Genomic DNA, 143009 nt, shown 5'->3' with positions numbered 1-143009 from the left:
TTGGTTGCGATTAAAGCGAGGACGCTCAAGGGGGCACACCATTATGGTACCCGTAGCAATCGAATCGGTTTCGGTGTAGAAACGAACAAATTGTAGATCACACGTTCGCAGCCTTTTGTCCCATCCTCCCTCATGCCGGTTTGTAATGATTTGTTAAAAGTTTTTTAACCAGACAACAAGCAAAACGAACGAGTCATTGTGGCATCTGGAGATCACAATCTGCCTAACCGTCCGGGTGGGTGTTTTTATTTCCCGCAACCTTCCTCCGATGCACCCAATACTAATTACGGAGCACACACCACAATTCAGTCCTCACACACACACAGCATAATGTAGCGTGTGCACATACCTTAGAGAATTAGAATACGAAAGTGTGTCTTTTTTCTTGTTCGCTCCTACCCATCTGGCTAGAATTTTGGGAGGAAAGCGTCCAACAAGACGGACGTAGGACGTTCCAGTTTCGGACCGTCTCCTCGCTGTTTCCTCCCTCTCGCTTGGCTATGATGACCCATGAAATTACGTCTAGATTGATCTTAAAATGCCTAACTAGCTACTGCTAGCCTCGCCTCTCAGCTCTTGGCTCATCACATCCATTATGGACACACTGGCTAATGGGATCCTTTATGGCGATGGTCATTCCCGCAAATCGCTGTCTTCGCTAGTAGTTAATTCTTGATCTTTTCGACCGGACGGTTGTTTTTTTTTCCCTCCCCGGGACAAAGGGTGGACCACGGGGAAACAATTAACGCCAATGGGCATCCAATACCGGCGCGGTTGTAAAGGGAAAAACACTAAAATTAACCTCAAATGCAAACGCAGCAAATGGTCAAATGGCTGAAGATCGCATCTGGTCCGCCTCCCTCTCCGCAGTGCTTGAAGGTTAGGTCGATGTACTATCTGTGTAAAAATGTAACCTCCAAAAAAAAATAATCGTACTAGAGGCAAAAAATGCATAACTACGTGAAACAAAACTGCTACAAAAGACCCATTATGTACCGGAAAAAAAAATATATTCACAATGGTTCATTCATTCATTGTGTCTTTTCACTTCAACTCCTCCATGTGATGCTCTTGATTCAGCCCCAAAAACCAATTCAAAACGGCCGTTATAAAGTGTACGAGCGGCGACCGATCGACATGGTGGTCAGTTCGCACATAACGGCCCTCTCGCATACCAATTAACCCACAACAAGAGCGACAGCAACAGTACTGCGCCTCTTTTTTTTCCATTTACCTCCCGTTCCTGGGACCGAGAATGTCAGACAAAATGCACTGTTAAGCAGCCAGTAAGCAGCCGGAAAATATCCACCCTGGCCATCGCACGTTCCCAATCCTTCAGAGTCGTCGAAAATTGTTGCGCTCTTAAATAAGGTCATCACTTGCGGCTCATCCGAATGGATGATGATCCGTTAGAGTTGTGAGCTGACCCGCGAGCTCCACGGTGGAGTCGTTGTTCTGCGGTCGATTATGCGCCACTCACCTGCAAGTAAAGCGGAAAAGAAAGATGAGATTAAAATCGAGGAAACATCGGGTTCGGCAATTTAACATCGATAAAAGATAGGTTAATTCTGGCTCGGGGAAAAAAAGATATTTAGTACCGCAAGCTCCACACCATAAAGGCTGGCCAGCGAACAGCGGCCAAGACAAATTGGAACCATTGGTAAAGCCGCCGATTAATTGGCGAAATCGATCGAATGCCTATAGTGATTGTGCGAACTCGTATGCGAGCGTGCGAGCGCACGAGAGGTTTATTGAAATGTTTATCCCGAAAAACTGGCCGAGTCTAATGATGTGCGGATGAGCTCGTGCTACTACTGTGCCTGAAGGCGAATAACAAAGCAAACGGAAACATCGATCTTCCGTTATCAACTGGTCTCGGTCTCGGAGTTTGATATGAGCTTTCGTATCCGTTCTACACCAAATGAAGACTAATGGGTTTTGCTAGGAATTCTTAATCCTTTCCGCGCAGTAAAAACTTCTTGCTTATGCACGCGTTCAAATCTTACTATAAATTTGCCTTATTCAGGCGTCCCGGGAAATGCCTGTACAAGTCGTTGTCGAATGAGCCTACAACATTCGAACAGGACTTTCCGACGTTTTGGTGACCACAGCACCACACGACGGGTTTGCGATCGCGCAGCATGTATTGTAGGTCAACAGGGAAGGGCTGGACCGGACCTCTGGTGCAGAGATGTGCGACCCGGGCAAGGCGACACGCCACGGAAGGTGGCCGGGTGGTTCCTTTTCGTGCGCAGATAATACGTTAATTTATTATCCATTTTATGGCGGTATTAACGCGCTTGGGGGTCGAACGAACGGAGAGAAAACCGATCTGACCGTGCGGAACGATGACCACCGGGACCGGACAAACACCAAGTCGACTTAATCGAATCGACCACCATTAGGTTGCTGCTCGCGCCTTTTTGTCCCTTCCCACCAGCGAATCCCCTCAATAAAGAGGTCGCGTGATGCGTGATGCCATCTGACACTAGTTAGGATACCATCTAAGCGATAAACAGCGCGACGACCGTTAGACTCAGACGCATCCGTGTGCTGGCGCTGGCGCAAACGAACATCACGAGCGCGTGCGTATATATTTGCAAAGTGTTTGCGCGCGTGTACTCCTCGCACGCAACACACTTGGCCTGTCATCGGATCGTTCATTGGGGACTTGTTTATTAACCTCTTAAGCAGGACGATCAGCATACCGATTTTGACACATTTGATAATGGAATTTAAACATGTCGTACCGGTCTCATCCGGAGCCGCCTGGGTCTCTGAGAAGTTACGAAAGTATAAAGCGATTACTGAGGATCTTTTCGTCTGTTTCGAAAGTGAGCATAAGTTTGAGCATTTAAAAATCGGTAATTTGATAGTCGATTTGCCTGCGGCTAGGGAAGTAGTGACCTCAAAATTGCGCCGACATAGACATGAGAGGAGAAATTTAATGACTTAATATCTAGACACGAAACTATTTTCGAACTAATTTAGTCCTTTCTGTCAACAGCTTTTGAGATGAGTCGCCAAAAAGGTCCCATTCTTGAACCTTTGTCGGTTCTTTACAGCTGTGCCTATATTGCTTTTCCATTCCCATTCGGACAACACTTTCCAACGTAATGATTGCGTGCTTGATGTGTTCCTACGATTCCTGGAAACACCCGATCGGTCAGTGATTGCGAATGCACGGGCCACACATACAATTAATGTCATATGTGTCAAATAACAATAAAACGTTTACCCCGCTCCATTGCTGCTCCCTTTTACTTTCCACCCCCTTGCTGGGCTAGACGAAATGCTGTGTCCAAAGCCCTGCCCTATTCACCCCAAAATGCGACGCGTGTATGTGCGTGCCGTTTGTTGACGCCAAATATGCTCGGCGTGTCCGTGTGCTGCGATGTACGCAACCGCAACGAATTGTTACCCCCAATTGAAACATCACCATGTACGTGTGGACGATGGTCATCACCTACCATTTATCTACCCCGCCAAGCCAGCCAACCAGATACCAACCGTAGCGTCACTTTGATCTCCACAGTGTTCCATTCCTATTATTCTTCAGTTGACATCGTTTGCCGTCTATTATGTGAGTGATTGAAATTTGTTAACGAAAATTACACGTCTCCTTTCCGAGGTGGCCCTCATAAGCTTTACAAACTTTCGCCCAAGAAAGTGTGTCCATTTCGTGCAAAGCAACCGATAACGAAACATGCCCAACTTGGCTGCACATCGACACGACTTCGGTATTTATCACCTTGCTTTATTGAATCCTCTTTATCGTTTAATCGGTAATCGTACCATAAAAATACAGATTATCACGTGTAAGTCCACTCTGACCCGCACAAGTTCCGATGAAAGATTAAGCGTTGCCGACACCGAGACTGTTCTCTACCGACCGCTTCTGCATTGCACAATGGCCTAATAATCGGCCGAGAGGAGCTAGCGCGATCGTGCGCGCCTGGGTGTTGATGAACATTATGGAGCCAATCGGCAGATGAACATCATCGCCGGGATTCATCCCCGTATCCGCCCGGGTGATGATGACGTTTATGATGATGTTACCACCAAACGACATCCCAAATGTCAACGAGCTGTTGAACCTTGGACCTATTGACGTCTTCGATGGGTTGGGACGGCGTGAGGATTGGTGGCAGGTCTGAGTGATGCATAAATTATGCAACAAACCCATAACTTTATTCGGTGTATCAACGCGCTAACAAAAGAGGGCTTGTTGCTGGCGCCGTCTTACACACCCCGGGCAGACTCCTTTTTTCCCTGCGCCAACTCAATGGTAAGGAAATCTTTCTCCTAATTACGACCCTAGCTAATCTTGCATAACCCACTGCAGCCAGGTCGGAAAGGGTTAGCCGCGGACCCTTGTGTGAAAACTCGCTCCGGTTGAAGCTTGTTACCCGCCACAGTCGACCACAAACCAATGGAGTGTGGATCAAGACACATTGCTTGACGCGTTTACAACAGCCCAACCGGCACCAACTCAGCGTTCCGGTGGAATGCGGTGAGCAGTGCACATTGTGAGCAGCCACCGAAAATCGATTCGAGGCATAGGCTTCCGAAGCGTGGCGAGAGGAACGTGTTAGTCGAATCAAGATCGAATAATTATCTACGGGATAGATTCAAACAAAATTACGCCCTCTGTTGATGGGGACCAGCTTGCGCGGCTCCATGTCCAATGGGATATGCAGGCAGTGTGGGGCAGCACAATAGCAGCAGTTCGACAGTTTCATATCAAGCCATTCAGACTGCGCTGGGCTAATGGTGACGGAATTTAAGTAGCTTTTCAACACATCTACCTTTTCCCACATCTCCTGCACCACATCTTACATGAGCTGGTGGCTTTTCATTCGATCTCGAGTAATGTTTTCACCTTTACGTTGATCGATATACCGATTCCACCGATCATGTTCAAATCCGCTACAGACTCACACTCCCTCATCTTGAAATCAATCCAGTGTTAGCTAGAAATGAGAGCATTAGCGCCTGTATTGGAAGGAACTCGCACTGCAGCAATTTTTATTACTATGTAACCATTTGCACGTGGAGTAATGCAACCGTACAAATATATGCTCAACCTGGAATCCAATGCTCAACTGGCTAGACGGTGTGTTTTTTAAAGAATAGCAAATACCCTACTCGAACCATAGTACAAATCATTCTCGCGAAAGGAAGTGGCAAACATAGCTTTAAATTTATTTCCACTCCATTGGCGAAGTCTTGGCACGCTACACAATATACACGCCCATCCGAAGTACCAACACACAAGCGTCCTGCAAAAAAAAAAAATGCTTCCTCATTGCTCAGTGATCCTTAACAAAGTGTTACACTTCATCCTCGCCCTAATATCACTTATAAGAGGAACTGCAGGTCAGCAGGTCGCCCGAGGATTGCAACACGCAGCACGATACAATGTGAACGACCGGAAAAGTGCACTCGATTCAATTCTCCAGTTGCAAGTGTGTGCGCACTGGTGCAAAGAGAGAAGAAAGGGACTGAAATTGTATCAACCACTTTCTTCACATTGTCGATGCAATGCTGGTGCAGTTGACCTCTCTCGAACGTTTGGAGAACCAGCCAGGGGGTGATGTTGAGACTACTTTGTAATGTCATTCAACAGAGCCGCGCCTGGGGACAAAGCGATGTTGCAACATATACATTATGATGCACTTTTCTTTTGCGCTTCAAATAGCCGGAAAGACCCTCAGAGAAGGAAATGCTTTCAAGAAACAAAAGCAATCGAAGTGTCCGAATTGGAATCTAATTCCCCCTGCCTGTCGACTGTTCGGTTTGGGTGGGTTTTTGGAAAGAAATTAAAATAATTCCATTGACCTCTCCGGTGGGTTTTGTCTTTGTGCGATCAACCGTCCAATGTCTTCGGGAAAGCCGAAATGTCGTGACGCGACCCAATGGCGGCGACACGGGTACGTTTTTCCGCTCCATTAGACCATCGGCTCCACCGGTCCAACCTAACACGAATCCGCACTGCGCGTGCAAAAGCAACCTCAACCGAGGAAGAAATAAATAAAGCCAGAAAGCTTTCAGCAACCAATCCCTCGACCAGACGCCATCACCACAGCGTGCCTGTGGCATCGGAACCACAAGTCTAACAGCAAACGGTGTTTCTGCTCCCTGGCGTCTCGCAAGAAGTTCGCAAACCCGTGTGCCGGAAAAACCTCGTTCCATCCGGACGTTTCGGGCACGACGGAATTGGACGGAAAAATCGAAAGCCAAAGCCACAACACGGGGCACGGAAAGAAAGAGAGGAAGAAAACATAGGGGGCGCTTTGTAGAACGCGCGACACAAGAGACCCTTTGCTGACACTCCCCCCTACCCAGCATAATACCCCACAAACGAACTCCTCCCCTGAAGGAAGGGCAAAGCAAAAGCAACCCCAAGCGAGTGGTGTTGAGTTCGTGACAGAATGGCTGCCTCCTAACCATCTCGTGCCCAGGCCCGGATCCCCTTCCTCTAACGGACATCAGCAGGCGACCGCTAGTTTGACCTGGTTGTAATTATTTCACCAGCGTTGCTGCAGTAATATTTTTTATCGCAACAACCAACCAACTTTCCTACACCGTTCTCCTCGGACATTCGTATAAAACAAACCCGGCACGCTTCTCAAGACGGACCCAAGCCGAGTTGTTGGTCAAACGTGCAAAATGAACCAATTTATGCCATTCTAGTTTTTACCGTACCCGAAAGAGCGACGACATCAAGCGGTACGCAGAAAATGGCATAACAAGCAGAGAGAAAAAAAACCTGGACATGAATTTGGATTGGTTTTTCGTTTAACATTTTCCAATAATTCATACACATGGGGCATTATCCCCCCGCGACGCACTCCCCGCCCCCATCCTTTTCCCTCCTCTTTTGTGCGTCTTAAGTTTTTGCACATTCAATTTCCACTTTAGCTTTTGTTGTTTTATTAGTTCGCTTCAAGCATTTAAAACTTATTTCCACCCTCACAACCCCGAGCACACAATCAAATGTAAGGCAATTCCGATGACTCATAGCAATGGGCGAACATTGACTTTTGCTGGTAGATTGCCTCTGTTGGCTGTGACTCTCACTTGCTGGAAATTTGGAGAGGCTCGTCGAGTGGAAGCCCCCGTTGAAGTTACCACACAACCACGCCACCCTTTGATCGCACTCGGTGAAACGTGATCGATTCGATACCATTTCTTATTTCGCGCTCTTCTCCATTTACCGCACAGGAGGATGTTGCAGTTGTGCCTCCACCAATCGTCCGTTTGTCAGTTGCATAGCAGCACCATTGTCCGTATGTCCGACCCTGCCGAGAGGGTGGATAGGGTACAGTAAAAGAAAAGCTTTTAAGCGCCGAAAAGAATGACACTTTGCGCGATCGGCCAAAGCATCCTCAGACCACCCGCATCACACGTGTAGCGAAGGGTGATCCGCTGCCGATCTTAAGCTTTCACTTTTTACCTCACCACCTTCCGGGGATCCAACAGGCGGCGCACGAAATGCGATCTTGCACAAATGTACTGTTCCTTTAAGCTACTGCAATAGGGTTTCTTCGTGCGGTTTTCTCGACCGGAACCGCAACCGAAGAAAGCCTTTTTTTCTCACGCGGACTTTGCTGACGGTGCGGACTGTTCCGGTGCTGGCGGGCTGCACACTGTATGATTATTGTTTTTGTTTTGCCTAGCGCCAGGGTTCCCGTTGAGTTACGCCTATGAGCAGCCGCATGTAAGATGTGAGCCAATCTCGCCATATATATAAAAGGCTTGGCATATTTTTTTTCTCTCGTTGGCCGCCACCGTGTTGGAGAAACAAACCACACAACTAGCCGTGGAAAGGAAGATCTAATGGAAAGCTTTCTTGGATGGCTGTAAACGGACATGATCGAACAGAAATACGAGTCAACCTTTACGACAAAAAAAAAGCACACTTTGAGTTGAATTGGACAAAAAAAGGTTGTGCATGTGTATCTCTTGCTCCATCATTCATACACACACTTAATGCACACCATCCGGGCAGTATGTTATTACGTGAGCTTGTATTGGATGAAATTACTTTGCCTCTTTGCACTTTCTGAACCAATTTCGGAACACGTTTTCTTTTTTTTTTCTTTGGTTGTGCTATACGAATACTTCTAACCCCAGCATTCAAGGGCTTTCGGCGGAGAACGTCCATTTATTGGTACATGATCGATCTGAAAGCTACTCCTTTTTTTGGAGGGTGTGTGTGATTGAACAAAAAAAACTCCCTACAGATGGTAAGGGGTAACTAGCAAAAAAAGGGCACCACAATTGTGCATGAACCTATTTGAAAATGTAACACCGAGGGTGGCGCCACCGTCCCTGGAGGACTATGCAGGGCATAATTTGTGCCCGCGCGCACGTAGAGGAGAGAGCATGTGGAGTTTCTGACCATGAAATCTGGGCACCGATTAAGCCCGGCTCGAACACGGTTCGAGACGTGTTTGCGTGCTTGGTGCCGCCGTACCACCGTACGGGTCAAACGGAACGTCAAACACTGTGATTAAATATGCTAAGTACTCAATTGGGCCCCGCGCTCCATCGGTACCATAATGCCAACCCGAACTGGAGCACTGCTTCAGCATGATCTTTACGCCCCGCGCAGTATGTTGACTCTTGCGGAGGTTCACCCGTCTTGGTCTCACATTTCAGTGTGCGTTTTGGTAAAGTGCAGTTGAAAGCTGCATGCAAATTGCAGCACTATGAAAGCATTAAACATTGCTGCAATCGGTGCACGGGTGTACGGGTTCAACTTTAAAGAATTAGTCCAGCTTCCAACGCCAACACGACTTGTTGAGCTCGTGAGGGACTGGCAGGATTTATACATTTAAGAAACGTTCCACTGAATACATTGTCCATAATTGTTGAGAGCCACCCCCACCGTAAAGTCACCCCTGAACATTCCAGATATCTCTCCAAGTGGAAGGTACTCCACTCTCGGTCGGAAGCAATTTTCTTGAGCAGCAACACTTAAGGAGTTTTTTTTTATTTCGCCTGTTGCTAAATTGTGCAGAATTTAAATCATTTTGCGTCGCGTTACATTCCAACCAACGCATCTTGCTGAGCGCAACGCAATGCGCTACATCCTCATTATCTTGCTCGGACAAGCGGTACGCTGAACGCTGGATCATGGCAGCTCCATTATCATCAGCATCAACACCACACACTAACCACACCGGACAGGCGACACAACGAAGTAACATTAAATGAGTATCACACCGCGAGCGTGCTTATGCGAGCAGTAATGATAACGCATTTAATCGTTACGGGCGATGACATGGACGCCTGCCATTGCAACCTTAAACTGTCACTTTCCACTACGCTGCTTACGCGGGCAGGACGGACGTGGCTCCCGGACGTGGTCATAAAAACTGTACCAACGGCCAATGGATGCAACGAGATGATTCGCCAACCTCCTCCGTATATTGAGACGATCAGTGTCTCAATTTGATCCAGGCGCACACGTACACACATGAGGGCAATTTAGAAGAGGAAAAAATGTCAACGATCCAAGAATGGATGGTGCGCGCTGATGTACTGATGACAAGAAAAAAAACCCATTCCGCAAGAAACAGCAAAATGGACAGTGAATGGCGCTCGGGCAGTGTGAAGATCTTGAAGCCACTATTATGCACATGAAGCTACCATATTAGAACTCGGTCGCATCCTAATCTTTCGCATGCTGCGCGAGGGTTATGCTGTGAAGGGAAGAGCAACCTCTAAGCAATGATCATCGCCATCAGCATCGTGGCATCTAGTGTCGTAAAAAGGGGCTTCAATACGCAGACAACCATGCAGCAGAAATACAGTTTTTTTTATGTGGAGCTTAATAAATGTTGCCAATTTAGTGTGCTCTGCGAATGGATGTATCGTTTTTTTTACACTTGCAACTAGTGCACTTGTATAAAGCATGCACCTAATGACATCTCCTAACACGATTGACTTTAAGCAATAGATGCTGAGTTTCATTGGGACTGGAAATCTTTTCTAGACCGATCAAGGCACACACCTCCCATATCGATTCCTTTCATAGTTCCGCTTGAAATACCTATGGCCAATCTTTCAAACCACTCACAGTTTACTTTCCAGAGGTCACATGCAGTTCGTTCGAGATGTATGCAAAGACCGTTGGATCTTGATTGTAGACTTATATGGTAGATGACCGACAAGCATACAACAGGTTCGCTTGGTTCACTCCTACCGCATCATAGCAACATAGAAAATAGAGCGCTTTGGGCAACCAGAGACCTGAGATATGCACACCTAACTCCCGTCAGAGAACAGGTTATTCTTTCCACTTGACTTCAAAAAGCGCGCTGCACTCGCGTTCAACCTGCCGCAGTCTCCGCGCCATCGTCAAAGACCGCGAGCGTAGCATATCATTGTGAAAGTGAACCAATTTCTGTGACGCGAGCAGCTACTGCCCATGCACGGGGTTTGAAGATCACTATCTTTACGGGCCCCATCTTACCCGGTGGCAGTGCAGAACTGACAGACCAGGGGAGGAGTTAAACGATCTCGCCGCTCGTTTGCCCATGGTTAGGGTTCACTATCCCGCGTGAATAAATGAAGCTAATTCTCCACTCATTTATAAACCACCTTCTTGCGTTGTTCGACCTGCTTCGACTGCTCGGCCCATCTGCATACCGCTCAAGAACCGCTGGAACACCGTGGTCGTGTTCCAGTGCGCATTTTTTACCTTCTCGTTGCTGCCTAAATGAAAAATGTCTTTTGATTGTTTAAATTGCGCAATCGCATTCCTGCTAGTTATTTTCAGCACCACATCTCATCGTGAGGTGGCGTAGTATCTTTTAAATAAAGGTAACCACCAGCTTCGTTGCCTTCGTCTCGGTATAATTCAAGCACGCTAAATGGTCACTACTGGTTCAGATCTTAACCATCACATGGTAAACAAGCACCAAGAACACACTCGCCTCGCATCGCCGAGTTCGTTAAAGCACAGCTCTAAATAACGTATAAATAAAAAGGATGCTTTACGGCTGGCTATACCCTACGCTTGTTCTAGGGTGAGCCGGTATGCGAGGTATACAGAAAAAACAAACAACCAATCCAGGCTAACCTGTCTCTTTAGTTGCTGTCCAAGATTGGCACGAATTATTTCCACTTTGAGCAGGTAACCATTTTTGAGCTAATTATCGACGCAACCGAAACCCGTTTGGTGTTGGACAACTTACTATATGTGTCCCTCTCGCTCCCAGTGCCCGATCAACAACTCAACAACTCATCTGAGGAACTGGCAGCAACAACGCAGCTTTTGGGTAGTGCGGAAATTTTATGTTTTCCATGTTGCGCACATTAATGGACAAATAAATTCTCAAGACGATCCGTGCGCGCTACACTAACGGGCGATCGTGTACGATCGTGTAGAATAGACACGACACGAGCCTGAGTGCGTTTGTTAACTGTGGCGCGCCGCAATAGCACAAGGCATGGGTCACGAGCTGGAACTCTGCTAGCGGATATGTTGAAACGAGCCACAACATTACAGCGTCGTACCTTCGGAAGAAGATGTTAGATACTTGTTGATAGTAATGGCGTTAGAAACATGGTTCCGATGAAGAACCACAATTCTGCGCACATCCGCGATAGCAACATGGGAAGACGATATACGATCAGCCATCAAACATCCACATTAACATATGCAAGTGACACAGCAAGTCGATGAAGTGCCTAAAATGCCTACTGACAGTTATACCTTGTGGGTGTCACTTGCAAACCGGATGCCCTAAAGAATGTTCATTCTAATGTAAATTAGCTTTTAATGTTACCAACTACATCCTTTGTCTTAGAAGATAAGCTTATAATAATAACGTACAAAGCATATAATTATCAAGACAACATTGTTGGACAACACTTCTATGAATAATTCTAGGCGTATAGATACAGTGATACCCGGTTGATGATAGTATGGAAAAAACGCTTCTTCCCTAAGAGATCACGGCATCCTCCTCCCTCCCAGCATCCGGTTGCAACCCAACCTTCAATTATAATCATCTCGATCGAATTCTATCCTTTCAACGACCCGCGGCTGCAGTTCTGTTGCATGCGTTCAGGTGCATACACCGGTGCCTCATCACCATCAGCTCCACTCAATTTTAATTGGTTGTCAGGATCACAGCACCCAGAAGCAGCGGCATTTAGAAGCGACCCGGCCACTCAACACGGAACAAACTCATCTATCCACTTCCTGTCTGCCGGGCATTCATCCAGCGAATCAAACGGTTGATTACTGATCCGTCCACGCTCTTCCTTCGCAAGACACCATGGCAAGATCTTCTTACCGACAACCACTCTCAACTGAAGCAAATAATGACCATCGGATGTTGGGTGGTTGAGGCAGAAGAAAAAAAAAACACAGAGGGAAAATCGTTTTGCCTTCGGTCCATGCTGCACCCATTAGACGCACGATGCACGGGAATGGGTTGCACTCAATGGACTATTTCGCGATGTACGCACTCACCCGCCCAATGTCTTGACGGGGCGATGGTTTTGTTACATCGTACACCATGCGGGGCGGTAAGTAAAAGAAGAAAGTGCATGCATAGTTTTACTTTCTAGACGACACGCGGGGTACGTGCATAAAAGCACGCGCTTGTTCGTACATGGCGGTTCTTTCGGTACGCCGCTTTCCTTTGGCGGTATACACGTCTGGTGCGCCCGTGAAAGGCTGGATGTGGATGGTTTTACGACTTCCGTTGCTGTTGGCGATCGGGAGCGCGCGAAACACACATCCGGAGGCTACTGCCACCATAGCTATGCGTAAATAATATGGTCAAGTTGCTTTACCAACTCCAGCAACCGGCAAACTGGTCCGGTTCATCAAGGTGTACATATCTGATGTACTATCGTATCCATCTTGCTGCTCATGAATGGTGCAGCATAAACCGGAAAAGGGATTAGTGCAGAGCATCAGCACACCTGACGGTACCCTTAATGGTTACACGTTGTGAAAAGCTGCACATCAGAAATCGGGGGCACCTTTGCAGACAAACACACACACTGTAAAAGTCTGCACAGATGTCGAACAAGCACGTTCTCCCATGCCGAACACGCCGTGACTGACGTATCAACATCAAAGCACCCATAGAAAACAAAACGCCTGGGAAGCACAGCAACATTCTCTCATCGGAAAATTCACCCACGCTACGTGAGCTAATCGCGTTTGATTTACAACCGTAAACACTACAAACCACCTTTGGCGGATGGATACTGTGATTTGTGCGACACGGAAAGCCCACACGCGGTAGGTTCTAGGAGCTTATCTTCTTCCGTTTTCGATCGCTTCCACCATGAGGTTACGCATGAACACACACGAGCACAACAATTGTGTGTGAAAGTTTACCCCATAAGGCAAGGGGTGTTTTTTCCGGGGGGGGTGCATAAGGGTACACTGTTGGGTGAACTTCGAAACGAAATCGAGAACCAAGGCCAATCGGTCACAAAAGGAGAAAACGGAAAGAATTTTAATTTCCGTTCGCCTTTCCTCTTTGCGCACGGCCGTTCCGACCGGCGACGGTGACGACCTTTAAGGAAAGTGGGCCTGATGATCCCGTAATAGATTTTACTGTCGGACCGAGAATTCCTTATCCGCTCCGGTAGCAATCAGAAGAAAATTTATTTCCACTTTCAGGTAGGTCGACTTCCAAATGGTTCAGGGATCTAGATCCCACGGCACGTCGGTTGAGACATGCGGAAAGAAAGTTCATTGTAAGCCTTCGGAATGTCGCCCCTTAATGAGCTAGAACAACCGGCACCGAGCAAGCAAAAGACACGCCGATCCTCGACGACATCCCTATCATTATCAGCTTCGCCCTCTGGGTGATCTGCAAAACAGGAGATCGGCACGTACCCGGGGTATCGTTTCCGCCGTTTTATAGCACTACCTACCTGCCTGGAAAGCACTTAAACACAGTGTGTCCCACGATTCTAATGGCCTTCGGGAGAGGTAGGCCACTCTCCAAAAACATGACCATGTTACAACTTGAAGGATTTTGTAGTACCAGCTATGCCCTTTCCATTATTTTCCCACAATATTAACACACCAGTGCAATATTCAGCTCAACTCAGCATGCACACCTTTGGGGTGATTCCACCAAAATATCCTGGGAACCCAAAAAGCACCAGTATCTTCCAGTTAGTCATACACGTTAAATACCCTGCCGCAGTGTTGAGTCACGTAACATTTATCGATTTAGCAGACCACAACAGGGTGAATCAATGCTTTGAGAGATGGTTTACCACCAGCAATATGGAAAAAAAATAATATGTTGCACCATTATTATGCTGGACTCCGCATTACCTGGAAGCGCATGGTGACTCATCGGAAGGAACGGTGACTTTCGTAGTACACGAGTCACGAACACCGGATTGAAGACGGGTACCACCGTAGCTTTATCCATTTAGCACATCGTGACGCTGACGTGACTGGAGCAGTGTGCTCATTTTGACAGATTGTGTATTGTGTCAAAATTGCTACTCTGATGCGACCCCAACCTAGCTACCGGGGTCCGTAATCGTCTTCAATCTTCGGCTTCCACCGAGAACAATTGAATCTTCTAGCTTCCCGCACAAATTTCACCCCACCGAAAAGGTGCTGCTGCAACCGTAACAAAGTAAAGCTAAATACGAAAATATCAACTTCCGTCCCGATTTCTTGATTGACCCCGAAAATTCCTCTCGACAGGAAGGTGAGGGATGGGTGCGGAACGATGAAGTAACCTTAATCTATCACCCATCACGCAACAGTGTCTTTTTTTTTGCGATATCTTGGGGACCTTTAGTGAGGTTACTTTTTTTATGCAGTAACTTCTCCGTCTCGCTAGCGCTCCACAAACAAAGCTCCCACACGCTTTGAAATCTTCACGCTCGGTTCATCTCGAGGTGGCAACATGTTGGCAGCAGAGCCCCACCGATCTACAAAGCTCACACCATCAACACCCAATCGGCAACCACTTTCAAGGGCATCAGATATGGTTTGGAGCTTTTTTTCACTCGTCAGTTTCCTTTCTTCCTTCTCAAACGCTTCTTGCCTGCGTTCCTTGGCCTTCAAAACCACCGAAACAGAGCCCACCATCGCACCCGGTGGAACTGTGCGTTGTGCTGGTGCTGCTCGGCGTTTGATTTAATTTAATTAGGAGAAAATGAGCGAATCATCGTGCTGACCGTGAGGATGCGCACTTACCAAGGTTGATGAAGCATAAGGTGTGTGTGTATATGCGACCGCATGTCAACGCTACCTCGGATCGATGGAAAGAGTACCATGTGAGGAGGGTGGAATTAGAAACACATGGCATTTCCGTCGTACCGGCGAAGAGATTGATTGCATTGGTTGCGGTCGAGAGGTGATGATGGTGGATGATTGGCCGGACAATGCGCTTTATCTCAACCATCATTCCGCAGCCATCGACCAGCCCCGGATGCTATTAGCTACGGGTGCGATTCGTTTGATAGGAGTTTTTTTTTCTACCCTGCTCTTGCTAGTCGCTTGTGTAAATTGATTCCGAAAGCTTGCCCATAGCATCGAAAATAGTCAAACCTACCTAATCAGTCCTTCAAAAGGGATTTGCTGGGCTTAAACGTCCCATTAAGAGAAGCTGATCACAACTCTTTTAAGAATTTCCGAGAGGGTTTTTATTGATGCCTTACGGATCCAACTCGAATCCCATTCAAGCCGCTCTGCTCGATCTCGGTATGAATATTAATTTATCGGCGTAATAAAACCTTAAATTAATGGTAAACGGAAAGACACACAATTCCGCTGCTGTTGTTCGATAAGACGATGCGTACACAAATATTCCTACTTATGCATACGAAATGAGAAGACATCATCGAGACCTACGCGATCGGTTATCGTTTGGCGTTAGGTGCTGAACGTTCGTAGCACACAAAACCCAAAGCCACACCACACCATTCCAAAAGTGCCGAAAAGGCGAGTCATGTAGGCGCCGGTTAATAATTGGAAAGCCGATTTTTTTTTTCGCTCTACCAGTGTTAACTTCTCACGTCCACCCAACGAATGGCGGGTCGCTTGTGAGGTAGTTGCGTAATCAATTTCAATAACAAACGGCATATCATGACAGCAGCGTGTGATATGTGGATATTTGGTGGATGTTTTGATATCTGACTGTTTTAGTATGGCAGTCCACGAAAAAAAGTTCACCTCCACAGTAAGAAGATGTCCCCAATTTTCTTGCAAACAAAAGCGAAACAACGGAAACATGGAAACTCACTCAAAGGATGGCGAGAAAGCTTCTTTATGCAAATCGCTTTACTGCACGCCAGATAACGATCGACGCCGTGCGGGAGGTCTCGCGAAACAAGACAGTCCATCCTGCCTTCGTTCAAAACGTAGAAGCCCTCCCGGGGGATGTGCTTTATTCACGCCAAATTGAGACTCATTAGCATAACTCGATACACGAAGCAGCGATCAACGCGGAACCGTCAAAACAAACGCACTTCCCACATCACGCTGGCACGAGTGTGAATGCAAAGTACGCCACCACCAAACGCAAAAGAAAAAGGCGCATTACCGTATTGCTTAGATTTTCCCCATGCAAATCCCCAAACAAGCAACCATTTTCACCGTCACTAAATCGATTTTAATAACCGTCGGGGGGAGGCAAGATTAGGATAACGGCTGTTTTATTACTTTCGTATGATTGAAAGATTTTTCTCTTCTCAAGTCTATCTATCTTTGAATCTGCTGTTTCATTTCACTCTGAACACGCGCCACCTATATAGATCTTGATTTTTTTGTTTGCTCCGCCGTTAAACCGAATCCGGCGGGAATCGGGAGTTAATCAAATTTTGAGAAGCGTGCGCAGAAATTTTCATGATTCATTAGAAGTGGTTGGTTGCCGATTATCCACTGCTCGTGCATATTCATTCACAACGAACAAAGCAAATTGCCGAAAAAATTGCTTTGCCGATGATCCTGCCGCGTTCGTAGATCTTATCCCGGTGAGCATTTGTTCATTTTTAGTTTCACCCTTTCAATCGCACACACACGCGTTAATCTTTCGCAAAAGGGTGTAATTAATTTAAACCACCATCGGAAACCATCGACGGGCGGTGAATGGTGAAGAATCGTGTGAAGGGAGATCGTAAAGCATGTTTTACCTTTTCTAGACCCCACTATTTTCAACCATTGGCCATTCGTGGCACACGATACCGCGAGCTACATAGACATCAAAAGCTGAACCGGTCCTCCCTAACACAGCCTACGATCAGAAGCGCATATATAAATAAGCTGCTGACGATGGTGACACATAGTTGTTAGCCTGTGGTTTTTTTTTTCTTTCTATTAAATACAAAAGTTGACAAATTTAAAAACATCCCCCCAGGGCGAACACGCACCCTTCCATACGTGGCCATTCTTCGTTGCGCTCTCTTCACGACTAATTTACACCAACCTCAATAATAGACGGACAAGACGGTCGGGGACCGCTGATACAAGCGTAGTAGTTTGCTGATCGTGGCCGAGGGTTGAATTAATTTTCCTCAATGAAACTCGGACAATCCTAGGGCATGAATGAATGGCGGTGACGACAACAAAGATGATGTTGGCTGGCATAGTGCGTGTGTGCATGTGCGCACCCGTGCGTGACGTGAGTGAAACTGAATGGCGGGTTTCTTATTGCTCACCGCCACGTTCGGCTTCCGTAACGACAGCAGCCTACACACTTAGCTTCATTAGTTTATCGAAATAGGCAGGCTCAACGATCACCGTTCCCTATCGCGCAAGATAAGTAAATTTGTAATGGACTATTTCTTCACACAAGCCTAAGCTATTGTCTGCGACAGAGGGTGTTTTGTATGAGGTGTCAAAAATTGAATGACCCTTCCTGAAATTGGGTGCATAGAAGACACGCCTTAAAATGGGTGGATTAATTTGATTAAAGTCTCTGCTTCCCTTATGCAAGTTTAACCTTTAGCTGCGAAAAAAAAAAACAAAGTGCCAATGAAGGTTTAACAGAAGTGGCATTTTGCTCATAGATGGCGCTGCTGGTGATTCACTACGCAAACCTTCTCGCATCATCAAGTATTCAGGAAGTTCCGTAATATTCCATAACGGGTAATTGGAATTTCAGAGAGGCTCTGTGAGACCCTATCAGATCTATCATACGCCACCATACGCAGTATAGACAAAGCAAGTGTAATCTTCTATGCACATAAATAACTGTCGCATTATCATTGCCTATGGGTAGTCCACTAACAACCATCCGATCAATATCGGTTGTCTGTGAAGATGTAAAGCCTTTTGAGTTGTTCCAACAGCAAAAACAATCACCAGACACCCATCCAGGAAGTTAGAACCGATAATGGTTGTGCACTCCGCACACAAACCCACACCGTTCTTTGTGTCGGTGCCCGTCTTCACATGTGTGTTTATATCTTCGATCAAACTGACCCAAGAAGTTGCTTCCGTCCCAATGCCCTTCTTCTGCTAAGGACGTCCCATCACGATATCTTCTTATTTCGGGGTCAAGTATAAATAAACAGCGATGCATCTGTTTCCATCATTAACAGTTAGGATCTTTGTGTGTCCACCATACACGCACTTACAGCGATGTACGCATCGCAAACGAGAAGACCTTAAGAGGAATCTTGCAAACGAATTACCATTGCCCGTACTCTGCCTCCGTTACACTTGTTGCTCGCTGACAGTCACCCACGGAACAATAAAGATAAAGGGCCTCTTTGCGCTATCAGTTCCGTCCCGAGGTCTTGATAGTGATCACCCTCAATGGGGTTCGACCCAAGTACCCTTCGGTATCTTCAAACCATACCGAGGCGGCCTTCATCAAATGAGCTTCTGATTCGACAAATTCTGAATCGGTCCGCTTTTCCAGGATGGGTTGTTTATTGGGATAAGTTTCTTCCGGTTGGTGGTGTGTACGGCACTCGTATTGGCCTACTGTAATCGTGATTTGTTCTTCACTTCCGGTTGTGATTGGGATGGTAATCTGAGTCATGTTACTCACGCGAGAATCATAAACGGTACTGGACCACCGGTAACTGCTCTGTACCGACAACATATCTCCCAAACAAACCATAATCCAAAGCAAGAGTGTGCTACCTTATGTTATATTGCAGATAATGGGATATGATTGCGAGCATGAACAAGGAGAGACATAAGCAATTTTTCTATACCAAGTCATCGCTTTGAAGCGCAAATTATATCTCCCCGTGCAATTGGATGAAGGGCCTTGTTTACAACATTAGTTTGGAAAGTAAAAGAATAGCTTACATCTATTCTTAGCTTCAAAACTAAACAAACCTATATCTTTTGTCACTATTTACATCACGTATGCGCTGCTAAACCGATCAAGAGCTCATAAACTCTGTGCTATTCTGCACTAAACAACGGCAAGGTATATAAAGTAACATACATTATTGTGCAAATTTGTTTAGATTTGCACGAGCGAGCATTTGTGTTCTGGAGTACGGGTGCCAATAAACCAAAGCAGCAGTGTTTGGCACGCGTGTGTTACTTCATTTCGTGACGCACGAGAAGTCAAACCGTATCCCTTTCAGATGGATTCTGACACACGAAGAGAACTGTTCGCGCGCTAGATAACATATCTGCCATGAGTGCAAATCGTTTGCAGCACCTCGCTACACAACCGACATGTCAGTGTGTTTAGCTTCACCGATCCCATCCGACCGACCGATCGAGTGTACGATCGATTTGCTTTCTTGTAATTAGGTGCTAAAAATTTGGCATCACATCAGCCGCGCACAATGTTTTTGCCTATGGTCACGCGCAATGCCCTTCCAATTTTCCAATAAAATCGTACGATCATTTTCTCACTCGCTAATGCGTGTAGACATGAACGTTCTGTGCTTTATGTAACGAACGAACATTTAAACGTTTTTTTTATTACATCCTCTCAGCCGTTCATAATGCTGCTCCGATTGAATACACTGCATGGCACGAAACCCACCACTTAGGGCATAATAGTTTTGCGAATTTAATTATAAACCTGGTAAACGCATTACGTGTGTAGCGAAGAAAACTCCAATTACACATTCCCTATTTTCACCATCCAGCCCATCTAGAGGCACAACTTTCCGCCCGAGGAAATCATTTTTCCTATAATTGTAGAGCACCCGCAACACGCTGTTCGTCAACAGATTATTGTCCATCGTCGCGTCACTGTTTATCGGACTGCCCTCGCCAGATTACAAACCGACCTCTGCTGCTCGAGTACTTTTCCCTGTGCCGAAAATCGATTGCTTCCGCTATGCAGAAAGAAGATGCTGCAATGACCGAGCCCTGGGAAAGTGAAAAAGGCAACGAGAGGCTAAACTCATCAACTGGGTTAGGTTTGAATGAAGATTTTCTTTTCCCCATTCGAGCATGTTATAAACAAATCCACAATTCACTGATCGGGCCACCACTTGAACTCTTCCGTACTTGGGTGATTTTGGTTTTCTTTTCTAGTTTTTGTGATGCATCACATCTCGTCGCCCTCAAGTGGTTCCTGTGTACATTGAATATTGGTGCGTGGTGTTGGTCCAAACGGAAGTCTCTGGCGCATCTTCTTTCTATACCTAAAACATATTTCAAGATCCGATTGCGCAACAAGTTTCCCCGAAATGATACTCTCTTCATGAGTATTCCACCGTGCAACTAAGTCCGGACTAACCTTCGATGATCCCGATGATGAAGTTTGCGCTGCATGCTACCATTAATTAAACCCTTCACGAGCACCCTCTGTGCCTCAAGCGACGAGAAATTAAGAAAAGCGATTTCGATATTTTACCCAAACATTTTACTATCACTTAATTTTGCTTGAAAAACGCACTCACACACACGTACGCTATGTGCTTCGCGCGCGTTCGCAGATTTAATTCGAACGAATTACATCACTACACGGCGCGGTTTGTCTGTATCCAAGTCAATCCGTTCCTAAATGACCTGAAATCCGATCAAATGCTTTTTGCACCCTATTCCTCGTGTTGGCCATTGCCGGGCTAGTGCGACTCCCCGGTGGGATGCAATTTTGTTTCCGAGCGAACCACCCGCAGGCGCAAAAGAAACGGAAAGCAACACCACGCAGCGACACGGTTCAGATTTGAGCCGAAGCTTAAACGCAACCCATACGCGTGTACCTCTGCCGCTTCAACGGTCCGATCAATGTTCACTTACGTAAATTCATCCCGGCGTAATGGTGGCACTCTTTGGACAAAAACACTTGGAATCACTGCCTTCAGTATGAAGCTTCTAGTTAAACATGAAAACACATTGTCAAATTGAGTGTTTTTATGCAGCCATTAATTGGCCACTTTAAACCGCTCGCCGATATCGCCCGCTACTCAAATGCGTAATTTTGACACAACGTACGGTAGCAACAGTGTGCCCCGGTAAACAGAAGCACACGCAAGAAAGCAGTTTTACTTCTTCAAGCACCGTGCATTTCGCCGCGTTAGAGCATCCGAAAAGCAACAAATTACAACGTAAACTCAAGCCGGAAATGGTTTCTATTCACCGCACGGACCCCCGTTTATCGAAACATCAGCGCGAGATTGCAAACTAATCATTTGCATGACGGATGCCACGAGCTTTCCTCGGGTCATCATTTTGTGCCTCCTCCGCAAGAGAGAAATCGTATAGCAATTATGCCTTTATTTACAAACATTTGACCAAACCATAGCTTCGTCGTTTGTATGCACGGTGACAGTAGATCTTGAAATTGCTTTTCGATATCTAACACTTCGACGTTATTCTAAACGCCGTTTGGTTGGAGCAACCTGTTCCGTTTCTAGAAGCTCTGGTACCGGTATGATCAAGAAACCTGTTAAGCCGAACGTACCACGCTTCGCTCCGATATGGCAGTGTCGCATAAACTTACGCCACCACTATTCTGGCACAAGCTTTGCACGAAGTCAATATGAGTTTACCCCTCGCCCTTGGCACACGACAGCACGATGGGTCCGGGAGAATAATCGTGCATCGTCCGTGAAGTTCCCACGCATCCACCTACTGCAGAACTCCAACATGGGAATGGCGACAGCACTGTCGACCGTCTGGTGTCAGCAAAGATGGTCTTTGGGATGGCCTCTTGTCTTACCTGTAAGGCGGAGAGCAGAAAATAACCAAAAGAAATTGAAATTAGTATCAACGAAGTGACAGTTGGCTTACAGCGCCATAATATAGGACAGTATCGTAGGTGTTTAGTTCTTCGTTTCTTCTCTAATTTCCTCAAAGACTTGCGCTAGCTAAGCCACTAACTAAAAGGACTTGTCTAAGAATTCCCTTGTGACTCAATGGAGAAGCCACGACCAGATTGTTTGTGAGTCATCAAAGCCATACGAATGCTATGGCTTTCATTCAATCCTGATACCTTTTTGGTCCATTGTGAACGAAATTAATTCGGATTAATAGCTTGAAGTATACTTAAAAAATACTCGGAAATTGAGGTACATTTTTAGACCTCGGCGATTACTCATGTAGAATCACAATGTTAAGTCACGTGTCTTTCCAGTCTCTTTAGCAAATCTTTGTAGTTTCCTTTTTTATACCGAATGTTACCACACTTTTTTTCTTAGAACTCACACATGACTCCCCCCACTATGAGGCTATTATTTCCAGTCAATGCGTAGCACAAAACAAAAACCTTAAACATACCGAATTCGATACGCTACGTGGAAAAAACACACAAAAACACGAACCATTTAATCCATCACCTCGCTATATCACGGAAACTGGCAACGCAACGGCTCCCATTAAACTTATGTTTCAGAATCTCGCAGAATCTCTCTGGTAAATCGGTAACCGAAAATTAACAGCGAACTTTAAAAAAAGCTACAGTACCCGAAACGTATTAGTCATGCTGAAGAGAAGGCTAAAGAAAGGAAGCAAGAAGCACATGGCTAGCTAGGCAGATCGTGGAACGAAAAACAATACGCGAAGGAAAGTGAAATTAAAAATCGTGATCACGCATAACCTAGAAGAATTACGCTTCTCCGAGATCGCGGTGCCGAAAGCTGTGGCACGATCGGGCCTTACTCGATGATGCTTGGAACGTTGAAAGAACGCTTTGCCGGGAGCTTAATTCGTGGCCACTGAGTGGCCAGATATTGAGCCGCAAGTTTCGTCGTTCTTACTACCGCTTTGCATAGCTCGGACTTAAGAAGGTTGGTCCAATAATTGCTGTGTAAAGAACGAACGCACGAAAAGTTGCGACTCACCACCGCGAGTTGCGTAGATAGGTGAACCAACAGTTTGGTGATGATCTACATTTCGGTCATATGCAGCGTACAAATAGAACATGGAGTAAGAACATTAAAACTCACTACGACTTCAGCGCAAAACGAACTATTCGAAGGTTGCAACCCTGTACCGTAGACCAAATCGCTTGCTGACGATGGACTATCATTTAAATGAAGGAGAGCCGTATCTTACGCGACGGAAATCGACAGCGAGCCCATGAAATCCACCACACAAATTGCCTTTTCATCGGCACCTTCAAACTGCCGATGCATTATTTGTTCTACGGGCCGTTCTCTCATTATTCTAGCGACGATGGTCAACGATCGCCATTCCCCGTGCACACATCGCATTCGAATCTGGACGAACGCTTCCAAACGATCCGCACCTTAATATCTGACCACAAACTATCTCCTGTTACGGATTTTTGTTTTCGTGAACGAGATACTCGGCTCGGTACTGTGTCCAATTGGTGGTTTGATCAGACTTCCTGTCCGTACTTCAGCTCCAACAAAAAAAAACGACTGTTTGCTCAAGTACAACCACAACGCCCCAACCGCAGATTTCCGCCTTTTGAGATGTACTGCACTGTGATATTTCGGTAATCTGACACCTTCCCGTCTGCATGTCTGTCTGCATTACTGCAATCGGCATCTGGGAATGCTCTCCGGTGCTTTAAACTGGGAGCTGGAGGCTTCAACCTTATCGTTTGAGAGAATAGCGGTTTTGGAACTTCCCACTCTTCCTTCTATTGCGGATCTGTTTATATTCTGAAGAGGGGGAAAATTGACCACATCTCCAAAACGATGATGCTCAGAACAGCGGAACGGGTTTTGAATAACGTTGCATATAAATATACACACACCGGCAGGCATTACCACCCCGCGGTGCAGAAGACATTCATTTTCCCAAAAAGCTCACTTTGGGGTCTTCTCTAACCTGCACCAGCCAAAGGTTCATCCTGTCTGATTCGCTCGGTCTGATGTGATACGCTTGAGAACGCACCCCGGATATAGCGATACGAAAGTAGCGTGGGGACTACTGCAGGAAGAAACACACCAACAAAAAAACGATGACCCCATGAGACCCTTTTTCCGGCCTGTTTGAGCGGCCTGTTTCCCTGGTGACTCTGGACGGTCAGTGACCACTAGTGCTTCACTTGCTTTCTCTCTTTACCGACACCGCGTTAATTGAAATGTTTCAGCTTAGAACAAGAACTAGAACAGCCACACGTGCATGCCACGACTATAAAGAACCGGATGCGGATCAGTAAATTTTCCTTGCGGCTATTGACTCGTGCATTAACTCATTCGGGATCCTAATGAGACCACGCACACATACGATCACCTCCTTCGTTAGAATGGTGGATAGCTCATAAAATGTGTCATTAAAACTTAGACATTAACAAACCAAACATTCCATTCGCATAAATGAACACTTCCATTACGGACGGATTAAATGCTACCTAATTGCGCACGTTAAGTGTGGTGTCGATCGTTAACAAAAGTTGTGTTGATTCGTTTCGCTTTTTGTTCGATGTCGTTCAATTGAATAATTGCTTTCGAACAATCCATTTCAAGTCGCATTCTGATCTCGGTTATGACCGTTACTACATCTTTGGGTAAAATTATGAACGTTTCTCTCGAAATCAAGATAAGTTGGAATAATTCATAAGCTCAGCCATCTTGAATGCCGATCGCAAGCAAAGGTAACAGCATATGATCCATTGTAAATTGGAAGATTTTCTCACTAGCTTGGAAGTTTGAAAGGAAAGACACTTCTAAAAATCTTTCCACACAGTTCATTAGCCGATACGACCAAATGAAATTCTGAAAGAAATTTCCCAGACCACGGTGTCCAAATAAACGCGGATTTTCTCTCTTCTTTTCCTGATGCTTCTGGAGTCGAAAGAAACGCAAAGCAACATGCGCTCACCCTCATCCCTCTTCCCAATGACCTGTTCGCATAAATGCACACCCAACTCCCACTGCGCCCTCTAGCTAAGCTGCATTTTCGTGGCCCAACTTAACTAATTCTCTAATTTACGATCGTACACACAGTGCTCCATGGACGATGCCTTCCACTTCGTGCATAATGCATTAAGCAAAGAACAAACCCTTTCTTTCTCCTTCCGAAAGTGCAGGCAATTCAACACAACAGAAAAATAAATCCTCCCGGTCCGTTAATTTCGAAACACATCGGGGCACGGCTTCTTGGCCACTCGGTTGTGATGACGATACGGTTGCACCCGCCCAAGCGCATATACGATGCGAACGCCGAAAATAGACGGCGTTTGCCCTTAGGCCGCGGACCGGACACACAAGAACTTACCCGTTTCGTGTACGGTGCGCTTCAGCGCTAGTGTGAAATTTAATTTGCTACTGCATTTGTGTTTCTTACAAGATGGTTCCAACGTATTTCTCACCCCGATCAGTTCTAGCGTACACCCCGGTACCGGGTTAACCTGATGGGTGGAATTTCCAGCAAACGTGCATTGCCATACAGGGAAGGCAACAGGGGAGGTTAAAGTGTAGCAAGTGAGTGATTTTTTCCACCATTTCTATGCTTATCATAACACACCCGCCAATATCCCGTTACCAGTGCCGTGCATTTGTGGAGAGAGCACACCAAGGGTTAGATCCGCCCCACGTTACCACTTTCATCAACTGTATGAAAACGGAACATTCACAGAAAAGAAGCTACCGAAACAGCGACATAAGCTGAAACAACACCACATCGAAAGGAAGCGATGAAGGAAAATGGAGAAAAATTCTAACCGAACTGATCATTCAGTCGGCAGATCTACAAAATACGTCGAATAAAATATCGAGTTTCAGATGGCTCGTTATTCCTGACGACTCCCGTGTTAATACTTGTGCAGTTGTATGCTTTGGGGGTTTAAGGTTTACCAACGAGATTCCGTACACGGAGGGAGACGGCATGTCTGTAGCCAGCTTCCATCCATATCGAAGGATTTGCCCGGCTTATATGACTCTAGAACCGCTAGACATCGTGTGTTGCTGCTTGGCAGGAATTTCAAACATCTCAATATGATAAATTCCAACGTGCCGGCAAATCACGGGAACCCCGCATTCGATGTCTGGTTACCATTTTTTTTTTGCTTGTTTTAAGCCGCTTGAAACAACCCTACAATCGGTGACCCTTGATTTATGATGCATTGGAATGGAACTTCGACAATGTCCATATACACGGATTTAAGCTAGCGGTTTAAGGTCTATTTCTACCAATCTCAAAGTATGTGGTTGCTAATTCAACGAGGTAAAGCATAGAACCTATAATTCGACCGGATTCGGAGTCGGTCAAACAAGAAATCACCGAAAAACGTTACTATTGACAAGTATGTATCATCTCTAGTAGAAAATGTCTTTTAATTTTTGACATCCTTCACTCCTCTTCTAGTGTGTCACTCACATAAACACTGTGTGAAGAAAGATGATCGTTATGTGTACGTAACAACAGTGTTGCCAAGTTCTAACACCTCGTTCTTTCGGCTCTAGCTTTCTCTGCTTCGGGTGGATAATTGATGACAGCTGCTAGAACGCTTACTTCACTTACTTTGGTTCGGCCATTTATTCTACACTGGTACAGCCGTAACGGACCAGAGGACCAAACGTCATCCCTTACTTGGTACATTATTGGTAATTATTAATATTTCTCCCCATTCCGAACTCCACTCACTCGCGTTACTTGCCATATTCATCCGAGATCACCTTCTCGGTTAAACTCTCGTTATCCATCGCGCCGGCAAGAAAAAGAAGTTAAAATACCGTACACTTTAAAAGCCCCCGGAGAGGATCTTCAAGTGAATTATTAACCGATCGGCGCCGATTTCTTCACTCGTAGTTTATGTTTTTTTTTCTCTTGCCTTTATCTTTCATGGTCAGATGGGGCACTAATCCAACCAAGGTGTTAAATGCTAACATCTTCAGAAGCGTACGCCGTTTTGCGAAAAAAGCATACTCATTATTACACTCGCTTTAGCGCTTACTCTCACCACCCTGTCTCTGATGTTGAACAAACAGACATTTATTTTGGTATATCCATCTGGCTACATCGAGCCACACGCACGCGAACGGACACCAATCGAAGGGGGTCGAAAATATGTATGCCAATGTACCGTGCACTATGGCATTCCTTAATGCTGATTTGAATGCCAACACGTAACATGGGGTCAATTTTTTCGTAATATTTTCATTAAAATCGAAAAAGAGACTTAATGGCTGACGCACGGACGGTGCGCCGATGCTTCATCTTGCCGAGCCGAAAATATGAGAGATGCGATGAGTGAAATGATTTGCACACGAAAATCTAATGAATGTCGAGTGGTAGCTGCTACTTGCGGCACGATTATCTGCATCTAGCACAGGCAGAGAGAGACACAGTGTGCGCACCAAAAAGAAAGAAAAACCTGAATGCTCATCACAAAATGGCCAGAAGCTGGCGCTTGAAAATTACTCAAAATGGTCTTACTTCACCTATGGCCCCAGCCAGGCCAATAGGGAAACATTTGCACATTTGTTGGAAGCTGCCGAGAGCTTACAATAATTATATCTCTACACAATATACAAGTACCTCGTTACGTACTGTTAGTGTAACTGTACAACCGCCAAAATCTTTACCAAATAATAAAATACAATATCTCACCGCGACCGTGCATGCAGAGATGCTGTTACGCAATACCCTTATTTTGTCCAAACGCTCATCGGCAGCTTAGAAGAGCCTTTCATTTTTGCCAATTATAACCCAAATTGGAAGATACCTTGGCCGTCTTGTTAGGGAACCCTAATAATGGTTCCCATTTCTCAAACATTCTCTCATGCAGCCAGCGCCTTGAGATCCTTTTGCGATCCTAGAACAAACAAAAGAAATACAAAAAAGGACTACAACTGCCAGGTGTGTCTAGGGGCAGGTAGAAAGACGGCAGACAATTTCAAGTTTCATGCCAAATTTTAAAGAAAAATAAACCCAAACAGATGACAATTATAGGATAACGACGGCGAGTCATTCAGATGGGAAAAAACTGTACTTTCAAAAGCAAAATGTTTGGGAAATAAATTTAATTTTACGCATTTTATTAGACTAATACGATCATAGGTTCCTTCTTACACTAACCACAAAAATCTCTTTTAAAATACACTTTTCTTTTGCTCGGTGGCTTGTCATCCCACACTTGAACCTAATTGTTCACGCGGTTCGGAGCCGAATCCACTTCAGACTGGGAAGGAAACGTCTTTCCCAGTGAATAGTTGTCCAATTTTCGACGGCTCAAATCAACGCACACTCCCGGACAACCGTGAAGAAACGGAATCGTGCGTGGTATGAAAGGGACCATAAAGAACCGACCCTAAAGTTCAACAGATGACACAACGCGTGGAAGCTGGTGTGTAACGCAACTGTGACACAAAGGGAGGCTAGTCGCGGTTCAGGGAAAATCAGAAAATGTACCAAACTCCAACGATGAAGGGACTTCACCCAACGGTTCAACTCGAATCGTAAACGCAAGCATTCTATGGGCAATGCGTTACACGCGTTACGTCCCAAACCGTTTCGTTCCGGTAAGCGTTACGCGGCTTGGTTTTGGAGCAAAAAAAAATATCCCAAGGGACGGGACCGGGTCCGAGACAGGCGGGAAATTGAAAACTAGTGTTAGAATGAGAGACACGAAAACCAGTGTGAGAAAGGGAACTATTAAGAAAGGATAAAAGAGAAAAAGACTGTCAACATTATAAGCAAACGGAAAGAGATGTAAAAGCAAAGTTGCCAAACCGGTTTTAAAGTCTGTTTTCTTCTCGGTGCGTCATTCTTCCGCTTTGTTTTCCACTACTACGCTCCCTTCAGCGTCCGTAACCACTTGCTGCAGCGTGGGTTTACACAAACTCACACACACACGCACACACCAGAACGATCAGCTACGGTAGATCTTCTTGCTCTTTCTTACTACCGATCGTATGTTTACGCCGCTATGCTTGGGTCAGCGAAAACATACAAATCATGCATCACGTACACATGCACAACAAAACTATGCTTTCCCCGCACACAAACACATACATGTTCACGCGCGGAACGGCAAGCTTACCAGCATAGGCCTGGCATAATAAGACGCAAACGGAACGTTTTCTTTTCTAATGCCTTATCCTCAATTCTACTATTCCTCTTGGGTTTCTTCGTCTCGTGTTCCGTGCTGCCGTTGTCCTGTTTTATTTTTTTCTCCCCCATCTTCCGCACCCTTCCCGAAGATCACTCCTACACACTTTTCGTTCTTTTCTTTCCCTTACTCACTGTTTTCACTGTTCGATTGTCGCCTGGAAGCTGTATCGTAACAACGCAAAGAACCGCGTCTCAAATGCGGTCGAATTCGACGTTGACAACGACTCGGGATGGAAGTTACTTTGCTTCAACTTTCGGTACACCCCCCTCGAGTTCCAGAAAACAGAACATCCTTTTCCAATGCCAGCAAGGGTCAAGTATCGGGACACGCTAGGAAAACCGAAAATGGATCGTTATCTTTAATTTACATCCGTAAATCATACACACGTACCATCTTCAGATGGTTACACTTGAGTACGGCGGTTGTAAAACCCAAAAGGAGGACAACGTATTATGTCCTCTTCGCTCTAAAGGTGAGGGTGTGCCAGCATTAGGTATCTCTGTAAAGCAATCCATAAGGCTCGCAAAGGGTCATCGAAAACATGACAAATGCTGCGTCCATTTGCCGTTACGAGTTGGTAAGTCTGTGGTTCTTATTTTTGGAGACATGAAATGAAAATGTCGTTTCACTGCAACTACGTCTAGTGTCGCAGCACGTCCCAATGGCTAGACTGGACACAAGAGGTTTCTCCAGGAAAATCCCAGCTGCTGCTGTAGACCCTCTCTCGTCTAGGTAGAGGAGTTCTGGCGACGTGAGATAACGCTGGGAATAGTCATTAATTAATGTCAGGTGTGCAGACAAAACACAAACAATCGTCCCCGATGGTACTACTTTACGACGACATAATTCAAAATTGTCCTAGAACTCTAGGACCCCGGAAAAAACCCGGAAAAGGGCTTTATTTATGTTGGAAATGATTGGAAGTCATCATTCCTGAAGAGTTTGAATATTCTTGAGGACCTCTCGTATGTCAAGAAGCAGGGTGAGAAGAAAACCCAACTGAGAAAAAGAGTTGTTCTAAATTATGTACCATTTCCTGGCAATTCGAAGCCCTACACACCGTCAACATGCGATGAAGAAAACCACACAATCTTAAGCACAAACGTCCAAAGGTGTGCGTCCGGAGGTATAAAATATCGATCATCTTCCACCATCAACCATCGTTGTTCACCCGAAAAAGCCGCAGTAGTAAAAATAACAATAATGACTATTTTCCTGACGATTATACACTCCATCCTGTCTCGGTTGCGCGTTTCGAATCATACATACGCTGCATCAACCAGCTCGCGGAGAGTGGAAGGATCTAAGACACACCCTCCGGAAAGGAAGTGGCAATCGTTTTGGACGCTGTGGCTGCAAGATTTAGATTAAGATTTTAATTTAACGCTCGAGTAGTGAGCGAACGAAGCGGCCGTAGGAGAGCGAAAGCTCATGAATTTAATCGTAGCTGTAGTTGGAAAATTAGCTCCCAAAAGTAGTGTACTTATTAGACACATTATGAAGGTACAAAAACAATTATCGCATCGACGGGAGCTGATTTACGCGAGATTAGAAAGTATGAACAATGGAGAGTGATTTTGCTTATAAAAAACCCGCACACAACACATTAAGTTAGCATACAAAAACAAAATCTGCAACCCATTTTCTTTATACCCCATTAGCAAAGCGCTACACAAAAATTGCCAATTTTCCGGTACTGCTTCCTTTTCAAGTACGCAGCAGAAATTGAACCGATCGTAGTTGCGATCAGTTAAACGGGTGTGCTGCCAATGCACACAATCACGAGACCTTAAGACAAAGCTCAACCTAATGATGTTTGAAAGTAGATTGAAAGCCTTACCACAGCCCTGTCCCAATACCTTCAGGGGATTTGCGAGTTCCCGCAACTGGAGCGTAAAGACTCCCGTAGAAGAAAGATCAATCGATGCCATCGCTTTCCTTCTACAGGCGCGTATAGATCGTCGCTGGAGTTTATTTTTTCGCCGTTCCATCCATTATATTCCATTTTCACAGCCTGCAAGGCTTTGCTGCGAGGTAAAGTGAATGGCAAATTTAGAAGGAAAAAAACGCAAACGGTTCCTTCCTATACGCCTGCTAAATGTGGTCTTGTGGTGCGTTCATGTACTATCCCAACCAGCAAGCGCCAACCGGCTGCATTGGTCGTTGGTCTCGCTCGCTCCACCTTCCAATAAAATATAATCTGGATCAATAAATTTAAAATCAAAATTGCTCTCCATTTTCTACGCTGCCGCCTGCATCGCGAGACCGGCCATAATGGTGTATACGAGTATTGTGTGCGGGTAGATGACTGAGCGTGTACCGAAAACTCGTTCTGTTAACTCCGCTGAAACAGCCACCGATGCGGGGGAACTCCTCCAGAGATCTACGAGAGTTGAATGAGTGCGTCCTAAGGGTGACAACTGAGTAAGTATCAACCACCCCCCTGAGAAGTCTCAGGGACTTCACCGGACTGTACGTTGATTCTTTTTTTATTACTTTTGCCCGCTGAACCTTCTAAACCTAGAGCCCGCCAACTGACTCATTGTCCGGCTCGACGCGTGCACGTCAAGAAGTAGATCACACTTTCCGAAGGGGATCGGCCAGCAACACCTTCCACCGTCCGAGATCACTAATCTCGGGTGCTGCTTATATTTCACGCCTTTCGATCCGACAATCACGACAATCGGTTGCGTTTGTATTCACCTTTAGAAGGAAGGCGAACGCCACTTCCAGTATGGCTTCTTGTGCACTTAAGAAGTCCCGATAGGTAGAAGAAGTTCACGGAGACCTCGCTTGCGCGAGTGCGGAATAATAAAGCCGCATTTGGTACAGAAATTAATTTTCCCGCTCCAGAGCTCTAGGACAAAAAGGGATTGTAGTGCAAGGTTAACGCACAACCACACACACACACAATAGTGCACCTTCACCAGTCACCGTGCAAGGAGTGTTGCTTCAACATCCGCACCTCAAACCATAACAAAATAATCCACAAATTGGCACGCTCCGGTAGGAAATGAGCGGCATAAAGTTTCGGTGCGCCTAAAGGCTATTTATCACATGGGCAAATAAAATTAGAGCAAAATGAATACCAATTTACGTTCCTGCATGGTTCGAGCGAAGGCTTTTTTTCCGGAAGGCCCATGATTAATCGACCGGTTCGATAGAATTAAACGGTGGGTAAGCGGCGTACCAGACAAACTTTGGGATTTCCATTCTAGCGGCGTTTCTCTGCGGTCAATAAATGGCTTTAGGAAATGAACGCTGTTTGTCGTGTGTGTGCTATAAAAATCACCGTGCAATATCTGATCGCGTAACGCAACAAACACCGCTCAACGGTAATTAAGTGTTGATTGCAAGTCGTTGATTAAACGATTGACAACTTGACGGTAAGAAATGCTACGAGCAGCTGGAAATTTTAAGATGATTTTAAACCAAACAGCAGACATTGATTTTTTGTGTCTCACCCTTATCCAACGCCTTAAATCGAAGAAGTATTTCCACATGAGTGATCAGTAAGACACAGCGTTTACCAAGTTTGTAGCATGTAGCATGGCACAACGAAGACAAGAAATATGATCAATGCAACTTCCCATGAGTCATCAAGAACCGATCAAGCAAGAACAAAAGCAAACGATCGCGCATAGAAGCATAAAAAAAACGCTTCAATAATCACAATTAATTTCTCATCAAAGGGAGAACAGCAACTTCGCGTCGATAATCATACGTACGGAAAAGCAGCGATTATTTTCAAATTGTCACGTCGGAAAGATTGTTAGCACGCAACAATGCAGCACGCGGCACTTGGCTATTGCATCACGAAACGGGTTGATAATTATTTTAAATCGTTTAACCTTCGACTAGTGCAATAATTAATTTTTTTGCTCCTACGTTTGTATTTTAAAAATAATGTTAAGCAAACCAACAATGTAACGTGTTTACATTAATCTTATTTCACATGTTTTTACTTTAAGCGGTATTCAACGCAATAAGTTTTGCAGCTTGTCCCACTCGTACCCTTCCGATGGCGTCATATGGCTTCGGGTTTACTTGGGGCGAAACCAAAACGAATTGCTTCTTTGCTGATTAATTTCAGCTACTATTCACTCGTTTTGCAATACAACACAATTCATTTTTACCTCACTCGATGACAACCGGCTTGTCAATCATGAAGAAACCTCCTCACCCTGCGGGCATTTTGCATCTCGTCGAGTTCAAGGATCTTTACAGTCAGCGTACCGCAAAAGCATTAAATTGCCCCACACGCACGTACAAGTGGCACAAGACATTAGCGTAAATTTTGTACGAGCCTTCAAAGTACCCAGGTAGAGCAGGAGATGCAGTGTAACTCTTACAGCGTCCGATTCCCGATTTTAAACCGGAACGTTGGAAAATCACTGCGCAAAACCATTATCTTCCTTTCCACTGCCCGGATTGGCGGGATGCTGTGCGTACAAATCGTTGTTCCTTACCTTTTTTCCAAAGCTTATCACAGCATAAAGAAGGATATTGAGGGAAGAAAAAAAAACCCTCAAAAAGGGAATCAAAGCGAAACCGATATCAGGCCCACAAAAACGCGAAAGTAAACAGACAACAGGCAACGAACAAAACAAGAGCAGAGAAGTAAAAAATAAATTCACGATTATTCGCAACAACGAGGACAACGAATTTGCAAAGTGAACGGCACAACACACAACGATCGGGAACGGGAAATAAGAAAAAGAAGCCGAGGGATGGAAAGAGAAAATCTACAACCCCAAACTGACACTTGTTCAGGGCTACGTGGGGCCCAGGCAAAACCGGTTCGCAAAATGGAAGAAGCCGGTTCGCGCTTTATTTGCCAAGTCTTGGGCAGTCGTAGAAGCGAACAGTTCGTCGTTCTTCTACCGGTGATCATATCCTTTGCCTCTTCTGAACCCGTTCTTAAGAGAACCGCTTCCAGTCGCGTTTATCCTGCGTCATGCGACATATTCTTTCTGTGTGCATTGCTTTATCTTATTCCAGTATTGCTCTGATGCCATTCTAAAACTTCCACCTCACTTAGCAGTCGAATTGTGGGTTTTAAGAGTATATAACACGGTAAACCTATACCCAATTCAACCCTTGAAAACTCTACTCGATCTTCCATTAGATACTATCTGCATCTACTTGCTTCCAGCGGTAGATATCTCCTTTAGTTTGCCCAAATCTTGAAGCCTCCTACAATGCTTACCCTGACCAGCTGTAGGACCTGATGTTGAAGCAAAGATACGATCGTAAAACTACGCTCGTTTACTTAATCGCGATCGCTTTCTTGTTAAGATCTTGATTCCCCCTGTACCACTCCACATGACGCCAGCTATTATTTAGCTCCAACACGACCAACACCGCATCCCCAACCGTACGGTATGGGTTTCAGTGTTATTCTCCCGAGCACCGGTAAGTGGAAAGATGCAGGACATTAGCATTAAATCGCTTTTTCACTTTACGCGATAAATCGACTCCCCGAAGACTCACCAACTCCCAGCGGTAGTAAGGGAAAACCAATCGGAAAATAAAGCAACGTCTTCCTAACCGCAGCACCATTGTGGCTTTCAAGATTAATCGACCCCTAGTGGGCCATATTGGGGATGGGGCCAGTGACAAAACCGCACGATACGCGCGATATTCAATTTAGTGTATGCTCATAAAGCGCAACCGACTCTAATGGATCTCAAGATTGCTTTCGCTTCAAAGAAGCAAACGAACAACACGTTTTCTTACTGAACATCAGTTTAAGTACTTGTTTGCAATTAGACGAGTGTAAACTGTCTCTGCAGCTAGACATTCGGTTGCCAATCAGTAATCAGCTCATTCTCGAATTGACCATTCCGTGGAGCACCGAATGCGTCATTTTGCCAGCATTAACAAGCGCAAAATAAATCTTGTAAAAAAAACCCAAATTGATAGAAACCATCATCAATCAGGGCCCGTACAGTGATAAGAAATCACGGGTACACAAGCACTTTGTCAACAACGACAATCGCTTGTATTGACAGTTTGTTACGCATGATTTGGAACCCATTACTATTCCCATTGGGTTCAGCAGGTCAGATTTTGAGTTTTTACTACTAAAACGTCCCTATCATTTACTTAAGATTATGGAGATGTTTAAACAAATCCGGGCACTCGTCCCATATGTCTCGATTGTTGAACTGATAACGCGTTATAAAATGTGCCATATGAATCGTGAAACAATCGATGCTTTGTGAATTTGCATAATGCATATAAATCACACAATTTCGTACTAAAAGACAACCAAGGACTTGAGAAAACAAAACCGTTCCCACCATTTCACAGGAACAGGATAATTGGTTTTCCCCGTTGGCGAACATGCAATCCACCCTTATTACACTCCTCTCCCTATCGGACTCAATCCGGTATCCACAAGAAAAAAGAATCCTTTAGACGCAAAGAAGAAACCAACCGCGAAACCGGAAAGCTGAAAATTTGGCTTTCTGCCCACATTCGCTGGTGACGCGAAACGCGCAAAAGATCACCCGTGAAGGCGGGATGGAAGGTACAAATCCTTTTGTTTACCACCTTTAACGTAAACATAAAACCCTGCGCGCACTGGAAGACGTAAGTTCGATGCACCAGCAACAAGCGAAACAAAAACCAGTCTTCCGTCTCGTTCTTGTCCCTTCAACATCATCCCTTCCTTTCGCGGCATCCACCACAACTAACCTGTTGCGCTAGCGCGTCGTACTATATGCTAAAGATTTTCGACTCCCAAGCACAGATCGGACGACCTGCACCGGCGTTGAAGGAGGGCAGAGAGTGAATGAATACGCATTAATCTTGGCTGCACCACCAACTCCACCACGACACTGCAGCGGTGCCGTCAATTGCACCGAAAACAGTGCAGCCAAACAAGTTGTACAGTCCCGTTCCTTTTTATGACCATTCATTTATCCGTTATCATGCGCCTATTTATGGGTTTTTCTGGGAGATCTTGTTGTTTTCTTGTCTTTTTTATAAACCTGTATAAAATCTTCCTTTTTTCTGCCCTTTTTTGTTTTATCGGTTGTTTTTTTTTTTGAATTTGTCATTGAAGTTTTATCAACTGTTTTATCTGCTCACTTTTTTTCAGTGTTAGCTTTCACTTGTTTTATTTTTTTCATATTAGTTGTAGTATTTTTCTATGTTTTTTGTTTGATGTATTTCTGGTTTGCTTTTTTGTTTGTTCCTTATTCTTTTATATCTTAATGTATAATTTTCGGTTCTACTTAAGTTTTCTTCTGTTTAATGCTGGGTTTCTTTTCCAATTTAATTATTTTCTTAAATTTACTGTTCCTGTCATCATATTTACAAAGAACATGGCAAAATCATTAAACATGCTAAAATACATGCTTTCAAAATTAAACATCGCGTAATACAATTCTCAGCGCCCCTTCTCGTCCCTCCCTTTCCCCATTGAAACAGTAAACCTGGGCTGCATGTTAAAAAAAGCCGCACACAACTGTAACCGCAGCGTCCGGTTTTAACGGGTGTCCTCGATTTTCTTCACCCGCCAAATCCACCCACACGTGCGCCCCTCGCTTGTGTTTGCATTTTCCAACGGCATCACAGCAGATGCACACACACACACACATTGGGTCCGTTGGTGGAAAGCCAATTCTTTCGTCCATTCGACACGTACACGACACGCCAAACAGCACGACGCGACACCCACCATCAACAAGCATTACGAGTGTGTAAACATACAGTGCGCGGGCCCGTGTTAATGCTGCGCTGCGTTGTGTTGCACTGCCACGAAACGTAAACACCAGCATCGCGGTGGACGAAGCGCAAATGCATCCGTGGATGCATCCATTGGCATCAACGCACGGTTAGTGGCCGTTGTTTTAGTGAAATTGTCTACACGACACACCGGCAGCGTTGCGCTTCCTTTTCCAAAAAGCCTCACATCTCCAGCCCATGTGAGGATGTGAAGCGAAAATAAAAACAATTATTACACAATGCGCTGCTCCTTCGTGTGTCGAGAGAAATTCTGGTTCTCTCCATTAGCACGATCGCACTAAAAGATTGCCCTTAAAAAACGCGTCACTTCGCCGTTGCCTTCTCATGCAATCTCTCTCGGTGTAGCTCAAAAATCAACAATTCGTTCCTCGGTGGATGCAAGTGTAGATGCGTGTGTTTACAACCGCAAACAATGCATGATGCCACGGATTGTTTTTTTTCTACGCTAATGAAAAAATATCATGCCTAGCGGGAAAGAAATGGGAGAAAAGTTTTCTATCGCCAGTTTTTATTTTTCCCGCAACTGCCGGAAACAAACCTCACCTAGGAGTGGGTTTTTATGAGGTTGAAAATTCATTTTTACTCACGTTCATAACACGTACGTTTCGCTACACGCACGTGTCCGGCTAGACGAGCGCAACCTTCGAATGTTTCCAATAATTCGGTAACCTTCGTCCCAGCATCACCTAATCAACGCACACCGAGCCCGATTACAAGCCGAGGGAAAACCAACAAACCGTCGAGCTTATCTCACGCTTCCGGTCGCTTTCCTGCCCTTTTTGCCCTACACAGCCCAACATCCCTCGACTGAGGTGAAAAGCGCATGGAAGGATGAGAGAGGGACGTGGAGGGAGAGCACAATGTCCACACCCGTGGACAACAGACGTTGCACAAACATGATGTGAAAGCCGGAGCTCTGTACCTCTAGATCACGGGACACAACGGACGCTATGGGACACAACCTCAGACACACAAAAAAACACCCCTAACACCACGGAACGGTACGTGAGGTACAACCGTTCCGTCTACAAATGCACGCACGGATGCGTACACTGTTTTATTGTGCCAAGTGTCTCTATATAAGGTACCGAAGGTAGAAGGGACAAAAAAACTGCTTCCTCTGTTCTATTCTCGTTTCCCATACCTCGAATAAGAAGAGCAAAGCATTAGGGGTAGCTTTTTTACACCTGGCTCTTGTGTGCTTTTTACGAAGGTTAAATGCAACAGGTAGAAGCGAACGAGTATGTTCACACACTCATCCCGAATGGAGAGATGAAAAGGGAATTTTGGAATAAGCTTCATGGCCACATCCTAACAGAGTGAGTGATTTACCAACCTATCCATCATCTAGACATCTTTTAGCAGGTCCTGGAACTTCTACAGTTCGATCGATTGGTACGTGATCTGCGTAATCAGTCGCTGGATTAGACCTTCCCCAAAACGTTCGATCCAGGACAAACCTTTATTTCCTTTATTATTGCTTATTCCTTTATTTCCAGGCTTTTTTTTATTAATTTCCAGTAACCTCGTCATTCACTGCTCTGGGCGTGACAAGCGCACACGCTGCAGCAGGAAACATGGTCGTGATTTGTATGTTTTGCGTTAGCCCGCTGGCACGCCGTTGTGTGTCATGTTGTTTTGTCAGTTTGTCCATGTCAGTTTGTGTAAACGAGGTAAATGGTTCATTTTTCATTTCACGTTCTGCTGGGCATTTCGCTTCCTGCCATGCGCGCCTTAGAACAGAACTGACGACCGATGTTAGTCGAGCTGTCCGATTTAGAAGCAAATCCGAGCACAGCACGGTACGGTAGCCTCGCCGCTTCTCGCAAACGAAAACTGGATGTCCTTCGAGCGGACCCCAACCAGGGTGTGTAAGATCGATTTCAACTGGTGCAACACTCGGGCGACTGCAGCAGGTAGCGGCGTAAGCAAAATTGCAAGAACAGGTTAATCCAGCCATGGGTGACATTTCATTTGCCACGATTTGAAACAATGTTATCTGCTTCCAACTAACCTAGCCTGCAGTGGACATTCGAGAGCAAAAAAAAATCACAACATTCTGCGACTAATATCTCTAGCCGACCGAGAAGCGCATCCTAACATTCCCACAAACCTTTCCTCTAGTGGCACAGAATGTCAGTAAACCGGCAACGCGTCGGAAAATTGAGCAACAAATGTGACATTTGTGTAGAGTGTGCGATCTTCCCATCTTCAAACCACAGCCCATTATGCTTCCATCTTCCATGGAGGGATGGAAAGCCTCCACCATCGACCGATGGCTCCATTCAGACGTCCATTGTTTTGAGATTTTTCCTCCTTTAGAGGGCTCGCTGTGAATCGAAATAAATTATCATGGAAGCAATCGCGTACCCGTTTCTCCCGCACCGACCGAGGGTCTAAAACATCACAATAAATTGTCAATAATGGACGCATGGTAGCGGTGCCTTGTAAGGGGAAATGTTTAGGTCTGCAGCTTGAGCAGTGCAATGGTAACAGTTCCCCGCTAGTCTATTGACGTTTTGTGTTAAGCGGCTGTTTGATCACATCCAAACGGAAGAACGTTACGATAGGTTAGGACCAACCTCGACAGACACGATGCGATGGGAACATATTCCCAACGGGGAGGGAAGATTTTACAAGTTCAAGCCTTTTTGCAGCAACCGTCAGCTAGCTGGATGGGAGATCTACGAAAGACCACACCAATATCCTTCCCGATGGTAACCTTCCATCTGCCCGCGGGTGGAAGTAAGTATTTATATTTAAATGGGACATGCCAAGACAAGATCACGCCGCTTGACGAACGAATAAGACATATTCCTTGTTGGGGTTTCGTCTGATCGCCGCTAAAAACCTCCGCCTCACAGAAGACAGGCAGGAAGAAAGTGGCTGCCCGTCCGAACGACATAACCTCCATCGGAGAGCTTTTGTTGGATGGCAACGCGTTCCTTGCTCCACAAGCGACGTACTCCCGGTGATGCTCATGTAGTTCCAAACCAGACGCTACTACCTCCGCGCTGTAATAATTTATATCGTTTTTTATTTCTATAATCATCGTGTTCTGTCTGATTTAATGCAGTAGATAATTGCTAACGAAGGGCCCCACACTGGCGGAAACCACTGGGCAAACCAAGCGAGCCGGAACGTGGAAGAGTGGAAAGGTTAAGGCACGCACAATATAAAACGAGAAAATCGTGTAGAACGAAGGCAAACAGACTGACGATCCGGAGCCTTCAAGATGTGGGTACACCTTTACCCTTTGTTCTTGCTTGATGCTTTGGTTTTCAGTTCCTTTTTTTTTTATTCGTGTCTACTTTCCATCGAATAATGCCGCTGCTGTTGACATAGCCCAATCGGCTCCGTTCAGTAGCGTATTTTTTGGGCTCCTCTTAAAAGCCACTCCTCGCCCACCAAACGGAGCCTTACTTTCTTATCCAGCCGGGATCTCTTGACTCTCGCTCACGCTGATACTTACGAGCCTTGAGCGGGATGGCCAGAGCGAAAGAAAATGGATGTATCAAACTCTATTAGAGTGCTCGGCGACGTCACAAACCACGGAAGTGTGTTTGGAAGAAAACGAACAGCACCGCCTCCAACAATCGGCAGTAGCGATGGGCTACGGTAAGGGTGGAAGATTGTAGAAATCTGTACCATTCATCTTGATTAGCTCCTACTTACCAGCTCCTGCTTACCTCTAGTTCTTGCAGAGGATCACTCTATACGATGCTCCAACAAAGATCACTCTAAGACTAGCCCCGGAACATCCAGCCACAAGATGGCGGCTGCTGGACTAGCTTCGAAACATCTCCACCGACACAGCGCTGGATCATTCCTGTACGCCATCTTCCACCATCTCTATTGTGCGCAAAGCCCGCGGTCGTCTGCAGTCAGCGTCTGCCCGTCAGTGCAAAGAATGACTGAACGAATTGTAGGATAGGCCTCAAAGATGCCGTACCCACACTGCCGGCGCACGAAGATGCTGAAGAATACGTAATCAACTGTGACGACTGTGCAGCGCCGTGCAAAGGCTCACCGGAGGCTCATCGGTAAACTTAACCGGTTTAGCAACATGTCACACATTAAATGTTCCGAGCGAACTTCGATTTGTGCGCCGGCCACACCATCCAATGCCATCCCCCAGACATCCGCCGCCCGATAATCGTCGAGGCAGCAAGTTTTTTGCGCTCCAGCTTTTGCTAGAACTCGTTCCCATTTTAGCGTCCATCGACTCTTATCGAACACCGCACCGGCGCGATTGGACTCAGAAGACTCCCTCGGTGCTCCAGAAGATCTCCGGGACTTGCCTTCAATCCTTGCTTACCATATGGTGTACCGTTTGCGTCCAGAGGGCTCGTTGCCATTGTACGCTCAGAATCAAACACGTACGAGCGTTTGAAAACAAAAAAAAACAACTCAAGATCCTCCTCTTGACGGCCAACGATCTCCAATCTTTTCCAACAAACCCCCATCGGACGAACCCAGTCCAAGACCATGGGTCGTGTGTCCCGGGAGGAAAGCTCACTCTCTACCCTATTCACGATTAAACCGTCCGGGCACGTACGCCGCGAAACTCGCCGTGCAACTATTCTTCGACTCTTCTGACGCCCTCTCGGTTGGGTCGCTTCTTGTGTGTGTGTGTGTGTATGTGTGCCATCTTCGCCATATCTGGCTACTCTTCATCCGCTTTCGCACAGGATCTTTCGTCGGAGGGTTTTTTTTTTGCTTTCTTGGCGTTGTTTATGTCAGAACTATTCGCTTGCGCGGGGCGTGATTCTAACGGGTCTTTTTCGATGCTATTAAAACGTATCATTTGGTAGCCATGCGTACTCTTAACCCTTAAAAAACATACACACACACTCACAAACATCACACATTAAATGTCCCCAACCGAACGAATCTTGACGCTAGACAAGGTGGCTAAAGCTGAGGTGTGATCTGGGCCGCATAGATAAGTGGCAGCACGCGCGCCTGCACATCGGCCAGGGGAGGTTCGGTCTTGTCTTTGGTGCAGTGATCTCGGCCGATCCCCGGAACCGATATAAATGTCGTCGCATCGAGTTGCGCGCATGGCCGCACCTACGCAGTTCATGTATCGGGGCGCATCACAAATGTCACATTTAAGCGCCAGGCACGCCACTTACGCCCGGCGATGAAACCGGGCATATGTGGACCGGTGAGGCATCAGGGCTCTTTGCGCACATCTTCGCCTTCGTTGGATCGCACCAGGAAGGATAAAAAAAATCGGTACGTGTTTAATGCGCTTTCCTTTCCTGCGTTCAAAAAGAAAAGACAACAGTACGTCAGTCGCGAGCAAGATGCCTCACGGCGAACATTTAATCGAATGCAGCAAAGAACGCATAGGGCACGATCACGATTCGCCCAAGACGATCTCGTCTCTAGCAGGGAACGGAGGGGGGAGGTACGGGATGAGGGATGAACCGTACCGAGCTCGCTTAATCGACGATGCCATTTCACATTACACCGTGCGACAAGGCGATAGACATCACATCAGCTTCGCGTTTGTCGTCCGCCGTTACAGCGGTCGCCATTTACGAATGGGAGGAAAATTTGCAGTAGTAGCGCTGCGGTGAAAATGATTTTCGAGATCGAGCAAAACAGGGAATCTCCACGAATTACCGCTTCATGCTTCACCCTTTTGCTACCATCACCGATCACCGATCATTGAGTAGAACGTCCTGGCGCGTGAGATAAAAATACTTCCCACTAGACGGTTCCCGTCGTGGTGTTCCAACCCCACACCACACCACCGTTCCCAACATCGCCGAGAGGGAAAGGTAAAGCCAGTGTGAAGAGTTTTCATTCTTCACGTTAATTTGGCACCGGCAGAGGCACGGACAGACGGACGCGCGCGCGCACCCAAACAAAAATCTGCGCATCAGCGTCTACGATCTGCCTTTTTGCTGGTATTGCTGGTACGCCCGAGGTGTATATGGAAATAACGCCCCGCAGACGGTTCAGACGACACGCTGCCGCTGGTTTTGATTATTTCGTCCACTTTTACGCTACGGACGGTGGATGTTTGCTTGCACGGCGGCGGGTGGCGTGCGGCAGAAGACGATAATCCTGCCAGTTTTAATGGGGTGAATGTTTAAGTGGTGCAAAAATTCAGTCCACGAAATGCGTGAAGGCAAGCAGTTTCGTTTTCCATACCACTCGCATTGTGAAACAAATTGCCGAATGCAAGCGGAAAGGCTGAAGGTGGAAATTGTGCACGCAACGCAATGGAGAAAACCGCTTGAATATGGAAGGAAACTAAAGTGAAGATAATTTAAACAATTATTTATACGGTGAGAAATGGCGTTGAATGACTTTTTTCAGCATTAATGGTGCATACAATTAAAGTTTGTACGCAAAACGTAAATAATGTTACGCCTTTTGTACATTAATGCTTCTGCTATATCTTTATATCGGTACAATCATTCAGTGATATCATCTTGCCCAACTCCATTCTGTTTTTTTTTGCTGTTGTGCTAGATTCAAGGAACAATAAATCTATCGATTAATCTGATCTCGAGTCAAATTGTTGCTACTACCTGCCACCGGTGGTTGATATTTGATTTCATCTTCCCTTTTCCCCTTTCGCCCAGCGACAAGCCATTCGGTTCGTTGGAACGCAGCATCTGAAAAACCGGTTGGGTTGGCTAGAAAATACAACCCATGGATGTGTCCATGGCGCGAGTTGCGAGCAATTAAACGACAACAAACGCACAAGATGACCGTTCGTATTCGATCGGAATGTGATCGATCCAGCCAATGTCCAGAGTTGTTGCGGCAAAAGGTGGACCAGCGGCAGCAGGAAGTCATCGTTGTCTCATCTATCAGAACATCAAGTTCAAGATGGTGGGAGACCCACTAATAAGGAGGGGGAGGTGCCCGGAATTGTTTATTTGTTTCTCAATTGACCTTGATCTAGACGAACATGCGACTAACGATTGAAATTCCGCTCATTGGCAAACCACAATTGAGCATCTCGATCACGCACGCACGGGTAGCGTGTGCATTACAGTGCCGCATGAGCAATCACTGTGACTCAGCTGCATCAACGGTGATTTTTCACGGAATTATGCCCACTCGAATTGCTGGCGAATGTTAAATGGTTGAGATTTCTCATTGGAGTTGGCAGATTACTTGTCAATATCCCTGGAGCTCGACATCCAATTGCTGTCCAAGCCTCAATACAATGTGGCAAGCGGAATTGAATAGAAGTAGACATAAAATATTATTATACAGTAACGCCATTCAATGCTCAAGAATGTGATAAGTGATAGAGTCATTATAAGATAGAGTCGCCATAGGAATACGTACACTATTTGATTGATTTGACAAAAACTCATCCACCACAAATTGCTTCATTTTGGACTCTGTACCTTCAAACTTGGTGCTGGCAAGGTATAATGTTCCGCTTAACATCATATCAACACAACCTTGATCACATCCACACACTGATAGACAGTGGCGGGCGATAATGGGCGCCTATCGGGGGAGAAGGGCGCGTAATGATGATTATTATACGCTTCGCCATCGAAAGTGAATCGATCGGTACAGAACCCACCAATCATGTCTAAATTGTAGCCCAATTCATGGTTCGCGGGTGAGTAATTTAAAGCACAACTCAAAGCTCACGTATCTCCGAAGAACGGGCAGGAAACAAATCCTCAAGCCTTGCGCGTGTGCTCCGGTGAAGATACCCGGCCAAAAAAGGTGGGATGTACTCAAATCCAGAAAAAGAGCTCACTTATCCCACCCAAGGAAAACTCAAGAAAAAAAACGTGGTGGAAACGGAGAGAAAATTAGAACAAATTCAACTATCTAAATCCAAGCACGAGTACGAGATTCCCATGAGCAATGAACGGATACGAAATAATCGCCAGCATCCTGCGGCCTTCGAGATTTCAATGATTGTGTATACGAGGAGGAAAAGCGTTTTTCCTTTTGTGCATAATTTACATAGTGATTTAATTCAACTTTTTTGAAATAAAAATGAACCAGTTCCGTTCCTGACTGCTTCTTTCTTACCTTTATCGAAGACGTGATGGTATTCTTCTTCGTCGTTTTCTGTGGCAGCGTTTTTAAATTTCCTTCACACGTGTGGGTCTAGCAGAGTGCCATGCTTTTCCGTTCCGTAAGGCCTATAATTGCACCTTCAATGTATCTCGCTTTACTTTAACGCACAGCACACCTAATCGATCAGCAAACGATCACGCGTTCGTGGTAAGAAAAAGGGTCCTTTTCCTTTTTCTTCACTTTACACATCACACCAGCTTGTCATGTGACACTGGTGCGGTTTTTGTTTTTCGTTGCTTCAACCACACGATGCTTTTTCTATATATTTTTTTTTCTCTTTATTATATGCTGCAGTTTTCCAGCAAATAAAAGCACGAGGGTAAGATTTCGAAATTGAACGATAAAAAACCAAAGCAACTAAGAATTCACCTAACGCAGCTCGAATCAAATTTCATTCTTTTGCATGCCTTGGTGGTTAATGCACTTTTTCATACGTTGAACTTTTTAAACATTTAACATACCCGCACACACACACACACATGGTCACCGCGCCGTGAAGTTGCACAAGAAATTATCGTCACGTTGCACTTTACTTTAACCGGGCAATTTTTTGTTTTCCTCTTGCTGCTTCTTTACAATCTGCTTGCGTTCGCATCAAAGGCACTGCACTATCGTAAAGGCACTTAAATATGCGATTGATGGTTTTATATGGGCGTTTGTTTGCGTCGTTTTTTATCAACAATTTGCTGCTGCTGCTGCTTCTTCTTCTTCGATATTAATGTTTGCACTTTTCTTAGCACACGCGCGCACCAAACACCCCCAAAACAGAAGGATAATCTTGATCGATGCAGTTTGGATGGATTATATCAAGCCTGGTTCGATCCGCGTAAATTGAGCGCACAGCTCACTGCTCTCACTCTCTCACTGCCGTATGCGGGATCACGCTCTCCCTCACGCAACAGCGGTACGTCGTTACAAAAGCGGGGAGTAAAATCAAACACAAAAACACAACACACATACGCACGCCGCTTTACACACAACTACACAACGCGCGCCGAGAGCAAAACGAGTTTTTCGATCGTTTGTTTCCTGGTACTTGCTGAGCCTTTTTGTTTTTCTTTTACTATCGTTTTACGATATATTTCTCGTTTTATTGCCAGCGTGTATTCTGGCCGTATCTTTTCCCCAAACGCTGGTTGCGTGGTTTTTTTTTCTCGTTTCTTTTCCACTAAACGTATGCCAGTGCACGGGATGAAGAAGATGCTCGGTAGGAATTGTTATGGCGTGTTTGTTTCAGGTGCTTTTGTTTACGGCGTTGATTCCACCCGCAAGCGTTTCCGATGGCGCGCATTAATGGTACCGATTGAATCCTTTCACGATCAACTTGTACTTTCTTCACCGTTCCTCCATCATTTGTAACCTCTCAACTGTACTATAGAGCACCTTTCAGTAGCCACAATCTAAGACCACCTTATTTTACACTTAAATCACTATATCAGAGCACACTATCAGATAACAATCATGGAACAATTGTGATTGATCTTTTATAATAAGAAATTACATTTTTTTGTTTCGAAATGCCGGCTAAACAAAACGAACTCAAACACACGACTACAACGGACACGCTTTCGTCCATGCGCTTTGGACGGTGAGAGAGTACTAAACGCGCGCTATTCCGATGCTGAATTGTGTTCTTCTACCACACGCATCGTGTTTCTCTTTCTTTCTCAATCATTTAAGCATTTGTTTACCTTCAGTTCTGCGAGAGATGGCCGCGCGCTCATAATCTCTCGTATTTCCTCCAACTGTTCAAGAGGGATGGTAGTGCGTATGAAAGAGACATTCGGAGTTTTCTTTCCCGTTTTGTCATTCGCATTGCGGAATGGAACAGGTTTATTTTGGACATAATTTCGAAACTACCATCAGTTTGTAAATATTTTTATTTTTCCGTCATAAGTTGAATGTTGGGACGCTTACACGAATTTAATTTTTATTTTAAACACTGGTTCACAGCATATCTCTCTATAAGCATATACAATTAATATTTTTGGGGCCAGTAACTACCCAGCACAATGAAGCTGTCCCGTTGTGCTTAAATTAATGCAGTCTGTTCAGCGCCAATCAATAGCAAACGAAATCAAAACGTCAAAATAATCCCAACAAATCGCACGTTGTCGACAAGCTTGCCGGTTCGAAAAGGGAAATACTTATATTGACCAGTGAAAACAAGCCTTTTGTGCACTTATTTCAGTACACCTTTAATCGACGATGGAACGAAAACGATTTAATCAAAATAAGCGTCCGCATGGTTTTCCCAGGCATGGGCCACCAAGGCATGGCCCTCATAGGCATAACGCCAGCAATCATAGCACCGGGAAGAAATTCAATCATTCAAACGATACCATACGGACGTCCTGTATCGCGGAAAAAGACATCTTCTGTACGGAATATGTTTCAAAGTTGGAAGGATTCCAAGGTGTTCTAAAGTCCAGGTTAGTTCGTGATTTTCAAAGGTTTGCATGGTCAATGATACCCGTTCTCATTTGATAGATTTTCAGACTTCCACGTTAACGAAATTAGCGCTGATGGCGAAGAAGCGATTCTAACGGATGTTTCCGTAGTACCAACGTTAGAATTGGAGGCTGAAAATGTGCCTAAAGATCAGAAAAAGGAATTAGAGCGCTTAATCGAAGTCGAGAATTTGGATCGAATTCAGGAAATAGTCGATGGAGTCGGAGAGCCATCTGTGAAAATAGATGCTACTAACTTGTCGAAAGAGGATCGGACTGCAATACATAATTGCATAAAGGACGTTTTCGGTGCTGCCGTTGTGGGGTCGACCGTAACCGAAGGAGATCGCAAGTTGATTCAGGTCACAAAGTATAACAAATTGCAGAAAAAAGATCGACGAGAAAAGTGGAAATGGCCCCATGAGTATACATACTTCCTGCTTTACAAAGAAAATATTGACACGATTCAGGCGACGCTGCTGCTCAGCCAAAGCTTATGCTGTCCCCCTTCCGTGTTGACTTACGCTGGGACGAAGGACCGACGGGCTAAAACTACACAGTGGATGTGCATTAAGACGCGAGAGCCGGCCAGGATTATTCAAGCTGCACGAAGTACTGGGTGCGTTACCGTTGGTAACTTTTCGTTTAAACCAAACGTTCTGAAACTAGGACAACTGCAGGGTAATCGGTTCCGCGTTGCACTCCGTCAAGTGACTGCCAGCGATGAAACCATCAACGATTGTATGGAAGAGTTCCGCAAAAAGGGATTTATCAATTACTATGGCCTGCAACGGTTCGGGAACTGTGCTTCAGTGCCCACGTACAAGATCGGTATCGAGCTGCTCAAGGGTAACTGGAAGGAAGCGTGCGATTTGATATTGCAGCCGCGTGAAGATGACCATCCATACATGGTGCAAATGCGATCGATTTGGGCAGAGACTCACAATGCTTCGGAAGCATTAAAAAAGTTGTCCCCAGCGAATAAATCGGTCGAAGCGTTACTGTTACGCCGGTTGGCAAATTATGGCGCAAAGGATTACATGGGGGCCATTGGGTATTTGCCGCGAAACGTACGATTATTGTACTTGCACGCATATCAAAGTTTGATTTGGAACCGTGTTGCTTCGGAACGCATTCGAAAGTTTGGTTTTCAACCGGTAGAAGGTGATTTGGTTTATGTGGACAATCACGATAAAGCAACCATTGCACAGGCGGAAGCAATGAGCGGTGACGAAGAAGGCGATTTAAATGCAATTGATGCACTTCAAGCAGAACAAAACGAGTCTAAAGAAGAGGATGGTGAGAGTGGAAGAACAGAGAAATCCTACTTCAAGAATCTTGTACGACCCCTCACCGCAGACGATATCGCATCGGAACGATACACTATGTTCGATGTAGTATTGCCTCTTCCCGGGCATGATATAACGTACCCGAGCAATGAATGTGCCCGTTGGTACGAGGAGTCAATGGCCGAAGATGCGTTATCGTCGGAAAAATTGCAGTTAAAATCGAAAAGTCTTTCACTTGCCGGTGCTTATCGGAAACTGTTTGTCCTGCCTGAACGTTTGGAGTGGAAAATTGTACACTATGTAAACGCCACGGACACTCTTATTCTTTCTGATTTGGATAAATTTAATAAACTTCCAGAACCACCGTTTGTTGAGTGGGCAGGTGAGTGGGCAGCGCGCGGTTTACTTTTGCTTCATTTAATCATTTAAATTCATCTCATTCTCGACCTTCCACAGCGAACGAGTCGGCTCAGAAAGCGGTTCTATTGGACTTCCGACTACCTACTTCCACATACGCTACGATGGCTTTACGAGAGATCTTGAAAACCGACACCTCGTCGAGTAATCAACGAACATTGGAAAAATTAGGCCAAGCAGCCGCTAAGGCAGAAGAGCTGGATAAGGAAAAAGAATCTTCTCCACCAGTACCGAATGCAGACGACGAACCGCAATGCAAAATAGCGAAACAAGACGGGGGTGAATAGTTCTTTAAGCAAACTGCTTGAAAGCTAAAGGACTTTTAAATAGCTTTTGAAAGTATCCTTTTTGGCAGTGATGATAACGGTATGATACAGACAGTTCCGGAGATACATTAAGTTACGCGTATCTCGAATCACCCAGTGCAATATCGATGAGATTTGTAAGTGAGAAGGTCGATTTCCTTATTTACCTCAATACATTCAGCATTTATAGTGACTTTTGAAAGGAAAACAGTAACAAATATTGAAAACTAATTACAATAAAATTATATCATTTTTGCCCCTTCTTTTTGTTTATGCTTGAAATTAATTTAGTAGTCAAAGTTCAAAAACCACATATCTCCGTATCCGCGTTCAAGAGGTGTCGTGTATCTCGGAGAATAGTTGCACTGGGAATTAAATTTATTTTATGGTCGTCGAAATGATCGAATTAAATGCAAAAATACTGAAATAGTATGCAATTCGTTGTTCTTTACCGTTGTACAAATTATCACAATTTTGAGCGCTTTATGCATCTAGATAAACATGAATTCTATTACATACAGTGTAATCGCGACCTAAGCTACGCTTGGGCGTCATTCAACTGGGAAACAGTTTGGCAGATACGCCTGTGAATCAGCGGGCAATAACAGCAACATAGTTTGGGATTTTGAGGCAGATCTCGCCAGGAGACGCAATCAGTTGCGGAACATAAATTTGTAGTTGACAATGTATTTCTTCTACCGTATCGCAGTAGGAATAATTGTCCTGCAGTTCGTGTCAATAATTGTGGCCCAAAACTTGGAGTGCACAATCGAACAGTATGAGTACGCCCCGAACAAATGGGACCAGTTTTGCATATTCCGGTCGCTTGTGTGGAACAAAGGTAAGCCCGAACCCGAGTTCGCCGGCTCAAACGCATCCAAGGTTGCTTTCGTTGACTGCAACCTTCCCAGCATACCGGATAGTTTCTTTGATCGATTTCCTGGACTGGAAATACTGGTGATGAGGAATGGAACCCTCGAGACGCTTAAAATAAAAAACCGTATGAAGATAGTGTACGCTGAGCAGAATCAGATTACCAAATTACTCATCGAAGGTTCAAACACAGTGCTGAAAGAACTACACATACAAGAGAATCCCCTCTCGAGCATCAACACCATTGTGGGCAGTTTGAAAGGATTGGAAGTACTGGATTTGAGCAAAACGGCCGTTGCCGAATACAACGAAGGCACAATCGATTTATCGCAGTTCGGTTCGCTTTCTAACCTGACCGAACTGTACGTGACTCACATGCATGCACACTACGTCGAGAATGAAATCCGTTCAACGCTGCCAAAACTGAAGCTGCTTGATCTGTCGGGCAATCCAATCACGCCGAGTAACTTCGATTTGGAGGTGTTCCGCACTATTCCCAACCTGGAGGAACTGTATCTGCGCGACACCATAATGACCAATCTGATTGTTTCCGACATTCGACAAGACCTACCGGCCCTGAAACGGCTCTATCTCGATGGGAATAGCCTTCGCTGCGATCTACTAGAATTACTGTTGGCACACTTCAAAGAAAAGGACGTTGAAACGCCTACCCAATCCCGAAAATGCCATCTCGGGTTTGACAGCATCCAAGGACTATGCTGCTTATCGTACATTAAAGATGTCCCGAGAAATAAGACCCAGGAAACCGTGAGTCAGTCGTCACAGGATAGTGAAACAACCACCACAACCGATACGACAAGAACACAGGAACTTGACTCCAACGAATCAAGCACCACCAATGAGATTCTGCTGTACGTAGGCGTTGGCATTGCGGTTTTAGTTGGTGTTGCGATAATCGCATTTTTAGCGTATAGGCTGACAAAGAAACATCAGTTAGTACCTACGCATGATTCTACACCGCACGATGATCTGTAGGAATTGCTGCTTCCGCCATCGCTGAAAGCACATTGCAGAGTATTATAACATACAGTTTTACCTCGGTAATGCATGCATAAAACACCCATGCATGCTGTGGAAGCGTGTACTACATAAGTGCTTTTTGACAATCATAGCCGTTTTACCTCACTAAACTTTTGGAAAGTTGAATCTGAAATTATTTATACCGTTACACATTTTGACGATCTATCTTTTTTCATACTTGGAATCTTAATAAACCACAAAAGTGTTACAAAAGTGCCATTAGTATTTTATACTAATTGTCAACATGATATTTGCACTGTTCGGTTCTATATTTATTCGCAAATGTGTCTTGTGTGCTTGAAAGCACCAAAAATGTAAAATTGATAAAACCAATCAAATAAAGCATCCGGGACAAGATTGATTCTAATGTTAAAAGGTGGACTGCACGCTGAAGCCGAAACCGGAAGAAAAAGAATCTATTAGAAACAGGTTTGAGATTTTATTTCTTATGATCTATTAAAAATTTGTACACTTAGTGAATTATCCTTTTTACTTCTTCGTGTGTCACGGATTGTTGAACGATTTTTAGATTCAGTTCCATGCTCATATGGCGTTACCTTAAAATAACATCTAAAATACAAGTAGCTATTGTATCGATGTTCTTAGCTTCTAAAAAAATAAATCGCACCCGTGCAAAATCACCGTTCACAGAGTGCGGAGTCAAAGTAAAATTATACAATCTCGAATATATATCAAATCATATTAACATTCTTCCATGGAAAGCTCCAAAAGCCAAAAGTGCCGAGCTTGGCTCAGCTGTGTGATCTTGGTTCATATACCAAGATACACTTACGTTGGTGGCCAGATTCCCAGAAACGTATTGTCCAACACTACTCCCAACCATAATTACTGGTATTGCACGACTTCATGAATGCGTGTTGCCTGTTGCAACATTTAGAACAACGGGAAGGTACGCAGGATTTTCACTTCAACTCAACCTTCCCCGGAACGTTGTTTTACAAACGGGTGCCCTTACGTCTAAAAATACAGGGCTACATGCAAATTCTGTACAGCCCGATAAGGTGAATAAAATAAACAAAGGAAAGTAAACTCGGCCACATCTCTTCAACGCATTCCATTGGAAGACGACCTAAGTGACACTCATTCGTCCGACATCGAGAGCTCCTCGTGAAAGTGTGGGTACCGTTCCGTGTGTTTCTTCAATATGTGATTCACCCAATCGTATTCTGAACCAAGATATTTGTTGCACAGATCGCACTGCAGCATCGTCAGGTGTCCTTCCTGCAACACAAGATAAACCCCATTAAAAGTCTATTATTCACAAAGAATATAGCGCTGTTGCTTTACCGTACTCACCGAATTGTTGACCGTTAGATTTTCGTCTTTAGAATGTTCGTAAACCACGTGCTCCACCCAACCGTCGGACGTGCTGAAGCGGTTGCCACATATTTTACAACTGTACACCGACCGTATCTTGAGCACAAACTGACTTCGGCTTGTCGATTGTTTTGCATAGCTTTGCTGGTTAAATTGCCGTACCGGTACCGATTTGCTTGAATGGGTAGGCTGAGAATTCGTTTGATTTAGCGAAGATTGCTGGTTACGTGGAACGGACGGTACAGGTTTAAGTTTACGGCGAAAATCGGTTGGTTGTGTAGCAGCTTCAACCTGTCGGATTGTTTTTATCGATACTGGCCTCTCACGTACCACTTCTTCCTCATCATGGGACGGAGCGCTTTCGTGTGATTCCTCATCGCGGGGGCTGATTCCGTTCATATTACCATTTTGTTCTATCCGATCATAAAGTTTTATCTTTTCCTTCTCGGATATCTGTTCAGGTTCTGTTGCTGTCTGTGGTGTTTCTTGTTCTGGCCCTGGTTCCAGTATTGTCACAGCTGTGGTGCTTACTGAATCTCCGTTTGCCATGTCTTGGATAGCATTTTCCTTGTCGGTTTCCGTCTCGATGTATTCGGTCTCGAAATCTTCATCCTCTTCATCATCATCTAAACTTGTATCTCCATCGCTATCATCCTCATCGTCGAAGACATCTTCATCATAATCACTCTCATCAAAACCATCAACTGCATTATCTTCGGCATCCTTGATCGTATTGTTACGGGCCGTTTGTTTATCATTGACATCCCGTTTGTTTTCCTCAGTTTCTACATCTGATCGCAGCAAATCAAACCCAATTTTAGAAGACACCTCCAAATTCTCCAATTCTTGATCGCTTTTTTTGCGCATACGTTTCGCTTTCTTGGTCATTTTTTTACGCCTCTTTGTTGGTTGCTGGCTTGATTCTTCCGTATCGCTGCTTGAATCTTTTGGAGATTGACCTACCACCGTTACCTGGGAGGATGTTGTGGAACGTTCCTCGCCCAACGAGGATAAAGAACGAACGCCTTCGTTCACTGATTTCCTGCCTGTCTGGGAAGGCTGTTGGTTGCGCTGTTCCTCCAACTCTGCCTTTTCTTCAGTCCAAACACCACGTATTCTAAGAATTTGTGCGCAACGTATAAAATCGCCCATGAGTTTATCCCCAACTGACGCTTTGCCCGTGTACATGAACTGCAGCAGCAGCTGCATTACAGGTTGCGATATGTCTGGCTGAAGGCATACGGTAATTGGATTCCCGTTTGTGCTCGGTTTCAGCGCTCCCAGTATGCTGGAGAAGAACTGTTAAATGATGCTGATGTTTAGCAAACTGGAACTATGTTATTCTATTCAATATTTACCTCACTAAAATTTGCCAAAACTGTTCGATGTGCTGGCAACACACACGTGGTACCATCGTGGCATGTTATCAACATAACGTCCGCATACATCTGATTGCTGCGCAACAAAAGGTAGACATGGATAAGTTAGCATCATTTTAATATTGTTCGCAGCGATACGCTCTACCTGTACAGTTGGGACAAAAATGTTTCAATAACTGCATGCCGGAAGGAAGATTTAATATGAATCACTCGTGTTCTGGATTTCTGTTCCGATGATTCCACAAAAGACGATTCTAAAATGAAAAAGCAGTCCACATATAGTGCGTAATCATACATTTAGCAAGTCGAAAGCGTACCATCATCTGTATCTGTTAATGAATCTGTATCGGAAACAGTATCGTTCGGGTCGGATTTCTTTGTTTCAGGTCTCTGTGGCTCTGATTGTTCCTGCTGGCTTGCCTGCTTTTCTCCAGACCAACCCGATTTCGAACCTTCTGTTTCATGAAATCCATGGACCGTGTTTTCATCATCGTACTGTACAGTTTCGGAATATTCTTCTTGATCTGCATGCTCAACATCCATCGAATCTTCGTCAGGTTCAAGTTCATCGTCCTCAATATCCAGCGAATTTTCATCCAGCTCAAACTCTCTAGGATGTTCATATTGCCCTGTTCTTTTCCTGTTAGTTGTGCGTCTTTCAATCTGTTCCTCCATGACGAGATCCATTTCCAGATACTCAGACATATCGTACACCGGAGGGCCTACATTCTTATAGTGTGTCGGAGCTGTATATTCGAAGAAATTCTCGATTTTGCTGTACAAACTCCATTGCGATGGTATACCAGTTCTCTGAACCTCGTTAGCCTCCTTTCTGTAATTGGACATCAACGTAACTTAATCGGTGTATGGTTCTGTTGCACTGCTTTCATTGCACGCAAATCCTTTACCTAAACTTTCCGCTGAGGTTATGTATGCGACCTCGAACCTGTTTTACGGTTGCATCGTAGCATCCCGCGCTTTTGAGTTCTTCTACCATCATATCGTAAATTTCTTCATGGCCCCGACCTGTCTTGAGATGTTGGTAGTATTTCTCCCACACCGCTACCAACAATTCCAGCTGGGCCGTTGTCCAACGATTTTTAGTTTTAACGACACGGCGTGACATTTTGTTTCGCGCACCACTCTTAACAGAAATTCAACGACAAAATAGTAACAACGTTGGTATTTTTACTAAATATCGGAGCAACCGTGAAACATAAACAGTAAATAACGCTATTCCGCTCCCATTTTTGACAGTTTGGCAAACACAAGGGTGTTCTGCGGACATTTGTATGACATTTTGGGTAATTAGTTGTATGTTTAACAAAAAAATATTCTGTTCTACAAATTATTAAAACTTGTTTTACTACTTCCCAAACACAAATGTATTCAATTCACCAAATTGTCCACAATTGCGACATACATTTACAGTAACGAACATGTGGCTATAAACCAAGGCCAGATTTTCAATTTCCAGCCAGTTGCAAAGCATTTTTCCTAATTTCTTGGATTAGGTAAATCAAACCGAAAAATTCATACTGTGGATCATCCTTACGTGCTAGGACGGTCGTTGAAAACGTCGATGCTATTATAACTTCTTCATCAATAATCTCTACTTGGAGCATTACAATATTGACTACACTCAGACTACAAACAAAACATTCTAATTTCCACAAAATCTAAGGCAAGATAAGATAAATTATTCTTCATTACATATTTAACATCCGTTTCTATGTTAACTACGCATGATGGAAATTTTAAAAAGATGGTAAAGAATTTTCGCATGTTATGAATAATTTAGATTGTTAAGGCGAACTTATATGGGTCCTAAACAAAAAGTATTTAGTTGAGTATGGGAACGATCGACGCAATGCTTCAACAACAATGGATAATCTCCAAAATACTATACCGAACGTATGTACCGTTTTAGTATCGCAACAGAAGTAAATCGTATATCGTGAGTTCATTAAAACGTATATTTCGACATGTGCGCAAATGTGTCTGTTTTATGCTCTATGTTTATGTTCTACTACAAGTCCTTATTGCCTAATGTTGTATAATTTTCTACTCGTAACTTCTTTTGTAGTTGTATCTGTACTTTGCTTCGCAGCAAAGCTACTAATATTCAAAGAAGCAACTGTCATAGCCGGTAAAAAAACGGAAGGGGTAAAATAGAGTATATCATAAAATTGTTCAATCGAGGTTATCGTTTTTGTTCTCCGTTCCTCCCGCAACACCATCTCTTCATCCGTTCCGGGCCCAATCATGAGTATCATTAGTCTGCCGAGCTTGTTGATGCGATGGAACGAATTTTGCTAATACTGGGCATCAGCTCTTCTGTAGAGAGAAGACAAAAATTAAGAGGCTTTCAATGGAGATTTATTTAACATCGTACAGCATAGCTTACCAGAAAACTGGGCCATTTGTTGCTGTAGCTCTGCGGTACGATCGTTGTGAACCTGCAGAACATGCTGGGCCCAATCAACCGCCGATGTGAAGAACTTCCCGCAAAAGTCACAACGCATGTTGTTTAGTGGAGTTTCCTACAAATGAAATAAAGCAGAAATTCGTTGCATTAACACCTTTTTCTATCGCATCACACAGCTGCATTGCGAATTCCGTGCGAAGACCATCGTTTGCTCACTTCTTCTGCCATTCTGGTCCGTTTGCGCAGCACTTCCGAAGCGTCACCATGGGAGCTGATGATGTGCTGCAGCAGATGGTCGGTGCTTGTAAAGTACGAGCTGCACAGATCACAGGGCAAAGAGGATTCTATTGGTTGTTGCTGGTGCGATGAGTGAGATTGTTCCTGCAGCTGCTGACGGTCGTTGTTTTCAGGCCCTTGTCCAACCAACAGCTGGGGTTGTTGTTGGTGCTGTAGAGAATAATGTTCCGATCCCTGTGAGGTTTGCGCCGTTGGCTTTGGTTTCCCGTCCGTGGCCTGCTTCGGTTTAACCGCTTCTTCTGGCAAAATCATAACATCTTCGTCCGAATCGTTGTCGTCATCCAGATCGTCCCATTCGGTCGGTTCTTGCTTTACATCCGAGAGGCTGCTGCTGAACAGTGCAGCCGCACCATGAGCCATCGCACGCATCGAACTAGCATGCAAATCACGTTGGATCGCCGCTATAGCAAGACGTTTCTGCTCATCCAACGCATCCAGCGCGGATGTACCAGAATCGGAAGCCATCTCCGTCTGCAGCTCGGATGTGAGCGCTGACCTGCCAGCAGTCGAGCGGCTTGGTTCGCTACTTTCCTGCGATGAGGTACCTGGTTGACGATAGTGCATCTTGCGAGGTTCGGCACCCGGTGCACGACGTTTGTTGCCCATACTCGACGACTGTTGCTGCTGACTTCCTGCTCGGCTTTCGCTCCAAAAGCCTCGAATTTTCAACAGCTCCCCGCTGCGCAATACATCGTCCACGTTGTACTCTGGTACGGATGATTGGCCGGTGTACATGTACTGCATCAGTATCTGCATCGTCTGGTGCGATATGCTTCCCGGCAACACAATGTACGTGTTGGAGTTTTGCGGTACGTTCAGTTTGTCAAAAATGTTTGCAAAATACTGTAAGGTAGAAAACGTAGGGTTAAAGCATATTTGCATACAAGCGGAAGATTCATTACACAAGATATTTACCATACTGAAATTTCCCAGCACCATACGATGAGCTGGAATGGCGAATGTTTCACCATCGTGACAGGTAACCAATGTTACATCCGCGTAACGTGGGTTGCTGTGAAAGTAAAAACATTTTGGGTACGTTAAATGACCAATTACACGCTGTTGCAATTGCTACCATACTCACAAGTACAAATCGGTGAAAAAGTTGTCAATATTTTCGTGTCTGTAGTTGCATTTCAGCTGGTACACCTTAGTTTTGCTCTCTGGTGTCTCTGAGGAAAACAATTTTACAGTAATCCAGATAAAACAATGATTAATTTCATTTTTCCTCTTTTTGCTTCACAGCTCCAAGCAGGTCCAATGGACTGACTGGCATCACCACACAATTAATTTAATTTAATTCTGTTTCGTGGTTGTAAAACATTTCGGAATTTCTATCATTCTTATCCCAACACGGCGTACCGTTTACCGATTGGACAAGTGTCGCAAACAACAACCGTGTACATGTTGTCTATGCTTCTTCCACAGAGGGGGTCATTAAATATGGCCACTACCATCACACTGCACAGACAGGAACAACCCACTTTTCGCACACTGTATGCTTACCTTCCATGCTTTCTTCCTGAGTTTCGACCGTTTCATCCAGACCGCCGGCATCGTTGCTTAGGATGTTGTGGATCTTGTTGAACAGTGGCCAACGCGAAGGCGATCCACCGGACAGCGTCAGCATCGATTCCTTTCTGTGAAGTGGAACGCACCGTACGCAGCACCATCGTGACATGCACGCATCCGCGACCGCGAGGTTAGAACGTGGGAAAGTTCGCGTGCCACTAACGGGGATAATTACCTGTACTTGGCAGAAAGGTTATTGATCCGGATCCGAATGTCTTCCACCGTAACCTTGCATCCGCTCTTCTCCAGCTTGTGCTTCATCTTCACGAAGACGTGGTCATTCCGTCGGCACGATTTCAGCTCACGGTAATGCTCGGCCCACAGATCGATGAGCAGTTCGATTTTGGAAATCGACCACCGGTTTTTCTTCTTCTTGTACATCTGGCTGAGCTCCATTTTCGGGTGCAGTACGTCGCGGTTCGGCTTTCTTTCACACTTTTAATGCTCGTTAATTATGCTTCGATTTTTTTTATGCTTTCCCTCTCTCCTCTCGGTTATTCTGCGTCCTCTTTCATTACCAAGAACCAAGCGTTGCTGCAACATAAACAAAATCTATGGAGTGTGACAGTTGTTGCGAACCGAGGTGAATATAGTGCAAGCCGTTTTCTAACCACCTTGGATGGTGCACACACCCAGGCTTGTTGATATCGCGTTGTTTATCAATTGGCGGCAACTTTGCAAGGAAATCTTGCTAAAAATTGTGACAAAATAATTGGAATTTGCAGAAAAGTTAGGAGATTTTTTTCGGTTTACCTACAGCAACGCGTGCGGACTGTGACTCGCAGGTATCTTGTTGTCTTTAGCTACTTGTATTTTGTTAAGAACAAGAAGACAAATTGTTAGATCACATTTTAAAATACCATTCACACCAATTAAGCGATCCAACATCGAGGGCTAATACAAGCGGAATATAGAAGACAAATTTATAAAATGTAAAAGCACTGGAATAGCCAACGGGTTATTTAGAGAACAAATCATTCAGAACGAACCGGTAAAATACAAACAGGACATATGGTCACTAGCTGTCGGTTCTACCGAAATTAGAGGTAGTTGAGCACTTGGTGTTTAAAACTGCGGAGTGACCAAGGAAGCTAGTTTTTACTAAGCTGGGAAGTAACTAAGGGAGCTCATCATACTCTAGAACTATTCTCCCAGCGAAGATTTGTTTAAATTTCTTAAATAGCATTTTCTATGAGTAGTAGTAGCAGTAGTACACCCATGTGGAATGATTTGGGACAGGTAACAGGGACAAGACAGTCAATCGACAATCGACATCACCAACGACATCTTTGGATCGCTTTAAGATCAGCTTCCCTAAACTGGCTTTCATCTTTCGACGAGTCTAATCTGCTATTGTCTTTGGTCGTGAAATTTGGGCAACCATCATGCAACATGCTGAAGGTAAATTTCACGTACCCTAAAAAATACCCTTTCTACGCGTATCTTTAATCTTCTTTTTTCGTTTCATACTACAAAATCAGCCCTCCGGTAGCTTTAGTGTCACCTCGGACGCCCGCGTCAAGAGCATAATTATGCTCCCGTGTGTTTTTCCGGCGAGAGTTCTTTTGCTGCTCGCAATAGCCAGCATAAACGCATAAACGTATGAGAACTGGAGAGGCAAAAACGATGGAGAATTCGATGTTTGGATGAATTGGATGTTTCTCTGTTGTTTGTTGTTACACCACCCCTCGGGTGAACCGCGATCCTTGACGAGTAGCACACGAGTCCTGGGCCAAACAGTGTGTTTTTGCGGTGCAAAAGGTGGCTCCAGTTTAGGCGGGACTGCCACGATTGTTTCGACCACTTGTGCTTCCTTGCTGTGTATAGGTGGATTAGTGACAAATTTCACTTCGAATTAACAGTGCGTTTTGGTGGATTTCGTTGCATGTAAGTTATTTTCAATTTTGGGTTTGTTTAAGATGCTCACTTTGCTGGACAAATGATATCGGGGAAAGCGGAACTAGTAAACAGTCTGTCTTTATCCGTGTCCATCTTTCACCGATCCATACGGACTGGATTATTTGCTGCGATCATCTTCATGGCTTTCGGTGCTTTCAAATCTGCCCTAGAAAAGTGCATAAGAACGGGATAAAGTTGTGCAGGTTTGGATTTCGAAAGCGTCATACTTCCAAACCACACACTTCGTTGTTAGTTTATAGCTAATCAATTTATCGATCTACGTTGGTGGTAAACCAAAAGTGCAAAAGGCGTGGGAAGCACGGATTTGTTCCCATTTCAATCCTTTATCTACATGTTCTGCTGTTTGCCGAATATACAAATAATTTGCAATAATACAAACAATCGGTAATGTAAGCACTAAAACGTGTTTACATTAGAAATTATATTATTCAATCAGATATACATTTCCAACCTGTTCACACAAAACGCATAGCACAATCAATGCACATCAGCAAAGCTTTTTCTTGCTGAGATTAAAAGATTTCGCTGCCCACCGTCTCCAAAGTAAACATGCGAGCAAACAAAACGGGTGTTGAAAAGTTTTGTCCCGATTGCCATGCCGGAGCAGTAAAACGCCCGCGTTCGCAATGCGTCAGATGAAAGTAATCGATATTCAATCGATATATTGATCGGTTGCAAGTCGCGAGACTGGCGCTTCGTGGGCAAATCGCTCATGTTGCTATTAGTGTTCGGGTGTATGAGGGTGTTTATGTGGTATTTAAGATTTTTTTTTTTGCATCAATCTGTTCCCAGGTTCAGTTGGTAATGTTTTGATCGTGCGAGATTGTTGATAACGATGAGGGCAAATGTGGTGGTCGCGTTTGTTTAATCAATTGTGTTTAGTGAAGTAGATGTTGGAACTGAATAGCAGGATACTGACGATGTTGATATTCAATACATTGCATTTTTCTATGCATTAATTTTATGTAAACCAGTTCGTAGCACAATGGATTGTTAAGTTGCGTTTGATACGACGATATATCCAGTGGGTGTTTGCTGCATTGGCCAGATAAAAAAGAGGAAGGTGGAAATGATTGAGGAATTAAAAAAAAAATCCTGCTTTGTGTTTGCGTAGGATCTTGGACATAGAAGCTACATTATACGCATTACATGTATAGAACGATCAACAAATATTAACAACAAAAACACAATCATTGCCAGATCAAAGAAACAGAACTCGTACAAGATCATCTATCTTCGAAGCGTTTACAAAGGGCAACTGCGTCTTGCATGAGATTATTCAGTTGATTCGATACCTAATGCAAATAATTTTACCATTATCTTGCAAAGCATCCTGCCTCTACATGTTATTTCGATCAGAGGCTCAGTTTCAAAATGAGAAAAAGTTCCAGCACATCCAAAGAACATACAGTGATATTAAAAATTACAGAACTGACCTAATTGAAGAAAAATCTCCATAAACATAGCGGGTATGTTAAACTTGCAACGGTAAAAAGGGGAAAAAATTAAAAATTGAATTTGGCTGCTCGATTCACACTACTCGAATAGTTTCGAGTAGCAAGGTATGTATACATTTGGTAAAATGTCAGCGAGCGCCAGTGTGTTGTTTTGATTGATAAATGTTGTGCACAAATGGCTTTATTGCCATTATTAATTTCTTTGAATAAAGTGCTGCACTGGTTTGTTGATAAATTATATCGCGGACAACAAGGTGCAGTGTAAAGAGACCCGACTTTTCATGTGACTTGATATTGGAACCTTTCCTAAGGAGTGATAATAGGTTGAAGTAAAAGAAATCGATATTCGTATCGTAGAGTGGTTCCCCATTCATAGTAACTATTGTAAGGACAGGCTTAGAGGGAATGATTCCTGAAAGCTAAAAGGTGTTCAATAATAAGCAACACCACTGATCTCGTTTGTCTGTTATCCAGATCGCTCTGCAGCCATGGCCACTATGAACCCACCTTCCTATCACTGCATTGTCTGTACGATGACAAAAATCCCGTTCGCATCGCTGAGCAAAGAAAGCCAACAGAAAATAGTACGTAATGGACGGCCCATGACAAAAATGCCTAATCTAACATCCCGCTGCATGAATTCGCTAAACTTGCACGCAACGGACTGGATGACGGGATGCGACCAGGAGCATAAGCTGTACTGCTGGCCCTGTCTACTGTTCAATACCTCCGAGTACGATGTGTGGGGCAAGCGGGGCTTTTCCGATTTCGGTCGATTATCAGCGGCACGAACGGAACACACGAAAAATTTGTCACACCATGCCAAGAGCAAAACGCTCAAACTGTGGATTGAAACGGCCAGTGAGATGAGCGAAAGTAGTGGTGAAGAGGATGTCGAGTGTATTCCGGAGCTAGATTTCTTAAATATGTCCGCGGCAGAGCTGGATGAAGAGATCGACGTAAAGCCAAACTTGGAAGCGTTGAATGCAAGTATCGGTTTTTCGCGAGGTCTGGGGGTGACACCGGTGGTGGATCTGTGTGAAGCTGCCAAGGATGGTAGCGGTGTGGTAACGTACTTGGAACGGTCTACCATATTGCTTGATTGTGAGAATGATGTCCCGAGTGAACTAGAAGGGCAGACCGACCATAGCCAGACAAGCAATATTTCGTCGAGTGCTGTAGTCGGACGAGCGGGGGACAATTCGTCTGTGGACGAATATGCACGAATTTACAGTACGTACATGGGCCTTGGGAGAATGACTTCGGTAGAAGATAATTCTTTCCTCAAGAATAGTACTATATACTTGATATAATTGCATACATGCAGGCAACAATCTAATGGATAACCTCGACTTTCCATTATTTTGCAGAGAAAGGACAGCACGACACTGCTGGGGAAACCATAATGTCTCATACCATACAAACAGGCGCGGAAAAGTATCAGCTGAAATGGCACTCACATTATCAAAACATGAATGTGTCCTTATCGAATCTCTACAAGTGAGCAAGATTCAAGCGGAAGTTTTATAACTAGTATACATTGAATACAATCGTTTGTCCATTCCAGAAACGACCGTTACGCAGACGTTATGCTTCTAACATGCAATGGAGATGAGAACTATACGATACCTGCGCATAAATTAATACTAGGAACTTCCAGTTTGGTAGGACTCAACACACCGACTGGAAAAGTTTAATGGTTGATTAACATTTCTGCTCTTCTCGCCCATTTGATACAGTATTTCGCAAACATCTTCGACAAAAATCCCGTTCCATTGAACGCAGTAACGTACATTGTGCTTCCACCTGATCTCACCTACCGCTCCATGCAGATTCTCATACAGTACATGTACACCGGTGAATCAACTGTCTCGACGGACGTTCTGAATGAGGTGCTTCGTGGCGGAGAAATACTAAAAATTCGTGGCCTCTGGCGAAACGATTGCACGAAACCGGCCGGTAACGATGGGTTGCATAGTGGCGGCAACAGTAGCAAGGAACAACATGCATCGGTTGACGGCTCTTCCGGACGGTTCGTTAGTCCCGTCACCGTTACCATACCTCAAGCAACTCAAGCTCCATTTATATCGCCTCACGTAATCCCGCCTTCCACCGGACCGCTGATACACGTGAAACGCGATATGGCCATAGACCCGGGAGACGTGCGGCTTCAGACTAGCGTTGCCGATGGAACCCGATCGCGCCCATTTTTCACGATAAAAAATCAAGAAAGCGCTAACCAGGACAATGCGCCACAAATTTCGACCAATGAGTCAAGCGAAAGTCACAGGAAAGATCGCGAAAAACAGCAACAAATCGATACGTCTGCAACCGGGCGAGTTGTGCTATCGAACACGAGTAACGCCCGCAATAATTGTGCGGGGAACGAAACTGGAGAACAGGCAGCCATACCACAAGAGTTGAACTTTCTCAACGTGAAAGCTGAGCCAATCGAGTGGAGTGATCTTCGAGTGGGTGAGCTAGCAATGCCCGGAAACGGTGATACATTGGATGGTCCACGAAATCAAGAGCTAAATAAGAACGATGAAGCATCAATCGCACCGAAGCAGATAAAGACGGAGGAATGTAACAGCTCGTCGATGACGGAAAATTCTCATTCTTCATCTTCATCCACCGTACAGCCGACGTACTCTCCGCTAACTTGTGAACTTTGCAGCGAAACATTCACCGTTCCCGGTGAATGGGTGCGGCATATCGAAGGTCACACTGAAACGTCACAATCGCTCCCGAAACGAAGGCGTCGTGCGGAAGAGGTGACCAAGATTAGTTTATAGCGGATGATTAATTTTGGTACTGATTTATTGCATCTTTTGTTTTTAGTCAGAAGCTACAGCCGAAACGGCCGCCTTGCGGTGTGATTTGTGTGGAACGTTTTATGTAACTCCGGCCGACTGGGTACGACATGTACAGAATGCACACACCGAATCAGAGCTTGCGGCATGTAACAAGCGTGTGACACGGACGACGCGTGGACAAATATCATCCACAAGCCGGCGTTCTCCGACCACGGTTCCGTCGACAGCAACACTCGAAGATGGTACACAGTTAGAAAAGTACTGCAACGTTTGCAATAAATCCTTTCCTTCCTACGCCAGCATGGCCCTCCATAAACGCACCCATGCCGGTAAATAGAAAGGACGTCACCAGTATTCGCTGTGGCAAACGAATGATAACAATTTTATCTTCCGGCAGGCGATAAACCATTCTATTGTGAAATATGTAACAAGAGCTTCACTGTGAAATCGAACGTCATACGGCACATGCGATCCGTACACAACCACCCTGGACACCAAACGGCATCAACACACTCCGACAAGGAGAGTGAAAACTCCGAGTGAACGGCTCCTTCCGTAAATTTCCCGCGCTGTACTAGGCGGTACTTTCGATTATATGTTTGTAAAATGATTGTGCTTCATTTTAATTATTGATAAAAGTTGAAATGTAGGCTGAAGTATTATTCGGTATTGAATGAATATGAATGATAATGTAAGAATATTGTAATGAGACACCGTGCGGGAGAATATTGTTTCAAATATTCTTCTATAACTCGTATTAATATAAATACAATTGCAGAAAGTTTTGTATTCTTTTATTTTGCAATTGAGAATTGTTGTAATGCGGAAGGGAACCAAAGATTTATTTAGGGGGTACGAAATAATTTGCTTGTGTAAAATATTCAGCGGTTAGGCTGTTGAATTATCCTTGAAATTCGGGATATTTAGGGGTATTTTAGCACGATAGATTTTGATAGTTGGGTACTGCCCTTTTCGAAATGTCAAGCCTTTGTGATGCATCCCACCGTACCGTATGAACCTTATGCATGCCCAGTCGATTACCTGCTGTCAAGGCGCGTTATTTACCAAAAATTGGGAAGGTAGAAAAATCCTTGTTTCGGCGAGGAAACGTAATCCATTTGTCCTGAGACTAATTCATTTCATCACCCTACTGGTTGTGCGCATGAAAAAGGTTGTTTTTCGCGGAGGAAACCTTAGCAACGCGATTTTGCAGTAGAAGAAAAGTGTGTTGTCATCAACGTTCGCGTTGGAGCGATAGCGATAGCGGCGTTGGTTTTTCCTGCGTAGTTAGCAAGGGCTTGGCGTGCCATCTTTGTTTTGGCCCCGTAAAACCTTGACCAGTTGGTACCCATTTCGCTGGTTGCTGGATGTCGATTTTCAGTGCTAAATATGAGTAAATCGTACGAACCTCAAATAAAATGGAGGGTCAACGAGGTCAAGGAGCTGGTTGCAAGCATGAAAGAGCGTAAGTAGACAATGACGCCGTAACGGGGCACATCAACCCCCCCAGTGGTGGTTTAAGGAAGAGAGCAAATCTGTCGACGTAACACTTGATGTTTTTTTATGCGTGCTTTTTGTATTTTCCAGGAGAACTATTAACGATATCGGATGGAAAGAAAGTACGTTCGCTGGAAGTGTTTTCGGTGGTAAGGAATGATCTGCAACGCAATGGAATTTTTCGTACCGAGGAACAGATACGCAAGAAAATGAACGAACTGCGGAAGCAGTACTTTGAGGCCAATCGATCCGAGTCGGAAAATCGTTACGAGTTGTGCGAGCATTACGATGTATTGCACGATCTGTTCACGGATGCGCAGCGTAAGCTGGATAAAAGGACAGAACGGTCCAGGGCCAGAAGCAAGCGTCGCCATTCGCAAAATGGTGCGGACGTGTTGGATTCCGTTCAATCAAATATTTCGATATCAAATCGTCGAAGCGTTAGTGGCAGTAGTGTCTGCAGTAGTGCGCATAGTTCGAAGCATAACGGATACGAACAACACCACACGGATCATACACCACAACCACAACAGAAACAGCAGAATGGTGGAGAAACAATACAAAATGGTGGAGGAAGGAATCATTCGAAGGAACGGATGGTACCCGACAAAATCCACCTAAAGCAAATCTCGTATCAGCCCAATCTGAACAATTTCCTAACTAACTTGTGCAAGTGAGTAATGATCGAATTAGTGATATTTGTGAGAAAACCTGTCGTGCGTCCACGGGAAAAGAAATGATCTCCCCCCGACTCACAATCAACCGTGCAACGAGCAACATTCAACCTTCAACAATCAATTTTTCTCACTATTTTTCCCAGAAACGATCGGTACGCCGATGTGATGTTGTTGGTTTGCAATGATGATGATAGTATTGCAATTCCAGCCCACAGACTCGTGCTTGCAACGTTTAGCCCGGTATGAATTTCATTATCTTGAACCGATCGTTTGTGGGATCTTTTTGGATATATGCTTTCTTTTCGTTTTAGTACTTCGCAAACGTGTTCGAGAAGTTCACGTTGGTGCCGTCGTCGCCAATCATTTATGTCGCGTTGCCACCAACGGTAACGCGCGCTGCCATGCAGAGCTTGTTACAATACATGTACACCGGTGAAGCGATAGTCCAGAGGGATGTATTTGACGACGTTTTGATGGGCGGTGAGTTCCTTCGGATCAATGGATTTTCCGCGAAGAAGTCTAGTAGCACGGTGAAAAATAACCAAGGATTAGTTTCGGTACCGCTGGTAACCGTTTCGAAAACGATCAACATGGACTCATCGGTTCAACGTGATGCTAGACCTGAAAGCACGACTCCGGCACCGGCCACCGTTACGACACGTGATTCACCTCCGACACCTGTATCGATGATGATTCGGCCCTACTATGATTCTCAATCGCCGCCTAGGAAGATGGCCCGGCACTATGAACCCATGCAGCAACAGGCACAGCAAACACTTTTTCAGCAGCCGGAATATTCGCTGACGCATCAGTCCAAGCGAGATATGCAACAAATGCAGCAACATAATCTGCACCGGTCAATGTACCAAGGGGAGCTGTTCGATCATCAGCCGATGCAACAAGCACAACCTTCACCAATGCTGTCACAGCGACAGGTACAGTTCATTCATCAACGTCAGGTACAGCAATATCAATCGCAACAGATGTCGGATGATCTCTTTCAACCGATGCCGACACTGCGTCAACAGCAACATCTTATGATGCAGCCGCTACAGCCGACAATGTTACAGCAGCGACAAGTACAGCCGCAATATCATCCGCAGCAGTTACAGCCGCTAGACATGGATATGGAACAAGATTTGCTGCAGCCTCCTCTCCACACGATGCAGATGCAACGTCAGCGTCAGCAGCAATTGATGCCAACACAGCAACGCTCATTGCAATCGCAGTCACACTTACAGGACGATATATATGGGCCACAATTATTGCCGCTCTCGCGACAAGCGCAGCCCTTACTACAGTTTGTACAAACACAAGAGTCGCCACAACCACAGCAGCAGGGACCGACACAGCTGAAGCAGCAGAACATGCCGCTACTTCAACAGCCACAGCGACAAATGGTGCAAATGCCGCAGTTTTCTTCACAACAACAACGGCTTCGCAGCCAGCCACAACAGCTGGAAAACGATTATCAATCTGAACAACAGCTGCAAGATGATCTTCAGCTTCCAGAACAACTGGTGGAATCGCAGGAATTGCTGGACCCACAGCAACCAAGGCAACGCCAACCGACGACACAGCTACAACAATCTCAGCAACCGGTTCAGCAAAAGCTTTTGCAGCAGAGATCGTCTCAACCGCAGCCTAGGAAACCACAGCAGCTTCAATTGCAAGAAGGTCAACTGCCGGAGTCCGCTGAATTGCTGGAATCACAAAAGCTGCTACAACCACAGAAGTCACCACAGCAACCACAACGAACATTACGCCAGCAACCACAGATGCAGGATGATCTGATGGAACCTCAGGAGCTGCTCGAATCACAGGAACTGTTGGCACCACCGAAAAGTCGGCAGATACAGCATCAGCGACAGCCACAACAGTTGCAGCGAATGCTGCAACAACGTGTAACCCAGCAGCAGAAAATGCAGGATGAGGTTATAAAGCCACAGGAGCTTCTTGAAACGCAGGAACTGCTAGAGCCACAGAAACCCCGGCAAACACTGCAAGAGCTAGAACCATTGCAGCAACAACAGCAACGAGCATCACAACAGTCGAAACAACAGCAAGTTCAACGATCGAAACCGCAGCAACAACAGCTCCAGCCAAAATCACAGATCAAGGAACGTCCGGTGCAACAACAGAAGACGCAGATAAAGGAAACCGTACACAATAGTGTGTGTAAACCGGAGCCTGTCGCTAAATCATCAAAGGATGGCATTCCGCCGCCAATGCTAGACGATTCCTTGCCGGAAAACGTTGATGACTCATCGGAAGCGACAAACGAAGCAACGAAAGAAGGCGGAAGCGAAATCCCGAACGATAAATCGCTAGACGACAGTGTGACAACGCGAAGTGATAGTGAAATAGATTTTTTAGAAAAACCAAGAAAAAATAGTATATTTGGAGAGTTTCCAGATCACCGCAAGTTCGAGGATCATGAGCAACGCAAAAAAGACTTTATAAAGGAGTATGAGGAGCATATGAAAAACTCGCAACATCCGCTTGTGGAAACGCCCGAATCGTCGCCCTCGGTGCCACCGGTGTCGCCCAAGTCACCGGTCGTCGCGCGTTACAGATCTAAATCCCCACTGCCATCGACGGTTACAATGCAGCAGCGCAAACCGTGCTCGCAACGGCGGGCACCTTCGCCCAAACCGGACATTATCGAAGCGTTGGACAGCATGGTTACGCTCACGTCCGACGAGTCGATGATGGAAATTATAACGAAATCCCCGGAATCGCAAACATCGCACTTCAGCACGCGCTCGCACAGCCCCGATAGTCAGGCGAAGATAAATGCGCTGATTGAAGTTATGGGCATGCCGGATTCGGATACTGCGATCTTCGTGAACAGCTCTATGGACGAGCAAAGCTGTGCTGATCTGGACGATGATAGTATCGATCACCAGGAGGGAACGCCACTGGATCAACTCGTATCGTCGCGCTTGAACTGTCAGCTTTGCTACGAATCGTTTACCACGCCGCCCGAATGGGTGCAGCACGTGTCCGGGCACTGTATCGTGGATCAGGGTTTGCTGAAGCGACGACGAATTTCGGTATAGTTTACATTTCGTCCCATATTTCGGTTTGAACGGTTTGAAAATTTTAGTTACATACGTTTTACTGCTTCCAGAGCGATGACGACAGCGATAACGATAGCAACTATTTCCGATGTGACATGTGCTCGTCGTATTTCATATTGGCTCAGGACTGGCAAAACCATGTAGCAAACCATGAAACGGAAGCCCACGCTGATGTTTAGGATGCGTTTTGCTCGGCTCAACCGATAGGGGATTTTTAAATGATCGAAACTAGCTTTACACCGCTATGTACGGCAACCGTAGCATATTCATCCAAACGTGGTAAAATTTGAAACCGATTGCTAGGGCAAGGTGTATTGCTGTTTCAGAACAAATTATTCTTTCTAATACTGTTTAATCAAAACCATGATCGACGTGCAAAGAAGGCCCTGATGGAAGACGCTATTAGCTATGATCGCTAGGATACAACTAATTCATAATGCTCCGTGAGAAGGCCACGTCGCGTAGCCAATTTAATTGATTAAAATAGAAACCATAAAAAATATACACATACACGTGCGCATTACACAGAAAGATCTATTGTACATCATCGCGACAAATGTCTAGAAATATAGTTTTCTTTTTTATCTTTATGAATCTGAATGCTCGTAAACAGTGTAACATTGTCGAAAGAACCTAATTAACAGTACAAAAGATGTGGGACCGTATATTATTAGGACATCTCCCGGGAAATCAGAATTCAAATAAGCTTATACAAGACCACATTAATCCAGTTGCCACGTCGGTTAAGGATTTTTCTGACTATTTACAATACAACGTTATTTCCACGAGTTCTACTTGCATAGTTGTAGAACTGCGCCTTAATTGCCTTTCTAGACACAGCTTTTTAGACAAAAAAAAAAAACTAAATTACAACGAAACCCTATGTGTGCGTGTGACATTTTCGGATGTTGTCAGTAATGCTTTGTTATTTCAAATCGAAAAAAACCGCTGTTATCAGCTTACACAGTATCTGTTGTTACTCTACGAAATGTATCAACCAACAATAGTAATTTTATGGAACACAAAGATATGTTGTCATTAATTACGAAATTAGATAAAATATCATAATTCGTGTGTTTTCTCAGTCCAAATCGGTTTTTGATGATTGTTTAGATGATAGTAAACGTCCAAAGGTAGCATTTAACCATTCGGGCACATGGAAGTTCATCTGCTGATTGCGTCGTACTGTGTTATTCCAAACGTGGCTTTTTAGCTTCATTTCTGGAAAATGTTAACGATAAAATACGTTCGTTAGCGGTGGAATAAGTTATAGTTTTTGTGTATTAAATGGAAATCATTATGTCATCCGTGTACGGCACAACAGTGGCGAATCCGTTTTCCACATCCACAACACGTGTTAGAAGACGGAAGCATTAACGTTCCTAGACAGTGTTAACAACATTTACACAAGACACAAACATGTGGTTTAGTTACAACATGAAAGTTCCGCATCCAACATGTGTTATATGCTTTCATATTTGAATTTATTTTCATTTACAAATGATTTGAAATGCCAGTATCTTTTTTAACGACATTTCAATGTCAGCCTAATTTAATCGCACGTGGTTAGTAATACACTGGTTACCGGGCGGGCGGGTTTGGGTGTGACCGCGGCCGTGATGTGTGTGTTATGTCTGCGTGTTGGGCAGCACTCGGAGTGGCTCGTTGCACAGTACACAGTATTAGATGCTTGGGTAAGAGAGCATTAGATGCTTTCGATGTAACGGAATGAACATTGCATTGCTTACGATAGGATATCGTAGTTATTTTCCCCGTTCTTACGGCTCTGCAGGAATTTCGTATGGTTTTCGGTGGAGATGAACGATTCCTTGACGGCTTCATCCTTTTCCATCAGGTCCCTCCATTGCAGCTGGAAATGTTAACAGTTCGTGAGCATGAGCTTCGATAAGACTACAAGGACTACAATACGGCTTTAATATGCTTACCAGCTTACCGAACCGTTCCTTGTCTAGTTCGTACTTATCACCGAGAGCAAACTTCAACAGATCGACCCGTTCGCACCACGGCCAAATCATGTAATCGATCATGCCCGGTTTATCACCACCAAAGTACGGAGTTCCCCGTGCCTTCAGTTCCTTCTCGAAGATGTCCAACCCGGCGCCGAACTCGGTGATCGCACCCGGTGGAATGCCGTCGGTAGCGAACAGGATGCGATAGTACGGCGAAATAACAGCACCATTGAACCGTTCGATCAAAATGCGGTCCTGTGCCTTGCGGAATGCATCCGTTGGGTAGAGTTTGCGCTGTTGCGCCGAGTACGCCTCCTCGATGTAGTCCGATAGTACCAACGATTCGTAGAGGGTTACGCCTTCCTTTCCAGGTACCTCCAGTGCCGGTACCTTTCCGAGTGGATTCTTCTCTAAGTACCATTCGGGCTTTTCGGACAAATTAATGTAGATCGCATGGTACGGGATCTTCTTGGCGTCCAACATTAAGTGTACGCGCTGAGCATAGGGACAGAATCGCATCGAGTACAAGCGCAGTTTACCATCGTTCGGTAGCTCTGGTGGTGTAGAGCCTAAAAAAAAAAGACACACAAGAGCAGATAAGCGAAAGGTCATCGTGAAGAGCGATTTTCAATTTGGTTTGTCATTGCCTAATGGTATCATATAGCGGTGATGTCTCCAGCCATGGTCTATAGGTTGCTCATTAAATAATGACACAGAAAAGTGTATCGATTGATAAGATACAGCAAGGTGTATGAGAGGTATGAATCCCGGAAAATAATAAGGTATAATAGGTCACGAGGAAGGTCTGTTTTATCAGAACAAAGCATGCCACGAAATCGGCTCGTGCTTCGTTTCATGAAGCCGGTCAAAACTACCTCATCATCAATGCCCACAATTGATGACATCAGCGGAAAGGGGATGTTAAAAATATCTCACCCATGCTACGCCGCCTACTTTACCGAAAACGCCGGAATAAACCACCATTTATTCGCACAGTTATAACAAACATCAGCGCACTTACTTACCTTTCGCAAGGTGCTTTCCGTTGCTCATGGTAAGGCTTTGGAGAGTGTGATAAGTGAAGCAGGTTAAGCTCGAGATGGTTCCACTGGCCAACAAAGAGATGGCTGCGTTTTATGTTGCACTGGAATTACGATGGCTTTTATTTGGAACTGCTAATGTGCAGATTGAGCGGTACGTACCATTCACTAACACACCGACACGGCATTTGACATTTGCGAGCAATACAAATGGCATCCAGATGGCATCGCCACAGTACAAAGCTACAGTGCTTGCAATTGTTCTTCACACGCTTTTGCGATAATAATGTTTTAATTTTCTAATGACACTTCATACCCGACAAACTTTGTTTTGAGTACAGTTTAATTTGCTTCCACGATTTCTACTTGAAAGATGTTCAAAAGTTGAAATGATTTCCAACCAAGGTTTATACATAAACCACAGATGCAACACGCGGGGAACCAGTTTTGAAACATGTTTTCAGTTTTATTTGTTGATTCAGATTTCAGATTATGTATATGATGCCAAATTTGTTTTTTAAGAAGAACGTTAAATTGTACGCATATCTTTAAAATGTTATATTATTTCAACAGACATGAACCTTACGCTGTTCAAGCAAACCGTACATACATTTACTGCCGTTTCTTTTTCACTTGCCGTTTACGGCGGCATAATGTACGTCTTACTATGAACACGGCAAACGACACAACAAATATGATTATGGCAATAAAGAACAAGTACACATCCAGAAGGTTCGCTTTCGCCGTACCGAGCTTAAGCGTTGGCGAACGAAGATGCTGTACGGTTGGATGCCGCAGCACGTATTCGATCCACCATATTGCACGATCGAGCGGTTTATCTGGCTGATCGCGAAAGTACATTGCGCGGCGCTGCATATTATAACGATAGATCGGCGTTTCCAGCACCTTCACAACGGTGGTTCGTATCTTTTCGGTGGACAGTGAGGCAAAATCAAGCTTTTCCGCCACACCACCGATTATAGAGCGTTTCATATTCTGAAATGATTCAAAGAAGATTTGATATTAAGTACTTCGTGGGCATTAGCATAGTGACGCGGTGCTGATCGGTGCTGACTTACGCGGTGCTGATCGACGAAGAACGGCATTCCAATCAGTGGCACACCAAACCAAGAAGCTTCCTGAGTGCTTAATCCACCGGAGTGTGTGATGAAAGCTTTCGTTCTGGGATGGTTCAAAATACTGTTCTGTGGAAGCCACGGTCGAATGATCACATTCGGTGGCAGAGGAATGTTAAGCTGTGATTCAAATTTCCACAGGAAATGATAGTCCGGCATTTGGCGGAATGCCTCAATGAACATCCGCTGTCGCTCCTCGCCGATCGTATCGGAGCGTATGTTAGAGCCGAGCGAAAACAAAACGGCACCTTTTTTGGCCTTCGCCACGAACTCCTCCAGTTCATTTGGCAGTGGTTTAGGGGCCTTGATGTGGGCACCACCGATCGGTATCACGTTCGGGGGCAAGGGCTCGGGTGCATCAAACGAAGGATTGGTGTTTACCAGCATCAAAACCGTGCGCCGTTCGATGTCCTGTATGTGGGGCATGTTTTTGAACGCGAACCGGTTCCTTACCATCGCGTCCAGCGTTGGCATGATGACCAATTTTCGCAACCTGCAGCAATACCGGCAAAGTAGAATACCAGACATATACGTAATCAATATTTATGATTAGTTTTAGGGCAAACAATAATATAGGATAAAAGATAAGATAAAACTCAAACCATACTACTCACCCAGCATCCCACAGACAGATGTACGTGTTGTACACCCGTTCAACAAAGGACATATCGAAGCCGTAAGGTAGCGCAAAATGTGGCGTATAGGCGTAATGTTTGTGTCCGCCTACAATGTCCACCGAGTAGGGTGGATTACTGAACGCCGTCAGGCTGATTAACGGTGGGTAATTAAACTTGTGTAACAATGGCAATAGACACGGACCACAACCGAAATCATACAGAACCACATCAAACTGGAAACTGTCCGGATAGTTTAGGATCACATTCAAGCCGTCCGATTTCAGTGCACCGCGGCACATGCTCAGATAAAACTCCTTGAAGGTGAACAGCGACTGGAAAGGCGTTTCTTTCGACACCTCCAGCAGATCTATTCCTTCATCTTCGTACAGCGTGGAGTACACTTTCTCCAGCAGAATGTAGGTAAGGTTGGTGCGGGATTTATCTCCATCCTGAGATACGACGGTTAAATTGTGTCCCCGGTCCACGAGCTCCTCCATGATGACACGGTTCCTGAAAGTTTGTCGCTCATCAATTCTGGTTCCGTTCAACTCAGACCACCTTAATCTGCTGCTTACCAAATATGATGGCTGGGACTAGGGACGGTCATGATGCATAGAATGTTCGCACCCTGTACGACCCCATGCCAGCCAGCTGACAGAGCGGCCAGCGATAAGAGCGCGAGAAGCGACACGTCCGAACGCATCGCTATTATCTTGTGTACTGTGAGTCTAGCACCTGATTGAGGCATAAAATTTGCAAATGACTTGCAACTGATTGCGGTAGTGTGAGTAAACGGATGGTTGCGAATGAAGTGTGCCTGGGCGGATCACGTGGCGTGCGTGAGAGGATTGCAGTTTACTCTTCTCTACTTGACCTTGTTGACTGTAATTACTTCCAACCGGCGTATTCAAGTTCGTTGGAAGATCGCAACCGTGACGTTAAAACGCGTCTATGTGTGATATGGGCCGGGTAAGCGAATCAAACTTATTTAATTGAATATCGCTCATTTAGTGTTAGCGCACACTAGTCTCTTTTCTTGCTTGATCGATCGTTCCGATTGGCGCGTGTTCTCACTCGTGCCACTAGCCGTTTAGTGTAATACATCGTTAGTGCTATGAGGAGTATCAGTGTCAGCTTTACATCGTACAGCTCATACTGCCAGACAGACATTTGCTTTGTTGGGGACTGAATTGCTTTGACATTTGGATGACGTAGTGCCCACTCGATCCACCACACGGCTCGATCGAGTGGATGTTCCGGTTGGTCGCGAAGCAATGCAGACCGATGCTGTATGCGGTCTCGATAGCTGGAATTGGTGAGTATCTCCTGGAGTGCAGCTTGAATGTTGTCCTTCGTCAAAGAATTATGCTCTAGCCGTATCGCAACACCAGCGGCCACTGATTTGTGTAGGTTCTGGAAGTAAGGAAAAGGTAGGATAAGGAGGATATGTTGAACTAAGATCGCTTCGAAAACCTTGAACTCTTACCCGATACTGATCGCAAATGAAGGGAATTCCAACCATGGGCACTCCGTGCCAAGTTGCCTCATGAGTACTCAGCATGCCACCATGTGTGATGAAGGCTTTAACGTTCGGGTGAGCTAGCATATCGTTTTGTGGGAGAAACTTTCTTATCAACACATTGGTGGGTACGTCGAACGATGGCACTTCTTCAAATTTCCAAATAAAGTTATACTCCGGCAGATGACGAAACACTTCAAGAAACATTCTGATACGTTCTTCTCCCAAGTCGGCACTTCTCACGTTCGTGCCGAGTGAAAATAGCACCGATCCTTTCCGCCCAGCAGCTGTAAAGGTGGCTAGCTCGTCTGGTAGTCGTTTGGGAGGGAGGACTTGAAGTCCTCCGACAGGAATGTGACTAGGTGGAAGCGATTCAGCAAAATCGACCGAATAGTGGAAATTGGCTAACAGCAGAAAAGTGTTGTGCTCCATTTGATCCAAAGACAGCATGCCTCGGTAGCGGAAGTGATCCCGTACCATCTGTTCAATTCGTGGCAGAAAGATGTGATGGCGATAGCTAGAAAGGAGCGGTCGTCAAGAATGATGAGAATGGAGTTTCGATCGGATTGTAAAAGCTCATCTTACATGTGATCGAGATTGTGTAACAACCAGTTGTTGAACCGCTGCAGGAAGTGCATGTCCGAATCGTAGTTCACGGTAAAGAATGGTACGTACGCGTAATGTTTGTGTCCACCAACGAAATCCGTCGTAAACTGTGGATTATTGTACGCCGTCACACCAATCAGGGGAGGATAGTGGAACTTGTGCATCAATGGAAAGAGACACGGGCCACAGGTGATGTCCGCAATGACGAGATCGAACTGGAAATCGTCCGGATACGATTGAATCACTTGAAGGCCCTTCGAACGCAACACTCCTTTGCACATGGCCGTACCCCAGGTGTACAGATCTTTTATACCCATCAATGCGCCATTGTTTGCCATTTGGAACAGGTCCAGATGATCGTGCAGATCGGAGTAGGCATGTTCTAGATGAACGTACGTAATGTTGGGTGCCGCCGTATACTCTACGTCCGCCGACACCACCGTCAGGTTGTGTCCTCTTCCGGCGAGTGCTTCGATCCAGACGCGATTCCATATGTGATGGCTGGGGCTAGGCACTGGCGTTAGGCAGAGAATGTTTGCACCTCTAACAAGCTCTCGTGAGCTTTGCACCAAAAACAGTACCACTATAACGAGCATCACCGGAAGAGTTGATCACCATGGAAACAACAGCGTGCAACTAATACCAGATGAGAGCTTGGTAGGAGTTTTATCCATTGTTTCCAAAGCTGCTGTCGTTCTAACTCATTAGAGTCGAATGCAATGGAGAAAATGATTGGCATATTTGCGGCTAATGTCAATTGCTAGATGTTTTTGTTTCGTGCAGGAAATGATGCATAATTAAACACGTGATATGCAGTGCGAGAGCTCGAATAAAACTCGTTGATTTTTTTCCAAACAAAATGATTTTATTGAAACATTCTTACATTCGACATTTGAGTTTCCTGGACCTGTATAGATTCGACGGTTTTTGGCAGCTTTTTAGTGAACTTTTTTCTTCGATTTACTGGGCTGAGAAGATTTAGCAAATAAAGCTTTACCCGCTTTGTGTAGTACGTAGAGTACAAGCAGCACAGCTAGTACAAGACAGAGCTTAACGTCGTACATTTCACTTCTCCATGGGCCTAGCAGCAGTGTCGGTGACTGGATAGTTTTTGCATTTGGATGTCGCAATGCCCATTCAACCCACCATACACCACGCTCCAGTGGTGTTTCCGGTTGGTCGCGAAATAGTTCCGATCGCTCTTTAATTGCCTCTCTGTACTGTGGTGACTCCAGTACCTTCAGCACTGTATTGCGAATTTTATCGGCGCTCAATTCCCAAAGGCTAACTTTCTCAGCCACACCGGCACGAATTGATTTAGCGAGGTTCTAAGCAAATGTTGGTGGGAGAGAGACAATATCGGTTTAAAGAATTGCCACTTTCGCTTCGAGAAGATACTACTTACCCGATACTGATCGGCGATCACCGGAAAACCGATCATCGGTACACCGTGCCAGGTTGCCTCGTGTGTACTGAGCAGACCACCATGCGTCATGAAACCCTTGATGTGCGGGTGAGCAAGTATATCGTTCTGTGGCAGGAACTTTTTGATCATTACGTTCAGTGGCAGATCGTACGGTAGGTCGGTTTCAAACTTCCACAGGAAGTTATAGGCCGGCATTTGCTGGAATGCTTGCAGGAACGCTTTGATACGCTCCGGGCCGAGATCTTTGCTGAGCACGTTCGTTCCGAGCGAAAACAGAACCGAACCTTTCTTACCGGCACTGATGAACCGTTCTATATCATCCGGCAGCGGTTTGGGGGGTATGATCTGCAACCCTCCGACCTGAATCATGTTTTGAGGAATGGGTTCCGGAAAATCGACCGAATGATGTGAGTTTACCAACATTAGCATCATTTTCTGATCGAGAGTACCCAGGTAGGGGAGATCTTTCATTTTTTCGTGTTCCCGAACAAGACGATCCGTTTCGGGAAGAAACACATAGTTGCGGTAGCTGGAATAAAGGGATAAGAATGCAAACTGGACCTTGGACTGAAAGTGATCGTCAAACTTACAAGTAATCAATCCAATGGATGGCTGCACTGTAGAAACGCTGGAAAAAGTTCATGTTGCTATCGTAGTCGAGCGTGTAGTACGGCACATAGGCGTAGTACTTGTGGCCACCGATCAGATCCGTCGTGTACGGTGGTGTATTGAATCCCGTCACACCAACCATCGGAGGCTGACCAAACCTATGATACACAGCGAGCAGACACGGTCCACAGGTAAAATCGTACACCACCAGATCGAACTTGTAATCACTCGGATAGTCCACGATCGTCTGATATCCTTTAGAATCCAGTATACCGATACACATGGAGATCGCGTACTCGTAGAATATCTTCATACTCTCCAGTATGCCCGCCTGTCCCATCTCGTAGAAATCGATCGCCGTGGCACCCTCGTGGATCGTGTCGTACGTCTTCTCCAGATGGATGTACGTAACGTTCGGCTTTGGCTTCCGCTCAATGTCCGGTGACACCACCGTAAGGTTGTGACCTTGAGCTGCAAGCGCATCCACCAGAACTCGATTCCAGATGTGATGGCTTGGGCTGGGAACCGCCATCAGGCAGAGAATGTTAGCACCGTGTGCAAACCGATTTCCTACCGGACCGATCGCTAGCAACACCACCGTTAACAGCATCACTTGGTTTAACGATCGTTCCAAACCCATCTTATCGTGAGCGCGTTCCGGGACCAAATAAACCGTCAGACAGGCGGTTGTCAGCAGGCATCATCATATCAAGCAGCTGCAAAGTGTTCTCAGCACACTCTTCTAAAAGCTAGCGTCACGTGCACTGTACAAACATGTAGAAGCTTTGGCGGTGGCATATCAATTGGTGAGATGATTGTGCAAAATTGCGCTCATGGCGAAAGCGAACTCCGAGTCTGAATGACCTGATATTTGCTTAATGTTGCCAGCTTATAGGAGATTTGCGTTTTGTTTGTAATCAAAATGAAATAACTGGTTGGAACTGCATCTATCGATCACAGCTGTACCGATCCAGTACAGTGGGGTTTGTTAGATTACCACATTTTATAACCTGAAAACACATGCCGTTTTTTTCAACGTCTTAATCTAAAGAGATTATGCGTCCGAATATTTATTACTACAATACAAGCGTACCATGTCTGTCGCGAACATGTCGCGATCGTTATCGTGCATGATAAGATAGTCGCCAGCGTAGTAGCGACACTGTAGTAGCGAAGTCCGCCACAAACCATCCATCAAACCGATCATCATCAGCGTTGATTAGCGACGCTGATTGTATCGAGTGCTCTGTGATATGATGCGTTATCAAGGACAACGGTTCGTTTCACCGCATATGCATGCTGTTGATTAGGTTAGGCATGTGCCACCCCACACCAAACCAACACTTGTGGAGAGATTACATAAATTTTCATCACATATTCGCAAAACGCCACCGGTTTGTTGTGTTGATAGCTCGATGGTAGTGGTACTAGGGACAGAAATACACCGCCAACCTATATTTAGTGCGAGTGCGAAGGTCTTGGTGAACTTGACCACGGGAATGACAATGATGAGCAGACGCAGATGGTGTCAGTTTGCAGAGCTACGGCGTTTCAAGTGGACGTACCGTGTTGACTGTGAAACTGCACAATGTGTTCGCTTTTCAATTTCTCCGTCGTTTTAGTGTTTTTCGGCGTGACAGTACATGGAGCCAACATACTTTGCTTAATGGGAGTAGCCAGTCCCAGTCATCATATATGGTATGTGTACAGGTATACGGGCCATCAGACGTTATCGTAGTTATATAGAGTGCTTCTCTTACAATAGGAATCGAGCAATTATGGACGGACTTGCCCGTCAAGGACACAACCTAACCATCCTGTCCGCAGATGTGGAAACAAATCAACCGGACAACGTCCACTACGTACATCTGGAGGAAATCTATCCCACGCTCTACTCCGGACCCGATTCTATCGATCTCCTTGAGATGGCGAATGAAAACCTGTTCAAAAGTGTCATCTCCTTTTATCGAGATTTTGTTGTGCATGAGTGTGCAGGTAAGATGGGGTGCATAAAGACGTAAGCCGCTATAGTGTCCACTCATCTTACGTTTTCCATTGTAGGAACACTAAAATCGAAAGGTTTAAAATATCTGATGGATTATCCGGATGATTTTCGGTTCGATCTTGTATTGCACGATTTTACTTGTGGACCATGTTTGCTTGGCGCGCTGCATAAGTTCAACTATCCTCCGTTGGTTAGTGTGACCGCCTTCAATAATCCTCCCTATTCGACGGAAGTTATCGGTGGGCATAAGTTTTACTCGTACGTGCCATTTTATTCGCTCAGCTACGACACGGACATGAGTTTCTTCCAGCGTGTGCATAACACTCTGCTCAGTCTTACCGATATGTTGTAAGTAGAGATATTGTGAAGAAGCTCCCAGCGGTGTCACACCTCACGATATGGTGATTCGTTTCCAGCTATCGTAACTGCATTTCCAATCCACGTATTGATGCGATGATGCGGGAATACTTCCGGTACGAAGATCTCCCCTACGCTCCAGAGCTGCACCAAAGATCGAAGCTTATGCTGGTGAATGCACACTACTCGATCGATTTCCCAGAATCTGCTCCGCCAAATCTGATCCCCGTCGGTGGTGTGCAGATTCGTGATCCGGCCCCGCTACCAACCGATCTGGAGCAGTTTATAAACGCAAGTCGTAAAGGGGCCGTTCTGTTTTCGCTCGGCACTAACGTACGCAGCGATCAGCTCGATATTACGCGACAGCGAATGATCATCGATGCGCTACGTCAGCTGCCGGATTATCATTTTCTGTGGAAGTTTGAAACGGACCTAACAATTTCATTGCCGAAAAATGTGATCGTACGACCCTGGATGCCTCAGAACGATCTGTTAGCGCATCCAAACATGAAGGCTTTCATAACGCACGCAGGATTGCTGAGCACTCACGAAGCCACGTGGTATGGCGTACCGATCGTGGGCATCCCATTCATCGCAGATCAGCACAGAGTAAGCAGGAACGGTGATTTGATGGAAGTGTATTCACTAACTGCTTTTGATTGATTTATTACCAGAATTTAGAACGATGCGTCCGGTCGGGTATAGCTAGACGTGTGACTTTCCAAACAATGACTACCGAACAGCTAAGGGATGCCATCAGAGTGGTCCTGGAGGATCCCAAATATCGCACCAATATGGCCAAACAGTCGGCACTGTTTCGTGATCAGCCAGAGAAACCGCTAGATCGTGCGATTTGGTGGATCGAATGGGTACTGCGTCATCCCGATGCAACGCAGCTTCAATCGCCGGTTTTAAAGCTGGGATTTCTGAAGACGTACCTCCTGGATGTTGTACTGTTTTTCGTTGCGTTCCCTGTTATCGTTGTGCTGCTGCTGAAAAGATGCATGACAAAGCCGCAACAGCTTTCAGACAGCAAAAAGCGAAACTAATGACCTTCAGAAAGGTACCGACGATGCAGTTTACTCGAAGACTCAGTATTCAAAGTATGTAAGTATCCAACTCGTCTTGCGTATGTTATGCTCGTATGTTTTACGCGTTAAAGTACGATTCAGGCGATGAAAAGCATTTGTATTGATAGCAACAAAAGTGCAAAATTCATAATAAAATAATTCCATACATCTGACTTTATTCTTCAATAGAAAATGAGTCTTTAAGAGACTTTATTCTTATTGTAGTTTTGCCTTTTGTTTCATGCTGGGTTGATGACACACTTGTGACAACATTTTCCAAATCGCTATGAATAGACCTCCGACAAGCAGCAATACACATGCGGCCACATCGTACCCGTTGGCAACAAATTTACCCATCTCAACCGTTCTTGAGCGAAGTCGATCTTCGTGCGGGTGTCTTAGTGCCCACTCTATCCACCAGATGGCGCGTTCGAGTGGTTTTTCGGGCTGATCACGAAATAAAGCCGAACGTCTATTGATCGCCAGTTGATATGACTCGTTTTCAAGAACTTTCTTCAAGGCCGCCACTATGCCAGCGGTGGAGAGGTTTGCTAAGTCTAGGTGAACTCCACCACCTGCCTGTATGGAACGATGGAGGTTAAGATGCTGATCGACGTATATTGGAATTCCAATCATCGGGACAGCATAATACGTTGCCTCCTGTGTGCTCATAAGTCCACAGTGTGTAATGAACGCCTTCAGACGAGGCTGTGCGAGAATATCATTCTGCGGCAACCATTGTCGTACCATCACATTGGAGCTCGCCTGTCTCGGAAGCTGAACGTCATCAAACTTCCACAGGATGTGGTACTCCGGAAAGCGTGCGAACGCTTCCAGAAACATTGCTTGTCGTTCGGTGGTAAACATTTTGCTTTTAAAGTTAGTTCCCATCGCGAACAGCACTGCGCCCTTCGGTGCGTTCCTAATGAAAGCGTCCAGCTCTGGTGGCAAAGGTTTCGGATCGATAATTTGGAGTCCACCGACAGGAATCACGTTCGGCGGCATGCTTTCAGGTGGGTCGAGTGCGGGATTGGAATTGGTAAGCATTATGAGTGTCCTTTGCTCCAGTTCGGCCAGATCGGGCAGTGGAAAATCGAACGCTTGTTGGGCTATGCGTGTCATTTGTGGCAAAAAGACAAACTGCCGGTAGATTGCATCAAACAGATGAAGCAGTGTGTTCGAGAAACGTTGGATAAATGGCATCGGATTGTCGGTGAGCTGCGTGAAATGAGGTATGTAGGAGGTATCTTTATGTCCACCAACAAGACGCTCAGTAAACTGAGGTACTCCGAATCCGGTGACGCTGATTAGCGGTGGGTAGTGGAATTTGTGAAGCAATCCAAGCAGACATGGACCACAGGTGAAGTCGTAGATCACGAGATCGAACCGGAAGTCTGAAGGGTATTGAAGTATCTTTTGCAGGCCTTTTGAGGTTACGGCACCTACAAGAGAAAAGCATCGTTTAAACTACCACCAATTAAATGATTGAGCCTTGTGGGTCACTTATTACCCTCACAGCCAAGCAATCCAAACCGATAAAAGGACATGGTAGCTGCCATTGGCGATTCATTCGATCGCTTTAGAATGTCGTTCCGGGCTAGCGTCCCATTACCGTACAGGGTGTTGTAGCTGTTTTCTAGATGAATGTAGGTGACGTTTTTCGGAGCTCGGGTGTCAACGTTGACCGAGAGCACTGTAACGTTGTGACCTACCTCTGCCAATCGATTTACTATAGGTCGTATCCTGTACAGCAAGAGACAAAGCTACTCGTTATACCACATTCAGAATTCACCATATCCGACTCCAAATACCATATGAAATGACTCTGTGACACAACACTCATTAGCACGAGAACGTTGGCACATTCCACCCGTGTAGTCGTCCCTGCGAGCGCAACACTGACGATCACGATTATAAACAACTTCATCTTCTGAATAGAATTGTTTCCGCACGAAGCCTGAGGCATTGACTGACGCCTCTTGAGGGAAGTTCTCTTCGCCCAGGGTACGTTATCGGGATGATGAACGGGGTCAGTTTCAAACCGGACTCAGCCGGGGAAACGTTCCCTATTCGGACAGCAATCACAGTCCCGACAGAATGAGCAAACTTTCTCAACTTTGTAGCTGGCTTCCAGTGCATCGGTTCTCACTTCTCTGAACACTTGCATGCAGAATAGGACGGTGCTTGGGATGGTACCGAAGCTGATAAGCATTGTTATAAAGGAGATGTTGGTGATCTTCTTCCACCTTGGATCGTAGCGTGGCTAGTAAAAGTGAATTATCATTCACATTTTGTTTATTCGTGATATGCCATATGCCATGCAGGGCTGTAAACTGGAGAGGCAATGCTCTCGTGTATAGGACATATGATAATAGTGTCAATTGGACAACCGAAACGGAAAATCCTGCTTTAACTTTCTCGCTTTAATATTTTTGGTCGCCAGTTGCACTGAGCAAGAAGGCATGTTGGTTTTCTGCATTGGCTTGAATATTGTCCATTTGATTTTTACAGCTGATTTGGCAAGCGATGAGGACAGGCTTGTACGGAGGAGACACAATCGTTTTAATGATAGATTTTTGAAACATTTATACGAATTTTATTAATTCAGTTATTCTTTTTTTGGGTTTGTTTTGTTCGACTCGGCCGAAAGTCGACTGATTCAATGTACAATGTGTCCATTTTGGTATAGATTGCCGTTGAGTATGAAGACAATGATTGAACTTAGATTTTACACACACATATATCTGTAGATACACAACTATAGTCTATACCGACCGGTGATCGCTTGTTCGGTTGGTTGAATTGATGTAGCCTTTTTCGACGACGTTCACCTGTGTCCCGTGTTTCGGTCATCTCCTCTATTCAGAAGCCAAATTTTGCAGTAGTCGGTGAAACACATTAATATGTTTCGATAACACACATTTACGTACGACATCGATCTGTTGCAGAAAGACCCTGCATGGTTTGCTCCATCTCCACTCTGGCTAAGCGCGATCAATCATCAGCGATCAAAGGTGTGTGAATGATCATTGTATGTACAAAAGGAGCTACACCTGTTCAACTGTTGACTAATCGTACGTTGCGACTGTTTGTTCGACGTTGTGCGTTCAATGTTGACAACCAGTGCGTGCGCAACGCGGCACAGATTGCTCTCGTGTTCTGCTTGTTTCACATGGTAAAAAGATGTCTCTTATGCACTCCCGAAATGGAGGGTGAGCTTAAGATCAATACAGTAATGGAGTACCAGACGATCGTCTACTATGCAATAATACACTCTGTTTGTTTTTTTAGCTCTCCTTTGACTAGATCAAATATACACATCGATAAGTTACGTTACACTGATTATTTACACACATATACTTTAAACTCTCTTTTGGAATAATTTCTTCTGTCTCACATACATTCTGCTCCTGTCACAATTTATCGCATTCCGAAAGCACAAATCAAGGTACGCAAAACGGAAAATGTCAAACCGAATCTAATCCTGATCGAGATAGAGCTGTGGGAACCGTTACGTCCCAGCGTTACAGCCGCCATGTTAGATTTACTCTCGCTGCGTTACCCTTTTTTTCAGCGCCCGTTACGCGCTCTTGTTCATCGAGTAAAAATTGTTTTGCAAGAACAAAATTGTAACAAGTGTCGTTAACTATCACAGTCTTTATATGTATAAATATTTGCTTTTGTTTTCGCTTCCATTTATCCCACGCTGGAGTGTGTCGTTTGCCGTCTTTTGTGTTTTTGCCATGATGTATTGGGTATCGTTTGTGTTGCGTATTGCATACATTTAGGGATGAGCATTAAATTTGTTGATTCGTTTTCCTTGCTTTCCATCAAAACTGAGTTTTTAAATGTGATTTTGTTAAGATTAATGCATCTTTTTCGATTGCTCTTTTTGTGGAGGATCTTTACAAACTATAAGAACAATGAGTTGTTTCCTTCATTTTACAGCGATGCTTTCACTCACCGGCAAACGATTGCTTTGATAGAAGACTAGATTTGTTACATCGATCATGTTGTGTGTGTGCTTTTTTTTTTTGCCATTGATCTCTTCTTCTCTCGATCGCTATCTGACTTTTGATTCGTGCTTCCACATGTCGAAGATGTGGAAACAAGTTCAATCATAATAAATAAAGCACTTACAATACTTTTATCGCTTATATTTACAACAATACCGATCAACGGAAACAAGAAAAATGGAACACATGGAAACCCATTGCGGAACGTGGCTAGCGATTTTTCTGGTGGGAACTGTTAGCGAGAATAGTTTATTTGGTTTTGTGTTTCTTAATGTATCTCGCTTTCTCTTGACATTTAGTGAAACTTAGCATAACGTTGAGCCTTAAATCTAGCAGGAAAGGGATTTTGGTTTCGTAAACACTTTCGCACAAAGGTAACTAATAACCGACGAATTTTGCCAAACATCGGTCCGCAAGCCGTCCCAGACTGGGCCACGTACAGTGTACAATGACTTGTTTCTTAAGTGTCGGTTCCCGTGTCGGTATATACGCTATTAGCTTTAGTTTATCTATGTAACGTCTATGCGCTCGCTTAGTGACAGGAAGTTCCCGCCCACTGTTGAGGATCGTTCCAGCGTTACATTACAACAAGTATATTGCTAATTATACACTGATCGGTTTTGAGTTTGGTTTGTTTAAAAATATACCTTCGTACCGGGAAGGTATTCCCACCCAACCGAAACGCACTCCAGGCTCCCGCCAGTGCGGGAGTAACCGTCGTTTATATGGGTCGTTCATTTAAAAGTTGAGACATTTCTTAGATAGTCTAAAATACATTTATCTAACTGGGTAGTATTGATAGTAGCGATAGTGGTTGTAGTGTTACTGGTAGTCGTTGCGGTAGGGTCGATGGTTGTCGTCGTGCCACGAAACATACCAACCTGCCCACCGTCACCATCGTCCGTCGTGCGCGATGCCGTCCGCAGCAGCAGTACATCGGCCGTGGCCGGTACCAGCGCGTTCGCTGAGGGCAGCTGGTGCAACTGTCCACCCGGTAGCTGCTTCCGCGGAAATCCGGCCAGCTCGGGCTGATAGAACAGCTCCGGATGGTGTGGATGCAGTTGCTGGTGTTGCAATTGTGGCGGATGCTGCTGCTGTTGGTGGTAATGCTGTTGCTGCTGCTGCTGCGGGATTAGCGGATGCTATTATTCGTACGGTGTTAGCTTCTTGTAGAGATCGAAATTGTCGACCTGGGCGTGATGGTGATGATGGTGGCTGGAGGACGTGGTCGTGGGCGTTGGTCATGCGTAGTGCGGATACGAGCCCAGATGTGGCGCGACGTGCGATGGCGTCACGTGGCTCATCGTGTGCGACGGGTATAGGTTCGTTGCCGGACTGCCCCAGTTACCCCACGAGGCGGCCGATGGAAAGATGGAGGCTGTTTTGAATGGATGGAAGAGGAAAACATTATTCAATAAAGTGTTACCCGAAGGTGTTTGTCATAGGTTAAAGCCTGGTGCCGTGACCAGGATGCATTGACTCAGTGGAAAGCATTGTAACGAATAGCGCAACGGCTTTCAATTAATTTTATTCGATATTAACAGTACCTTCAATTACAGTAATTAATTGCAATTTATGATTGGCTGGAAAGTTAATTGAAAAAACAGCCCATCATAGTTCTGACGTTTAATTGGCAAACTTCGTAAAACAATTAGCCGTTGCTTGTTGATTTTGTTGCTCTGTGCAGCCTGGCGGCTCGACCTTTTATCGCTTTAAGGTCATATTGAAAGGGAAACATAGCTCTTGAGACAAAACTACAACAAAAAATCACCGTACCCAGGCGTAGAACAGACACATACATAAAAGTACCTTTAAATTTCACCTTCACGTAAACTGTTGGAGCGAAAGACCAAACCAACGGTTTGGCTCGTCAATTTCAGGCCCGTCGATTCTCGCAATGGAAGTCGGGCGCAAGGTGAGGAGAAGTCCGCTCGGAAGCCTCTAACAAACAAGCCGTTCCGTAACGGAACTAGTTAGGGAAACAGAAATTAGACCAAAAGAACGGTTTCACTTCCACCCGGGTATTTTTCCTTCCGGGGTGGCGCTCGGAGGAGAAGCAGCAACATCAGCCCGGGGATGGCCATTTGCCTTTCCCTTCCGCCATACGGATGTGGTTGGAGTGGTGTGGATAATGGGAGAGGGGAAACCAGCAAACATCCAGTACGGGAAGGTAAGAAAAAGTCATCCTTCTTCTTCCGTTTCGCGTACCGATCGCGTGTTGGGTTGTGTAGCCAAAACGGCAAAAACGGATACGGGCGGATTTCTCGTAGGAAGTAAGAATATGATGGTATTGGCGCTTCACAAGGGCGGAAAAGATGATACTTGAGTTTTTCCGCCTGCGCCGGCGATAGTTTCCTTCGTTTTTTTTTGCTACCACCATTTTGCCATTTCCATTTACTCCTTAGTAGGCGTGTGTGCATGTATGAGTGTGTGTATGTTTCATGTCTGTTCATCCTTCCTACTGAGTTAATCACGCCCGTACGGAGCGAGATAGAACTAGGCAAAAGTACGAGAGGGAAACAGCCGCTCTGGTAAGAGTGTGCCGGACAGAGATAGAGTGAGTGCGATAGACTGACAACACAAGGATACGATGGAGACGCTTGGTGCTCGTTACTGCAACATGCGCATGAGCCTGCCTGCATACACACGTATACGGATGATAGCGTCGGTACTGGATGGGTTGAGCGGCGGGGCGAACGGTTTGCAACTGGATGTCGAGAAATGCCACCACCGACGACGGCGGACTCCTTAGACTGTTTGCCACACTGCTCCTACGTACAAGATGGTGCCGATAATGGTAACCCTCGGTTCCGTTCACTACCACAATGGTACAGTCACGGTTACGCACATCGGTGTGGGTGTTTCGGTAGGGCAGCTAAAACGCAAGCGTGTTGTAAAATCGATGGAAAATAGAACATTGATTTATCGTTTCAGTTTTTCCTTCCAAGAGCCGAAACAAAAACGAAAGCTTATCGGAATGTTCCGAAAGTAGAAAGACCACTTGAGAGAGTTCATTTTTGGATATGTTTTAGATTCGTTTTCTGTCAATGATAAAAAGATGCAATCATCGTTTTTTTGAAACTTTAGGGAATTTAGAGCTGTGGCTTAGGAGTTATTTATCTAGTTCACTGATTAAGCAAACTTTTCCAGCAATTTTATATTTTTACAAAGTATATTAGAACCGTTGAAACCCCAAGATATTTCAGAGTATGTTTCAACCAACCAACAATTAATATCACTATTTGATGAAAAAGGCAACGATCATTGTTGAAAACTTCTTTTTTAGTACATGCATAACTCATTGTACTAAAATCCAATTCTTTTCAAACCTCATTCTAGCTCATAAATTTGGATAGACAACCATATTTCGATACTTTCAGCAGCCAAAACAGTCGTTACGCTATTTTTACACAACCGTCGAAACGTTCACGGGCGATAAGCCAAATTGGGAAAGGAAATATCTTTAAACGGTTGAGTGCGAAATGGCGATTAGATTTCGTTGCGGAGGCGTAGGAAAAGAGTCCTTAAAACATTTTCTCCGCACACCAACATACACGCAGAAAAGACTAGGACCATAAAGTTCGAGTGTCCTGAGAGCCCCGATTTCCTTGCTCGATAATCCAGCCGAAAAAGAAACACCTAAACCTTCACCTGCTTTATATCCTGCCGTTGCAGGGCGCTTATTTCTGCTTGGTGCCGTTTTGTTCAACTTACCGGAAGATGACGTCATGCTGTGATGGGGGCTCATGAACGAGCTCAGCTTGGCCCCGTGATGGTACGGCGACATGAACAGGTCGCTCTGGTACTTGTAGGTCGGATCCGTCTGGGGCTGGGTCGCGGCCGCCAGACCCTGGAAGTCGAACTTGTAGGCGTAACGCTTGCCGTGCACCTTCGTCATAATGTTCTTATCGTAGTAATATCTGTGGCGTTGCGTTGGGTGATTTTATTTCAGTACGGCGTTGTGGTGGCCATGCAAAAGAGAGGAGAAAGAAACGGTGGATTAGAGAATTGGTAGTCGGAGTCGGTATGAGGAACGCTGGCAATAATATAGCTAAAGAAGGAAAAAAAAGGAATCGTTGAAAGTGTCTCAATCAAGTTGAAGAAATTTCCCCCTAGGTAGGAACAGGAGCCCTACGCCATGTCCAAAAAGGAACCGACGGCTTTCATTGTACGGGCCGAGCCGTATAAGTGTGTTGATTTCTTCAGCAGAGGGTGTGAGAGCGTGCGTAACGCTTGGAGTGAAGTTGTATGTTCCGATTTGTCGGTTTCGATAAGAGTATACGATAGCAGAGCAAGCTAATTCCTTACGATTGCCATTGGAATACACAAATCGTAACGTAACCGCAGCTGGGCACGCTCGGGTTGCATTGGAAAAAAATAAACGGCCAGTGAAAAGTGTATGTACACTGTCTGGTACAGTGTTTTCCCTCCGCTCAGATGCGAGATGGACAAAAGGCATATTTTAGTATCTTCGAATTCGGCATATGACAATCGAACACAAAAAAGCAACTAAACTGCTGCTGCCACGTTTTCGTCCGACAGCGCGAGGTGTTTATCGACGTTAACGGTTGCGTATTGTCAAAACGAGGATGACAGCTGTGTCGAAGAACAATGTGTCTACTAGATCGGAAAGTGTTGTGTTGCTCCGTATTGCGGTAAGGGCGATACACACGGAACGGACACGTGGATGATGAGGTTATTCATATGACGTTCGCAATTGTTTGCGGACTCCCCCCAAAAAAAGGAGTACAACTTGCAGCGATTGAGAACAGTGGTTGTGAAGCATAATGTGGCGTCGTTCGCATTGTTAAACCCAGATCCTCATACGCTAATGTACATTTCTGTTCGGTTGACGGTTGGGACATCTGCAAGGCGATTTCAGTGTGATTTTCGTGCATTCGGAACAGGCACAAAAATTGATTGGCATATGGAACAATGGGAATGTTAAAAAAAACACAGCGAAAGAAGTGATTCTACATATGGTTGATATCATTTAGAGACATGGCACGACATCAGACGAACGTTTAAGAAATGTCCAGAAATATCGGTAAACATATTGGAACTGAAGCTTGGATATTCAAATGCATCCCAACATTCGATTTCAAACGTAAACAAGTTCCCTTAAAACCTTTAAAAGGACTCCGATTCAACTGTCAATAAAGTATTCGTCTACGTGGCTTATTTGTGTGATTCTTAGCAGTTTCGAGTGGTAAAGCAGTATTCTTTGTCCCAGTGTAGCAAAACCTCGAAAAAAAAAACTGCCACCCCGAAGATATGACGTCCCCGATAGCACTCTGTTTGGGAAATATTCAAAATTACATCCATTAAAATCATACGCGCCAGACAATCGTGACAGTATGCTCAACTGCACGAGAAGGATTATACTCAACTCGGGTGCCTCCAATCATCATCGCCCATATTCCAACCAGCATCATTATCGGGAGCATCAACAGTGGCATGATAATGGAAATACGGTTGGCTTGTCCCATTCCTATAGAGAGTTTCTTTACTTTTTTCCCCTTCGGTCCATTGGCTTTTTGTCCTCTTCTTACCGTGCAGATGGGAATTATTGGGGAGTTGGGGGTTGCGAGCTGCTGCTGTTCGGTACAAAATGAGCCGGGCGTGTTGCTGTCACTCATCCATGCAATGCAAATGTGTGAAGAAGCTATCTTTTACCATCACCACCACCATTACCACTCGAGCTGGGTACCACTTCACTCGAACACTCGACACTGTACAGGGTGGAAAACGCACCGACCATTTTCCGACCGAGCATTTTCGAGTGGTTTAATGTGTGTACATACATATTCAAGTGAGGCATCATCATCTACACCCCACCAATCCACAAATTACCTGCCCTACTTTCTGTGCCCGTGTATTGCCATTTGGACCTGCTGCTGTCAGGATTGTCCCATGATTGTCATCACCCGCCGTTCACGCACTTGCATCAAAATCGCTGTTGTTCTTTACAGTGCTCCCTCGTGGGAGGGGCAAAACCTGGCAGAAGAACGTTACGACGATTACCTAAATGTGACGAAATGTGTGTACACACATCGACAGACGGGACCTAGGGATCCCTGCCGGGATGTGGGAATGTTTCAGTACGCTTCTCTTGGTGAGACCGATGGTGTCTGATGGTTGAACAGGGCGTTGTAAACATCGTCCCTTTGGTAAGCTAAGGCTCCGAAGGCTAGTGGGCATTAGGGCAAGGTTTGGTGCTAAGTGAAACCAGCAGGAATTGGTATTTTAATTTCACTGCAGTGATTTAATAAAGCGACGAAACGAACATAAGGTTACAGACAGTTGGGTTTGTCGTTGCATGGTAACGGTGGAATCAATAATTTGACGTTTTCAAATTCAATTTGTGAAATGTCAGTAGTGTGGCGGGAAAGTGGATGACAGTGTTCTAATTTAGTTTTTAATTAAATGTTAGTAAATGATGCTTTGCCGATATGTGCTTGGTTGCGATTTGTTGGCATTAATTGCTATTTTACTTAGTACTTCATAGTTAAATTTAATATAAAATATTACAATATGGTTTACCTAAGTATATTTTAATTATTTCTACAGACATTTTATTTTCACGAAGACTACGTGAGATTACCTAAAAGATCTAAAGGACCTAGATCTATCTAGACGACAGTAATGACATGTTATGTTGGTAAAACGATGGCTAATCCCAACCATGAACGCTAGTGCAGTGCTCTGGCAATGAAATCAACGTTGTCTTTCGGTTTACAAACCATGGCCATCTTGATGGTTGGCACCATCGAGTCATCCGCTTTTGTGTACGCCCGCCAGGCACACAAGCTGTGCGCACAGAAGTCTATTAGATTTTGGCTAAATCAAAATGTTGTTATTTTTCAATTTACAAATTTGATTGCATGAAACCACCTCCATCGCTGGCACCTTCGGGAGCATATTTTGCACGTTTTGCCACCAGTCTGTTGCGTTCGTACGCGTCACGGTACGAAGGAGAGAGTGTCGGCAGTGTCCCTGCGTTCCCCGACGTTACTGTCGCATGCTGCGTACGTACCATGCTGATGTAGTAAAATTCCCATGTTGTAGCGATGCTGGATGCGATTCGACAAACGGTTGAAACAGTTGCCATAAGAATCGGATAGTGGCGACAGCACAGCACCCGGACCAACGACGAGAAGGTGGTTGGAGTAGCCAAAGCCCCGGACTGGGCTATTTCGGGTGCACGTTCTTTTCAAACTCACACAGCATACGATGTTTCGGTGCCGTGAAGAAGTGCTACGTTGTGCATAGAATCGAGTGTGGGCGGAGAAGTTGTTGCGAAAAAACCCAGCGCCTGTAGCTCGGTAACCCTGCTCGGTGTGGTGGATTAATGGAATGTAAGAACGGTATCAGATCTGGCATTATGGCACATTCGTTGCAAAGTTGTACGATTTTTCCGAATCGACAAAACGGGACGACCGAACTAAAATCCAAGAGGGGGCTGGGCAGGTGGCCTTGTGGTAACCGGAAACAGCACCGACTATGCTACCGAACGGGGAGGGTGCCAGCATGCTTTCAATCATTCGTACGAATGAATACGAAACGTTGAAAATTGAAATTATTAGATAAATCGTGATAAAATATGCTCCGAGAATCGAGCACACTGGTGGTAAACGTCAGGAGCTGGAGCGGGATGGTCGTCAGAATCTTTCAATTGAAGGCAAATGGAAAGAAACCATGGCATCATGCTATTATTCGACGCCGAACCGGGAAGGTATTGTGCTGGCATGGGGATGAGTTGATTAAATTGGCAAAGAATATCTAAGAGCTTATCACACTTTTCACTCGACTTTGCAAAGTGTAACTTTATCCTGGGTAAAGTTTGACTACTACTCGAACGATCATGTAGAGAAATCATGGAGCATGCAGGAAAGTACGACAAATTATCGATGGACGTGTCTACTTGAAAAGTTTTGAAAGAACTACGAAGGATACTTCTGATTTTAAGAATGATAATTACGATTGGTTTCAAAACTTAACCCTAATATCTATGTTTTTCATAAAGAATATTTAAAACCCTTGAATTGCAAAGTTTAATGTAAAACTAGTTTCTAATTCATTTGAAACATTTTTTCATTGATATCATGCTTAGAAATAATTACTCACAATTTGGGTGAATGTGAAATTGAACTAATGAATATGTATATTGAGTGGTTTGAATGATTTTAGGTACTAACATGGCACATTTTGGCGCAGTAGAAATCCGAACATGTATAGCGCACAGCATAACTTCAAGCGCTCTCGATCATGGTTCAAAATGTTTCATAAAGGACAATCAGGAAGATGAGGCCAATCAAGTTCAAATACCCAATAAAAACCTGTTTCCAAACAGGGGGATTTAAAAATCTGTGCAATAACGACCGAAAATAAATAGCCCAAAAGTAGTGATGAAAAGGCAAACTCTGCTAATTGTTGCTGCTGAGTAACGCAAGAAAAACACATCTCAGCAAGCGTCTAGCAAGTGATCCAATTTACCATTCAATCAACCGTTGGATGATGGCAACAAAAAAATAGTTCACCAGTTACACATTCCCAATCGATTGCCGTTCGGGGTCGGATTTGTTCATCGTTATCCCGTGCCAAGGCTAATCCCATTACGGGTCAAATGTTACGCTCACATACGTCCGTTATCGGAGGAGCAAAACAAAAAATAAAGGACGAAAAAAGGACATTTCTATGGCGAATGTGAACAGACTGACAAAGGTTCGTTGCGGCAGTAGTTCGCAGCAGGGCAGCCGACACTATCGTGGCTGCCACCAATGGTCCGTTACGAGGGACACGATTCAAATCGAACCCGGACTGCCGTACGATAGATGACGAGGGCGGTGATCGTTAAAGACAATTTGATTTACTGTGATGATTTCTTTTGTTGCCCGTCCAGCCCTCCGAACGCGCCCCGGTAGTTTTATCCGAATGGAACGGTCGTGAAGCGAAGGACGATGATCCTAATTCCGCTCTGTACCAAAATCTCGTCCACGTCTTTGAATCAAAGACCGATTGGAAAAAGAACGTTTTGGACCAGTAGAAATAGAAACGGAGAAGATTGCCGAAACGATTTGTGTACGGGTTTGTGGCTAATTCTCGACGACAGAAGTAAATTGAGTGAAAATTGCAATAAAAGTGACATCAAAAGAACATTAAGCATAAATTATGTTTTTGGTGCGTTGGATCGTCCCACCCCGTCGCTTTTCCTTCCCATACTACGTACCTTAACGCTCGGCTGAGTTTGTCGTAGTTCATGTTTGGTTTCGACTTTCGTTCACCCCAGCGTCTGGCCACCTCGTCCGGATCGGTCAGCTTAAACTCACCGTTCGTACCTTCCCAGGTGATGCAGGTGGCGTTGGTAGAATCGCTGAGCAGCTCGAGCAGGAACTGCCATAGCTGAATCTGTCCGGAACCTGCAAAAAGATGGAAATCCGATTGAGGCGAAAGTATATTAGTAAACTGTACCGTGCGAGCCTAATGACGGCAGTGGATGGTTTGAATGGACGTGCGAAAGGGGACACTTTCGTTCGTTTCCACCGCCCATTAATCATTCTCGTTCCAGGTGTGCGCTCCAGGTGAAGAAAACGAGTAAAAAATTGCCAGAAAATTAGAACCACTATGTTCACTAAGTGGTTACACTTTGTACTAAAAAAAAAAACCCGCAGCAGTGAATACATACAATCCCGTTTCGGACCCATCAAATACAACACTCGGAACCCGCTCGACAAGTGGTTGGCGATTCAACAAGCATTTTGGGCAATCGGTTCAACATATTCATAATACAACCGTGAATTACCACCAGCGGGTGTTTTTTTTTTGTGCGAAAAAGGAAAAGAAATTCTACTTCCCAAAAGCGATCAACCATCGGGAGGTTACAACCCATCCGTGCGCCCTGCTCATGGCCGGGGAAGGAAAAAATTAATGGCGACAGTAATAGTCCCATGGCGCGTATAGTCAAACATAAGGCCGGCACTACACCAACCATCACCAAAGGTTCCCGACACAACAAAGGGCTTATTATCATAACATCATCAATAATAACACCCACCAAAGACCACACCGGGGCTACCGGGAACCCTCGATCCGTTTCGGCGCAATTTAGGGAACGCTCCAGGGGTGTGTAAAAGGGATTGGTGGTCTGGGGCTTTTCTTCATCCCTCCTCTCTATTCAGCGCTCCGCTCGTTATGAGGGAGGAATTTGGGCTTCATGTTTTTTGGCCGCTGTCGATTCGGTCGATTCAATCTGTGCGGATTATGTGATTCATCATTAGTAAATCGGTGTTTCGGTGTTTGAGCGCTGCGAATAGAGGGGGGTTTTGTTTGGGAAATTGCAGATAAACAGGATAGTGTCTTGTGAGGAGTAGAGCGAAAAAAATAATACGAGCATCAATTTGCGAAGCAAAATGTCCTGCTGTGTGCAGAATTGCAAGATTTATTTTTGATTCATTAATGGGAGGGTGTTTTATGATTTTTATGAACTATGCTGTTTTATTCATAATACGTGAATGCTGCATGAAAAATGTTTTGGTTTGTACCTCGAGTTTTAATTCTTTGCTCCATATTTGGCTTAATTTTGAACTCTTTTTAAATATCAAGAAACATTAAATCAAAGAAGTGTTTAGAACACTAAGAACACAAAGTTTCTGGTAAGTTCTTAACTCTCTCTCTCTCTTGCAAACTTCTTAACTTAACCTGCTTATCGTATTGGTACTAGCGGACAAATCAGTAAGCCCTTGAATAACTAATCCATAGGCAAGACACTGATAACAGAGAAGGAAGAGAAAAAATATTATCATTGATTTATGAGGAAGAGATAATTTTAGTACCGACCCCTTTCAGTTTGAGATTTTTTCTTTCCTACCCTAACGGAAAGCATGTTAACTAATAATAAAGTGTAATAAATCAAACAATATTATGACGAATGTTAAGTTAAAATGATCAAAAATATGGAGCATTTAAATATCTGTAAGTATCTAAATTTAACGCCAGTACTAAAACAATTACTTTGGGTGAGCTTTACAGGTTCTATTCAGTACGTTGTACAGCTCTTAAAAAGCTGGTAGTAAAGCAAGGATTGAAGCATAATAAATTATACTCTCACAAGCTTGTGCAAACCTTTCTTAGTGTTTTATCAATTGTTCCAACACTACCGTTCCTATAATTAACACCTTCCATTCCTAACATTAGCCATTGGAAACGAGGCAGAAAAAAACATCCCGAAACGAATCCAAAACAACAGCAAACGCCACCGATGGAACGATGGATCGGTGGTGTTTCCGTTGGTTCCAAAATCTCGCGGCCCAACGAGACGTGGTGGCTCCCTTTGATTAAATTTGTTGCCGGTTTCCGATCATTTCACACCTTTTTCCGTATTTTCCTGTTCTTCCTGTTTCCTGACGCCCATTTCCTCCTACTTGTTGTACGGCGGAGGTTTATTTAGTGCCTAACCGGACCAGCTGGTCAACACCGTTCGCGTCCTGTTCGTGGTTCACGTGTGTTTGGGCGGCCGATAAGGGCTTTCGGAAGAAGAAAACTAACGACCCCCAGTACCCGGGGATGGTGGTCCATTTTTTTTTGTACTGTTGTTTGTGGTTCTGTATACGTCCCGGAACTGGTCTTTGTGGGAAGGGATCTTTGGAGCGAATCGATTTGACCCCCATGCCTGCCGTTCCCGTTGCCCAGCTTTGTGTGAGGCTCGGGTCAAGTGTTACTGGGTCATCTGTCTTATTGGACGGTATATGGTGGCCGTAAATGTGTTCTGACCACCTTGCTTTTTGTGAGTTTTTGTTCCGTTGAGGTCTTTCCACAGCCGGGCGTTTTCTCCTTCATTCGCTCGGCTTCGTTATGTTTGCTTCCTGTTGCCTATCGTGCCGTTTATCCTTTTTCCAACCACCAACTGTAGCGGTCTCAGTACGTTTACGGATCCCTTTTTTTTCGTTCACTTCCTTGTTCCGAGGGCAACCATACCGTCAGACGTCCGTGGCGAGCTTGTCGGGGTTGTACTATTTTTATTTCTCTATTATCGACTCACCGGGTCGCCAGCCTAAACAACGGCAACAGTGAGAAACCGTTCGTAAAGGTACCGTACACGCGGTGACACGCAAGCGAGACCTCCTACGCGATGGACCCATAAACATAGGAACTCTTCAGAAATATAACGACTTTGAGGAAACTTCCAACAACGAGTGAATGGGAAACAGAAGCAACGGGCCACCGTGATGATAAGATCTAGTGAACACGATTCACTTTCAACCGGTTCGGTACCGGGCTCGGATCGAAAAGGAACCATTGAAACCGACGGGGAATAAACAGACCGAAGGGAGGTTCCGGCCTAGCGAACAACAGCGGCGGTGTAACAGTGATAAAGGGAGGTAAGGCGATCCTTCTTACATCGGATCAGACATCGAGTTCGTGACGGTGACCGTTGTTGGACATCGTTGGACCGAGGGGTGAACCGATTTCCGAGAATTATTGTCGAAAGACATGCGAAGGCAAAATGTTACCATCCAACTTGTGCCCGCGCGGGCTTCTCAAATGGGGCCGACTGGCAATACGATCGTCTTGAATCGTGGGCTGATTTAAGACTTCCTGGCGGTTTGCTGGGTAGATTTAGCTTAAAAGGATTGCATGAACGTGCAGTGCGTTTGGTACGGGTAGGCTTGACCATGAGCGGCCTTTCTCGTCGAGAAGCAATTCTGCATCGTGCATCGGACCGGGGAATGGGAATCTGAGTGTTGAATATATTTCTCTATGGTTATAAATCTCTCTAAGCCATAAATGCGGAATATGGTATGAGGCTTTGAAAACAGTGCGTAGATTTATTTTATATACATTTATGGTGCTTCTACTTTGAAGGATTAATCTCGTCATGAGGATAATACCAAACAACATAGTCTGCTAAGTGATGAACTCAAACTCAAAAAGATGGAAGTTATGGATGCGTCAGTTGTGCTAAACTCAAAGTACTAAATGAAGCAATGTTCTAAAATGGAACACTAAGCTCATTCGTTCGAGTGGCTTTGCAGCTACATGAGATGAATACTCTTTGTTATCAGGGACGGAAACATACAAAAAATGAACAATGATGACCAGCGATTGAATGGCGAAAAATAAATAAAACCAACACCACCACTGATCCAACATGGCGTGCCATTTGCACCTAGGCCTTCGTTGTTTTCGTTTTTTTCCTGAGCGATTCTTCGAGTTGCCCTCGGGCAGTAGCCCATTCATCGCGTTTTCCATGGTAATGCTTATGTTTTTATACGCCATTTTGTACGCGTATCCCTGCCTTTATGGTGCCAACCGCGCTCCGTAAACCGCTCCAAAAACCCGGACAGCTAATTACGGTACTGGTTTCGTGCAGAATGTTTTGCTTTCCTTCGTTCAATTCCGCATGGTGTACGTCCAATTCGTTCCACGCGGAAAGCACTTGGCAAAACGGTTATGTTTAGTGGGTTTTGCGAAAATTTTACACCAACCGTCGTGTCGCAAAATGGTTGAAAATGGATTGCCAAAGCGTCGGTTGGTGGGTACCATATGGAAATCGTCCTCCGACTTCACCGTGCCATGAAAATGCTCGCGCTCTCGCACCGGAAATTTAATTAAACGCTTTATATTTCTTACATTCACTTTTTTGTTTTGGCTTCTCGGTTTTTCATTTGCTTTTCAGCCATGCTTTTCCTTTCAGTACCACCAGTGTATCCTATCCTGTTGGTCGCCCATTGAAGCGGTATGCATATATATTTATTAATAAACACGAACAAAAATACCATGGGACGTGGCGAGTTAGTACCGACAGAGTATGTTTGTGAAATTTCACATAGTACACGGTGATTCGAAACCATTTTCTCCAGCTCTGTACCGATCTGTTCGACTCGTGAGGATCATTTACCATTCATTCTCAAATACCGGAACATCGGAAGGATGCGGCGTTAAGCAGCGGCAACCGCGACTCGAAAGCTTATTATTCATGGTTTCACCATCGGTTTTCCTTCCCGGTTGATGAATTCAAAATACATAGCAAAAAACCTACACACAGACAAATTCTCCCACCGCCGGGGTGTATGCGTTATGGTGCTCAACATTGTCAACTTTGCCTTTTTGCTGTCTTATGCTAATATTATCTTTCCACTCACTGTGTGTGCGTGTACTCTTTATTTTTCATTCCTCTCATCTTTTCATTACAAAATTTCAAATGCATTTCCAACGCCTGGCAGGCATCCGCGACGGGCGAATGGCTTCCGGTTTCCTTCGGTTAACATCCGGCAGGCCAGATCCAGCGGGTTCTGTGTGACTTTGCCGGCTAATTAGTTTCCTTGAGCGTTTGCCACACGAAAAGTGCTAATTAGTGTCGACAGGGCCACAAAGCGAACGCAGAGTGAGAGTGTAGGGAATTTTCCTTGCCTTGGACCTTCTTTTACGCGATTAGTGTATTCTATGAGAGGTTCTTTATAGTTTTGCTGCTGTCGTTCACTTAGAGAAAGGAAATGCCGTTTGTTTTGATGAGATAACTTGCGAAAACTTCTCTTCGCTATTTTATTTGATACAATTTAGAATTCAAATGTGAATTTAAATAAACACGCTTTGGCTTTATTGTAATAAATACTACTGCGTGGAGTTATTACTAGAATGTTTCTTTTTAAGAAATCGTTCAAAAATTGAGAAAAGTATTCCAACTCTACCCATAATACGCAATGTCCAGCACTTGATCTTTAATCCCAAATTATATTCACTTTTGTGCAGAGTATCTAACCCATTCCCCATTCTAATTGCCCTAAGTCCGTAAGTTAAACCCTAAAGACTAAGAATTACAACCTTTTGGTCTCGCACAACCCCATTCTATCTCATACACCCTGTGACATGAGTTTTAACCTTAAAATCGATGAATATTTCATGAGTGAAAACGAAAAATGCTAACCCCCACTTTTGCCCTAAGGTGGCCATTCGTTCCGGGTGGGTAGTGCTGGATGAAAATCGCACTGTAGCTCCCTTGGCAAGGGTCACCACGGACGCACGGTGTTGCTCTCGTTGAAAGCGTTTTTGTACGATTGGAACAGACACCCGAAACTGAAGTACAACCCGGTTCCGGTTCAATGCGTTCCAGTGTCGAAGTGTAAGGATGTGAGGTCTTGAAGCAGAACGGCGCATGGATTACTGCCGGGAGCAGTGCAATGGTTCGAGGGTTGTAAGGGACCGCAGATCGAATAGAGGGTGTAGCAGGAATCGTAGAACGCAAGCAAACGAAACGCATGTCCAATAACCCCCGGTCGAATGTTTACCGTTCCATTTGCAGTGCAAATAGTGGAGCTAAATTGGTGTCCTGGGATTTTTATTTCGACAGCGTACAGCCAACACCATCGTCGGGGTTCCGAGTTCACCTTGCCGGACGCTAGCAGACATACAGGACTCCGCTACCCTCCGGGGTAAGATACACGATTCGGGGTTTATGTTCTACTCCACGGTAAGCGAGCTTCCCCAAACCCGAGCGAAGGGCTCGTCAAGGTCCTCTGCGAGCGAGCGGTGTTGGGTTTGGAATAGAGGGAACTCTTGGTAAAAAGGTGAAACTCCGCTTCGCTTTTTTTGCGCTCTACCCTGAATTAAAAGCAACCAGATAGGGTGTTAAAAAATCTCAATCAAACAATTTACCAAAAGGGGCCTGAAGGTGAGGCGAGAAAAACACACCCGCCAGCGGCACCCTGTTCCGTGACGTTGCGTTACGGAACGTGCCGTGTTTTGGTTCTTAGGGCTACATACCAGCCACATTTTGCATGATTCATTGTGGGTCGATTGTTTTTAAGAGAAACAAATTAATAAGCCGTCCTCCCTCGTGCTGTGTGTGCGCGTATATGCGTGGACCAAGCTAAAGGGGCTGAAACAATCGTCGGAAGGAGCGGAGGGGTGGGAGGTTTTTTCGTGGGGGAAAAGTCGAACGCAGTAACCCGTGACGACGTTTTGACACGTGTTGGTTACAATATAGCTTTGATTGCATCCAAGACGTGATAGGGAAAGCGAGAGAGTGCTGTGTGTGTTTCCTACATGCACCTTTCGTGCGACGTTCGATCGGTCTTCGATAAATAAATAATGGTAGTTGTGTTGGGTGTGGAAGCATAATTTGCTTACCAAAAGGCTAAACGCTTAACTACCAGCAAGAAGCGTGAGCTGCAACGATGGGAGCAGTTTTCGCATCAAAGTAACCGGCGAAAAGCCGCAGTAATGCAGCAGTTAACGCACCCATTAGAAGCTGAAATGGTTTCGTGTGTGCGCAAGGGAACCATTTGCTAGTGCAGCGATTTGATGATTAGAGAATTGATTGATGCGTGTGCCTTTTGCGAGGCAGGTGCTGGGGTAAACGGGTGGCAGTAAATGAGAAATTCCATCATGACGCACGGTGCAGTATTTGGGAAACATTGTATGTTTTGTGCATGATGCAGTAGAATTGGCATAGTTACGTTGGGTCATGTCTGTTAGCGAGTCGAATACGGCACAACTGCTTTATTGATTTTGTTTTCGTGTTGCAACTGATACATACTAATGCAGTGACAGATTATATCTGTACTAAAACTATGCCAGACGAACTTTTAGTATTTTGATCATTTAAATTAAGTATCTTATCAAATGTGGCTTTGTCCCTTTGATCATTTGGTTTAACCTTTAAGTTTATGTACGATAGCCATAAAATTGATTGATAATATCTGTAGCAAATCTCTGACAGTTGATATCAGTACTAAAACTGAGAGAGATCATCAATGTTTTTAGTACTTCGCCTTTATAATCAGTATCTCTTCAGTTTGCACTTTCAAAATCAGCAAGAACTATTTTAAGACCGTTAACTCATCGGAAATTAAATAAATTTTCCGATTGCTCAATAAAATCTGTTTGTTAGCATGTTTTTTTGCACCCCTCCGTAAAAGTTTTACTTAATCTTTTGCTGGTAGTGCTATCAACTCTCCAGTTAGACATGGCATAAATTACTTGCCATTCTCAGTGCTCCAGCTTGAACGTTCTCGCACAAATAACGAATGCTAATTTCATTCAGTGGCGTTGAAAGGGACCGAAAAACACGCCGTTCCTGTCGGACAAATTGATGACTTTTCGTTTTAATGTCAAATAATTTGCTGCTACTTTCCCCCAGAACAGTGCTCCCGCGTGTTTGGGTCTCTTTTTCTGATTTCTCGTCCATGTACCGTGGTTGGATCGTTGTATCGCTAGTTTTTTTTGTGCGTTGATTAGCACGGGGCAGGTGAATTTGGGGAGCTAATGCTTCCAACAAAACTTCACAGAACCACAGGAAATCGGTTCATAAGGTGCTCGTGTTCCGTTGGATTTGCAAACACTTCGCACTTTGAAAGTGTAGTTTGGGAGGAAGAAAAAAAAAAACTACAAGCCAAATGAATATTCCAACCCTCTTGGGGAAAAGAATTTCCACCAGCGATGCTTTCGGATAGTCACGGAGCGTGGTGAAAAATGGAACAAAACCGGCACCGGGCTCCATCCGCTCGTGGTAATGTGTTTCTAACCCATAAAGGAAGTAGTAATTAATCAACAACAACATCGTTTCTTCGGCATTTCCGCACTAGTTTCCGTACCGTGGTCTGTGGACCACCTTCTGGTCTGTTGCTTTTCCTGCTGGGATTTTCCACCGAATATGGACCGCGCGAAAATGAAGGCGAACGAGAAAGTGTGGCAAAGGGCAATGGAAAAGCAAGTCTTAATCGTTCAGAATGTGCGCGTGCAACGTGGTCTCGGGGGGGCGGAAGTATGCAGTCAAGAAAGGTCATAGGTTTGCCTATGCAAAACTATCGATTTTTTCACTTTCTGGTTGGGGTGTGCATAACGTTTTTGTATTCTATTAGTCTGCACTGAGCAAAAGGTGCTCACGAGTACCTTTTCTACTCATTTTTTTTTTATAAAAGTGTTAAAGCTTTGATGAGCTAGATTAGAAAAACTTACCAGAACTCGCTAACCGACTGCTTGTGGGTCCGAACATCTGATATGGATCTGTAACGAGAAGTACAATTAAAAAATAGTTTAAACATACAGTATTTAAAGCAGCCTTTTCATTCCATCCATTATTGTGCACAAAATCGATAATTCACCTGCAGCGCAGATAACGACATTAATCTGCACCACAATGCGAATCTCGAATCGCAAAAGCATAATTAAAATGGTGTGATTTTTGCTGCGGAATGAGCATGCTGAGTCTTTTTTTCCACTCGATCCAGCTATTTTTTTGTTGTTGTTTGTTTGCACGAGCATCAATTTGGTTTGTGGTGGAGTACACACATCACACCGTTTGCACCCGTTCCGATCACGCGGATGAGTGCCAGAGCGCCATTTTGCCATGTATCTGCATTGTGCTAAAAATGATTAAAATGGCCACCGGCTTCCCTTGGCCATCCAAACCTTTCCTCCTCCCTGGGTCGTAGGATACAATGGAAACGGGAGAAATTAAATATCCTGCCCACGTTTCCTATTGCGTCGTAATGTCCACACCACCTTGTCACGTTGTTGGGTGTTTTGCTTTCTTCTATTATGCACTATGAAGCGTTTTTTAATTGCAAAATATCAGAACGATTGGGACGCGAACGAAATGTAAATAATAATGGTTAAATAGTAACAACAGCAGCAGCAGCAGTAGCATCCAATGTATGAACATGATGAAAAAACGGGAGTGAATGCAGCGATGGAGCAATTTTCTGTGAAGGACAGACAATGGGAGTCTTGTTGCAAAAAAAAAAACAGAATCCCATAATAGGGTTTTGCGATGAAGAGTAGAGACACATTTCCAGCACTTGAAATTGGAACAAAAATAATTTATTAAAAACAGAAAAGGACAGAAAATTAAAGAATGAGCTACACACACTGCACAAATATGTAGATCGTTGCACTCGCAACGACGAAGAACAATACGAACAAACCCACGCAAAAAAGGGGCACAAAAGTACGGTGGACAACAGTTTTGCATGAATTGTATATAATATTATAGCAACATAATGGAGGTGCACATTTTAACATTCAGCCGACAGTTTTCCAAATGCATCCATCGGGTGTACGGGGAAATGAACTGGAAAAGGACCGTACGGTGGTACTGGAATGATCGCAATGGATGAGGAACAAAAAGGGAAAGAAGCAGACAGGCAGGGAAATGATGAAACTTAATGCTGGCCATCGAACACAACCGGGTCCAGGATAGGATGGCTGTGAATATACCACTAGGCGCTATTTTTGAACAAGGTCCATGTGAGGGTTATACGAAAGAAGACATGGACACTGCTACTGCTATTCGAAGTGGATGAGTGAAGCAACAATAGGACATGAAATCACTACTGAGAATGTAGTAACTTCAAGCAGCTTCAGGCATGAGCTTCAGCAATCCAGTTTCCAGAGAGCAGTTACAAAAAATGTCCCATTGCGGTTTTTTTTCTAAATAACCTACACATAGAAAAGCACACAAACAGGGCTTCATCATGTGTATGAGCATTATTGTAATTCATTTTTCTACTGCTTGCCATTGTGCAAATGCATCGTGATTTGCATGGTGATTATTATAATTTCTAGTCGAGAGCGAGTAATCGAAACAGTACACCCGGCCGGTGAGTGCAAGAGCGCCATCTAGCGGAGAGGAGCGTTTTTTTTTTGTTGAGGAAATGGCATGACGAAGAGGGTGTACAATTTTTACAATTATCATCAACCACTTCTGCATGCACACTTGAAACATTTGTCCCATGCAAAACATGTAATATGCTGTTGTACATAACGCGTTCCCTCTTTTTACCATACACGTGCATGTACTGTTTTTAAAAGACACCGCACAGTCCACGTGGCCAAAGAATAGAGTGTGACAGTATACGGGTCTGTGAACGTGTACTTATCACATCGGACAGAACAATGGGGAATGTTTTATAACAATTTTTAATGCATTTTTATATCCATTGTTTTGTTTCGCAAGCATTCTAAATACAGTAGGGGAAAAACATTATGGTAAACGAGCTAAGAATTAAGGGTGGAAGGGGTAAAGTTTGAATTTCGCCACTCTGACACTCTTGAAATAGTGTACCATATGTTAGTACAAAATGTACTAAAAACTTATCAAGAAAGAAATTGAAAGAAACACTGTTTTATGTCGCAATTTAATTTAGCTCTATTTGGAATCAAATCCTTAACCTTCATCACCCATCCTTAGGGTTCCCTCAGTAGACAAACAGAATCGGAAGCAAATATCAATATATTCCCGGCGACTAACTGGCCACTGGGGAAATAAAAATGTGCTAAACGAAAGACGCCGGAACCAATCCACCCAGGAGGGTACTGTCGATCTACTAGGGAGCATCTTAAGAAATTTTGCAAACTGACACAAACGACATTGGAACCCCAGCATTACCTTTATTAAATTCGGACACTGTCAACAATCGTTTCGGTGCTCCGTTTCACACAACTGACCGTTCACAAACGTTATTTGTCTATATAATCAATCAAATTTTCTCCTTCGATAAATAGTTTCAGTCGGTGTCGTTCCTGAACTTTAACGTCGTTTAGCGGAAAACAGTACACTTTAAAGAGTAATTTTCATGCGTCGTACAGAATTTCTGGCGAACGAAGTTTGTTTTTATGAAGAAGTCGTAAGAGACCGGGTCAAGAATGTTCACATTACTATGGTACATACCACTTCAACCCCTGGAAGTAAACGTAACGTGCGTGATTATTATTCCCTTTCGGCTAAATCCGGCCAAGTCACGCCAGTTTCCGCCCGTAGGGCTGTAGACCAAACGATCGACGCCATGCTCCGTGCGAGAAATCGTCTCACCCTCTCGGCCTACCGGACTTGAGTTAAATGAGTGGAACATTCTTCTTCTCACCTGAGCAATTGTGTATGTGTGTGTGTGTGTGTGTATTTGTGTCCGTTTTATTCCGTGGGTTTCCTTATTTCCTTGTGATTTCCGTCCAACCTTCCGGAGTGTTAGTGGATTGCTCAGTTCCCCCTTTTTTTGCGCGAGAAAGAGACCCCTTCACGGGGTCAATCGTTTATTGTAACCGCGGTTTCGAGTCAAGCTTTTCCGACCAAAGGTCCCGGTCTTGGAGGTCTTGACGAAAACAATTCTACAACCCTTTTGCTCTGCCACCGCCTTGTAGGGCCCGGGGGAGTTTTCACGTACTCCAGTTATTATTTAATATTTTCTCAACTTTTCTTCCTTCTTCCTTCCGTAAGTCGTTAGAGCCCATTTGCAACAGGGGTGTTAGGTAAGGTGCCTCCTTACGCTTGTAGCACGAGCACGATTACGGCGTGGAGTGTTGTGTATGTGTGCTTTAATATGAATTGTTATTTTCCTGGGACATGGTTTTCCGGAGGTCACACACAGGAAACCGTACCTAGCGCAGCAAAAGGGGACAGCCAAGTGACGATCGAGCAGTTCCTTTCGAAGCAAGGAGCTACCCATAAAGGACCTTTTTACAGGGTGCGCTTAGCTTTTTTTTTCGTTTCTCTTACTCTGTCTCTCTCGTTCTCTCTCAACCTGTTTTGAAAATTTTACTGTTTCCATTTGCTCGTTCCAAACACGCTGTTGTGTTGTCGAACGTTCGCTAGATTGGGAGTACAAAAATTGAGGAGAGAATTCTTGTAGAAAAAAACTACCAAAAGCGCAAACGTACGAAGCGTTATCGAAAAGCCTGTACCGAAACAGTAATATAGACATTTCCACAATCGTAAAATTAAATTACACCTTCTTCCGTCCGACGCCAGTGGGGTTTTGTGCACTATGGCTCACTTGCCGTATGCCGTACTCGACGTGTGTTTGATAGCGAAGTACTTCCTCACACTAGCACGTGACCGGGAGCAAGATGGCTGCAGTCGAAGCAAACATTCATTTGACCTCCAATTGTGGCCACTTTTCCACCGAGGGCTGCATCTATAAAGTGCATAATTTAATAATTAATCTCTTAACCCAAGCGTTTGTCTTTGCTCTCGCGTAGCGTGCCAGCGGAGACAGCCTTCAAGGGGGCACATAATTTCAAACTTCAGCACCGTGCAAATACGACTTCTCGCACCGGCGAGCCAATGAACTCTTTCCGGAGATGGATGAAGAGCACACCGTGTATGAGCAAAAAGGAAACAAAATCCTCCCCCCCCCCCCCCCCCTCCCATCTTACACTCCTTTGCCCCCAGCCCCGTTCTAGAATGGTTGCGAGTGGAAAAGGACATAATTATTTAATCATATTTAATGAGTTAACAGTATTCCGGTTCCTTTCGGGGTTTTTGGTGCGCCTGGTAGGTGCAGTGTCGCATAATTTGCATATTTTAGCAACGCATCGCTGTGGTCGTGTTTTAATTCAAATGCGATGCGTGCAAGTGTGAGGTGGTGGTGGTCGGATTTATGTTCTGTTTTTTTTGTTTTACGGAAGGAACTGCAGCGGTAGGTGCCATAAAAATGGTTCTCCTGTGTTTCCGTTCCTTCGAAATTTTTCACTCCCGATGCTGTCGGGGTGACAATTGTCTCGACTTAATTGCCAAGGGGAACGTTCTATAGTGCTTATTATACATTGGAAAGAGTGCAAATTGCTGAACGAAAGTGATCGTGATTTAAGAAAATTTAAACTTTTCAAGAGATTTTAATTGCAAAATGTAATAATAGTATTTATTTGGAACTCGGATTATCCATCCACCTTCTAAAAACTTCAAACAACAATTTGCACATAATAGTTTTTTTTAATCACCGATTCAACGACAAACATTTCGAATCAACCCTTTCCATTAGCAAGAACCATGCAAAATTTTCTACCTTTTATGATCCGTATGATGAACGAGGCGTAGCGAAATCGTTTATTTGTGGCGGGCAGAAAAATTAGACACAATTTTGTACGCTCGTGCGCTCGGGCTGTGCGCAGTATTTCGTATCGCGAATGTTTATTATGGTTTCTATCGGGTTTTTTTTGTTTCTAGTTAAAGTTGAGCCAATCTCATAAAAAAGCCCATTCCTGAGTATCGCTCGATAAATTCTAATTCCACTCGCATGCGGCTTGCGTAACGATCGTCTATTGTTTTGAATTATGCACGTCCGACCGAACGCGCCAGTTGAGTGGCTACAGTTTTCAGAGACTTTAAGGTCTCCTTTTTTATGTTGGTTGTAAAGTTGCTACACTGCACTGTTCAGCGCCCCAATCATCGATACATTTGTTACCGCGTGGAGTAGACCATCACTCGACGGAAGTGTTTGTGTGTTTCGAGTGGTTTTTAGTGGGTTGGTGAGTTTTCTATTTTTTGTGTTGCTCAGCTGCAGCAGGCTGAAGAAAATGTGGCGTTTGCCAAAAAAATGCACCACATTTAAGGGGAAAACTGAGGTGACGGAGGGGGAACTGAGCCTGAAGTGGCTCATGAAACGTAAGCCGAATAATATATATTCAATTAAGGGTTGCAGCTGAAAGAGATCGTTTGAAGGCGAATTTGTATGTGGCATTTTGTGACGCTCGGAAACAGTTTGTGTGAGTGTGCCGGGCAGTTTTCGGTTTGGAACAGCAAGGCGTGAAGGACCATTGAGAGTACAAAAAATCAGTTCAGAGGAAAATCGGGCATTTTCACGAGTTTTTCATGCCCTTTTTGTCAATGGTTACAATCGAGTGGGCGGCTGCTTATGACATGCTTGAAAAGGGTGCCACCATTGTGAGATGGAGACTAATGTAGGGAAATTTTTTGATACCGGTAGATGTTTGAAAATATTGTGACATAAGCTGGAGTGGTTTTTGGCGCTTAGAATGGCTCTGGAATGCTCCCATTGATTGTGGAATAATTTGAATAGAAGTGAGGAGGCATGTGTTGTATTAAGTAAATGTCAATGAAAAGATATTTGAAAGGAATTCTAAGAGACTCTGGAATCAAGTAAGATACAACTTCAATTCAGGGTAATGTTGCAAAAGCAGCAAAACAAGTAAACAACTGTTTCAAAACAAATTTGCAAAGAAAAAAAAGGATAGAAAATCCTTTAAGCGTAGCATTATCCTGCCAATTGTCACTGATTGGTAAGTAAATTTACAGGCCTTTATCAGCCATCAAGCCTTGTTTGATAAAAAGCTGTAGGATTTAAAAATTGTGCCAAAAACGATAGTTTTATTCAGAAAAGTTCCAAAATAGGTTGTGTTTGCTCTTCTAATTAGCATCTCGCAATATGCAGGATTTCCAATGTGTCCTTCAGAGAGGGAGAAAAAGATCCTTACACCATAACTAAGGGTGAGTCAATCACTGTGCATGTATGTTTACTTATCCCGGGTCCGTCCGGGTAAGGCTCAACATCGATATCCAATAAATTCCATTCTTTGCTACATTTTTTGTGCGTCATCAATACTATTTGACAATGGTTCCGGAAGTTCCTTTTTTATCGTTGTTCATGTGTACCGAAAACCGAAGAACAGCAACTCACACGACCCTCCACGGGAAGGATACACTTAATCTGGGTTGCTGCTTAACTGAGAAGAAAGAACATCACAGGCAGGATAAAAAGATCAACCAAAGGTGTGGAAAGAAAGGAGAACAAAGGGGATACAACATAAAGCAGCGTAAACATGTGGCATGTTTGCATAGATTTATGTGCAATTTACATTCAAACAATACCAGTCCACACACATGTCTGACCGGTACATGAGGTTCAAACACAACGGAAGCATAAACTTAACGAACCTAACATTATGGCGTTTTAGAGTCGTTTGATGTTTCGCTTATTTAGAGCAAGTTATGAGATAAGAAATAATGGCTTTTTTCTTGAATTTGAATCATCCAGAATGTTTGAAGCTCTCAAGAATTATGCACGGAATTCGCTTTCAAAAGACATGATTCAGTTTGAAGTTTCCCTTAAAGCAACTTCTTACGATATTCTTCCAAAGCAAATCAAACAAGATCAGGTTTTCTCTCGTGTGCAGGTTCACCCAACTATCGATTTTCCATCACGCACCGAGGTAGGATTTCTAGTGCAAATTCTAGCGGCTAGACAATGGCAAACTTATGGGCCCCTGGTGCCGAACCTACGCTCTCCAGCCAAACGGAAGCGAAGTGTGCAAACAGAGTCACCGATAATGAAGTAGGAAAGTTCGCAAACAATCCATCGACATCAACCGTAATTAAAACGCCGAAGACCAGAAATTGGACGGTTGGTCCCGCCGGTACGCAACCGGGCACGCTGACCACCTTTCACACGGAGGTCAAATGATGGTTCGAATGACGGGTTGTTTGTTTCGGTCGGTCAAAGTCAGTAGGCAAGTAGTAGGAGATGGGAAAATGATCATCAAACACTGCCAAAACACTGGGCACTGAGGATGAGGATGTGGTCGATTAGGGCGCGATAAGACTGGGGGAATGATGATGAGTAAACGAATATTATGTGGGTTTACTAGGTTATTTAACGAAATGGGAGACGATTAAGTGAAGGTTGTCTCAAGAACGTCTGAAGATACGGCAGATGAAGAGCATGCTGAACAGAGCCAATGTCAAACGTTCCGGCCCGGGTGAACGTTACCAAGAAGTGGATGAAACGGGAAGTTTAATGCAGAAGCTATTTCTTTTATTAAAGATACAGCACATAAATTTAAATATCATTTTCAGGAATACTTCAAAGTTGGACACATATTTCTAGAAATGTTTCTCTCTAACTTCAAATACCACACTGCTCTGTTTTAACCCCCTCTAAATTAATAGTTATGTTGTCAGTGGTAAAGATTATCCATGATTTTTGTTGTTATCCACCATGACTCAACGCCAATTGACATGCCACCTAAGCTGACCCGAATCACTTTCCCCATCACCTTGCTGTACAACGCATCTCAATCATGCACCAATCACACGAAATCACACGAGCGGAAGAAAAACATTTCTTTACGCAATTTCAAATCCTGTCACCCCGGTCGATCCCACTGTTGTGTAACGTTCCGCTAGCAGTGGTTCGGTCTTTTGGTCCTGCGGCCGCCAAAAGAACATCGGAACACGGAAAGTGTATCGCCCTAAGGGCCCCGGGGCGATAAACCGACCGATTGTACGGTTCAGAATAGAGCGCCGTTCGCGCTTTTATTGTTTACAATCAGTGCGAATCATCAAAAACCACTTTTTGATCTAGCTCAAATTGAATTTTCCAACCAAAACCGTTGGTTGACGCGCATTCAACAAAACCAAGACGGCATGGACGCACAGTTTGTGAAGGTAGCCTCAGGCCACTAGCGCATCACCAACGCCAAACGCACACATACGTACATCAAAAAGCCAAAAGGATCCTTGCACCCTTCAATTGCCCGGGGGATGGAACACGAAGTTTTGCGATTCGATGTGTGCTCTTGGTTATTTTTTTGTTTGCTCCCGCAGCTATTGCTCTCGCTGTATGAGATGCCTCTGCTGGGTGGCTTCTCACAGGACGATGGTTCGTTTGCGTGAAAGTTTAATTTTAATGTTGTGTCAGGGCAACACGCCGCGGGGTGTAATTTGTAACACCATCTCGCATCACCATCAGAGCAACGCGTACAGGCACAGGGCACAGGAGAATGTTGTTGCTCCCCTCGGGGTACCATGGGCACCGGAATGTCGTTTGAACCTGCCAAACGAAGCGTGACTCGAAAATTGGAAAGGGATGAAAAGTTACCCAAGCGCGAGAGCTTAGTGCCACAATCCTGTGGATGCTGGAGGGTGGAAAATGTGTACCATAGGGCGAGGTCCGATCGGTATACTTTGGTTGTTTGGAAATTTTGCCAGCGTTTTATCATTAATTGTTAATGAATAAAGGTTTTATAAGCCTGAAGCAACGTTGACGAATAATTCGTTAGAAGAAGACAAATAAATTGAAGCACAAGATTGCTACTAAGCGCAGAGTTAAATAGAATGTAAATAGAAAAATACTAGAAAAATATAAAAATTAAAACAACTAGCGCATAAAAAACCTTTGCACATATTTCATAAAAAATATGAAACAAATTTTGGGAACACTGTTGAAATAATTATTAATATGAAATATAACACAAGTAAAAGCAGAAACGAAAGACAAAAGATATGTAAAACGGTAGGGAAGAAGGTTGTTTAAAACAAAGAAAAAATAGGTAATGTAATGGAAATAATAACAAATATATTTCAAAATGTATTGATGTATAAAAATAAATGCATTCCTTCGAATATGAAAAATAATCAAAAATTAAAACCAACAATCAAACTCACACACATTAATCTTAATACTGTTGTTAAACTTTTGTAAATTTTGCAATGTTACCAACAACTTGAACAAAAATGGAGAGAAAATGTGTAGGCACGAGAGTATCAAACAACCCTAACAATAAGCGGCCATTTTTCCTTCTCTTATCGTGTTCCAACGAAAATCTAGCACCTCAGCCTCAATGCGGTAGCCATTTGGGTGAAAAAGAAAAGTTTTACTCCCGCGTGGAGAAAATTGCTCCCGCAGCGACACGTCGATTTATTCAACCGTGCCAAAGTGACGAAGCGAAGCTGTTTCTGAAGTGTCTTTCACGTTGTGTGCCGCTAGTGAAAGAAGATCACAGCTTCCATGGCACCTTTAGCTGACGGATTATCGTCTCCGTACGTGCAATGTCTTCGTTTGCTAGTTGTTTGCTTTGAACTTTGGCTAGCACATACTGTCGCCAGCGATTGTTATGGGGGGGCACAACATGTATTGGGGTCGGGACACCCTGGTGCACGAAAGCGTGACATTTGTTTTTGATATTAGTTTAGTTTTTGATTGTACACATTAGATGGCGAGGCGTAACGCTCACAGATCGTCAAAGAAAGAGCCTAGTAGCGCCGCACAACACGATTGTTCTAGCCCGAAAGGGCATGTTATTCGCGCCCCACCCTGTGGGTGTATGATCTAAGTAATCAGAGCATCTTTCGGAACACGAGGACTGAAGGATGCAGTCGAGGACAAGCGGGAAAGATAATGAAATATTCGGTTGACTGACTTTGCTAGCTACTTCGGAGCACGTTTTGAACAGCAAAAGTGGAGGCTATGCTGCCCACAGGCCATTTACGAAAGGGCAAATATTGTGCTGCGGTGTTATTTGAAGAGTGTGAGCTAATAAACAATAACACAACATACCTTGACTCTGGGACGAGCTGTGTGAGCCCCATGATGATTTGTACGAAGAGTCTGCAAAAGAGAAAGAAAACCGTCGCATTAGCATAAGCGTGAAACTAAAACGATCAGCATTGTTTTGTACTATAGGCATACATTTTCTAAAATTAGTCTGTTTTTGCTTAAGTCTTTTTGTCTTTTGAAAAGTATTGTACAACTCCAATCTTTGTTAACCTGTTCTCCTATTTCTTTCGTTTTCATCGTCTCTTTAGATCAATTTTCCAACAACTTCTTTCACGAATTGCATAAACAATAACAATCTATTTCAATTTTGCAAAAAAACACAGTATCATTGAAGCGCACATCCCCAAGCAGGGATCTTACATCTTCACCGCCTTGAACATGTGAAAGACATTGGTTGTCTCGTATCATTATAATTACCAGCAAATAACATTGAAAAGTTACCGAATGATCCACCGGAGGACCGATTCAGATAATCGGGCGAGCTTTTGATATCGATCATAATTTTGCAACCGTCCTCAACGCTGCCCTGCCGTGGTTTTCCAGCTTTCAGTCGAATCTTGGATGCGTGCTCCCGTCCGTCCGCACCGATGCCGACGATTGCACTCGCTCCTGGAACGGGATGCCCGCCCGCCGCGGCTTCCCCGAGCCCGATGATGCTTCCGCCACACACGCCACCAGCGTAACCGGCAGCTACAGCAGCGGCCACTTTTCCTGTTTTCTTTTTTTTTATGTTACGTACTACGCTTTTCTTCTTTACCGCGGGTTGTGTTGGTCACGAATATTTCACACTTTCACAAAGCAATTTTTACTGCTAGAGGATTTGTTTTAGTCAAACCGGGTCCTTGTATTGAACTTTGTATTTCTGTTATATTGTTGTCATTAGTTGCATATTTTCACTCTCACTTTGATACATTGCTTTAGTTTTCATCTCTTATTTCACTTTAATGTTTTTTTTTTGGGTTTCTAGTAAATAAACAGATGCGATTACATAAGTTCCTATTAGATAAGGTTGAATGATCCATTTAGGAACTCTTTACTAATGGTCCTTAACCGAATTAGTTGTTAATTCTCCTTTCTTAACAATGCGGAAGTTCCGACGGGACATACAAAATTAATCGTCTCTGTACTCCAAAATCATTCGAAATCTTCGTACAATAACATCAAATTCAAGCCATTAAAATACGCATAGTAAGCCAAAATTCATTCAAACAACATTCCATAAAAGAATCCCTCGGCTGTCTATCGCACAAAAATGCATCTTGTTATTGTCTTTGCCTATGGAAGTAAAAAAAAACTCCAACCGGAAAACGATTGTAAAACCTCCCAGAAACGGTGACGCTCTTGCAACCAGGATAAAACAATAAAATCGCTACTATTCTATTACCCACGAACGATCGCTAGTCGTGAATGCCAGAGGTCCTGCACCCGGTGACTAGAACTCCCCACCGGTTCCAGCGTTCGCTGTCTGTCTATGGAGTGGAACAGGAAAAGCGTAACGGAACTGGCCGGTTACCGTTACCGGACACCTTCCATTTCCTGGTCCACCAGGCTGGTCCATCCGTCGATGGGCCCGTTGGGTTTTACCCCACATATCAGTGATGAAAATAGCAAAAAAACACGAACCGGTCCTAGTAATTCCTAGACCACCAGCTAGCCGAAATGCTCCCAGAAGAAGGGATCTCGCACGGCGGGAGAAAGCCCTGGGCGAGAAAAAAGCGTCCCTTTTGCGCAGGCTTTCCCAGAGCTTTTATTTGTACCGCCAAGTGCGCACATATACCAATGTGCCCAATTCGCACACCATCCATTTGCCATTGGGGGTGAAAAAGAGAGACCCACGATATCGGGCAACACTTCCGTCCTTTTTTTGTTGTTGGCGTTGTAGCTATTGTAGTTGCCACCGAGCTCCTTTTTATTTGGACTCACGGGATACTTGTACTTGTCCGTCGCATCCGGATGAAAATCCGGCCAAGATCCGGTCCGGACGGCCGTAACGATAGTGGGTGTGATATGATAACACACGTAGCAAAAAACAAAAAACGGCGAACAAATGTGTTGGAAAAGAGTTGGGAAATATATTTCTGTACACCGCACATGCAACACGAAGGTGTGTACGTGTGTGTGGGTGGGTGGGGTTGGGGGCTGGTGGGCAAAGCGCGAGTGAGGGCGGGAAAATTTGCATAAAACCAGTTGAACAAATGGTTTGGAAGAGGGCCCTCAGTGCAGCTAACAAGAGTCCACGGGGAGATACCATGCCAGAGCTTAGAAGGTCAATTTTGGAACGATTGAACTTTTTAGAGAACGATTGTAGAGAGCTTTGGCCAATGAAAAAATGTCCATAGTTTTGATAACATCTTTAAAGTTCACCAACGAATTCAATAAACACTTTAACAGCACCAGTAAAAGGCAAATCATTCACAAAGTCTTAAGATTATGTTGGTAATGGGTTCGTCTTTTAATTATTTAGATCCCTCGAAGCACTTATGTCATCTACAACTTTTGTCCTCAGCACGCAATTCAGTTCACTGATAAACCAAAAACCAGTGACAGTTGGCTCCCGTAACGGATGTTGCTATATCTCACATCAATACTTGTGGGTCTTTCGTGTGGTCTAAGCTCTCATTTTCCTTGTAAATTCACACATGCAACAACAACAACGAAAACACAATCACAAAACACCACAAAAACGCACCCAATACCATCAGACAGCCTTCGTAAATTTGCCACGTACAGCAGGATAAAGGTGACGTACCCACGGAAAACAACGGTAACGTCCAGGCGGTGACCAACAAGAGAACTTGCGTATGGTCGTAGCGCGTGGTGACAACTAAGTGCGTTTTCCTGCCGCTGGCAGCAGTGAACCGTTCGTCAACCGTGCAGGCAACAGCCGCGGACAGGATAAAACCGTGGGCGAGACGATAAAACAAAAATCCTTATCCGTTGCGCCTCCCGTATTCCGGTTCCGCTTTTTTTTTCTCTCACTCTCTCACTCTCCTTCTCTCTCTCCCTTCGGCCACCCTTCGGTACCGTACCCGGTCCGTATAATCCCTCCGGTTTTGTTCGTGACAAGGGCCGCTTTCGGAAGTGCTCCGATTTCTTCCCTGTTCGGATGGGAAGGATGCTCCAGTGCCGGGCTCGATCGCTGGTTGGCTGTTTGTACGGGAAAACAGTGCGCGGACGTTGTCGATGTATTGCATGCACCCGGAGGGTGGTTTTCCCTTTCGATGCGCTTTTCCATCACCACCACCGGGTCTGGAACCATCGACAGGCACAAACACACGCAGGCCATGAAGGTGGATGGGTGTGGGAACGAAATGGCAACACTGTTTTCTCTCACGCACTCACACACATACACGTGTGCAGGAATAACATCGATACCTTCCCGCTTTGCCTCGCACATTCGAAACCCACCCCCCAAACGTCATCCATTTCCTATTTAACTTTACGTCTTGGTTCCTACCACCGGTTCCGCGCGTGCAGGATATTTTCGTTTTTCACGCTTTCCGCAGGCTAGTTCTAGTTTTCAATCGAATGCGCTCAAAGCACCGAGTTCGAGTGGATAATCCACCCTTGTAAACGGCACACACACACACGATCCAACGCATAGAGCGACCGAGCGAAAAGGACACCGTGGTCCTTTCACCCGGAGGCGGAGCTATAAATTTTCCCTAGCAACCACCAATCACAGCCCACCGCGTCGGGTAGCGCTTTCCAATGGGATGGGGGTGGGAAAATAGGGTGGAAAACTGGCCCCGGGTTTGGGGTCGTGGGAGCAATGGGTAATGGCAAAAGCCGTGTCCGGAACGGACGTACCGGAGAGTTGTGTTGATGAATTGTGCGGAAAAGAGACGGATCCTGGAACCACTTCCTTTTTCCTTCCTGCTCTCATGAGTGGCGGCTCCCGTGGGTGGTGGAGTATATCAAGGATATTTGTCATTACACACTACGTTCGGTTTTTGGTTGCTTTGTTGCCTTCAAATCAAGTGTGCGGTGAAGCTGGAGCAGGATGGCAGGACTGCTAACCGTTTCATTCGAACGCGAGCTCGTTTCGTGCTGAGCGGGGCGGACGAATTTCACTTTTCCCGAAAAACTAGCACCGGCCCGACGAAATGCGCAACAGTCAGTGTCAGCGGAGACGTGTCAGGTTTTACCGAAACCGAAACTGCACACATCCTTTCGGCACGATGGATGGATGAATGAATGAAATGATTGCTACCTTCCTTTATGTATCCCGGTTAACCCTTACACCTCGCTCGCCCCACACATGCCCTCCCTCCCTTTACCCTGACAAGTGCTAACTTTGTGTTTTTATAAGCCATTTTTCGTCCCTTCTTTTTGTCCCCCTCATTTCACCCACTGTGCCGAGTGCCGACCGAGCGCGTAAGCGCTGTCGGACGTACGTAATATCCTTTTCGGAGGTTTTCGATTTCAAACTCCGAACTCCGTGTGCGAATGCTCGCTCGCTCCGCAAGACCGGAGACAGATAACAACCGGCAGCAGGATATGCTTCTGGTCTGGGCCGCCCCGTTTTTGTTTGGCGGGCACGGGCACCGTCGAGGCCGTGCTGCCACTTGCAACCAGCACAGGACGTTCCGGTTTCGGTTCCGGTAAGCACTGGAATGACCTCCTGTTTCCTGTTCCTTCCGATCGCGGTGCGCTTGCGGGGCGTGTGGTCCGACCTGGCGACCCGTCCCGGTGTGCTTAAGCGAATAAAATAAAAACCCCGTTCAACTCCCGTGGGCCGATACCGGAACTTTTACACAGCAACCTGTTACAAGTTGATCCGTCGCGGGGGAAAACAAGAACTCGTCGCGTACGGGAGGCAATCGCAACTAATTTAAGAAAAAATATTCTTTTGCAATCCTTTCCGGAATCGATTGCCAGTAAAACTGGCCGGTATCTTGTTGGTATGGTTCAGCTTTACGCGAGGAGGAAAATGGAGAATGGGTGGTCAATAGGTGTAGTGGGCAAAAAAAAAAGGATCGTTCATTCCGTACACGGATCGCTACAAAACTGGAAGGTCCGAGTGGAAAATCGTTCTTCCCCGCTCAAAGCATAGTTTTGCGTCCGGGGCTATTCCGACAACATTCCGGCGGAAAACGTGGTTTTCCGTGACTTGATAGATCCTTTCCGTCGGTGGTTTTTGGTTGCCTTTTTTGTGCGTGTGTACCGACGGGAATTTGGAGCCGTACAATGCTTGGTGAAGTAGAATGTTTTGACGTGAATATTATTTTCTAATTCTATAGGAAACTTGTTAATAATGATAACCCGATAATTGGAGAATGTAATACGGAATATATGCGCGTCGGGTTGAAGGTAGGGAAATGTGTTTTTCCAATAACTTGTATTAATATTAATGTGCTCTACAAAAAGTTAATATTACAAACCTATCATCTTTCTCCGAATTCTTACGAGAGCTTACTTGCTTTTAGTAAAGAGACTTGTACTTAAAACACTAATTAAAATTCCACATGAAGCAAAGGACTTTATTAGTAAACACTTTGTATAAGTGCATTGAAATCCAGCCTTTTATAATGTTTTATGTGTTGGCGCTTTATTTGGATACAGGATAAGTTTGGATACAGAATAAAAGCAGGCCTTGTACTAAAAACACTAATTGAAGTCAAAGTAAATTTAATGCTACATTTGATAGAAATATACAGCATTTCAGTAAAATCTAAATTCTGTTTTATTTAGAAACTTTGGGTTTCGTAAGTTGAGTTGGTAATAGTCATTATTATATAAAAAAAAACTATCAGCTGGCTTAGGGATGGTGTTATAGCGTAATATGAGAACTGAGAATGGTAATTGAAGTATCATAGAAATATATAATATAATAGAAGGCAACGGTTATTCGTGTCTCAAACTAGCTTTTCTTATTGCTGATGAATTTATTTTTATAATCAATTCTGAGATTTTGGCTCAAATCGGACGTGCCGGAAAGTTATGCGTCCAGTTTACAATCGTGCAAAATAAAAATACAAATGCAATCGTGTTAATTTATTTCAAAAACAATTCGTAATTTTAATCACTTATCGAATAACGAATTATTTCCATGTATAGCAGCACGTACAAGTTATTGTTATTAACTCACTCGAACAAATCGGTATTTATCAGTACCTAAACGATTTAAATCACAACTGTAAAGCAGCACTTTAGCCATTTTGCACGCTTCTCCAACAAACTGACTGGCCGTCCCGGTGGCATATGATGGTGCCCGTTTAGGGACGGTTACGGTTCTTGAGATAAACATCGTAACAGCACGAAAACAAAACCTTCTATTTTCCCAAACTGTAATCAAGTTCCACTCGACTAGTAAGCCGCGCTCGAACACACTTCGATACCGAAATTGTCAAAGTTGTACCATGTACTTTGCACTACACTATGGTGCTCTGTGCGGATCGCGAGAAACACGGACCGAAAACGAAATGCACAATCCGTGGGCGGCCGGGAACACGTGCCGGTTGGCGTGTGTTGCGTCATTCATACGTCATCGTGAGCCACGTGCGAAATTATGGTAGTTGATTATTGGCCCCTAGAATTTATTACCGCACGGCTAATGCAACATGGAAAATATGCTACCGGCACGGATGTTTCTTCCCTTTGCTGTTTCTCTTTTTTAGTAATATTCCTTCCTTTGAATGTTGGGAGGTTTGCGAGAGCGAAAACAACACGACCACCGTATCCACCGTACCCTGCCCTGGTTGTGCGCTCGCCATGAAGAGATTTTTTAATTAAATCATTACCAAGATTATGTCACCGTTTCGGCCTGCCACCGGCCAGCGCATTTCGTCACCGACGGCTGTAACCATCGTGTTGGCGAGAAGGGAGAATCAGCGAAGATTTGTCGTCTGTTTTGTCGTAGGGGTTGCTGGTGAGGGATGAAAACAGGGGATGAGATGAGCCCGATGAGCCCGAAGTGATAATGCGAAAATAATGGAATGCCCTGCTGGTGAGAATTGGTATGAGCCGGAGGACCGCCACCCGGCTGGTGTGGTGCGGTCGAGTGGCGCGAAGTGCATTATCTGTATGACACTTGAAAGTTTAGCCTAGTGTGTATTAATCATCCCTGGCTGGCTGGTGTTGGTGTTTGCGTTTGGTCTGAAGTGGGCTTGAACCGTACACAGCCGGAGATGGGTGTGTGATACAGTCCCTGGGATACCCTGGGAATTGTTTATTGGCTGCAAATGGTCGAAACAAAGTGCGTAAGTCAGCGTGTCGAGGACGATTAAGATGAAGTCAGCGCCGGTACCCCGTGAACCCAAAGGTCGGAAACGATCCGGTGAAAAACCATCAAAAGTATGTCATAATTTCGTCCTAATCCAATCATAATTCGGCGGACTTTTACGGAGACGATAATGACGGAGCTGCTTGCTTTTAATACTTTCGCGAATGTAGGCGAATGTTTTAAGGAAAATGGATAAGCTTTTCGTACGGAAACCTCGTTTCACCGCCACTAACGAGGATTCATAATTGAATCGTTGTGGACAACAGAAGGACGATGATTGAAGTTTTTTAATTAAAGAAATTGAAGGAAATTACATCGTCCAGTCAAGAAGATGAAAGCTTGTCTGTTGTTTTCGTTGATGTGATAAATTAATGAGATAAAAAAGATTCATCTTCAGGATAAACTGATTTTTACAGAAAAAAAAAACATTTAGATTAAACAAAATAATATGTGAAAGTATTCGATATACAATGGTTATTTATTTATTTTTTTTTTATTTTTTTTTTTAATTTTATTTATTATTATATTATTATTATTTATTTTATGGGGCGGCCCGGTGGCATGATGGTAGCGGCGCCGGTTTTCACACGAACGGACCGGACCAAAATCCCATCCAGGCCAATCCCCCGTAGCAAGGACTGACTATCCGGCTACGTGGTAAAATAAGTCGATACGGCCAGGCCGTTCTAACGAAAAAAAAAAAAAAATGGTTATTTATTTTAGTGAAACTTGCTTTTAAGTAATTTAACATAAACTGCAGTTAAATGAAGCTTTCCGAAAGGTGTTTCAATCCCGCGACAATCTGTTTTTTTTTTTACTGAGGCTATCAAATTTCATTCCCAACACAAACATACTCCAAAAATACCACTAATAAATTCAGCCAAATGCGAATCCCAGCAGGACCTCAGCGGAAAAAAAATAATATTTCTCACACTTAAAAGGGCGGAGATGGATATAAGGTAACAGTGGTGGACTGCGGACTGCGGATGTGCGGACTCCGACCATTCGGACCTGGTGAGCAGAGCGGACAGATAGGATAAATGTCTTTTTCCCCCTGGAGACGTCAATAACCCAACAGTGTGCAATGGTGGTGCAACAATAATTCATAAGAATCTCGTACGCGTTAAGTGACTTTTGCCCAAAGTCATCCCAGTTGAAGGTTGAAGAGATAATAATCCCACGGTGTATGTGTGTGTTTGTGTGAGTGTGTCCTTATACCTACACACTGAAATAAGCCAGATCGATTTTCCTCCCAGCAATGGGTGTACGTGTGCACAGTGCTCTCCCACCCAATCCGGTGCAACTGGGACGGGTGGCGATCATAAATATTAAGTAACATATTTTCCACATCACCACTTACGGTGTTGATGTTCGAAAAAAAGGGACCACTGGAAAGGGCATGCACTAGAGAAGGATGTACCAGTAACGGAGCAAGAAGAATGAAAAAAAGATAAATTATCAGAAGGTTGCCGAATCATCGTAAAATGACTCGTGCCAGTGGAGATGGATGATGATTATTAGGGCGCTTGGATAGCTGAATAGCAAACAAAAAAAAAACACTCTCACACACATATCTAAATCGAGTCCTTACGAGCTTCATTCAAACTCCTTCCAACCAGTACATCTTCAAAGTAAACAATAACTTTTTATATGTGTTGTTGTTTTTTTGTTACTTTTCACACGAGCGTGCTTTTCCGCTTTCTTCGTCCATGCGTGACACTCACGCAGGGAGGTGCGTACGGTTCCGGTGGTTGGTTCGGTCACCCCGTAACGGTCCAAACCGGGCTTATAACAAATGTATAAATATTTATCACATGCTACTGCATGAGAGCATCGGATCGGCAGTTCGGGGCATGGGTGACAATTTTAAAGCGTCATCTTTGTCAGTCCGTTTTATGTTTCTCCACCACTGCGAAGGAGCAGAACGTGTGGGGAATCAGTGTGTAACATATTTTCTTTACCTTTTTTGCTTCACGGTACAACGGATGTGTCTGGCACCACCGATAGGAGTTTTCTTTCTCCGCCTTCAAACGCGTTATCCTCGACCGTACGGACCTGTGATAGATTTTATGCTATACTACCTTGGGAAAATCGTAAAACTGAGTACCCTACGATACGTTGTTTGGTTTCGGGGAAGAAAAACGTGATCCATTTCCATGACGGTTTTGATGTTGCACAAGTGTGATAAATATTCATACGTCGTCAAATGAAGCGTACTGATTTCGGTCGTTACGCCATGACAAACAAACATTAACACCAGAAAGCGTAAACAGCCTTCACAATGTTCAATAAATCGCGGCATTGCGTAAAAATCTAAGTATGTTTATCATTTTAGTACATCAGACGGATCGTTTTGACACCCCTGGCAGGCTTCAGTGTGCGGTAGTCACGGTAGTCGTGTTTGCTTTGATTGTTGCTTGGTACAGTAATCATGTTTACAGTAAGCACAATTTTCAGATTTAAAAAATAAACAACAGCTTCCCGACCGGTTTGGAATAAGAAATTGTAACCCCTTTCTAACCCTCGACTGGTGGTCTGTACAGGGTAACGCTAAAGATAATAGTTCAACAGTAGCGGGGGTATAAATTTGGGAACACAGTAACATAATGCAATTGTCTGCTAACAATCGCCCCGAACAATTGAGTGCGGGATGTGCGGGTAAAGGGCGCCGTAGAAACAGGCGGGGAATATTGTTTCGGCCTCATCCGATCGATTAGCGAGTAACTTCTGGTAAGTAAATGCTAACGCACGCTAGATAGGGAATTGTATCGCGTACCGATTATGTTGTGTTCCGTGCAAAACCCTTCACGCACAGTACCATGGGAAAGAGAACAAGACAATAAATGTCGGAGGGATTCTTTTCTCCCTACAGAACAGTTTTTTTTTTATTTCGTCACACCAAGTTCAGCAGGAAAATGCACCTTTGCGGGATGAACAGTAGGTTCTTAATTTTTGTAACACCTTTTGCGGGGTGGATTTTTACAAATTCGCAATACAAACAGATTCTTCTTCTATGAAGCTGAATAAAAAGAACCAAAATGGCGTCAAGACATTCTTTATGAACTGAACAATAAAATATCTGGAAGTCCTTTGCCTCATATCAGCTATGTTGAAGAAGCAAAAATGTGTCACTCACTGTTACGCAAATAAAACATTGAGCAATAATTCTCTTCGGCAGGGGTGCAACACCAACAAAGACTACCGAAACAGATAATGCACTGTCGACGCGATTGTGATCTGAAGTGTTGCGTTATTTTGGCGTGGGAACCACCAACTATCCACGATACGGCGTGATAGAAAAGGGAGAGCGGAAGCGCACGGATCGTCAAGACCTACCCCGTAGAAGTGTGCCAGTAATTTAGAAGGCACAAAGGTATTATGCCACACACGAGACACCGAACGATCAACCCCTCGACGAATCGATTGTCAGTGATTACAGTCGGTGCAAATGAACATGAAGGGCGACGATGAAGTGAAGCGTATGTGGCCTGACTGTGGAAGTCCAGCATTTTTTCCTTCCAATCTAATGTTTCATTCGGATACGAACAATTGACTTTTAATTATTGTTTACCAGTTCGGGAGGGGTTTTGCAAAACGGGAAACAATCGTTTGGCCGTGACGACATGCAAAAGGTACGAAGATGTTCGATTATTGGTCTGTGCGTATTTGGGGTCTCAGTGAAATTCTACTCTACCAAGCTGACAACGAGGGCGAGATTTATTGAGCGTCCTGAGGCCATTTCGGCAAACAGTGCGATGTAGGAAGTTTTGTGGGAAAGTAACGACCTTCCGCTTCCGGGCCGAGCTTAAAAGGTTTTTCGCACCGAAGCGAAGAATGACTTAAGGATACATTTAATCAGTGTTTTGGTTAACGTTACAAAGCTATATTTCGTGTGAGTGTGACATTTATTTGTTCGAATGTGAGTCATATTCCGCTAGGTTTTGAGAATAACCATTTTGATATTTTTTATTCTTCAGCAATCACATATTAAATAAAAAGTTTGATGTTTCCCTACTTGTTTCCACCATTATACTAATTAGACCAAGATTGTGGATCAAGTGTCATGCTTAACACAAGCAGTTTTAATTCGAGAAGTGTTTCGTTTTACTTCTGGTTCAATCAAATCATTGTATCTGTATTTTTTATCACAGGCAATTATTTGAAATTTTTTAATTTTTCCTTTTCAAAATATTCCTCATGTTGCTTATTGCATTTATGTTTACGGGTCTTTTATTCGCTTCTTTAGAATACTGATGATAAATGAATAATCAAATAAATGTTATTAATTCATTATACGTGAATTATGCAGTAAATTGTTGGGTTTATTGACATGTTTGAAATGAAATACAGGTAGAAATTCACACAAAGCAAACATTTTCGATTTTTTCTTCATATTTAACCAGCGCGTGATTTAAAGTGCTGCCATCTACTGAGCAATAGGGAAAACAAATACGATATTGAAATATTTCACGGCGAAAGATGAAAGGATTATTTAACGGCCAGTTTTAGTTGCCATTTATAATAAAAAGGATTTAATTACCAATAGTTTAATTGACAAACTGATACTTTTAAGATAAGTTCTAGAAAAAATAAAAGTAATCTTACGTTTATTTCAAGAAAATATTTCTAATTTGCAAAAGAGCAATCTATCATTCATTAGTCATCCCTAACGCACGAATTAACCGAAATCCAACTAAACTTAAAAGTAACAATTATTTATACATTGCTATCTAATCGCATAAACCATTGCTTTGTTTTACGATCTTACCTATTAGAACAACAAACATTAATCAAACATCGCAAAGAGGGATTTAAAAAAGGTTTGGTTCTACCCAGTTTTCCCGAGATGGTATCATGCTGCAACGATGAACGCCCTAGATGGAAATTATAAGCACCGAATGGGTTGAACGATAGATAAAAATTGAATTATATTTAATAGCTATGAATTTTAAATACCTTCGCGTGTCGAGGCGTAACCCGTTCACACGAGCCAACGTGAAAATTAACTGAAACAAAAAAAAAGGCCTACTCTACATTGGGTGTTACCGAGTGTGTGTGATTTATGATCGACACATGAAAGTCATCGGACCTGGTCCGAGCGTTCATCAGGCACCGGTAGTGCAGTTTTGTATTTAATTGAAAAATCTAACCCTTTCGTAGGGTCGGGCGATGAAATTATGACCGGTGTCGTCGTTTCTTTCCCCAGGATGGCCCGAACCGTTCGGATGGTTAACCATTTTCAGCGGTGATTTAATCCCGATGGTGGGAAATCGCGAATAAACGCGCGCCGTGCAGGAGCAGTAGAACAACAACAGACGGATGTCGTGCCGATGTTACATCAAGATCGTTTGTTAGGCGACGCCATCGGGTGGACTAATTAATTCAGTCCAGTAATAGACCACCCGTTCCTTGAAGGGTGAAGAAACAGTCGGGAATGTTGTACAAACTCGCCAAAACCTTTTTACCCACCAGTGGGAAGTGGTAGTTGCACCGAAGAGTCCAGGCTTTTATAGGGACCGCAGTTTTATTCCCTTCACTCGCGAACATTTTTTCCCCAATGTCCGAAAAGACTCCAACAACATTTCACGATGTGGGTTTATTTTTTCCGCTCATTTCACGCTTGCCGAGCTTGACCGCGTGACTCCCCCTCCTTACCACCACTCCCTCAAGCTGCCCCTGTACGAGGGTGTAGCGAACACCTGTACTAGCTGTAAGGACATTTCCAGAACCGCCAGCATGTCTCGTGTTGGGTATGAAAGGTTGACAAAAAGGAAACTACAAACGAGGTCTCAGCCGTATCGTCGTGCTGTTTGCGAAAGCGTTTTTATTAATATTTATGTTAACACTTCTTCGCAGAAAATCGTAAATATTATTATGTCAGAAGCGTTTTAGCGTCACTAATTATTCACCGGCCGTAGGAGAGTCCAGCGAGGGCAATTATTTGTATTTTTTTATGCGTGAGGACATTTTGCCAATCGTAGAGGAGTGTGAGTGTTTGAAATAATGCCGCTTTGCTGGTTAATTTATAGCTTTCATCTATTTATTAACAAACTCTTACATGTTTACATTGAAAACGCTGAACAAGGTATAATGGAATATGTTCTTAAAAATTGTAAATACGGTACTAAACTTTATTGTCTTTTACGTAAAAAAAAACTCCAAAATAAATAAAGAATCCTTGTTGGCACCATTAGCATTAAGCATGAAACCCATTAGCATCGATTGATCCGTTAATCGCTTGGTTGATTATGCCTTTTCGCGCTTTGTAATATGAAACTCCATTACAATACCCAATGAATACCCCAGCATGAACCAGCAAATCCAAATGCCTCATCGCCTCGGTTCGATAAATAGAATAAAATAACGAAATATATTCCACCAACCAGAAGCCCACAGTAAGCGAATAGTGAATGCTCTATCCATGACTTCCAAGCTTCACTGATAACACACAACTCGCCCTTTTTCCTCCGTCTACAAAGGATGAAGATTACGCTGGGTCACTGTTGAAAGTGTTGGATCGGTGCCACCCCGTAACAAACTCCACGCGCAATTGTTCCGAACCGTGCCGAAGAAATTTGCCCTCCAAATCGGCCAAAAAAGAAAAAGCGGATAGTCAAATCAACCGTCAGCCGGGAAAGAAAGCGGAGCCAAACAACCGAGCGCCGATCCATTTATCATTGTTAGTAAAAGATGATTTATGGCGGTCCCGGGCAATAATGGATCAGCTTGGGAGCTTAAATGGAAGGGTGACTGAAAAGGGGGAGGAAGGGACGTTCGGGGTGTGCGATTTTAGTGTGAGGAAAATCGAAAATCGAGGTAGTAAAATTGGAAGAAAAACGTCCTTTTTACTACTTTTAGCGAGATATAGCGAGCGACGAAAACTCTTCGAGCTATGTATTACATGTAGAAGCGAGTTTGTATAAACAGTCCTTTTGCGGTATTCTCCTCCATTTTCTATTTAAGGGTTAAAATAAATGCTTATCATAATCCAAAACGCAGCAGAGAAGCGAAAGGATTCCTTTTCCCTTCCTTAGAACGTATCTTCGAAGCTGCAATCTAATGGTCCCGCGATTGGACAACCATGATACGGCCATGAGGACGCAGCGATACAGCTAAGCGCATCCGAATCGATGTTTCTTTCTCGTTATCCTTTTTTTCGCCTCAGCACACCCATGTTGCCAGCTTATCTAACTTATGCGTCCCTTGAAACTGTGCTACACAATTTCCTCCCACAACCAATGCCAAACGGTACGAAGGAATTGGTAAAAAGGGCACACGACGAGAATCGCTCTATCAAAGATCTACGAAATACCGTCGTTCGGGCTCCGTTTCCGGCGCTCCGACGGTGATGTTGATTATTATTGGCGTGCAAAACGCAAATGGTAGTAAATTTCAATCGGTGCTGCGATAAAGAAGGGAAAGCGAACGCGCAGAACGGGATGGGACAAAATGGCCGCGAAACAAGGTCGGTTTACTCCACGTTCAACCATCTTAGTAAACCTATTCATCCTTCTCAATCAGTGTGCCGTCTTGAATGGGATGAAAAATGACTTTCAGGCTACTGGTGGGTACTCCCGTTTTTCAACCACACTTATCGTTTTCGGGCTGCAGAATATCTTTCAAACGCTAGTTGGCTGTTCAGGCAGTATATGCTACCTATTTTCGCATTAAAAGCTAAGGAAAACTTTGATTCCACCAATCCAAGGGACGGATTTTTCCAAACGATTGATGATTAAACCGATCTTTTCAAACGAGTGATTAGTAGCGTGATAAATGATCCGACCTGAGTCATTTCGGGTGCGCTAGAGCGTGTGACCATTAGCAAATCAAAAACGTGGTGCTTCTTTTATCCACCGAAAAAGAGCTGTCAAAATGTTTACGCGCCCATTTGTCATCCGATGCTATGATACACGCTTGCGTAGTTACGTGTGGTCGTTGTCAATACGCGTATGAAGGCGGTATGATTACGGAGAAGATGACTTGACTACTTAGTGGTTGAGCAAGCAGGGTTACTTTGCTTCATTTGAAATCGCATTGAGTGGTACCAAAAGAAATAAAACATTTCTTGAAGAATGTTTGTTTTTCTGTTGACGAATGAAGATAAATGATACTCTCTTAACTTTTTTCCTCGAGATGCCATCAATTTGGCTCGTGCATGAATGAAAACGAAATGATTATGTAACTTGTAGTCATAACAAATAAATAGTACTCTGTTCACTACTAAAACGATCATAGTGATCGCTTTAAAGAGGTGAGTACGTAGTGCTCACCAGTAGGACCTCGCATTAGGCCGTGTTTTACGTTAAAATACTCCTGAATGCTTCATGTAAGCAATTTTCCATGGAAAAGGACTCCCATTAAATATGAATAACAGCACCGAAATTCGCTTACCAGCTTCAAATCGACGGATATGAATGAATGCAAAAGTCCGGCATGCTAAGAAATGTTGTAAATCCTTATGCATATAACGGAGCGCTTCTATAGTCTGGTCAAGAAAAAATAACAAATTGAAGGGAATATAAATGAACCAAAACTGTGCATTCTACAACGGAATGTTTGAAACATGGAAATGGAAATTTTTATTCAAATTACGAGCGTTGCGCGAGTAATGAGAACTGCTTGCTCTCGTTTGCACTGATGTCAACCGGTGGAATAGACCTGTGTGAAAACTACCCCGTACCAAAAAATAGGTATTCCCGCGGTACCACAAATGTTGCCCGTATTATTCTTCACCCACCGAATTGTGCTTTTGCACAAATTTTGCCAAAATGTCGGATGTAAATTTGGTTCGTTTTTCTTATGTTCCCCACCGCCCTCCTCCCACGCCCACCAGTCGCCCAATGTTCTTCTCTCCTCCAGCCCTCCTCGTGGCAGGTAGTTTTGGGGATCGTGTAATGAATTTTCTTTTAACTGCTATTATTATCATTTCCCTTCATGGTACGGGTGCATGGGTTCGTTCGTTCCCGTTTTGGCAATGCCGTTCATTTGAATAATTTCCTCCTTTATAGGTTTAGTTTTTATTAGCGAACAGAACCCTAACAGGGGCTCCAATCGGACAGGCACGGGTCGAAAACAGAAGAAGACATAAAAATTCATTACCAACATCCGATATTTCGCTCTTTTTTGTTGCTTCTTGTCATTTGTTCTGTGTCGAGCCGGTACACGCTGGGGCTCAGTTGTAAATTGGAGCTTCCTTGAGATGTTCTTTTTCTTTTGTACGTGAAATTTTTCTATTTTTATTTTCCACCATCAATCGTTTTTATTTTTTTTATTTGTAACCAAAAGGAAATGTGTCTGCTCTGGTGCCTTTTCTAATGCAAATTTCAATATCCTTCAGAGTTGTTTCTCGATGGACGACACAACCTTGTAAAGAATGCCTGGTTTCCTTTATTAAGGACTGTTGCTCAGGTTTGCTTAATGAAAGGATGATCATATTATTTCCACACTCCCAACGCAAGTGGACGGAAATCTTTATGCTGCACGCTTCGCAATTAGTGACGCACCGGTACGCACCACGTCCTTCACACGATCCTGATCGTTTCTCACTGGTGACAATGCAGTGCACACACCGTTTCGCTTCGGTTCGAACATAATTACACCGAGGGTCCTTAAGCAGCGTACATAATGGTGAACCGTGGCGCGAAATAAATGCGAAACTGGATGGAATTGTTGTTGTTTTGCAAATCTTTGGCCACTCCCAGGCTATTCAAGTTTGGTTGAAGTGGTATCGATTTGTAATGCTCACATTATTATGATTTACGGATGCTTTTGCGGTGCATTGTCGAACGGGTGGGTTGCACCCACTTCTGGTGGGAAAATTGGGTGGGAAATGATGGAAAATACACTGATAGAGCTAATTTGTTTCGCTAAAATAATCCATTAAGGATAAATATATGTGCTTCAATTGTTATGAAACGTGGTAGCAACATGAAGGAAGTTCGCCACTCGTTGTTCTAGTAAAACCAAATAAAAGAATTTCAAATCAGCAAATATGTTCTATTTACACCATTTTAAGATTGTTACTCGTTATTGTATACGTATTTACGTACAGATTGACTAAAAGCATTATGATTGCATACTTTCAGGTTTACGCTGAGCATACACTTGCATACTTTCAGGCTTACATAGGCTTACACTGCATTTCAGCGTATTTCACCGAGTTAAAAGATAGAAGTATTAAGGACATAAATTCTTTCCCAAACTACATTAATCTCATTAACATTTTTTTTATATTCTAAAAATGCTAAAAGAAGCAATGTAGAGATCAAAAACAAATGTTTGGAAAAATGAATGGAAAAAAAACAATCTTGCTAAATTTTGTCACAAACCCATCCTTCAAATATTTAATGTTTACAAAGGTCCTTCCACATACGATCAAAACATCCCACTGAACCATTACGAAACAGTAGCACAAATAAAATACCCAACTCACAAACCTCCGCAACGGATGAGTTACTTTCAAACGAGTGCCCATTTGCAAAACTTCAACCCGGATCATAAATTATCGGTGAATTGCATCAAAACGCAACGCACGTGACCCGCGAACTCACAGTATCTCCAACACTGTCTTTGCACGCGACCATGCATGCCATTGCGAACTGCTACCACCCAGCGAGAATAACTTCGGCACAATCAAACTCTTTAGACGAGCACGTGGCCAAACAGAAGCGATACCAACAAAAAAGGATGCGAACTTCACCAGGAAATGCACATCACTGACCCCTGGGTGAGGCTGACATAAGCTTTTTTGCCCGGTAGAACCACCAATTTCTTTCGGTTCGAGTGAAGCATGGCTAGGATCGATTACAATATTGGACACCACAAAAAGGGGCACATCCTCAAGCAAGCGCTTGCAAGGGTGAAAGTGGGGATCGATGAAGGCCGATCCACCAACCGTGATGTGTATCGATCGGAACTAGTCTTTGTTTATCGGTTTTGTTTTGGGGATTATAAAAAGCATTTTCCTGTGGCGAGGTGTGCGCTCGAAGTACCATACGGGTGATAGTAGCCTCGTAGTAGTAGTAGTAGTGATGGTAGTAGAAAGTAAAAGTACAAGCGCAACAAAAACACTGCTGATCAGAATTTTTTGTTCGCTGCCTTGTTTCGCACTCTGTACCGAATTTCCAGATAGAAGAAAAAAAAACTTTACCAACGGAACAATAAAAATGCCTCGTGTAGCTCTTTTCCCCTTTTGCGTAAAAGGACACCGGCGCTAGACCGCGGGCCAGACAAAAGGCCATCATCGGCGGAAGTTGTGCTGCCTGCTTTTCCGTTTACGGTGGGAAAGAAAAGCGGACTGGAGTGAAGGGACATTTTTATTGTTGTTGTTGCGTATCAGGAGACGAAACATCCAATCCCTCGTACGGATAGTAAATCGTCCATGCGTAGGGGAAGCTTCCTTTTTTATTTCGGTATGTTCGATGCAAAAACGCACGGTAAGGGTGGATGGTTTCTCGATTCGCTTGAGGAATGATGACGATTGTGGCGGGTGCGAGAAAACAGCCCAGTTTTTCCACCCGTTCTCCTGCAATAGTGTCAATCCAAAGGGATGGGAAGGGAAAAAATCTAGCAAGAAAGTAGGGAGTATCTGTTCGATAAGCCGATTGTTAATAGGGTCATGTTTAGATGTGTTTATTGATAGTGTGTTTCGAGGCTACGGGACGAGCCGGAACGCCTGAATGTATGCACACGGGAACGTGTGATACGAGCGGGGCATTGTTTGCTTCGCAGAAAAGCGAACCATTCTGCGTCCTGCGCTGGTAATTGATAGGGTGTAGCCTATCAAATTGTTTAATTGGCGTGAAGGTACATGTGTTTTCGTAGCCTGCTGGTACGCGGAAGAGCAGGAGAAGCAAAGTACACAGGATTATCGGTGACACGGAACATAATCTACTGTTTACGAAGCGTTTAGTGCTCGGTTTTTGATACGGTCAATAGAAAGAAACCACCAAATATCGTTTTTTAACTTACTGATTGGGTTCGCATACCCTACAGTGATGGGAATGTTTGTTTAGCTTATAAAGCAATATGATGATTTCGCAAGTCACTCACTATCACTTTCACTATCCATAACAGAGTTAAAGTCATTAGCGAATATTACAGATTTTCCTTCCACAATGGCTACCATTAATGCTATTTGTCGAATTACCTAGCAGGAAACATGCGCATTGAGTCGATGCGCATTACAAAAGTGTTGAATCAGGCTTTACAAGTGACTCGGTAGAAGAATGAGCAAAATCTCGATGAGGAACTTCAGGCAAAAGCAACCGTAAATTTACATTTAAGGACGAGTCTCATGGGGCGGTCCGGTGGCATGATGGTAGCGGCGCACACGAACGGACAGGACCAAAATCCCATCCGGACCAATCCCCCGTAGCAAGGACTGACTTTCCGGCTACGTGGTAAAATAAGTCGATACGGCCAGGCCGTTCTAACGAAAAAAAAAAAAAAGGACGAGTCTCATCAAAGTTAATTATACTACTTAAATATCCTTGGATGTTGAATGTATTGCAGGTTAAAGTAGTCGTACTAGTCACCTGTTATAATTGTGTAAATCTATTTTAGATTTGAACTCATTGATAAGTAGCCGAAGTCTCATTCAGTAGTGCAAAGCTAGTCTTGCATCGGACTTACCTTGCCGGGACTTGACGTCCACCGGAGATTCTAGGTTCTGGGACAGAATTGATGACGGTGTCGAGGTGGTTGTGGGCGACTGGGTTGAGGACACCAGGTTAAGATTGCCGGATCCCAGCAGATCGTTTCGGTGACGTTGACTTGCCAGCCCGTTACCCAGCAGATTCGATGGCGACACGAGTGAGGTTGCGTTTATAACGCTGATGCTACTACTACCACCACCTGCTCCACTTGCTCCACCACCTCCTCCACTACCACCACCACCACCACCACCACCACTAGCACTAGCACTGGTGTTAGTGCCATTCCCCGTGCCACTACCAGCGTTACTACCACTGACGTTTAGTACGCTGCCAGCGTTACCGGCGTTACTGGTAGTGTTAGTATTGGCAGGGTTGCTTTCAGCGCTAGCATTACCATTCGAGACAGGGTTTGTGCTAGCCGTGCCATTGTTGCTGCTGTTATTGTTTGAGGTGGTGTGAGAAATAACGTTTTCAAGCGATTCCGTCAATCTTGGCGAAGAATAGATGTCGCTACATCCAATGAAATTAAAGAAGGAAAAATATTATAAAAAATGTTAATTATTTTCGAAATAAATTTGATCAATTGAATCATTACCTAAACGCGCTGGAACTGCCGAGGAAAGAAGTCCGGTCCTGCAGGGCAGCTTTAGCCTTCTCTACGCTTTGTTTCAGCTGTTCGAATGTTGACTGATGGAACCGGTACGAACCCCAATCGGTGCACTGTGTCAAGCCGAGGCAGTCTTCCGATTTCACTTGATGTGTTACAAGCGGAGAAGCTCCCCGTTTCAGATCCAGCGCCGTCTGATATGAGCAGGAGCTTTCGTACATTTTGCTGCCGTACTTTCGCTTGACCCTGAGAAAATAAACGACCGAAAGAAATGGGACATTGTAACGGAAGTATTCAATGTATCGATATCGACAAAGTTTCCTGTAGGAATATTGATCTACTAATGGATGGGATTTTTTTCTCCTTATGTTTTAATGATGCTGATGCTGACATGTTTTTGGGATCATTGAAATCCTGTCCAGCTCTTTAATTAAGCTTGTGAGTGCGAGTCATACACTTTAATCGATGGTAAGAAGGGTCGGTCCTGATCCACGTACTGCACAATGCCTCATTGAGATAAACAAGTAGATAAACTTAACGGTGCCTCGTCCTCGGTAACTCTGATGATAAATGCCCATCTGCCATTTTACGACCAGCAGCTACCAACAAGTAACAAGAGCAACGAGTGCCTACCAGCCAACTTCGCGCGTGTCCAGGGTCCACTTCCTCCGAGGGGTCGTCCTCCGAGGCGCTCGTCACTATCATGAATATTCAAAATACCACCGGAAGCGGAAAGTTTGATTTACGTGCATAAATCTCCTCACGCCACGCTTGACTCGATTCGCCTTCCCATCGTGTCTTTGTGCCGGTGTTGGTTCGCGCCGGGATGAGATTGAACGAGTGTCTTCCTCGTCGCGCACATTTCGTTTGCCTTCAGCCATCCAGCAGCACATCCTCCGAGGAAGTGGACTCGATCCATTGAACCTTTTGCGTCCAATGTACGGACGTTCCGGGACTCGGTTGAACGGGCGTTTCATTTAATGATCATGAAAGGAAAATGTATGCACCGACTTCCGCCCAACTTCGGTCGGCCCGGTTTTGTGCAGGATATGCGTGCATTCGCGTGTGTGGCGGTACTCGCCTTTCTGCAATGGGTTAACGTCGGCATGAAGCAAATGAATTGGAAATTTGAATCGCCGAATGGTTGGCGATTAGCACCGACAGATAAATCCCAACCGACCGGCTAGAAATGACCGTCCACCGAAGTCATCTGCCATAGGCGGAGGCTGTGGGTGTGGGAATGGACCATAAAGGCAGGGAACGGTTCACAAGCGTTACAATCGTTGGTTGTCGTTGTAATGTAAGATAAATCCGCTTCAATTATGCGGTAAGCTTACACGGGACGGTACGGAACGGGTTTCGAGTGTGGATGTCATTGGGGAACTATCAAGGATCAAACTGCGTTATGTCATAATGGGACCGTGCGAGCAATGATGGGGTAAATTTAATTAACTATAAAGGTAATTTAGCTAGCGCTACACAATGTCCCGTACTGAGCAGCAACGTTTGTAGCTCGATTGAAAGCTAGAGCAGAGCGAAAAAGGTTCGGAAAATGTGGATCATTGCAGTAATACATTAAGTTTATATCTTTTGAACTCTATCTTTTTATATTTTATCTCTATCTTTTTTCTCTTTAATATACTTAAGTTACTTTCAAGCACAGTAAAATATGCAAAAACTTTTTAGTAAATTGTCACACTGACTGACCTTTGACTGAAGTTACACAGGGTAATAGCATTACAGATAATAGTTATTTCGAATAAGTAATAATTTATAGTTGAGTGGATACAGTCTATTTTGCTGCCTTTTAATAAAATAGCTTTTATTTACCTCATGATTATGGATATATAGCTTTTGCTATAATACTAGTACAGATCTTTTTATCCGTCAATGTGTGGGGTGTTAACACTAAGAGCTACATTGCTAACTACTGAAGATCGGTCACGGTTTCGTACGTTTCTAAAGCCTCTTGAACACACGAAAATATTTGCTCACTACTGTCCCAAACGAACCGGCGTACTTTCACAACAGAACACATTCGATTGCCGGTCTGATCGCGAAGCAACTGCCCTATGGCACATGGCCGGCCGTACCGGGAACGGAATTCCAGCAACATACACCAGCAGTAGCAGCAGCATAGAAATAAATGTCAACATACTGCCGTACTCAACAAGTGCGTCGTTGGGAACACGCCCGCGCACACGACTTTAGTTTGCGCTCTGTCACATGCAAACCACAATCACAACAACAATAACAACAATCAACCACACAAACGCGTGCACAAACAAAACGCCCGGCCAGCTCGGGCAGCTCCAAACGGTCGACAACCACCCATCGCTGTGGGTTTGCGTTGAGCCGCGGTCTGAAGGCATTTGCAGCGCAAGCTGTTTTGTTGCACAATTGAGTGCTTCCGGTACCGGACATAAATCGAATTTTCAAACACAAACACCACAGGCCGCCGGTGCGCCGGGTTCGGGTTTGCTGGTGCGTGTGATATGTCTATGGCTTATCTCATACATGCAAATGCACAATGCAACGATCGCGTTAAAGAGAGGGAGTTGTTGGGTAGCGTACGAAACCTTTAAACGCTAGAAAATATACAAACGGACGAGGCTTGTGACTGAACTTAGCTGAAATTCCCAACCAAACTTCCTTTTTTATGGATAATGTGTACTAATAAACAGAATGAAATCGTATGTAATTTAATTTTTGATTAAGTTTGACGAGTTTCAGGTGTATCGCTAAGCCAAAACTTATGTGATTCTTGTTAAGTACAATGGCTTATAGATTGTACGTCCACACCATTTTTTCGTGTTATTAAAGTCCGTATATTTTCATCTTAACACAGTAGAATATGTAATTACTTACATAAATAAACGTCCACCCAGTTAACAGGGAAGTTAATCCAGCTAAGTATAGTGTCTCTCACACTACATTGGAAAATGTATGCTAGACTTGTGGTGATGTTTTTTTATATTCTACTCTTTATACTAAGGATGCTCAAGATGCTCAAGCAACACTTACTTACATCCAATATATCTTTCGTTTACATTAAAGTAGTTTGCCTCTAAACTCTATAGACTCTAAAAGAATAAACCGGTACTTCATTAAAATAATAAACGATATGAATAAAATATTAGCTATTATTCTATAGCTCTACAGCAAACATGACTATGGTTAGTGCCACCGTCGGTTGAACCATGTATGATTTAAAATTACGGGGACGTTTGATTTATGGGGAAAATATTAATATTTCAAAGCCATAAACTGCAATCCCCCGGGAACAGTAGCGATTTATTCATATGAAACATATCTGAAGGGTTAAGACAGGTGTTTTACATGAATTATATTTAATCTTAATCTAAATAGCTCAAACATTCACAAAATTTATTTTTCTGTTATCACCTATTCATTTGATATGTAAATTTGCCACTCAAAATTAAGGTCGATGCAATTTGTTAGGTTTTAGTTTCATATCAATTATTTAAATCGTATAACTAACCTTTTCTTCCTTAATCGATGATTCAGCCGCAATAGATGTACTCCGATGAAGTACAATTTGATACCACAACCAAACACTGCGGAAAACAATTTCCGTCCCTTACGACTCAAATCCTTTCATGTGCTTTGCCATTCAAAAGAATCTCTGTTTTTAACAGTACGAAAAACAAATTACTTGTTTATAGTGGCCAAACCCTCACTTCACCGTGGTATTGTCCTCGTTGTGACTACGGTTTGCAACGGTTTATCATTTGTTCTTCGATCATTGGCAACAAAAAATTGCACAAGCAATGCAACAACTGGTCAATTAATAAAGAACGTCCAAGGAAGATTCCGGCACAAACCGATCGATGGAGATATCGCGCTGTCTATGCACCAAAGCACTTCCGTTCACTTAGTTGCTTGTTTCAGTTTTGCATCGCTTTTTTCTGGCGGTTTGCTGTTCTGTTTTATTCCTTATGTCCGGCTGCAGCAAGCCTTCGATGTCTAGCTCAGTTCCCCACTATCGAGCACTGTTTCCGATGCATGACAAATTATTCACGAATTCACTTGCAGACTTCCCAAAGCACAAGGGAGCGCAAAACCAGACCACAGTACACTCTATATTTTATCAGAACAAACAGATCACCAAGGTGTCGTACACACGGCGAAAGGACTTTGCATGTTCACCTTGTTCACACATTCGCTTCCCATTCACTGTTTTGTTTTTTTAGTCCAAAACACGCTCTCGACAAAAAGTTCGATTTAGCAACTTGCTTTATGAAGCTAAATAAGATAACGCACCGTCCAAAACATCGACCACCACTAGAACCAAATACCGACGGGAAGTGCCTGTAACCTAGCGCGGATATTCCGGCGGGATAAGACGCAGCCTCTCGAACACACGGTGCACTCTTCAATGTCGGATGCCACCGGATCTGGTTCGCGCGGGACCTTGGGACCCGCGTTGTAAAGTGGATATCCGCTTGCGAGACCGTGGGCCGACCACAGGAAGGATCATCCACTCGATGAGGTTTTCCTTTACGCGAAACATCTCCCCATCCTCGGTGCGATGCCACTGTCTCGCTCTGCATATCCCTGTCGGATGCAAGCTAACCGTGGAGCAAGCAGGATGGCACCGCATGTATACTATGTTCCCACCGTAGCTTCGTTTGGGGTGGTTTGGTAAAGGATTTTCCAGTAATGGCGACCGGACAAAGGTTTTTCCGACTCCGGTTCGCGCGCGCACACACACAGACAATGTGTTGGAGCAGTACGGCACGAGTGGATGCGAATGAAAGAAGATACTTACAACCGGGCAAATGGAAACCCGTTTGGGAAGATGATGCAGAGCAGGCGCGCAACTACAATATCCCATCGCTTTTCGGCACGTACGGTAACGCATGGTAACGTTTGCTGGCGAACGAGGCGTGGCCTACTGTTGGCTGAAAAGATCAGATCCTTGTTTCGCGCCAGTTGCATGGAGTAAGATTGTGCCATTTTTCTTCCCGTCCCCCATGCGCCCCCATCTCAATCGGTGTTGTGTAAACCTTGATTTGTCCCGACTACGGCCAGCTCGCCACGGGTGTCCTGATAGCGATGAACAGGTTGCTCGTTTATGGCGAGTACGTTGGAAAATAAAACCCCTTCTGCACGCATCTTCACGCTTCCTACCATTCTCGACCTGTGTTTTGCTCAATAAAATGGCATCATTTCACTTTTACTCATTCGACATTCGGCTTCCATGGCGTATCGTGACAGCGATACTAAAACACACAAAATCGTTACCTCGTGTGTGTGGTGGTCGTCCGTTTTTGTCACCACGGTATGTTGAGTCGAGTCGGAACGTTATGGCTTTATTTTCGTGTCCCGCAAAATGGGTCCTGCTATTCCAGTCGTTAAAATGTCATGCATCCTTTATTGTGCTCGTTTTGTTGCGCTACCCCTCCGTGCAACGAAGGAATCAATGCAATCGAAGGATTTGAAAATGAGTATAAAAAATGGAACACAAACAGTTGGTTCTTGAACGGAGAATGAACACACATGTGGAATATATTAGAATACAGTCGAATGTGTTTACGTTCCGAAGGGAGCATATTTCGTTGTGACCACAGTCAATTTAACGCACGGAATAATAGTTAGTAATAACGATGGAGAACACGAGGAGCAAGTAACCGTATGTATGTGGGTTGTAAAAAGAGTGTTAGTAGTGTATTTGAAGCAAAAGTATAAGTGATGGACATGGGATGTGACACGGAACCTTTTTAGACCGACCAGTGGTAAAAGGCATCAATTTATAGTATAATGTTGGTACTCGATGCAAATAACTCGTTAGGTTCTTATGAGTACAATTATGGTATATTGTAGATTTTTCAGACAATTGCATCCAATGTGTAAATTTTTTAAATTTAAATTTTAAATGCCATAAAAATTTAAGTATTAATAATTATATGAAATTGTAGTAATTTCACGAAGTAGAAAATTTAAAACTCTTTAAAAGGCATGTAATCATTAAAGCACACCGGTTTGTAATACGTATAGCATACATTTAGGCTCGAGTGTCTGTTTCGTTCGTTCGTTATTTCAATGCTACTGATTATCTCATCTTTAGTTTTGCCTAACATACATATATTTGCGCTATAACACGAACGAATCCTTTGTGTTCTGCAATCCTCTAGCTGTCTTACTGCCTCTAACCGGCCAGATTTGCAAGACTAATTGCTTCATCCATCAATCTATGCGCTCAGCCAAGCGCCCAGCAGTGGAACCCATACGACAATGGAACAACACATAACAGTCACACAGGCAAGAAACTTTTCTTTATTAGCATCAGGGCGATCTTTTTTTGTCTTTCGCTCAAAGAAAGAAACTAAGCGCACAGTCCTACAGGCGAGATTCTGCTTCCGGCCACCAGTTCAGAAGCATTCGCGCATAACATCGCCCACAACGGGTCCATCGTTAGGAGTGAGCAATTACGAATTTCATGCGTCACTTATCAAAAGTCCCGACACACCGAAAGCCTGTTGTCATTTTTATTCCCTTCTCTCCCGCATGCCGCTTTGACCCACCGGTCTGCTGCCAACTCCTGTTGTCCTAGTGCATATCTCAATCAGGGTGACGGGTGAAGCATTATTCTCTGCAACATACGTACGTACTCCACATTATGGTCACATTCGGGACGGGATTATACGACGTTCCTCGTGGCTGCACGACATGAATCACTTCGATCAGGCATGTCACATGGCTTCCGGGACGTTCTAGGGTGGAAAGGCAATGATGGAAGGTCACCAGAACGCACTGTAACGCACCACGTTGCTCCGTTCGGGAAAGATATCTTTGTGCGAGCGTTATTGACAGCAGAACGAAGATGGAGGGTACTTTAGCCGAACGATAACCCGCCAGTAGTTGTCTACTAAGCGGACACATCACGTAAAAGCAACCCAATTTATGATCCTATAATAAGCAGGTGATGCCGAACACCGATGGAGGTGAGGCGAAAATTTATGGTCGCAGTTTCGCGGAAAATTGAGGCTTGCCCGGGACAAACAGCAATCATCTTCTAGGAGCGAGAGGCATTCTTGAAGTGTATATTCGATCCATAAAACTTTTTTTTTTCTTCTGTCGGATATGTTTCGTAACATTACACAGCATAAAGGACCGAGCTGATGTACTGCTGATAGGTTCATTTGTTGTCTTCGGTGAAAGATCCTTGCTCGAAACACTTTACACTCAACCCAGCTCGGCAGGGCGATAAAAGGTGGGTGAGAACTCATCAAAATAAGTGTACAGCACCAGGTGAGAATGTACGGCCGTACATGGCACAAACTACGAAACCCCTCAATCAAACACGTACAAAAGCCAACCCACACCAACATTTACCACGTGCGATACCTTCGGGAAGGGTGTGTACTTCTCGCCGATATCCTTTCCATTTGACCCCGTTCGTCGGTGGCTAATAGGCAGTTTAAATGTTTTGTTAAAATCTAACGCGATTATCTGTTGCAGATAGCAGTACCACAAGGGTCATAAAACATTGTACTGTGGCTAGAGGGGTTAGAACGGGCCGGCCTTATCCTTCCAAGCGATACGCGGTTTTTCACTTTGTTGCTTTTCAACCCTACGTGTGATGAATGTTTTGTATGTTTAGATGAGTTGGTGGTTTGGCTGACGAAACATGCTCCGTTTCTAAGCGTACGGGAACGTAAAGGGGCTCGTGATTTCGTGATAAGTGTCAATAAACCGATCCGGTAGAATGGGGTTGTAGTACTCACTTACGAACTAGCATATTTCTATCTTCCGTCAAACGGTACCGGAGCTTCTTCTACAGGGAAAATCAACTGCTTCAAGCGGTTAAGAAGATAATAAAAGTTCCCTTAACATTTTTTTAAGTTACATTATTCTAACGCGATCATTCCTCATTTATTCAATAACTTAATTATTTTTAATCACAAATTTTGTTTCAAAATATGAATAAATGAAGAAACGTAAATAAACAACAACATTT

General features: G+C 44.3%; 12 protein-coding genes across 12 annotated transcripts; 5 read left to right on the top strand and 7 right to left on the bottom strand.

The window, feature by feature from the left end:
- The first annotated feature begins 40683 nt into the window (after positions 1 to 40683).
- Positions 40684 to 49703, top strand: LOC128713216 (pseudouridylate synthase 7 homolog). Its single transcript, XM_053808077.1, has 4 exons — positions 40684 to 40796; positions 47519 to 47692; positions 47751 to 49381; positions 49456 to 49703. The coding sequence occupies exons 1-4, from the start codon at positions 40684 to 40686 to the stop codon at positions 49701 to 49703; spliced, it is 2166 nt and encodes a 721-aa protein (XP_053664052.1).
- Positions 49704 to 50405: 702 nt separating this feature from the next.
- On the top strand, positions 50406 to 51590 carry LOC128715315 (uncharacterized). The gene has a single exon (XM_053810197.1). It carries the CDS (start codon positions 50406 to 50408, stop codon positions 51588 to 51590), a length of 1185 nt encoding a protein of 394 aa, XP_053666172.1.
- Positions 51591 to 52736: 1146 nt separating this feature from the next.
- LOC128715043 (uncharacterized) lies at positions 52737 to 55478 on the bottom strand. The gene is made up of 6 exons (XM_053809924.1): positions 55261 to 55478; positions 54670 to 55184; positions 54498 to 54606; positions 54332 to 54428; positions 52953 to 54272; positions 52737 to 52877 (listed from the first exon to the last, which is right to left on the bottom strand). The coding sequence occupies exons 1-6, from the start codon at positions 55476 to 55478 to the stop codon at positions 52737 to 52739; spliced, it is 2400 nt and encodes a 799-aa protein (XP_053665899.1).
- Positions 55479 to 56627: 1149 nt separating this feature from the next.
- On the bottom strand, positions 56628 to 59045 carry LOC128715070 (protein bric-a-brac 1-like). The gene is made up of 7 exons (XM_053809953.1): positions 58825 to 59045; positions 58584 to 58717; positions 58162 to 58249; positions 57993 to 58089; positions 56997 to 57920; positions 56760 to 56895; positions 56628 to 56689 (listed from the first exon to the last, which is right to left on the bottom strand). Exons 1-7 carry the CDS (start codon positions 59043 to 59045, stop codon positions 56628 to 56630), a joined length of 1662 nt encoding a protein of 553 aa, XP_053665928.1.
- A 3469-nt stretch (positions 59046 to 62514) lies between these two features.
- On the top strand, positions 62515 to 65385 carry LOC128714095 (zinc finger and BTB domain-containing protein 24). The gene is made up of 6 exons (XM_053808971.1): positions 62515 to 63259; positions 63397 to 63526; positions 63594 to 63690; positions 63766 to 64800; positions 64868 to 65171; positions 65240 to 65385. Exons 1-6 carry the CDS (start codon positions 62515 to 62517, stop codon positions 65383 to 65385), a joined length of 2457 nt encoding a protein of 818 aa, XP_053664946.1.
- An 846-nt stretch (positions 65386 to 66231) lies between these two features.
- LOC128715028 (bromodomain-containing protein 4-like) lies at positions 66232 to 70278 on the top strand. The gene is made up of 5 exons (XM_053809909.1): positions 66232 to 66307; positions 66430 to 67012; positions 67160 to 67256; positions 67328 to 70072; positions 70150 to 70278. The coding sequence occupies exons 1-5, from the start codon at positions 66232 to 66234 to the stop codon at positions 70276 to 70278; spliced, it is 3630 nt and encodes a 1209-aa protein (XP_053665884.1).
- Positions 70279 to 71289: 1011 nt separating this feature from the next.
- Positions 71290 to 73122, bottom strand: LOC128715943 (pyrimidodiazepine synthase-like). Its single transcript, XM_053810866.1, has 4 exons — positions 73095 to 73122; positions 72046 to 72638; positions 71848 to 71969; positions 71290 to 71320 (listed from the first exon to the last, which is right to left on the bottom strand). The coding sequence occupies exons 1-4, from the start codon at positions 73120 to 73122 to the stop codon at positions 71290 to 71292; spliced, it is 774 nt and encodes a 257-aa protein (XP_053666841.1).
- A 599-nt stretch (positions 73123 to 73721) lies between these two features.
- On the bottom strand, positions 73722 to 79662 carry LOC128713215 (uncharacterized). The gene is made up of 10 exons (XM_053808076.1): positions 79004 to 79662; positions 78393 to 78942; positions 77985 to 78315; positions 76967 to 77570; positions 76349 to 76898; positions 75937 to 76275; positions 75438 to 75679; positions 74860 to 75372; positions 74189 to 74738; positions 73722 to 74105 (listed from the first exon to the last, which is right to left on the bottom strand). Exons 1-10 carry the CDS (start codon positions 79660 to 79662, stop codon positions 73722 to 73724), a joined length of 4722 nt encoding a protein of 1573 aa, XP_053664051.1.
- Positions 79663 to 80610: 948 nt separating this feature from the next.
- LOC128715808 (UDP-glucosyltransferase 2-like) lies at positions 80611 to 82433 on the top strand. Its single transcript, XM_053810725.1, has 5 exons — positions 80611 to 80720; positions 80788 to 81017; positions 81084 to 81375; positions 81444 to 81993; positions 82059 to 82433. Exons 1-5 carry the CDS (start codon positions 80611 to 80613, stop codon positions 82431 to 82433), a joined length of 1557 nt encoding a protein of 518 aa, XP_053666700.1.
- A 237-nt stretch (positions 82434 to 82670) lies between these two features.
- On the bottom strand, positions 82671 to 84381 carry LOC128715807 (UDP-glycosyltransferase UGT5-like). The gene is made up of 3 exons (XM_053810724.1): positions 84266 to 84381; positions 83965 to 84197; positions 82671 to 83896 (listed from the first exon to the last, which is right to left on the bottom strand). Exons 1-3 carry the CDS (start codon positions 84379 to 84381, stop codon positions 82671 to 82673), a joined length of 1575 nt encoding a protein of 524 aa, XP_053666699.1.
- A 3256-nt stretch (positions 84382 to 87637) lies between these two features.
- LOC128710899 (DNA-binding protein D-ETS-3-like) lies at positions 87638 to 115124 on the bottom strand. Its single transcript, XM_053805758.1, has 6 exons — positions 114955 to 115124; positions 114538 to 114588; positions 104426 to 104473; positions 95700 to 95889; positions 90185 to 90390; positions 87638 to 87848 (listed from the first exon to the last, which is right to left on the bottom strand). Exons 1-6 carry the CDS (start codon positions 115034 to 115036, stop codon positions 87712 to 87714), a joined length of 714 nt encoding a protein of 237 aa, XP_053661733.1. The 5' UTR covers positions 115037 to 115124; the 3' UTR covers positions 87638 to 87711.
- Positions 115125 to 134360: 19236 nt separating this feature from the next.
- LOC128713214 (putative lysozyme-like protein) lies at positions 134361 to 136860 on the bottom strand. Its single transcript, XM_053808075.1, has 3 exons — positions 136856 to 136860; positions 135014 to 135271; positions 134361 to 134928 (listed from the first exon to the last, which is right to left on the bottom strand). Exons 1-3 carry the CDS (start codon positions 136858 to 136860, stop codon positions 134361 to 134363), a joined length of 831 nt encoding a protein of 276 aa, XP_053664050.1.
- Positions 136861 to 143009: the final 6149 nt, after the last annotated feature.

The sequence above is a fragment of the Anopheles marshallii genome, chromosome 3 (genome assembly GCF_943734725.1).
Source record: "Anopheles marshallii chromosome 3, idAnoMarsDA_429_01, whole genome shotgun sequence".
Lineage (NCBI taxonomy): Eukaryota > Metazoa > Arthropoda > Insecta > Diptera > Culicidae > Anopheles > Anopheles marshallii.
This window is presented reverse-complemented; position numbering and strand designations above follow the sequence as displayed.

Coding starts and splice junctions, on each gene's coding strand:
- LOC128713216 (XM_053808077.1), top strand. CDS start 40,684: ATGGATGTATCAAACTCTATTAGAGTGCTCGGCGACGTCACAAACCAC. Junction 40,797..47,518: donor GGCAGTAGCGATGGGCTACG/GTAAGGGTGGAA, acceptor TGGTTTTCCCAG/GCATGGGCCACCAAGGCATG. Junction 47,693..47,750: donor CAAGGTGTTCTAAAGTCCAG/GTTAGTTCGTGA, acceptor CTCATTTGATAG/ATTTTCAGACTTCCACGTTA.
- LOC128713214 (XM_053808075.1), bottom strand. Junction 134,929..135,013: donor GGCAGTTCCAGCGCGTTTAG/GTAATGATTCAA, acceptor CATTGGATGTAG/CGACATCTATTCTTCGCCAA.
- LOC128715070 (XM_053809953.1), bottom strand. CDS start 59,045: ATGGAGCTCAGCCAGATGTACAAGAAGAAGAAAAACCGGTGGTCGATT. Junction 57,921..57,992: donor TGCTGGGAAATTTCAGTATG/GTAAATATCTTG, acceptor TCTACCTTACAG/TATTTTGCAAACATTTTTGA. Junction 56,896..56,996: donor GGACCAGAATGGCAGAAGAA/GTGAGCAAACGA, acceptor TTTCATTTGTAG/GAAACTCCACTAAACAACAT.
- LOC128714095 (XM_053808971.1), top strand. CDS start 62,515: ATGGCCACTATGAACCCACCTTCCTATCACTGCATTGTCTGTACGATG. Junction 63,527..63,593: donor TCCTTATCGAATCTCTACAA/GTGAGCAAGATT, acceptor TGTCCATTCCAG/AAACGACCGTTACGCAGACG. Junction 64,801..64,867: donor GAAGGCGTCGTGCGGAAGAG/GTGACCAAGATT, acceptor TTTTGTTTTTAG/TCAGAAGCTACAGCCGAAAC.
- LOC128715943 (XM_053810866.1), bottom strand. CDS start 73,122: ATGAGCAACGGAAAGCACCTTGCGAAAG. Junction 71,970..72,045: donor AGGAACGGTTCGGTAAGCTG/GTAAGCATATTA, acceptor TAACATTTCCAG/CTGCAATGGAGGGACCTGAT. Junction 71,321..71,847: donor AATAACTACGATATCCTATC/GTAAGCAATGCA, acceptor AACATTTTCCAG/AAATGAAGCTAAAAAGCCAC.
- LOC128715808 (XM_053810725.1), top strand. CDS start 80,611: ATGTGTTCGCTTTTCAATTTCTCCGTCGTTTTAGTGTTTTTCGGCGTG. Junction 81,376..81,443: donor CTCAGTCTTACCGATATGTT/GTAAGTAGAGAT, acceptor ATTCGTTTCCAG/CTATCGTAACTGCATTTCCA. Junction 81,994..82,058: donor TCATCGCAGATCAGCACAGA/GTAAGCAGGAAC, acceptor ATTTATTACCAG/AATTTAGAACGATGCGTCCG.
- LOC128715043 (XM_053809924.1), bottom strand. CDS start 55,478: ATGTCACGCCGTGTCGTTAAAACTAAAAATCGTTGGACAACGGCCCAG. Junction 55,185..55,260: donor AACCTCAGCGGAAAGTTTAG/GTAAAGGATTTG, acceptor GTCCAATTACAG/AAAGGAGGCTAACGAGGTTC. Junction 54,273..54,331: donor TTTTGGCAAATTTTAGTGAG/GTAAATATTGAA, acceptor ATCATTTAACAG/TTCTTCTCCAGCATACTGGG.
- LOC128715315 (XM_053810197.1), top strand. CDS start 50,406: ATGTATTTCTTCTACCGTATCGCAGTAGGAATAATTGTCCTGCAGTTC.
- LOC128710899 (XM_053805758.1), bottom strand. CDS start 115,036: ATGATCGATATCAAAAGCTCGCCCGATTATCTGAATCGGTCCTCCGGT. Junction 104,474..114,537: donor CAGCTCGTCCCAGAGTCAAG/GTATGTTGTGTT, acceptor TTCTCGTTACAG/ATCCATATCAGATGTTCGGA. Junction 87,849..90,184: donor CAGCATGACGTCATCTTCCG/GTAAGTTGAACA, acceptor CATTCAAAACAG/CCTCCATCTTTCCATCGGCC.
- LOC128713215 (XM_053808076.1), bottom strand. CDS start 79,662: ATGGGTTTGGAACGATCGTTAAACCAAGTGATGCTGTTAACGGTGGTG. Junction 77,571..77,984: donor CTACGTACTACACAAAGCGG/GTAAAGCTTTAT, acceptor TGCTCGTTATAG/TGGTACTGTTTTTGGTGCAA. Junction 75,680..75,936: donor CTAAACGGCTAGTGGCACGA/GTGAGAACACGC, acceptor TGATCCGCCCAG/GCACACTTCATTCGCAACCA.
- LOC128715028 (XM_053809909.1), top strand. CDS start 66,232: ATGAGTAAATCGTACGAACCTCAAATAAAATGGAGGGTCAACGAGGTC. Junction 67,257..67,327: donor TGCTTGCAACGTTTAGCCCG/GTATGAATTTCA, acceptor TTTTCGTTTTAG/TACTTCGCAAACGTGTTCGA. Junction 70,073..70,149: donor TGAAGCGACGACGAATTTCG/GTATAGTTTACA, acceptor TACTGCTTCCAG/AGCGATGACGACAGCGATAA.
- LOC128715807 (XM_053810724.1), bottom strand. CDS start 84,381: ATGAAGTTGTTTATAATCGTGATCGTCAGTGTTGCGCTCGCAGGGACG. Junction 84,198..84,265: donor TCACAGAGTCATTTCATATG/GTATTTGGAGTC, acceptor CTTGCTGTACAG/GATACGACCTATAGTAAATC. Junction 83,897..83,964: donor TGGATTGCTTGGCTGTGAGG/GTAATAAGTGAC, acceptor TTTCTCTTGTAG/GTGCCGTAACCTCAAAAGGC.